Source organism: Hippopotamus amphibius, chromosome 3 (assembly GCF_030028045.1).
Source record: "Hippopotamus amphibius kiboko isolate mHipAmp2 chromosome 3, mHipAmp2.hap2, whole genome shotgun sequence".
In the NCBI taxonomy this organism is placed as follows: domain Eukaryota; kingdom Metazoa; phylum Chordata; class Mammalia; order Artiodactyla; family Hippopotamidae; genus Hippopotamus; species Hippopotamus amphibius.
The window spans coordinates 193,386,260-193,530,438 of NC_080188.1; the positions used below are offsets into that span (position 1 = coordinate 193,386,260).

Below are 144,179 nucleotides of genomic sequence, written 5' to 3' on the forward strand. Positions count from 1 at the left end.
AATACGGTCTTGTACATGTTGAGGAAAAAGATGAAAGTAAATTTAAAAGGATTTACAATTTCATCTGGAAGTTTTCATCCAAATAGCATTTCTCACTAATTTCTCTTTTCCAAACTGCTTTGGAATAACATGAAAATTCCTCTTCCTTACTTACAAAAAACTACTTGCCCAAGTTCAATTTTAAACCACAAACTACACCGAGATAAATGGTTAAAAAGATTCAGCTTTTTTTAGCCATATGATTGTATGAGATTGGATAAATTTTGAATTTCTATAAATCATATGATGAGTGATGTTAAAAAAACAACTAAAATTTACTTTGCACAAAATTTGAGTCTCATTTACATTAACAACTGTGTAGGATTTGAGGCCATTCTCTACTTCAAACCCAACAAGTTATTCTCCCAGGTTTGCATGGAAGACATGAGACTCTTTATCAAAGACAATGGACTTAATCACTCATGGGTCAGCAAGCAGCATGAGCTTCACTTTCACATTAGTTCCCTTTGTCCCTCCTTTCTGAGTCCTACAAGGACATGGAGGATAGGCCCCGGTGGATGATGTACCCCCAAGAGTTGTGTCATGACCGAGAAAGGCCCATGTTAGAACCCCCAATCATACATGAAGCATTGCTAGCAAACCAGCACAACTATCCTAAAATGTTGTTATATTGGTTATTCTGCTCAAGAAAGAATTTTGAACCCTGCCCTCAGGAAGGAGACACTATCTCTAACTTCCTAGGCTGTTTAATATCCTTGAAAAGACAGTACAAAGCAGAATCTGATAAAAGATGTGCAGAAGTGTGAGACTCATGGAGAATTGTCTCCTAACAATATGCTCACATCAAAATACTTTGGGGAGAGCAAAGTTTTCTTAATAAGAAAGACATTACAGACTAGAAGAAAACTTGGCTCTCCCCAAAGTATTTTGATGATCTGACAAACAAGGGCTTAATTTCCAAAATGTAAAAACAGTACATACAACACAATAACCAAAAAAACCCTATCAAAAAATGGGCAGAAGGTACTTCCCTGGTGGCACAGTGGTTAAGAATCCACGTGCCAATGCAGGGGACACAGGTTCAATCCCCAGTCTGGGAAGATCCCACGTGCCGCAGAGCAACAAAGCCCGTGCACCACAACCATTGAGTCTGTGCTCTAGAGCCCATGAGCCACAACTACTGAGCCCATGTGCTGCAACTACTGCAGCCCACATGCCTAGAGCCCATGCTCCACAACAAGAGAAGCCACAACACTGAGAAGCCCATGCACCGCAACAAGGAGTAGCCCCCGCTTGCCACAACTAGAGAAAGCCTGTGCACAGCAACAGAGAACCAATGCAGCCAATAAATAAATAAATAAATAAATAAATAAAATATATGCAGCTCAATAGGAAGACAGAAAAAACAATGGGCAGAAGACCAAAACAGACATTTCTCCAAAGGCAAAATACAGGTGAATAACAGGCACATGAAAAGACGCTCAACATTGCTAATTATTAGAGAAATGTGACTCAAAACTACAATGTAGGTATGACTTCACACTGGTCAGAATGGCCATCATTAAAAAGTATGGACACAGCAATCAGAGATGGAAAAGAACTAAAAGGAATCCAAATTGGCAAAGAAGAAATAAAACTGTCACTGTTTGCAGATGATACTATACATAGAAAATCCTAAAGACATTACCAGAAAAATCCTAACGCTCATCAATGAATTCAGTAAAATTTCAGGATACAAGATTTTTTTTTCTAAGCTCTTTATTGGAATATAATTACTTTACACTCTTGTACCAGTTTTTGGGGTACACCAAAGTGAATCAGCTGTATTTATACATATATCCCCATATCCCCTGCCTCCCACAACTTCCTCCCACTCTCCCTGTCCTGGCCCTCTAAGGCATCACCCATCATCAAGTTGATCTCCCTTTGTTATACAAGGATACAAGATTAATACATAGAAATCAGTTCCATTTCTATACACTAACAACAAAAGGTTAGAAAGAGAAATGCAGAAACAATCCCATTTACCATCCCATCAAAAAGAATAAAAACCTAGTAATAAACATACCTAAGAATGCAAAACACCTATATTCTGAAAACTATAAGATGCTGATGAAAGAAACTGAAGATGGCACAAAGAGATGGAAAGATGTACCATCTTTTTGGAATAGAAGAATCAATATTGTTAAGATGATACTACCCAAGGCAATCTACAGATTCAATGCAATCCTGATCAAATTGTCAATGGCATTTTTCACTGAACTAGAACAAAAAATCTTAACATTTATATGGAAATATAAAAGACCCCAGATAGCCAAAGCAATCTTGAGAAAGCGAAATGCAGCTGGAAGAATCAAGCTCCCTGACTTTGAACTATACTATAAAGCTACAGCAATCAAAACAGTATAGTATTGGCACAAAAACAGATATATAGATCAGTGTAACACGATAGAAAGCCCAGAAATAAACTGACACAATTATGGTCAATTAATCTATGACAGAGGAGGCAAGAATATGCAGTGAACAAAAGACAGTCTCCTCAGTAAGTGGTGCTGGGAAAACCGACCGCTATAGGTAAAAGCAAGAAATTAGAATGTTCTCTAACACCATATACAAAAATTAACTCAAAACGGATTAAAGACATAAATGTAAGACTGGGACTATAAAACTCCTAGAGGAAAACAAAGGCAGAACATTCTTTGGTATAAATTGCAGCAATATCTGTTTGGATTCACCTTCTAGTGTAATGGAAATAAAAACAAAAGCAAACAAATGGTACCTTATTACACTTAAATGAGTACAGCAAAGGAAGCCATAAACAAAATGGAAAGATAACCTACAGACTGGAAGGAAATACCCACAAATGATCTGACCTATAATTTCCACAATATACAAACAGCTCATACAGCTCAATATCAAAAACAAACAAATAACCCAATCAAAGAATGGGCAGAAGATCTAAATAGACATTTCTCCAAAGCAGACATCCAGATGGCCAACAGAAACATGAAAAAATGCTCAACACTGTTAATTATTAAAGAAATGCAAATTAAAGCTACAATGAGGTATCACATCACATCAGTCAGCATGGCCATCATCAAAAAGTCTACACATAAATGATGTAGAGAGTGTGGATAAAAAAAGGAACCCTCCTACAGAGTTGGTGGGAATGTAAACTTGTACAGCCACTATGGAGAACAGTATGGAGGTTCCTCAGAAAACTAAAAATAGAGTTCCCACTCCTGGGCATATATCTGGAGAAAACTCTAATCTATTCAAAAAGATACATGCACCTCAATGTTCATGCAGCATTCTTTATAACAACCAAGACCTGGCAGCAACCTAAATGTCCATCAACAGATAAATGGATAAAAAAGATTTTGGTATATATATATATGCACATATATGTATATATGTATATAAATATAACACACACACACAATAGAATATACTCAATCATAAAAAAGAATAAAATAAAGCCCATAATATTGTAGATCAACTATATTTCACAAAATTAAAAAAAATAAAATATAAAACTATACCATTGGCAGCAATATGCATGGACCTAAAGATCATACTAAGTGAAATAAGCCAGAAAGACAAAGACAAATACCATATGATATCACTTATATGTGGAATCTAAAATATGATACAAATGAACTTATTTACAAAACAGAAAAAGACCCCCCCAGATATAGAAAACAAACTATGGTTACCAAAGGGGAAAGGTTGGGGGAGGGATAAATTAAGAGTTTGAGATTAACATACACACACTACTATATATAAAAGATAACCAACAAGGTCCTACTGTATAGCATAGGGAACTATATTCAATATCCTGTAATAAACTATAATGGAAAAGAATATGAAAACATATAATATGTATAACTGAATCATCTTGCTCTACACCAGAAACTAACACATTATAAATCAACTACACATTAATAAAAAAAAAAGAAAATAATTGTTTATAAACTAAGTATCAGTTAGAACTCATATTCTGTGTATCACTGTGTGTGTCAGGAGTAAAAATCAAACATAAGTGATAATTTAAGGAATTTTACTAATTTTGATCATACATTATTTTCACTTTCCTCACTGGGTTATAACATAAGATGTGTTCCCCTTCTTCTCATTTAATTTTGCAAACTGCTGAGAGCTATGAATTGTCATTATTATTGTTCTTGTGTTACATATAAGACAAAGGAGGTTGATAGCAGTTAAGTGCATTTGCCAAGGTAACACAGCTAAAAGATTTGTTAAAATACACCATGCTGTTTTATGAAAACCATTACCAAAAGATGAGAGTTACTTACTTTCCCATAGATGTGAAGACTTTACGATAAATGATATTAACTTTTTGCCTACATTTGTTTTTTCCTGAATTTTTCAATTCAGATCAAACTTAATTGGAGAATATAGTCCCCTTCTTTGAAGAAAACTCACAAAGTACAATGGGAAGAATAACTTCTTGGAAGATGGCACCATGTTAAAAGAATATCATTTCTATTACTTATTATCACTATAATCATAGTAAGGACTTAGCTTTTCTCAGTCACTTTTTCCATATTAGTAAAATAAGGATAATGTTAATTACCATGGAGCTTTGTTCTTCCGACTAAATGTGATAGCATATGTAAATTTAACAGTACATAACACGTATTCATTAAATTGGAGCGATAATGTTCATATTCTGAATAAATTATTTCAGCTTTTTTTCTTCGGTTTTAAAGCTAATACATGTAAGGAGTCTGAATTGTTTTAGTAAATTAGAAGACAGCATTAGGAAACATTTTTACAGATATAAGAACTGCTGCATTAATTTTTTCACAGCATCATAAATCACTTTTTAAAATAAATAATTCAAGACCTTTTAGTTATTAACATGGTTCATGTTCTACCTCAAACACACAATTTTAGTTCAGCAAAAGATTACAATATCTCAGTTGTTTGGGTATTTTGTGTGACACGCTAACTCATCTATATCAAATTATAATTTTACAATCACCTTGCAACTGCTTGCAGAAACTGAAGAATGGTGTAAAATTCTCTAGAAACACATTTCTAAGTAGGTCTTAAAATTATCCTCACTCTATTCACTATATGAAGCTAGTTTTCCAATAGGAATGTATTTTCCTTTGAACCCTTGTTTCACATTTTATGCTTTTATAGTTATTTTGCATATTTTGCATATTTTAAATTTGTTGCAAGTGAATTTTCATAAAAATATTACTATTATATTTTGAATTAGTAAAGGTGAATATATTTTAATTGTATCACTGAAATAGAATAACTACATTCTGAAAATAATGATATATTGCCATTCACATAAAATAGATTTATCATTATGATATAGTAAATAATCATATATTCAGTTCCACAACACAAGTATTAGAAGTACTCTTACTATATAAAAGTAAGCATTGTAGACCACCTGCAACCCGAAAACCAAATCTGGCTCACCACCTGCTTTTGCAAATAAAGTTTTATTGGAACACAGCCAAACACATTCATGTACATATTATCAATATATGCTTTCTCATTTCAATGACAGAATAAGGTATTTATGGCTGTGAGCATGCATCTCTCAAAGCCTAAAATATTTAATGTCTGGTGTTTACGAAAAATGTTTTTTGGCCCCTACATAACACAATTGCATTATGTATTATTTGCAAAAACACAGCAGTAATTTATCTTCACATTATTTTTGTTAAATATGCCAATGATATTGAAGTATATAGGCTAAAGTGTGAATGATTCTCATCCACTCTCCCCCATTGTTGCGCTCTCCTCCTCAGAGTAATCCCTTAATCTTAGTGTTTATCCATTTAGACCATTTAGTTTTTAATTACCCAAAGTGTACTTTTATATTTAAACATCTGAGATTCCACAGAAAAAAAGGGGAAATACACACATAAAAATTTAATATAGCCTTGCTTTGAATACCATTTAATCTACAGCCACAGCCATCCTATCCTATTGTCTCTTACAGGTAACCACCATTATCAGTTTGAAATAAGTCCTTTCAGACTACTTTGAATACATTTATAGAATTATTTTTACCTATAGAAATATGTACACTTTGCAAGATGGCAGGTGAAAAGGCTGAGAAGCCAGATACTAAGGAGAAAAAATCTGAAGCCAAGAAGGCTGTTGCTGGTGGCAAGGTTAAAAAAGTGAAGCAGGTTAAGAAGGGGAAGCCCCACTGCAGCAGAAACCCTGTCCTGGTCAGAGGAATTGGCAGATATTCCCGATCAGCTATGTATTCCAGAAAGGTCTTGTACAAGAGGAAGTATTCAGCAGCTAAATCCAAGGTTGAAAAGAAAAAGAAAGTGAAGTTTCCTGCTATAATCACAAAACCAGTTGGTGGTAACAAGAATGGTGGTACCAGGTGGTTAAACTTCACGAAATGCCTAGCTATCATCCTACTGAAGATGTGCCTCGAAAGCTGTTGAGTCCCTTAGGTAAGCACGTGAGAAAATGGCACGCCAGCATCTCTCCTGGGACCATTCTCATCATCCTCACTGGGTACCGCAGAGGCAAGAGGGTCATTTTCCTGAAGCAGCTGAGCAGCGGCTTGTTATTTGTGACTGGGCTCCTGTCCCTCAATTGAGTTCCTCTGCATAGAACACACCAGAGATTTGCGATTGCCACCTCCAAAACTGATATCAGTGGTATGAAAATGCCAGGACATCTCACTGAGACTTACTTCAAGAAGAAGCTGCATAAGCCCAGGAACCAGGAAAGTGAGATTTTCAACACAGAAAGAGAGAAATATGAAATTACAGAGCAGCACAAGGTTGGTCAGAAAGCTGTGGACTCAAAAATTCTGCAAAGAATCAAAGCTGTTCCTCAGCTCCAGGGCTACCTCCGCTCTGTGTGGACAACTCGGTCCATTTCAAAAAAAAAAGAAAAAAGAAAAAGAGAAAAGAAATATGTACTTGGGTTGTGTGTGTATTTGAGTCAAATGCATCTTCTCTTCAGATGCCATTCTTCTGCCACTGCCCTTTTTCACTTGTTTTTGCCATTTATTGATATTAGTATATATATGTATTGACATTTTCTTAAGCTTTTCATAGATTGTGTCATAATTTTTTTAAAATTCTTTTATTTTAAAACATTTAGGTTATTTCTAACTCCTTTGCAAGCTACATAAAGCTTACTTCCTGCTTGAAGGACTAATTTGCTGTTTTAAATTGCATTTCCTTGAATGATTTCAAAGTTGGACATCCTTTCTTTATTGAAAACTGTATCACTATTCTAAAACAGTATATTCACATTTGATATCTTCTCCCACCTTAGTGACCTGTTTATCCCTTTTCTTCCTTAAAGGTTAAAAAAAAAAAAAAAAAAGTGAAGTCCAGACACAATAATATTTACAATGTCAAGCAATGAGTCAAAAATACTAAAAATGCAAAAAAGTAGGAAAATATTACCCACAATCAAGAGAAAAATGAGTCAAAAGAAAATAGAGCCAGAAATTACAACGATAATGGAACTAGCAGACAATCACTTTAAAGAAATTACTATAAATAAGGTTATGAATTGTAAACAATAGAAAAGAAATAAAAGCTATATAAAAATAAATGAAGCTACTGGAGATGAAATATATAAAATCTGAAATAAAATATTCACTAGTTTTGATTAACAACAGGTTAGGCACTGCAGAAAAAATAAAGAGAATTGAAGACGGCAATAAAACTAGAATTAAACATGGAGAGAAAAACACAGAAAATTTAACACAGTTTCAGTGAGCTGCAGAAGAATACTGACTGGTTTATAATATATATTACTGAGTTCCAGGAGAGGAAAATAGTAGTAAAATATTTGAAAAAGTAATGACTGAATATATTCAAAATTTGCTTAAAAGTATAAATGCTTCAGTGAAGGAGGGTATGGGAGGCAGATAAAGAAAACATACTCTGTAAATAGCTAAGAGCATACTTTAGGGTGAAAATAAAATGCATTTCTCCCAAGACTGGGAATAAGGCAAGAATATCCATTCCAATATTTCTATTCAACATTTTATTGATCATCATTCAGCCAGTGGAATAAAGCAATAAAGCAAATTACATATAGGGGTTTCCCTGGTAGCACAGTGGTTAAGAATCTGCCTGCCAAATGAACATGGGTTCAATCCCTTGTCCAGGAAGATCCCACAGCCATGGAGCAACTAAGCCCATGTGCCACAACTACTGAGTCTGCGCTTTAGAGCCCACAAGCAACAACTAATGAGCCCATGTACCACAACTACTGAAGGCAGCGTGCCTAGAGCCTGTGCTCTGCAACAAAAGAAGACACCACAATGCGAAGCCCACACACTGCGATGAAGAGTAGCCTCTGCTCTCCGCAACTAGAGAAAGCCCGTGTGCAGCAACAAAGACTGAACACAGCCAACAAATAAAAATAAATAAATTTTAAAAATATATGTATAGATTAGAAAGAAAGAAGTAACATACTCTTTATCTTACAACAGGTCATGTATACAGAAAATCCTAACACAGAGGTCTGCAGACTTTTGCATAAAGTCCAGTTCTTAAACACCTTAGGCTTGCAGGCACGTCAGTCTCTTTGGCAACTACTCAACTCTGAAATTATAGTTTGAAAACTGCCATAAACAAATGTAAACAGATGGCTGTGACTGTATTCCAGTAAAATTTAGCTTGTAAAAACAGACCAGTGGTATCAGCAAAATGTGAGATGTAGGGAACTTTAGGGTCCATCCTTTCCCAGAAGAACTAAAACACATGGCAAAAATGGCCACAATCAACCTTCCTGTGACTCTGGAAGATATTCTAAAGTTTACAGCAACCAAGCAAATGCTTAGTCAGGATAAAGGCCACTGAAAGAGAGTAAGAGTGTTTTGTGCCCTATTAACCCTCATCCTCAACCCCTCTCCAGCCCATGTTCCTGACATGGGTAGATAATTCTTGAGGGAGCAAAAGAGACCTTGTAACCAGGGAGTTGTATTTCTCTATTCTGAACCAATTGGTGCTGCCCTCCACCCCCAGAACTGCCAGAGGGGCTTCACTTTGTTTTGCCTAATTTGGAACTCTATCAGGTCAGAGATGCTCTGCAGTACTCAAAAAGCAAGGAAGCCAAATGAAAAAAAGATGCTGCTGACTGCGGACAGGGCTGGGGGGCAGGGGTGGGGAACCAACAACAAAACAAAATAAACACAATAAATTATGGAAGGAAAAGCCAGGAGTTGAGTTTTGAGGGTATAAAGTACATGTATCACGTGCACATAAACATGTTCCAGGGAAGATAATATATTAGGCCACAAGCCTCAATGAATTTGAAAATGTTGAAGTTACACAAAGTATCTTCTCTGATCACATGGAAAGCTGAAAGTCAATAACAGGAGGAAAACAGAGTAGTTCAAAAACATGGAATTCAACAGCACACTCAATCGACTAATGCATTAAAAAAAAGATATCACTGGGGAAATTACTAAATAGTTTAAGATGAATGAATGAATGCATGAAGAATTAACATACCCAAACTTATGGAGCAAAGGCAATGAGCAGAGGGAAATTTATAGCTGTAAATGCTACGTTAAAGAAGAAATAGCTCAAATCAATAACCTACCTTTATACCTTTAGCAGAGTGTAGTAAGCCAAAATAGAAGAAATAATATAGATTAAAGCAGAGAAATACAAAGGAGAATAGAAAAATAGAGCAGATTGTTAAAACTAAAAGTTGAGTCTTTGAAAAGAACAAAATTGACAAATCTTTTTCTAGATTGACTAAGAAAACAAGAGGTAAGATGCAAATAACTAAAAATTAGCAATGAAAGGGACAATACTAAAAATCTTACAGAAAAAAATTATAAAAGGACCATAAGAGAAAACTATGAACAATTGCAAGGTGTATTAGTTTCCTAGGACTTCCATAACAAAGTACCAAAGACTGGGTAGCTGAAAACTGAGAAATTTGCTGTCTCACATTTCTGGAGACCAGAAATCCAAAATTAAAGTGTCAACAGGGCCATGCTTCCACTGAAACCTAAAGGAAAATCCTCTCTTGCCTCTTCCTAGATTCTGATGGCTTGTTTTTCATCTTTGGCATTTCATGGCTTGTAGGTACATAACCCCAAACCTCCATCTTCATATGGCCTTCTCTCATTTCTCTGCACATAGACTTTCCCTGTACATCTGTGTTTATGTCCAAATTTCCCCTTTTTTATAAATGCACCAATCATATTACATTAGAACACATCCTAATGACCTCATATTAACTTCACTACATCTGCAAAGAACATATTTCCAAAAAGCAGCACTGGGAGTTAGGACTTTAATGTATCTTTTGGGGAAAACACATCAACACATAGCACTCCACGCTCTAGCTCCCCCAAAGAAGCATGTCCTTTTCATGTTCAAAATGCTTTCACCCCGTCCCAACATCGCCAAACTCAATCTCAGTCTAAAATTTCATCTATATATCACTAAGTTCAAAATCTTATCATTCAAATCAGTTACGGTTGAAACTTAACATATGACTCATCCTGGGACAAAATCCTTTTTCATTTCATCTGTTCACCTTGAGACCAGACAATCAGTTACCTGCTTCCAAAATACAGTGGTAGGACTGGCATAGGATATACATTCCCATTTCAAAAAGGAGAAACAGGAAGGAAAAAAAAGGATCAAAAGGCCCCAAGAAAGTCTGACACCCAACAGGGCAAATTCCATTAGATTTCAAAGCTTGAAAATAATCCACTTTGGCTCAGTGTTCTGTCTTCTGTTCCAACTGGGGTGGTGGGACCTGACCCCTGGGCCCTGTGTACTGAGCAGCAGCCCTATCCCCTCAACCCTACATGGAATCCCCACCTCTTCAGTCCTGGAGAGATGGGGTCTTCCCTCTGGAAGTAAGGAGACAGCAGCCCTGTCTTCTCAAACTGTATCTGGGTCTGTGGTGGCAGCAGCAGCTGTATCAGCTTCTGATCTTCCGTCAGCACCATGTTTCCTTTTTCTTAAAGGATAACACTTGTTCTAAACCAAGTGGCTCTATAGGCCTATTCCCTGCCTTTGAATCTTGAAGGTCTGACAGCCTCACTTTGTTTGATCCTGTCTCTGTCCCCTTCAGTCCTAGCTGGCAACATTTCTGTAGTTTTGGTTAATTGGATTCATAAGTCACAGGCCTCATCTCTTTAGAAAATGGTTGTCCAGCCACACTCCTAGCATTGTCTCTAAGTAGGTTTTCTCATATTTTTGCAATATGGATAGACTGAGAATTCTCCAAATCAAATGCTCTTTCCTTCTTGCTTAGCATTTTTTCTTTATCTTTTTCCTCTCTCATTTTACTCTAAGCAGCAAGGAGAAACCATGCTCCTCCTTCTACATTTTGCTTCATCTCCTCAGCTGAACATCCAAGTTTATAAAAGTTCTACTTTCCACCCAACAAAACACAAATTTCTGCCACTTTCTAAAAAAGGTTACCTTCCTCCAGTTTCCAGTAACAAGTTCCTCATCCCCATCTAAGATCTCAGCAGAAGTACATTTGTATTTCTACCTCAAGTCTCCTCAAGGTGATGTAGGTTTTTTTTTTTTTTTTCCTTTAATTTAATTTTTTGGTCATGCAGGCCAGGTTATGAGATCTTAGTTCCCTGACCAGGGATTGAGCTGAGGTCCCCAGCAGTGGAAATGTGGAGTTCTAACCACTGGACAACAAGGGAATTCTCAATGTGGGCTTTTTTTCTTTTTTTGATCAAGCACCTCAGAACTCTTTCAGCTTCTACCTAGTACCCATTTCCAAAAATACTTCCACATATGCTACAATAGTACCCCACTTTCTGGTACCAAATCTATATTACTTTCACAGGTCACCTTTGCAAAGTACAAACAGCCAGATGGGCTTAAAACAGGAGAAATTTATTGTCTGACAATCCTGGAGAGGAGAAGCCTAAAATTAAGGTGTTGTCAGGGCCATACTCCCTCTGAAATATGTGGGAGAATCCTTCCTGTCCTCTTCCTAGCTTCTGGTAGTTTTCTGCCAGTCTTTGGCATTCCTCGGTGTGTAGATGCATGACTCCAAACCTCTATCTTCACGTGGCATTTCTCTGTGTCTCTTCATGTAATCTTCTCTCTGTGCATGTTTATATCTGAATTTCTATCTCTATAAGAACACCAGTCATATAGGATGAGGGCCTACCCTAACAACCTCATCTTAACTTGATTACAAATAAGTAACACATTCTGAGGTACTGGGGATTAGGATTTCAACATAGATTTTTGATAGTGACACACCAAGATTAAAAAGAAAAATTCCCAGAAACACACAACCTACCAAAACTGACTCAAAGAGAAATTAAAAATCTGAACAGACTCATAGCAAGTAAAGAGAAGGAATCAGTTATTAAATAACATTCAAATAAAGAAAATCCCAGGGCCAGATAATTTCACTGGTGAATTATACCAAACATTTAGATAAGAATTAACACCACGGCTTAAGTTCTACCAAAAAAATAGGAGATAAGACTTCCTAACTTATTCTGTGAGGCCAGTATTACCCTTATACAAAAGCCAAAAGAGGACATCACAATTAAAGAAAACTACAGACCAATATCCCTTATGAATATAGATGAAAAAAATACTAGCAAACTGAATCTGACAAGTTATTAAATGAATTATATATCATGACCAAGTGGGATGCATCCAAGGAATGCAAGGATGGTTTGTTATCATAAAAACAATGTAATATACCACATCAATAGAATGGTGCATGATCACTTTGATGCAGAAAAAGCATTGAAAAAAAATCCAACATATTTTTATAATAAAAACACTCAGAAAACTGGGAATAGAAGAGACCTTCCTGAATCTGATAAAGGACACTTATGAAAAACTCATACCTAATGTGGTGCTCAATGGTAAAAAACTGAAAGTTTTTCCCCTAAGATCCAGGACAAGATGAAAATGCCTGATTTTACCATTGCTATTTACCATTGCATCGGAAGTTCTAGCCAGAGCTATTATTTAATAAAAGAAATAAAACACAACTAAGCTGGAAAGTAAGATGTGAAACTATCTCTGTTTGCAGATGACATGATCCTATGTATAGAAAATCACAAGGAGTACATACATACACACGACCAAAGCTAATAAACAAATTCAGCAAAGTGGCAGAGTACAAGATCAACACAAACAAATCAGTTGTGTTTCTATATACCAGAAATAAACAACTGGAAAAGGTGGTTAAGAAAACAATTCCATTTATAAGAGTATTCAAAAGAATAAAGCATCTAAGACTAAATTTAACCATGAAGATTAAAGACTTATACAATGAAAACTATAAAATACTATAATCCCTAAATAAATGAAAGACATCCATGTTCATGGGTTGGAAGAATTAATATTGTTAAGATGACAATACAACCCAAACTTTATATTTTCAATGCAGTCTCTATTCTAATCAGCTCAAACTGGAGTAACAATCTAAATATAAGAGCTAAAACAATGAAACTTTTAGGAGAACACATAGAACTAAATCTTTATAACCATGGGTTTTACAGTGGATTTTTAGCTATCACACCAAGATCATGAGCCACAAAAGAGAAAAAAATAGATCAACTGAACCTCATCAAAATTAAGAACTTTTGAACACCAAAGAGTATTTTTAAGAAAGGGAAAAAACAACGTAAAGAATGGAAGAAAATATTTGCTAAGCATACATCTGATATGGGTCTAGAATCCAGAATATATAAAAACTCCTATAACTCAACAACAAAGAAAAACAACCCAACTAAAAATGGCAAAGTAGTTTGTGGACATTTGTCTAAAAATTCTATAAACACATGAAAACATGGTAAACATCATTAGTTACCAGGAAAATGGAATTCAAAACCACAATGATGCACTCTCTCATTTTCTATTTCTTGTACATTCCTGAGCTTCAAAATGTGTATATTACAGCATCTGATATTTTTCCATATGGAACCATTTTATTTTGAATCTTGTACTCTTTTCTTCTGATTGGGTGGTTTTGAAGTATCCATCTTCAAGTCTATTGACTCATTCTTCTATATAATCTAAGTTGCTGTTATGCCAATCCAATGATTATTCTTTATATTTATTTCAGATCTAGAATCTGCATTGGGTTATATTTAATTTTTAAAAATTTTCCTACAGATACTACCTATCTTTTCATTCATTATGCCTATATTTAAAATAGCTTCTTTAAAGTCCCCTTATTCTAATAATCCAAATGCTGTTTTATCTCAGGGTTTACTTCATTTGGGGTGCTTTGTTTTGTTTTGCTTTTGTATAGATGGTGTCTTTGAGGATGGAAGAAGAGGGCCATGAACTAAGGACCTCTAGAAGCTGGAAAAAGGCAAGAAAAACAAATTCTTCCCTAGAGCCTATAGAGAGGAACTAGGATCTTCAATATCTTGGTTTTAGCTCAGTGACATCTATTTCAGATTTTTGACATCCAATAGTGTAATACAATAAGTGTTTTTAAAATTTTAGCTATTAATTTGGTGGGGATATTTTCAGTAGCAATAGGGAATTAATAAGTATCCTAACCAGGTGACATCTGACAGCTAATTTAACCCATGACTTTATCTATGTGTCAGAAAGAAAGATAATAAGCATATTAAACAATTTATTCACAAGATGAATGAAGTAATGCATACAAAATACTTATCTTCATAACTGGCAATTGGAAATGTTTAATAAATGTTCATTTTCTCGATGCGATTAATCAAGCATCTACCATATGTTAGATGGTATTTCTGTTCTAAAGGCTGAAAATATAGAAGGGAATAAAAGGGAAAAATTGATGCTCATGTTATTTAAATTCTAGTAAGAGCTAGTACTTGTTTCTGTGTTCATCACTTTTCTAAACATTTTACATATATTAATTCATGCAGTTTTCACAATAATCATATAAGTTCTATTATCATTCCTGATTTACAGATTAGAAAATTAACTTGCCCAGCATAAGTAGAAGATCTAGAATATGAATCCAGACCATTTGTCCCAGAATGCATGCTCATAAGTCTTATGTTGTTCTACCTCGTATTGTGCTGATTATTACTGTAATTATATAATTTAATATTCAACTTGAAGGGCTTGATTGTGACATGAGAAAATGTGTTCAGATATACTAAAGAATGAAAATGTTGCTGTCTGGAGAGTAAGCTGATGGCAATGACAGTAATGAAATTAGTAGTGGAGCACAGCCACACAAGGTTCCCCACTTAATCCATTGTTCCAAACACCGTGTAGTATCTTTAGGATATAAAGATAAAATGTTGAGTGACAAGTTGATATTCGTAGTGCACATCATTCTAATATTTGAAAAAAATAACTTTTGAGACCTAGAACAGAATGTGCAAAGTACATAAAAGGTAGTTAATATTTCTTGAATAAATTTTGAGTTACTTTTTATTAAAGCATTCTTTGTCTTTTTTCACACTTTAATGGCAATTATAGAGACACAAATATATTCTTAAATATTGAATACGGTTTTCCTTTAAGTTGTGTTTTTGAATATTGGTTTTGTTTCAGTCTTAGCTCATAGTTGAGACTTGTTTAATTCTTTAATTTCCTAATGTCAGTATTTTTGTTTCTTTCCAAATTATATTTGTAAAAAAAAGTGAATTTTAAAAAATGAATTTAAGTGCTTTCTTTTGAAGAGTTCTACCACTCTCTATTTCTTTTGAGGAATGCTATCATTTTCTATTTCTAATTTATTTTTAATTTCTGTTTTATTTAGTTGTTTTGTCATCCTTCTAGATTTTTTTTTTTTTTGGCTTATCCTTCTACTTCACCATCACATGGCTTTTTTTCTGGCCTCTTTAAAACCATCATGTAGACATTTTAAAATATACATTGATGTGGGATGATGTTTGAGCCACACTGAGAGAGTATTTAAAATTTTGTGGAAGGAGCACATTAAGATATTTCTGTATATCTATATAACCACACATATGCATACTTATATATTATAGATGTTTGTGCATATATAAACATACTATATTATATATTACATATTATGTTAAATATATAACTTTACATATAAAGATGTATATATATATGATGTTTAAAAATAGCTGGTTTTCAATTGTGAAATTAAAATTTTTTCTTATATCTTAAATTTTCTACAATGAACAATCCATTGTATATAATTTTCAAAGAAAAAAGTGGTTGAAATGTTAACTTGTTGAACAATAAGCAGTGGTACATGAGATCAAAATTTGCTACAGAATAAAAGTTGTTCATTGGATTTAGCAGTAAGTTTATTGATGCATTTATAAGAGTAGTTTCAAAAGACTATGGTGACAGAGACCAAACTGCTTTTGAGTAAGAATTAAAGGGCATTTACATATCAATTATTCCACAATCAATTCCTTTCTTCAAAAAAAAAAAAAAAAGGAATTAAGAGGAAAAGAAAAACATGGAACAATTAGTAAGGAACATTCTTCAAAAAGTGTGACAAAGTATCCAGTTTCTGGAATCAAGGGAGGGCAGAGAGGTGATGCTGTTTTTTTTTTTCCAGAGAGGAGAGATTTGATATATCCTTATGCTGAATTGGGAGGGTGGTTGAACATATACATGAGAGGGACTATACTGGATAAAGATTTTTGAGGCGGAAAAAAGGTAGATGGAATTTAGTTCACACAAAGAGAGACAAGTCTTTGAAAAAAGAATACTTTGTTCCAATTAGCAAGAATGCAGACAACTGATATTACAGAAATGAAGAGTGGTGTATAGATTTTAACCTGTGAAAGAAATACAGAAGTAATATGCTATTTTGAAATGTTTGCAGCATCAAATACATTTTTCCTTCTGTTCTATAATTTATATATAAGCAGCAGCATGTTTTTAATGATAGAACAATTAATGGCCCACGGCTAATCTTGGCTCACAGATGTTTTGTTTATGCCTCAGAGAAATTAGAGAATTGCAAATAAAAATCTAGACTTCTGTCTTGTTTTGAAAAATTGAAAGTACTTTTCGCTGATTCTAAAAGTTCCCACAATGTGTTTGAAAATCACAATTCTAGGACAACGTCAGCTGTTTTAAGTGGGGGTGGGGTGCGGGTGCAGACGCAGTAGCATTTTAAGAAATCTACAGCCCTGCACGGACTGCTCCAATCTCCGCTACACACCACTGTCTTCTACTTTTGAAAACCTATGTAATTCCTACCCATAATATGTATCCATTGAGTACACTGGGAACTATAAGCGGTAGAAAAAGACTTACTGGTGAGGCAGGAAAGAAACACCATTGCTCTCATCTCAAGAAATCAATAACCAATGTGTGGCAATGTGGAGGCAGGGACAATTACCTACAATGTTCTTTGATGAGGCCCTTATATCTCAAAGCTATGAGATCGGAATAGGCAAAATCTTCCATGAACTTTGTGGGTAGTCAGACTGATAAATTTGTAAGGCTGAAGTGTACATTAGCAATAATGGTTCTTTGTAGTCTCACAATCTTAATACCACGATAGTGGATGCAAGTTCCAAATTCTGGAAAATCAACGTTAGATTTATTTTCATATATAGTGGCATTAATTTCCCTTCTGTTACGTTTTAAGGGGAGTAATATTTTAAGGGGAGTTTAGAGATGAGTATGTCAGGGATCAATATGTCAAACAAACCCCAATTTAATCCAAGTATTGAAAATGTATCTGTTACCAATACACCCCTATTATTTCTAGGTATTTTGTACCCTGTATTTCTCCTATTAGGATGTATGCATGTCTAAGGAGAAGGCACAGAGGGAGGGGTAGGGAGAGAGGAGAGGAGAAAGGGAGATAGAAATGGGAATGGATTCTTAAAACCTGTAACTTAAGAATAGAACATACTTGGGGACTTCCCTGGTGGTCCAGTGGTTAAGATTTTGCCTTCCAATGCAGGGGGTGTGGGTTCGACCTCTGGTCAGGGAGCTAAGATCCCGCATGCCTCGCAGCCAAAAAACCAAAAACCATAAAACAGAAGCAATATTGTAACAAATTCAATAAAGACTTTAAGAATGGCCCATGTCAAAAAAAAAACAAAAACAAAAACAAAAAAAACAAAAAAAAAATAGAGTGCACTTATTTGCCCAGATGGCAGATTTGAAAAACAAACAAAGAAACAATATTTGCAACAGGAAGCCTTTTTTCACAAGTTACCCATGCTTCAGGCTGGAAAAATAAGAACACTGAGTGAAAGTAATGAAGGAAAGAGGCTTTAGACCCAGGAAAGTGAGATAGGACCTTGAGGGCTTTGGGGAGAGAAACAGAGAGACTATCATGAGATGCCCAGTCCTTAGATCTATCAGCCCATTCCCAGTGCCTGCGAGCCAGGTTAGCTCTCACGTGGACTCCCTATTCATAACAAACACTTAAACTATCTGAAACTGAGAAGGTACCCGGATTGTTTTACCAGTTGGCTTCAGGTTCAAAGCCGATCACCTACCGGCAGCTGAATGTTTAAGATACTCAGCAACGACCTAAGACCTGAGCCCCCTTCCACCTACTCCATGTATTAAACAGTCCTTCCATCGCCAAGGACATGTAGAAGTCCCTCAAGAAAGGGAATGGGTTCCTAGACATCTACCATTACACTCAGAATACTGCTTCCAATTCTCAAATAATGAAGTCCTCCATAATCTGGAAGGACAATCCCCAGGTACATCTTTATTTCCTGAACAGTATTTAGGTCAGATTGGCACCACCTGAAGATCTTTCCTTGAGCTGGCATGGGGATAAACCACACTCTTGTTATACAAGTTGAAGAGACTGGACATAATCCTGAGAGCAATTGGCAGCACTTGTTTTAAACAAGAGAGACTAGGATTTTTTTTTTTTTTAAATTTTAGGAACATCAGTCTGACTGTAGTGTGGAAAATAGAGATAGCAAGTCAGGTGAGGAGACAGTCTAAGTAATATTAAGACCTGGGGGAAAAGTTGTTAAAAGTGCATTAACATGTGTGACCTTGAACAAGTTACTTAGCTTCCTGGAACTTAATCTTAAAATGAAAATAATAATTGAGACACAGTTATGTTGCAGGATTTCTAATATAGGGTTCCTATGACCATCTGACATTGTGCAACCACCTAATATACGCTTCTCCCACCAAAGTGTTAATTCTCTAAGGGTAGGGAATGCTTCTAAGTTCACAGTAAGCACTTCAATGCTTCTTCAATAAATGATGAATAGCTATATGTGTAATATTAATGTGCAAGTAATACTGTTTAAAATAGGCTCAATTACTATGAGTTTCTAAAATTTATAAAAATTTTCATTTCTTTACACAGTTGATCCTTGAACAACATGGGTTTGAACTTCGTGGTGCCACTTCACATGACTTTTTTTCTATAGCAAATACTAAAATACTACATAATTCATGGTTGAATCCACAAATGCAGAACCACAGATATAGGGAAGAGTAGATACTGAGGAACTGTAGATACCAAGTGCAAACTATAAATTATATAGATTCTGGACTGTGCAGAGGGCTGGCACTCCTAACCCCACATTGTTCAAGGGACAGTAGTATTTAATGGCTTTTCATAAGAAAGTATAATCTAGAATACACACGTGTGTATAACTAAAGAACACGTGAGGAAGACTAAACTTTTAGGAACTCTTCTTGGATGCTTAAATATATGATGTGCACAGGCCCTGGGAAGATGCATAATGGAAAGAATTTATTCATTGATAAATGCAACTCTCAAAATATCAATGTGCTGAAGGTCATAATTATTTAATTCTGATATTTAGCTATTAGTCAATTTTCCCATATGACAATTTTTTATACACTTAGATAATTAATGATTTTACTGTCATCCTCTAAGTTATCTTGTTGTAATGCTCAATCTTTCAAGCTTGGATGAAAACTTCCTTTTGGAAAAAAAGAACTCTTAATTCAGAACTTTTGGAATATTATTTTTTTATATCTATTTTTTGGAAAGTTAATTTTTCAAGAGTATATTCTTTAAATAGATTTTAAATAAAGTATGACTGCATCTATAAAGGAAACACAATGAAATGCATTGACAACTTAATCCAAAACTCATTTTTTGCAGCTGGACCATAATATTAGAAATAGCAGTTCATTACCAATATCTATGACTGTCTTAAAAGAAATTTCCTATATGTAGCATGATATTAATCTCCAAGGATAGAAATTTCTTAAGTCTAAACTATAGGGTCCCTCTTTAAAACGGTGAATATATACTCAATATAATAAAAGACGTGCACTAGTGGTGTGAAAGTATTTTATTCTATGCGAGTAAAATATTCTTTCAAATACTAAACAAACCACACATACATATAACAGAAAAAAAATTCCTTAAAATATTCATTCTCTAGTTTCCATTTGTATGCTTTCTAATAAGGAGCTGACAGTGATTAGAAGTAAAAGTACACACAGGGATCCAAGGCATTTATTAATCTCCATGCTCATCACTAAGATGATATTAAAACCACTTTTTTCATAAAATTATAAGAAAAGTTTGTATAATGAAGTCCTTCAAATAGTGTCATATATGTGCATAACTTTACAAAAATGACCTATGATTATTATTAATGGTTTATATAGTCAATCATATCACTGACAGTTTCACAAATCCAGTAATAAAGCTAGGGAAAGAGTACATGAAAACAATGTATTTTAATGTCAGGTGCCCTGAAAATTAAAGCATACGTCTTATGGCAGACAAATGTGTGTGCTAATTAGTATCAGCACACTCATTAAAGCTTCAATATTTTAGCTAAATCACTGTGAGAGAACTTCATCAGTTTGACCCCATAAGACATTTTGACTCCCACGGTGTCAGATGATGACTTTTCCATTCCAGCTGTGGTGTAGCTATTAAGTTGTTTGGCATAAAGTAATTTATGGTGATTTTTTAATGGGGAAAACGTAGACAATTGCATGTTTGGTTTTTTCTTACCCATTTCAACTCACCTCCTCTCTTCTGTTCGGTACTAATGCACAATCACTTTACTGACCAAAATGGCATTGATAATCATGCAGATTAAATACTGTATTGAAACAGTATTCACTGCTGCAAGTCCTGAATGTTATACATTACTGTTCTGAACATGCACTCCAGAACTTTAGACTGAGGATATAAAAAAAACTCTTTCAAACTGGCTTCCTTACACAGAAATTCAGAGCTGAGGTGTGCTCAGAGTTGGTAATTCAGTATCACAATGACGACATCAAGGACCCTGATTATTTTTCACCCTGTTTTGTCATCAAGGTGACAGCTTTGCCCTCAGCCAGGCTCTTTTTATAGACACAATGACAGCTGAGGTCACATCAAGATGCATTAATTACTTGAGGCATAAAGGAAACTAGTTTTTCTATGCCTCTCCTCAAAACAAACAAACCCAAAACACAAATATGACCAGCCTATACTTCTCCGTATATTTCACTGGCCAGAAGTGGATCATTTGTTAACCCCTGAACCAATCACTGGCGAAGGGAATGGAAATACCTTTGCCTTAGAAGGTATCAAGCCTTACATCCTGATGAAAGAATGGAGTCACTTTTCCCTAAAACACATGGTGAAAGGATGAATGCCTTAATAAAAAGGGGATTATGTTACTAAAAAGAAAAGGGGAATGATATTTGTTAGACAACTATACCTGCTTAAATAATCAGGAACATCTTTCTCTTCCAAAATCATAAACTACATTATACATAATCAGTTTCACATTTGATTAGTTACAGATAAAGAATGCTAGACTTTGCTAAAGTATGTTGTAATATAATCTATCAAATTGATGTAATAGAATTAAATTTCAGATTAATGAATTACTTAATTCATTCTCCATTTATTTCTTGGCAAAAAATTGGTAATTATATGCCATGTCTGAGTTAGGTATCAAATATAACTTGGCAAACAGAACACATATGGTAGATATATGATGCTAACAAGCTGAGTGATAGGCCAAGCATTAACATATGATATAAAATTAGAGAATATAAAAAAAAAAAAGAAAGAAAAAAAAATTAGAGAATATAAACACTATGAAGGTTAATTACAGGATACTATGAGAGAGTAAAATGGTAGGGAAGGAGGAGATATGTTAGATTGTGGAATCTGAGGGATTTGAGGGGGTCTTAAATGAGAAAATGACATTTAGGTTGAGTCCTGAAAGATGAGTAGGTATTGACATTCTTTCCTTGATGAAATTTTATTCAGGTTCCCCTGAACTTTTCAACTAGGCCCAGTTAGTGTTTTTATCTGCATTGTGCAATCTTAGCCAGACTCCTGATAGGTCAGTTTAGCCAGAATTCCCTTCACCCCTGAGGTCTCCTCTTAGTTCTATTTTCCATCCATGGACCCCCACCCTGCTCCTTGGTTATAAACCCCCCTCTTGCCCACACCTCATTCAGAGCTAAGCCCGATCTCTACTCAACATTTTAGGCAGTGAATAAAATGGACAACCTGGATGAAATGGACAGATTCTTAGAAAGGTATAAACTTCCAAGACTGAATCAGGAAGAAATAGAAACTATGAACAGACCAATCACAAGGAATGAAATTGAAACTGATTAAAAATCTCCCAACAAACAAAACTCCAGGACCAGATGATTTCACACATGAATTTTTATCAAACATTTAGAGAAGAGCTAACACCCATCCTTCTCAAGCTCTTCCAAAAAACTGCAGAGGAAGGAACTCATTTTACGAGGCCACCATCACCCTGATACCAAAACCAGACAAAGATACTACAAAAAAAAAAGAAAATTACAGACCAATATCACTGATGAATTTAGATGCAAAAAGCCTCAACAAAATGCTAGTCAACAGAATCCAACAACACAATAAAAGGATCATCCACCATGATCAACTGGGGTTTATCCCTGGAATGCAAGGATGCTTCAATATATGCAAATCAATCAGTGTGATACACCATATTAATAAATTGAAGGATAAAAACCTCACGATCATCTCAATAGATGCAGAAAAAGCTTTTGACAAAATTCAACACCCATTTATGATAAAAACTCTCCAGAAGGTGGGCATAGAGGCAACCTACCTCAACATAATAAAGGCCATATATGACAAACCCACAGCAAGCAAGCATCATTCTCAATGGTAAAAAACTGCAAGCATTCCCTCTAAGATCAGGAAGAAGACAAGGATGTCCATTCTCGCCACTACTATTCAACATAGTTTTGGAAGTCCTTGCCACAGCAATCAGAGAAGAAAAGGAAATAAAAGGAATCCAAATTGGAAAAGAAGAAAAACTGTCACTGTTTGCAGATGACATGATACTATACATAGAAAATCCTAAAGATGCCACCAGAAAACTACTCGAGCTAATCAATGAATTTGGTAAAGTTGCAGGATACAAAATTAGCACACAGAAATCTCTTGCATTTCTATACACTAACCATGAAAGATCAGAAAGAGAAATTAAGGAAACAATCCCATTCACCACTGCAACAAAAAGAATACAATACCTAGGAATAAGTCTAACCAAGGAGGTAAATGACCTGGACTCAGAAAACTATAAGACACTGATGAAAGAAATCAAAGAAGACACAAACAGATGGAGGGACATACCATGTTCTTAGATTGGGAGAATCAACATTGTGAAAATAACTATCCTACCCAAAGCAATTTACAGATTCAATGTAATCCTGATCAAATTACCAATGGCATTTTTCACAGAACTAGAACAAGAAATTTTATGATTTGTATGGAAACGCAAAAGACCCTGAATAGCCAAAGCAATCTTGAGAAGGAAAGATGGAGTTGGTGGAAGCAGGCTTCCTGACTTCAAACTATATTGCAAGGCTACAGTGATCAAGACAGTATGGTACTGGCACAAAAACAGAAATATAGATCAATGGAACACAATAGAGAGCCCAGAGATAAACTATGGTCAACTAATCTATGACAAAGGAGGCAAGGATATACAATGGAGAAAAGGCAGCCTCTTCAATAAGTGGTGCTGGGAAATTACATGTAAAAGAATGAAATTAGAACACTCTTTAACACCATACACAAAAATAAACTCAAAATGGATTAAAGACCTAAATGTAAGTCCAGACCCTGTAAAACTCCTAGAGGAAAACATAGGAAGAACAGTCTTCGACATAAATCACAGCAAGATCTTTTTTGATCCAACCCCTAGAGTAATGGAAATAAAAACAAAAATAAATAAGTGGGACCTAATGAAGCTTCAAAGCTTCTGCACAGCAAAGGAAACTAAAAGCAAGACAAAAAGACAACCTTCAGAATGGGAGAAAATATTCACAAACAAATCAACAGACAAAGGATTAACCTCTAAAATATATAAACAGTTCATGCAGCTCAATATCAAAAAACAAACAACCCAATCAAAAGATGGGCAGAAGACCTAATAGGCATTTCTCCAAAGAAGACATATGGATGGCCAAGAGGCACATGAAAAGCTGCTCAACATCACTAATTATGAGAGAAATGCAAATCAAAATGACAATGAGGTCTCACCTCACGCCAGTTAGAATGGGCATTGAATTGACAAACAGTAAATGCTGGAGAGGGTGTGGAGAAAAGGGAACACTCTTGCATTGTTGGTGGGAATGTAAATTGATACAGCCACTATGGTGAACAGTATGGAATTTCCTTGCAAAACTAAAAATAGAACTAGCATATGACCCAGCAACCCCACTACTGGTCATATACCCAGAGAACACCATAATTCAAAAAGACACATGCACTCCAATGTTCATTGCAGCACTATTTACAATAGCCAGGACATGGAAGCAACCTAAATGTCCATCCACAGATGAATGGATAAAGAAGATGTGGTACATATATGCAATGGAATATTACTCAGCTGTAAAAAGCAATGAAACTGGGACATTTGTAGAGACATGGATGGACTTGGAGACTGTCATACAGAGTGAAGTGAGTCAGAAAGAGAAAAGCAAATATCGTATATTAACACATATATGCAGAATATAGAACAATGGTACAAATCAACTGGTTTGCAAGGCAGAAATAGAGACACAGATGTAGAGAACAAACATATGGACACCAAGTAGGGAAAGCAGGGAGGGTTGGGGGCGAATGAATGGGGAGATTGGGATTGCCATATATACATTACTATAGGAAAAAAATACCAAGCTGTACACTATAAATATATGCAGTTTATTGTTTCTTAACTGTATCTCAATAAAAGTTCTTAAAAAGAAAAGCAAAAACATTCCATGCAGTGGTCCCTACACCTGTCCTGATAGCCCTTCCCTTGAAAAAGTCTGTCTTATTGTGCCTTAACAATATTGTTGAATATACTTTTTCTTCAACAATGTTAACTATGTAAAGAATTGGTGGGAAGGGGCAGCAGCCCTGAAAGAGACCACTCTCTGCAAAGAACCTTAAGGAAGAATGAACTTTTATATGTACAGAGCAAATAATTTTAAACAATGAAATCTTCAAAGTAATTATCAGAAATCATAGTTTAAAATTTATTGTCCCTCTTAATTTTAAATTTAATCTATTAAATCTTTTGTTTGTAACACAATACATTTTATATGTAATGTACTACATTTTATACACAACCCAATGCTATTTTTAAAAATATATAACTAACTTTCCTTTTAGCTGGAGAAGCAAACTCATGGAAATTGAAATTTACAAATAGAAACTATTTGAAGCCTTGTAACTTCAGTAAAATATGCATTTTCATTAGTAGATGAAGGATACTTTCATATTCATATTAATATAGCATAATTGAGTCTTTGTAGAATTATCAAATGAATGGGGTTTATAATAACTACTTTGATATTATTCATCTTTGAAAAGCATTCATAGTAACTGCTTCTTTTAGCAGAAACCACATATTTGCCTCAATGCTTACATTGTTTTATTTTTTTATAAAAGGAAATATTGATAGGAACTAGTTAATAGCATGCATAATATAACATTTGTAACACCAGGAAAAAAACCCAGGACTCCTGATTATTATTATAACCATGAAAAATATTCTTCAGGTTCATGACTCTTTATATTTGCCCTAGACACAAATAAAGGAAGTGTCTCCCTTCTATTTAACACTGTCTGACTAGAACCTCATTGGATTAGAATTTCCTCAGTCTTGCCTCTTCCTCTTGTGACCCCCCAAAAAGTATGTAATTACTATAAGCCTTTATTTATTCACCATCCTTCTAAAATATATGTTCCAGATGGGCAGGATTATTTCTTTTGTTCCCTGGTGTAACACCAGCACCTAGAGTCCAGCAATTAGTAGGGACCCCAAACATATCTGTTTAATAAAGTTAAGTTCTTTAAGAAAACTCTGGAGTTTCAATGGCTATTAAATGATATTGTACATTTAAATGCTGTTCAAGAGGCTTAACAGGTATGGTAGGTGTTATAAATAAGACTTCCAAATGTAAAATATCTAGCCTTTAGAACTAGAATAACCTTCTTATTTTAAATAAATCTAGTTTTTCCCCCAGATTAAAAAGGGTAGCAATTTTACTTTACTGTAGTGTATATTTATTTCAAAACAGTTTGAGAGAAAAAAATGTGTTTATACAGGAAGAAAAAAGTCACTGTTGTGTTTTATACATGTAGGCTAGTTTAAGTGACTGGATCATATATTTTGCAGTTTTTTGTGGCATAATCAATCCATTGATAACATTTACTTTTCCTGAAGGGTCAAAAGGTATTAAAAGATTCAAGCAGCCATGAATAAACAGGTTGGCTACTGTAGTTTAGATTAAGAAAAGAGGTGATGCTATATTGACTCATTGGGGTAAACACAGTGGAAAAAAAATAAAAAACCATGTTAAATGAGAAACTATTGATGAAACCAGGGATGACTTTTTTGGATAAAATGAAATTGGACATTTTAAAGCGATTCTAGTGCTCAATTTCTAATGTGTGGGGCATGGGGAGGGAAAGCCCAGCAATAAACCCACACACATGTGGTCAATTAGCCTATGACAAAGGAGTCAAGAGTACACAATGGAGAAAAGATAGTCTCTTCAATAAGTGGTGCTGGGGAAAATGGACAGCTACACAGAAAACAAGGAAATTAGAACATTCTACAATGGCATAAAAAAAAAAAATGGATTAAAGACCTAAATGTGAGAATAGATGCTATAAAACTCCTAGAGGCAAACATGGGAAGAACACTCTGACATAAATTGCAGCAATATCTTTGGATATTGCTGCACTCCTAGAGTAATGAAAATAAAGACAAAAATTAACAAATGGGACCTAATTAAACTTAAAATATTTTGCATAGCAAAGGAAACCTTAAATAAAACAAAAAGACAACCTACAGAATGGGAGAAAATACTTGCAAATGATGCAACTGACAAGGGATTAATCTCCAAAATATACAAACAGCTGATAAAATAGAAAAAGAAATCCAATCAAAAAATTCCCAGAAGATAGACATTTCTCCAAAGAATATATAAAGATAGCCAAAAAGCGCATGAAAAGATGCTCAACATCGCTAATTATTAGAGAAGGACAAATCAAAATTACAATGAGATATCAGCTCACACCAGTCAGGTGGTCATCACCAAAAAGTCCACAAACAATAAATGGTGAAAGGGGTGTGGAGAAAAGAGACCCATCCTACACTGTTGGTGGGAATGTAAATTGGTACAACCACTATGGAGAAGAGTATGGAGGTTCTTTTAAAAACTTAAAATAGAGCTACCATATAATCCTGCAATCCCACTCCTGGGCATATATCTGGAGAAAACCATAATTTTTGAAAGGATACATGCACCCCAATGTTCATAGCAGCACTATTTACAATAGCCAAGACATGGAAGCAACCTAAATGTCCATCAACAGACAAATGGATAAAGAAGACTTGGTATACATGTACAGTGGAATATAACTCAGCCATAAAAAAGAATAAAATAATGCCATTTTTAGCAACATGGATGGACCTGGAGCTCATCATATTAAGTAAGCCAGACAGAGAAAAATGAGTATCATATGATACCACTTATATGTAGAATCTAAAAAGTAAAAAGATACAAATGAACCTATTTCCAGAACAGAAAGAGACTCACAGACATAGAAAACAAACTTATGTTTACCAAAGGGGAAAGGGGGGTAGGGGAGAGATAAATTAGGAGTTGGTATTAACATATACACACTACTATATATAAAATAGATAACCAACAAGGACCTACTGTATAGCACATGGAACTCTACTCAATATTTTTTAATAACCTGTAAGGGAAGATAATCTGAAGAACATATATATATACATATACATATATGTATAACTGAATCACTTTGCTGTACATCTGAAACTAACACAACCTTGCAAACCAATTATACTTCAATTTAAAAATTGCTTAATACTAAACTTTAGATCTATTAAGATCAGTTGGTGGTAAAAAAAAAAAGGTAATAAATTTAGTCACTATTATATACACAACTGAGGTATGTTTGTCTATTAATGAAATTTATATATTGGGTATTAGTTTAAATGATAACATACACAATTACTTTCACTTTAAATACTGTATTATGGATAAATATTGACAACTCCAAGGCCAGCTCTCTCCTGCCTTGTATATTACTGACCTTTGTAAATGTTAAGTTTCCTCAACCACCTAATATCTGATATTTCTTCCAGCAATTACTTGATTTTTGTCTCTTTCTACAGTTTTTCATATCCTTAAATGTACTATAAGGCTCACAATTTCTTTCTTCTGTTTTGATTCGTAGCTATTTTCTGAAAATGTTCACATCACTCTGATTGTAGAAAAATGGATAGGTGTGAGGTAGAAGGTGTTTGGGTTCATGACCAAACTGCAGACAGAAAGTAAAACTAATGGGTAACATTCAGATACAGGATTGCTGGAGTAACTCATGTCTGCAGGACAACTTTTGAACCTTAGGTACCAGTCGATAAATATTAGGATTCAAAACTGGAGGTAGCATATTATTCGGAAAACCAATAATGGAATTTTTCTTTGAGTGATGCATTTAAGAATTATGCTACATAACAAACTTCTGTTAGAAGTCAGAATAGTAGGTACCTTTGGTGGGTGGGAGACAGGGTGACTGGATAGAACTAGAGGGGCTTTAAGGATACTTATGTACTGCTGTGGATTTGGGGCCTGGCTTAACAGATTTGTTCAGTTTGTGAATACTTAAGAGCTTTTTACCTATTATGAATGAATATTTTCCATTAATAAAAACTTTGTTTATCCTATGTTCATGCTTGATTATTCAAGACTAAGAATTGGCTATATATTTTTATATAGCTTCAATTAGAAAGGATATTTATTAAATAACAATTCCAAAGACAAAGGTTTTCATTGTTTGTAATCGTTACCATAATCATTGTAATCAACCATTTGCAAGCTAATCTATTTTTTTTAGATATTTTATAGTTTATTTCTGGCCATAAATTATTAGACAAACTATCATGACTTACAAAACCAATTAATAAATGCACATCATATGAAGGGAAGAGTAAGACAGAATAAATTATCAAACGTTAGTATTAAATCGGGTAGACATTTCAGAGAATTTCAAACTTAGTAAAATATATTTTTTGGTGATTAGTGTTGGATAGGAATTTATGGATGTTGTAAAAGTAAGGGAATTATATTACATCTCATCCTTTGTGTCTCAAGAGAAAAGATTATTTTTAAAAGATTAGATTGTATCAGTCTTCCCAGCAATTTACTAATTCAGCGAAAAGAAGTGGTTAATTCATTATTTTATTCAGTGGACCAGTTGACTGAATTTTAAGTTAATTCATTTAAGCCAACATTGCTCTCACATATGTAAACACCAAGTATAATCTATTGGAAGCAATTTGATATTGCATTCATCAAGTTACAGCCTTTTAAACTTCAGTAAGCATCAGGAAAATATATTTTCTAATTTTAAACTATAGCAAAACTTATAGACAGACCTGAGAGAGCATATACATGTAAAATGAGAGATTTCAAGCTTCTCTATTCCAAATTAATGCTTGAATTCTCCAGATTATACTCACTAAAAACTGTCTCCACTTATTTTTATCATGAAAACTCTTACAGTCAAATCAAAGTCAAAACTCTGTACACAATTTTATTCCTAAAATATTAGCTGTCAACACAATATGTAGCAAACACTGGGCTGGATACAGAGGATATAAAGATGGGTAAATGTGAAGAATTAACTTCACACAAAGAGAGGTCTGGCCTTTGTCCCAGCTCTTGAGAGGTAACCCGTAGGGCAGAGTGTTAGGATCTGCCCAGGTGGTAGGAGTGTCTTCCATAATCATGCTGAGCACCTTGGACCACATCTGACAGTTTATGCTAAAGAGGTGACTCATGGTGGGCTCCTAGACTGTGTGTGCTAATGGGATAACTCAGGATGGGAGCTGGACCAAACATGTGATTAGAGGCTGATGTTCAGAACCATATGATATTAACCCCACCTCCAGGGATGGGAGGGAGGCTGTAGATTTAGTTCAACCACATGCACATAATTAATTAAATCACCAACTATGTAATGAGTGTCCCTGTTGGCAATACTCTGAGGACTGGCCCACGTCTATGCCAGGAGGTTAATGTATCCCTGAGGACCACAGAAGCTTTTGGTTTGAACCCTCTCACACCTCACTCTGTGCCTCTCTTCCTTTGATGGGTTCTGACTTGCATGCTTTTGCTATAATAAAATGGTAATTATTAAGTATGATGCTTTTCTGAGCTCCATGAGTCATTCTAGCAAATATCAAACCTGAGAAAGTTTGTGGGTGTGCCACATGTGTAGCACCCTGGTCTGAACTGAGGGTGGCTCTGGAGAACCCCAATGTGCATTTGGTGTCTTTACTGAGTGAATTTTTGTGGAGGACTGAGTCCTTGACCTTGAGTTTGGCTAAATATGGGTAGTAAGATATTGCCCTGCCTTTAAAAATTAGGAAGCCATAAAAGAAATATAGTTAGACCTGGAAGCAGAAGATCATTATCTGATAGCCACAAGACAATGTTTAATCTTGAGAAATCACAAATATTGATTTTGTTTTCTGTTCACTCACACCTGCTACTCCTATCTCAAAGTGTCAATCTAAGTTATTGAAATCTCAACATACAACTTCCAGGGGAGATAGCGCTCCGAGGCCAGGCACTAAACACCCGCTTCATCTGGAACTGACTGCATTAACCAACACAACAGAACATCAGACCAAGAACACTGAAATCTTAACCTTGTGAGAAGCCCAGAGTGCTTCTGATACCCCTGGTAAGACTTTCTCTTCCAAGACCTTGCAGCCCTAAGAACAATGAAAACAGTCTCCAGATACACATACACACACACAGACAGTCCACAACTATTTCCTGCCTTACACCTCCAAATGACCTAAATGCCCAGTCCTTTGAAATGTTATAATTTGAACTTATCAACATATTGTCTTTCTTCCCCAAAGAGAGAATCAAGTTTAATTCCATTGTATTATACTTTATGGACTTTTTTTACAGTTATAACCAGAATCCTGGGTCATGTTTCTCCACCTGGACTCTCATCCTCAAATATTTCCTAATTTGGTACAGTCCATCACATCTTTCTAGACTATCCTCTGCCTTCCTCCCCACTACAAATTATTCTACTGTGTTTCCTGGGACACATGATCCATCATCAACAAAATCTCTTCTTTCCTAACCTTCTGCTCAAACGTTGACCTTGATTCCACAGAACCTGGCTCTTCCCTAGTAACACTCTCCTTTGCAGCCCTATCAAACTGTAGCTGTTCATTCCTTATTCTCCAGGTATTATATGATCTATGGGCTGTTAGGAAACATTCCTGCTCTTCATTTCCCTTGCAGATCTTTAAACATCTGTCCTAAAAAAACCCACAGGTTCACTCCCTGTCAGCACACATGAGACGTGGGGTCATAATCTACAGCCTTGTCAAAATGATATCAACCCCGTGACCCTATCTTTCCTCCAGAACTCCCCACAGGACTAGGGTAAAGGTAATGGGTATCCTAGACCACAACCTTGTTTAGCTTTCCTTTCCTGCCCTAAACTACTCTCCCCACTCCCTTGTGCTGAGACCAATCTTTCAATAAATGACTTTCCTGAAAGCAGGCTCAGCCTATAGGAAACCAATCCGAGCCACTTGGATGCAAACATCTAAAAATCTCTGGGTAATTTTTGTTGTCATTCTTTACAGATTAACAATGGGTTCAACGTCTTTCCATGTCCCCTGGAATAATTCTTGGCAATTTCAGTATAAATATAGTTATCCATCCAATAACCTCATTTCTACCAATTATTTTCTCTTTCCTTCCATGATTCTAGGCTTTTCCATTACCAATATCTGCACCCTCAACATATCAATTTCAAACTTCCACCTCAGTTATTCTGCTATTGATTCCTTCTAGAGGGGATGTCAATATTAGTCAATGTTCAATAAATGTGAATAACTGATTATTACAAATTTTCTGAAAATAACATATTGAACAAAAATGAAAACCTTCTCACTCTGATCACTTGACCAGTCTTTGCATTCACTCTTTCTAGTATCATGATCCCAATAACTTTTACTATAACAATTATTTGATTCATTGGAACCTTCAGTCCAATGATCCTGCTACCTTGTCACTCTCTACCCCTACTTGCCTATCCTCTCTTTGATTGATACCACTCAGATGTGATTATTTATCTTAGCCACTCTCTTGCATAAACTCAACTCCCCTGTTATTTTTTTCCATTTTCAGTCTCACTCCTCTACTGAGTTGAATAGTGTTCTCCAAAAATTCACAGCCATCCAGAATTTAAGAATTTGGAAATAAATATTTGAAAATTTAATTAAGATGAGGTCATACTGGATTATGATGGACCCTAATCCAATGATCTGTCATAAAATCATACAAACACTCAGATATACAGGAAAAATGCCACGTGACCATAAAAGCAGAGACTGAAGCGATGCATCTACAAGCCAAGGAACAGCAGGAATTGTCAGAAACCACCAGAAGCTAGGAAGAAGCAAGGAAGGGTCCTCCCTCCCGTAGAGCCTTCACAGAGCGAATGGCTTTAGCAACACCTTGATTTCAGATTTCAAGCCTCCAGAACTGTGAGAAAATACACTTCTTTTTTTTAAGCCACTCTGTTTGTGGTAATTTGCTACGGCAATTTTAGAAAACTAATACACCTGGGAAAGCAACAACAACAAAAAAGACCCAAGTTGTCAAAACTCTCCTCATACTCCACATATGTACTTGAACTCAGACAAATGGCCTCACTGTATTTTTATACTACATTTGTAAGTCTCAATGTTTCCTAACAATCCTATTACATTTTACTATTAAATGATTCTACTATTCAAGATAAATCCTTCACACTATCTACTCTCTCCTCAAACCTCAAATTCCCCAGCCCTCCTTGAACTCACCTGATGAAATTGCTTCTTATTTTTCTAAGAAAAGCAATCCGTAGAAACCTCCTGCATACTCTCATTCACCTAACTTTAGCAATGGACCCCTGTCTGTGCCATTATCCCTGACATTCTTCCTGTTATTGTGAACCCTCACCATGCTCTGCTAAGATCATCCCCTACTTGTCTGCACATTGAAATCCCTCTTGCATTTTGCTCCACAAGTTATAGCTTCCTATCTCTGTACCTTAAAACAATTCTTTCAAATAAGTGTTATACTAGTACCATTTTCTTTCCTTTTGTTCTCTTGAATCTCTTCTAACTGAACCTTTAACTAAAGTTATTCGGGTAAATGTCATAAGTGATAAACAGATTTCTCCCAAAATGATCCATCCTGAATCCTCATTTCACTGGAATTCTCAGCACTACTTAAGTCATCACCGCTTCTTTCTTTAAATACTTTTTTTTTCACTTGGCAAAACATTATTCTCCCCATTTCTTGCTGCTTCCTCATGTCCACTCCTTCACAAATGCCCTGCTTTTTCCTTTCCACCTTCTAGACCTCTAACTAGAGGGGGAACTCAGAACTCAGCCTGAGAATGACTTCTTTTCTGCATCTATTACTACTGCACAGGTGATCAACACAAGCTTTAAACACCTTCTTTAAGCATGTCACTCCCACGTTTGTATCTCTACCCTTTCATAAATTCTAGAATCCCTGTCATCCTTACTTGGATTTCTAATAGTCATCTAAAAACAAATATACAAAAAACTTAAATGCCTGCCTCCAAATCTGCTCGATCAAATGTCCCCGACTCTGTGAGTGATACCACAATGCTCCCAATAGCCTAGCACCAAAACTTTGTACCCTCCCTCACTGGTTTCTTTCCCACGAACTCACAATACGTCAGCCAAGAAATGCTGCCTGACTGCAACAATTTCACCACTGTCACCCTGGGCCAAGCCACTATGCTCTCCTACCCTTGAATTCAATTCCTTGTTTCCCCTCCCACCATAGATAAGTTACAGTCTACATAGTAACAGGAGTAATACTTTAAAATAACTTAAATTGCATTACGGTTATGGTCAACGCCCTTCCATAATTTATTTCACATACAATGAAACTCAAATGTCTTGCTCACGGTCTATGAGACTCTCCATGACGAGCCTCTCACTGGATTCCTGAGCTCATTTTCTCTACTCCCTCCCTCTCCCTCCTCCTCTCTCCCCCCTCAGTTTGTTCTAGAACTCTGGCTTCTTGGCTTTACCCAAACAGGGCAAGCGTGCTTCCTACTCAAGATTTTTGCAACTGATGTTCTCTTTTCCTTGAAGTGATATCATAAAGAAATTGAAAGTGTGTAAGAAATACAAAAAGAAGGTACTGTTATTTTAAGCAGAGTGGTCCGGAAAAGAGTAATTGGTTAGCCGGCTTTTAAAAGAGGCATGTAAGTGGTCAGATTCTCTACATAAATAATACATATTTATATTTACATTCACAACATTTACAGTGTGCCTACTAGCTAGCTCCATTTCCATATCTTAAACTCCCTTTTCTCAAAGTGAGAAATGTGGCTCCCATTTGTTTAATATACTTTAAAAAATCAATCCTACTGTATGCAGCCAACCTCCTCCGTCCACACGTTGCCATCTTCATCACACTTAGTTCAAACTCCCTACCCCCACCTCTTGCTTACCCGCTCAGCTTCTGCCAGCCCTGCCCGGCTGCCTCCTCCGTCTGTGGTGTCCCTACCAGGCTGCCTCCATCGTAGTCTCCCTCCTCCTATGTTGCACCCAGCAGTTTTCCTATGAAGATGCGCTCCTCATTGCTCGACCTCCAACACCTGCTCAGGGCTGCCTGCCATGGCTCCCCGCCCCCCTCCCCATGTGCACACGATTTTGCTAGCCTTCTCCTAATGGCTTTAACCTGAAGTAGATTTTAAACGCTGTTTTGGAAAGTTGATACACCAAATGTGTTAGGGTCAGAACGCTCCTCATGTAAGAGAGGAGACACAAAATGGAAAACACATTAAAGGACCGGTGAAACCAGTTTGAAACATGAAGTAATAGAGAACTTTTTGCTAAAGGTGTGATGAGAAGGATGCAGATTGTAAAGTATTTAAAGAGATAGCTGCATACAATTTTATTATACACCTGCACTGTGTTCCCCTGAAAATCTATTTTTTACATACTCTGTGAAATAAACTGACATGTAAAACAACTGTGACAGATGAAATGAAAGAGGAGAGAAATAAAACAGATAAAAAGAAGACTGATTGAGATAAAGAGAATGTAATGAACCTAAAAATCTAATGCTAAAAAATTTAATGAACAGCTGAAACTCACAAAATTGAATCAATAGTGTACTAGAAAAAATTCTTTTGGAAAAAACACTCTCATCCTTGTCAGTCCTTCTGATAAAGTTGTATATTTCATTCTCTTATTTCTCTGACACACCTCACCACCCTCCCCCAGGAACTCAGTGATAAGCGGGACTCTCAGGCCTAGCCAATCATAATAGCACCATCTGGCAATAAGAATGCTACAAGTCCTGCAAACATCATCCCATCAATGAAAGGTCTTCTATGGAATTCTTATTTGGAAGGTGAGAGGAAAAAAAAATGCCACTGCATTTAGAAAGCAAAGAAGGCTGCTTCTGGCTCTATTAATTGTCACACAGGGTTTCTTTGCTCTGAAAATAAAAATCAAGAATGCATGGTAAGAGATAAAAGATGGTTGGAAAGAGAGAGAGAAAGCAAAAGTCACCTCACGTGGTAAGTCTTGGTTCCAGCTCCCGAGCGCCTGACTCCTCAGATGCTCTGAGCTTCCACTGAGTCTGTTACATATTCCAGTGTGTGCTGTCCACTGCCTGCCCTCCACCTCTTTGCCGTGTCTCTCCATTTCTTCCTGATGTCAGAACTTACCTCTCACAATGGAGGCTGAAAATAGTGAGCATTTTTGCAGCCTCAGTTCAGCTAGTATATAGGCAGAATCCTAGCTTATGACTCCTGAGGAGAAATTTGCTGATAAAACGAGAGAAATGTCTAAAGAACATTCTCCCTTTTCTTAAGGTTTTCATGCTGTTTAAGAATAATTGGGTGCTAATAAGTACCTGCTATATTGCACAAGAAACTCTACTCAATACTCTGTAATGACCTACATGGGAAAAGAACCTATAAAAGAGGGGATATATGTGTATGGATAATTGATTCACTTTGCATACGGCAGAAACTAACACAACATTGTAAATCAACTATAGTCCATTAAAAATTAATTTAAAAAATGAGCAAACAAAAAAGAATGATTGTATGCTGGAGACAGTGATGAAGAGATGAAACAAATCCATGGCATAAAGGCTCGAAGGCACATAAAGGCTGACTTTGAGCCTTTATGCCATGGAACTCCTGAATGCCTCCCAGACCTCCTAATCTGAAGACTACGTTCAGTTTAAGAAAATGAAACCTCCATTATTTAAGCATTTCTAAATACATATCCTATTACATACAGCTAATTGACTGCCAAATGATATGCCTCTTCATTAATTTTAGACTAAAAATAGACTCCTACCAAGACTATACCTCCAAAAATCATGGAAGGAAAAGAAGATATTACCAGGTAGCAGGGGCTGAACAAGAGAAGTTAAGATCCCATAATTTGGGGGTGCCCATCATCAACATGGGGACATCTTGTTCAAAAAAAAAGAAATGAAATTTGCTAGAAAATACTAAAATTCTATTCTGTTCCTTTCCCCTGAAGTTTCTCTCTCAATTTGTCCTGATGCTTTTTATTAACAATGTGCTATAGACTGAATGTTTGTGTTCCCCCCACAGTCATGTGTTGAAGCCTAGTCCCCAGTGTGATAGTAACTGGACGTGCGGCCTTTGGAAGGTGATTAGTTCATGAGGATGCACGGCTCATGATTGGGGTTCGTGCCCTTACAAAAGCGGCAGAAAGCTCCCTCTCCTTCTGCAATGTGGGGACACAGTGAAAGGTCCACTCTCTCTGAACCAGGAAGGGGGTTCTCACCAGACATCAAATCCACCAGTGCCTTGATCTTGGACTTCCCAGCTCCCAGAACTGTGAGATAAACTAGTGTTGTTTATGTCACGCAGTCTGTGGTATTTTGTTAGAGCAGCCCAAACAGAATAAGGCATTATTTAATATTGTCCTGAGAAAAGAAAATTTTAAATTTTAAACATTTGTATGCATTTCACAGCTCATCTTCATAGTGTGTACTGACATCTAACCCACATACAGAATTACAAAACTTGCACGATTTATATTTTGTGGCTTATCCCCAAGGCTAACACCAGCAGGCCTGAAAAGACAAATGCAAGCCAGAATCGGGAAGGTTGGACGAGGAAGAAAAGGTCCTTCCAGACATGGAACTTGCCTAAAAGAGTGCACCCTAAGGAAGCAGAATTATCCCAGGCCAAGTAAGATTCTCACAGGCTCCTGAGAGCCCCTTGACTCCCTTGACAAAGGGCATAGATGAGGCCTGAGAGCTGACGTATTCCACCTCCTGCCAGCCTCCGGCCTCCAGACAGATGTGCTGCATCCCAGCTGGAGCTGGACGCTGGGAAAATTGAGCTGCTAATTCTGCTTTTCCATAAGCTCATTGTCCTGACCTATGGCAGAGACAACCCCCAAGGATCTCTTCAGCTCTGCTCTGGGACATGCTAGCTGCCTGGATTGGGGGTTGAGCTGGAAACTAGACACTTGACCCTGCCAGGACACAGTCTCAGGCGGGCTGCTGACCAGACAGGCAGGTGCTGCCAGCCCAGGTGGGACTGGCCATGGCCAGGCCCCAATGACACACTCCAGGGCACAATGTGGACTCTCCCTTTCTTAGCCCTGGGCAGAGAGTGATGGCAGCATGCAGTCCTTCTCTTGCCAAAGGGACCTAGGTCACCTGAGAGCAGGGCATCAGTTGTCTCTGGGCCCTCAGGGGAAGGAGGAAGTAAAGTCATGCCCATGCATCCGAAAGATGTGGGAATAAGGCGTGGACAATGTATCCCAAGAAAGAGTATCAGGGAAAGGGACCAAGTGTGAACGAAGTGTCTAAGCCCCCAGCACAGGACTCATTGTCCCATCAGATTTCAAGTAGTAAAACCAAATTTAAAGATAAAATTATTAAGATATTATGTTGGTGACAGCAGAGCATCAAACCAAGCATGGAGGCCTCCTGAGTGTAGACTCATGTAAGACTACAGAGGTCTCAAGCCCTGGAGTCCAGTTCTGCTCAGAAGCTGGTCTGAAAGAAGTCCCAATGGCCAAAGCTAGAAAAATTTGAGCAACAAAATAAATATAAAAAATTGGATTAGAACCCAAAGTATAAAATAAATATTTATGAGTCCATGTTGATATAAATAAGTAAACAGAAACAAAGGACAGATCTTTTTTACAGAAGAATTATAAATAATACATATGGATACATCCCCTCTTTTCCAATTCGTCCCCAGGTAGAATTTAATTTACCTCCCCTTCATCGTGGGCTGGATGTAGTGATTCAATTTAATAAAGCAAAATAAAGCTTATGGTAAGGAAAAATTTAAAGAGAAGAAATCTGGCAAAAGCCACCCTAAACAAGTGTCAAATGTTAATATCACTAACAATAAGTAGGGGAAAGAACAGGTGAGTATATCCTACAGAACAAATGTGAGAAAGAGCTAGTTATGATCATCTTGAAATGTACCCAGTCAAGTGACTTCTTACAAAGACAGAGAATATAGGAAATTCTCTACAAGAATAATAAAGGAAGCATCTTATCCATGATAGGAGCCTCTCTCAATGGATATGGTATCCTTCATGGCTTTTGTGATAGACAGAATTCTAAGCTGGCACCCCCCAAATCCCCAACCCTTTGTGTTCACACTCCTTCTGCTAGATATTCAATTAAAATTTTAGCTAAGTACTGTTGGAAAGGGATTTTGTAGATGTAATTAAGGTCCACAGTTGACATTAAAATAGGGAGATCGTAGGAATTCCTGGTGGTCCAGTTGTTAGGTCTCCATGCTCAACTGCCGAGGGTGCAGGTTAGATTTTTGGTGAGAGAACTATGATCCTGCAAGGCATGCAGTGTGGCAAAAAGTAAATAGATGGATAGATAGATAGATAGATAGATAGATAGATAGATAGATGATAGATAAATAAAATAAAATAAAATAAAATAACAAAATAAAATAAAATAGGGAGATTGCGCAGATGGGCTAGACTTAATCACATGAATCCTTTAAAAACAGAAAGTTTTCTTCAACGGGCCACAGAAGAGGAAATTAGAGAAACATGCCCTGGCTTGTCTGGAAGAAAGCACACATTCATGTTCTGAACTGCCTTTCGAGACCATGGGCCAAGGAACTGTAGGCAGCTTCCAGTTGCTGAGATGGTCACTGAGCGAGAGCTAACAGGAAAATGGAAATCTTAATTCTGCAACAGGATGCAAATGAATTCTGCCAAAGACCAGTGAGTTTAGAAGACCCCGATCCCAGCTAAGAACTGCATCCCTGATCAATATCTTGATTTCAGCCCCATCATGAGAACTTGAGCAGAGCCAGCTCTACCATCTTTGGACTTCCGACCCCCAGAAAACATGAGATAATAAATGTGTGCTGCTTGAACATACTTTTTTAGTAATTTGTGACCCTGTAAAAGAAAACAAATATACTACTTATATCCTTAATCAAGGTAGGAGAACCCACAAATCCTATACATGATTGGAACCTTCTGTATAATAGTCCACTTTATGTAATATCTCCATAATTTTTGGAATCTTTTTTATTAAAAATGTGTAATTCCTCTCTCCTGCACTGTTGGTGGGAATGTAAGTTGGTACAGCCACTGTGGAAAACAATTTGGAGGTTCCTTAAAAAACTACAAATAGAACTACCATATGATCCAGTCATCCCACCACTGGGCATATACCCAGAGAAAACCATAATCCCAAAAGAAACATGTACCATAATGTTTACTGCAGCAATATTTACAATAGCCAGGACACGGAAGCAACCTAAATATCCATCAACAGATGAATGGATAAAGAAGATGTGGCACATATATACAATGGAATATTACTCAGCCATAAAAAGGAATGTAATTGAGCTATATGTAATGAGGTGGATAGACCTTGAGTCTGTCATACTGAGCGAAGTAAGCCAGAAAGAGAAAAACGAATATTGTATGCTAAGTCATATATATGGAATCTAAAAAAAAAAAAAAAAAAAAAATGGTACTGATGAACCCAGTGACAAGACAAGAATAAGGATGCAGATGCAGAGAATGGACTGGAGGACATGGGGTTGATGGGGCGGGGGGGTGAAGGGGAAGCTGGGACGAAGTGAGAGAGTAGCATAGAGATATATATACTACCAACTGTAAAATAGATAGCCAGTGGGAAGTTGCTGTATAACAAAAGGAGATCAACTCGATGATGGGTGATGCCTTAGAAGGCTGGGACAGGGAAGGTGGGAGGGAGTCACGGGAGGGAGGGGATATGGGGATATGTGTATAAATACAGCTGATTCACTTTGGTATAAGAGTATAAAGCAATTATATTCCAATAAAGAGCTTTAAAAAAATGTGTAGTTCCTATGTTTTTTAGGGTTTTTTTGGTTATTACATCAGATTACTATTTTAAAAATAATACAAATAGAAGAAAAATCTATGAATAAACTATGAATAAAAGAAAACTTTCATAATATGACAAAGAATATGTCTCACATCTAAAGCCAAAATCATACATAAAACTGACAATAGAATAACAAGGCACTGATGGCAGAAATCACCACTTTTGTTTAAAATAGCATTTATGCCCTAACAATTCAGTTATAAAGAAAAACAAATAACCATTTAAATATTGAAAATGAGAACAAATAACAAGATGGTGATGGCTTGTTCAAAATAGCTCTGACATTTCAAAACAATTCAGTTACAAAGAAAATAAGAACACAAATTATTGTTTCCTACAGAAGAAATGCTTATTTGCCTGTAAAATCCAGGCAATTTACATGAAAATTCTTAGGATTAATAAAGGAATCCATTATACTTTTTGATTAAAAATATCCTTAAAGATAGAATAAATTGTTTTCTACATATGGTGTACCTGACAAGTTAGAAAGCGTAATGGACGTAAATCCTATTTATAATAGCAGTTGAAAAATAAAATATACAGAAAAAAACAACACAGCAGGACTATATGTATATAACGTCATACTGTTATGAACATTAAAAGAAGGCAAGCGTGGGAATGAACATATATTCCTAAATTTCTGTATTAAAGATTTTAATACATGTTCAATGATTTATTTTATTTTTTACTTCAGCTATGTCAACTTATCATTGTTGGGAGTTATTGGGTTCCTCTATTATTTAATCTCATCTATTCCATTTTATTCACATCTATTACACTCAACTCTCCTCCTATTACAATAGGCCACCTTTATTTTGTGTTAATTATGTATACATTTTATTTAGGTATATTCTTATGAAGTTTGTATTTCTATTTTATAGGCGTGCATTTAATTCTGTATTTGTCTTTATATCTTACCCAACGTTTTTATAGAGAAATCTGGTTTTCAAACACAATTCTATTGCTATATTTACAAACTGTACTTTGCTACCAATTGCTGGACCGTGGTTCACAGTATGCACCCACCTATATTTAATCCATCCACCCTACAATGATGGAAAACCACATCACTTCCAAATCTCTTCACTGAGCATACTTGTACATATCCCCTCTGGAACACTGCAGGGCTTCATTTACCCAGTCACAACATTGTTATAGAATAAATATGTAAGTACTTGATTTACATAAGTGTTGCTAGATTGATCTCCAGAACAGCTATTCTCTACTCTTCTTTCAGCCACCAACACATTAGGGCCCCTTATTCCCATTATTCACCCGCAATTAAGTGGTGTACTTTCTTCTTATTTATTTATTTATTTATTTATTTATTTATTTTTTTGCTGCATTGGGTCTTTGTTGCTGTGGGCGGGCTTTCCCTAGCTGTGGTGAGCTGGGGCTCCTCTTGGTTGTGGTGCGCCGGCTTTGCGTTGCAGTGTCTTCTCTTGTTGTGGACAATGGACTCTAAGCATGTGGGCTTCAGTAGTTGTGGCACGTGGGCTCAGTAGTTGTGGTTCACTGGCTCTAGAGCGCAGGCTCAGTAGCTGTGGCACACAGGCTTAGTTGCTCCACCGCCTGTGGGATTCTTCCAGACCAGTGATCAGACCCTGTCCCCTGCATTGGCAGGTGGATTCTCAACCACTGCGCCACTAGAGAAGTCCCTACTTTCTTATTTTTGCCTGTCTAGTGGATATTGCTTTATCTTTTTATTTTAATTCGTATGCCTGAATCCTAATTCAAATATTGTTATCATGTAAGAATTTCCTTTTATAAATTGCCTATTTATATTATTTACCTGTTTTTCTCTTGAATGGTCCTCTTCTTGTTGATTTGCAAAAGCCTTTATATATTATAGATATCAATTGTTTCAGTTTTAAACACTGTGAATATCTTCCTAAATGTTATCTATTAACTTTGCGATATGCATTATTAAACAGAAATCTTTAATTTTATTATAATTTCATTCTTTAATATTTTGTATCATGCTTTGGTTTTGAAATTTTCATTTTTTTAATTTTATTTTCTTTGATTTTACTGTGGTTAAAACATTTAACATGAGACATTCTTAACAAATTACTATCAAGTGTAAGGTACCATATTGTTACAGCAGGTCTATGAACATATTCACCTTGCTCAACTGAAACTTTGTAACTTTTGATGAGTAGCTCTTCTTCCCCCTTCTCCCTCCATTAGTTCCTAGAACCACCATTCCACACTTTAATTCTAAGAATATGACTATGTTAGCTACCTCATATAAGTGGAATCATGCAGTATTGTCTTTCTGTCAGTGGCTTATTTCACTGAATTTTTACTTAAGAAATCCTTCCACATCCTAGGTCACCAATATATTCTATATTTTATGCATGAAGAGATTGCCCTAGGTCTGTTCAACAGCCTTGTATAAGTAAAAAGAGATAGCTTATATTTTCTGTGCAAATATAGAAAAAGTATTTACATTAAATGTGAATCTTTTCCCAAGGCTCCAAGAAGCTTCACTGAGAAATCTAAATGCTCCAAACATGAAATATTATAAAATCTTTCAGAATTTTAATCTCCTAAAATCTATATGGGGTTCCAATATCTAAGACTACAAATATATATTTTTGTAGACATCTTATATAAAGCTTTTGAAATGTTTGAGGTGGAAGCATCTATCTTCTCCCTCTGCCTGTCACCCAAGTGCATGATGTTCTCCACACCTGTAATTCTTCTGAACAAGAGATTCTGGAATTAGTTGTTGCACCAATGCTTATAAAAGAACTGGGGGACTTCTGTGGCCAGTACATGTTTACTTATACTAGTGAAATGTGAATAATTAAATCTAAATATTAAAGCTATCAAAGACAGTCTGGTGAAACCCAAAGATTATTATATAGAGAGGGAAACATACATTTTTGCACATGGTTTATAGTATTTGAGTTTTTTCTTTATTAGAAAGAGTGTACATTTTTAATTGTATCTCTGGGCTCTAGTAATATATACATTCCTGAGAAACTTTTGGATGAAATAGTCATTCTTCTGAATAGCATTTTTACTGTTTCAATTTTCCTAAAAATTTTCTCCTTTAGGGTAAATGGCCATCTCGCAGAACATTAATAACAAAGAATTTCCCATGTCATTCTCTTCATTGACTTGCAAATGCAATCATTCTTGTTCTCTTTTGAGCACAGAGAAATACAGTGCATTGCATTACCGACTGCAATTCTCATCAGAAAGTTGTGTGAAGAGCTAGTTCCAAAATCTGGGTCCAAGAGTCAAATACAAAAAGTCAAATTAATTAAAATAGAGATATACATGAATTCAAAACGATGGGGAAAATGAAATTATTTTCAGGTTTTAAAGAAAGATTTAAATATATTATGGTTTTCTATATTCCTTAAAGAACTACCTCATAGGCAGGATATGTCAGAGCTGTGAATGTATGTTTGTGTGTGTGTGTGTGTGTGTGTGTGTGTGTATTCTAGTTTTGTGGCATATATTTCAACTTGTTTGATTATGACAGTTCTTAAAAATGAGATAGAGTTAGTGATAAAAGAGTATAGTAAATTTATAGGTAACAACCAACATTAAAAAAGAGAAATAAATTTGGAAAATTTGACCAAAGCATTCCAACTGACTATCTGGGCCAATTAAAACCCTTTTTCATCATGTAACAGAGAATTGGAAAAATAGCAGATAAAAATATTAAAAAGTCATAAGTCTGGGAAAAGCCTGGACAAATGACTTCATTATTGTTTGTTGTCTTGATTTTTTATACAAAATCCAACACTACCTATCTATCAGTTAAGGGCATGAGTAACAGTAATGAAACATGCTCTGTTGGAGAAATATTTAAAACAGTATTATTTCGAAGGTCTCTGCAACTTTGGCGTTTTTGAGAAAAAGAAATCTAATTGGAAAAAAAAGACATAAAAATCCCAAATCTATTTCAATACAAAATTTACCACAGTGTGTTTTTCCTTCCTAGACATTGCTGTGAGAAATTCCTTAGTCTCAAATTCAGTTTAAATGAATAATAATAAAGGCTTATTTGCAAAAAATTAGGATATTTATATCTTTGTGTTGTTTTGTTTTATGAAATTCAGTTGCCACTTGTTCAGTTGGCCCTTTCCAAAGCCTTTCAAATGATGGCTTGTATTTTAATTTAGAAAAAGTTGAATTTAGGATTTGGTTGCAGTTTAAGCCAGAGATATTTAAGTTTCTGATTTCAACTCCTCTTTAAAAAACTGAGGGAGACAGGGAAACAGCCACAAAATTATGTTTTTTACATAATAGATCCATGACTGGAATTTTGCTGTGAAAAATTCCCCCTCTCATGTACTCGTTTTTATTTGTCTTCTTTCATGGCTTCTTTTCTAGTTCTGAATCATTAAATGCTAAAATTATGGTTTATTTTGGTGTAGAGCTGCAGGAAATCATAACATCACTTTTAGTATTTCACATATTAATTTTAATAAGAAGTCCTAGCAAGGTTGAAATTTTGGAATTAGGCAACTAGTGTTCCTGATGCTAAATTCGCTTTCTTGAAAGGTTAGGAACATCGAGAAGTGCCGGTAGTTGTTCAGGGCACAAAGATACCATAAATCTCTCCTAAAGTGTGACTTAGTGCTTTGAAAAAAAAGCATATATTCTCCAAGTCCAATAGTTACTCTCCTAATGAAATTTATATTCTATCGAGAGCAGAGCTAATAAGCTTCTCATTTATTTTTTCTGTGCTAAAAGTAGAGAAAATATTAACAAATAAAGGATAAGCCAGGTTGCCTAATGTTAAAGGTACAGATCAGTGAGGGAGAGATGATACCTGTCATATGAAGGGCCTGGCTACCTGCCCAGACAGGGCCTCAGGCTGCAGACTCAGATATGGTTATAAATTCCACAATCTGCTTGTAATATGTGCATGTGCTTGAAGGAGTGTGACCTTACTGGAAATGGCTCACATTAGCCAAATTCACAAGAGGCTAACCTACTGACCAAATGACAAATCATTTATGTATAAAGAGAAATGTAACTCTTAAGGAGAGTGTAACATTCATTTCCCTTACTCAGGATGGATACTCCCAGCAGAAAAATCCTCATGAAAAGCACAAAGAAGCTATAGCTGGTTCATGGCAATAATTATCACTTAGGACAAGAGGTGACTGCATCTGCTGAGCAGGGCTATCCTGATGGACACAGCTGAAGACACAATAAAAGCTCCTTACTCTTTCGAGTCTTACTGTTTTCAAGATAATCTGGTTACTATTCCCTTTCTGTGCACACAGCCTTCTTTTAGACAGGATATATTATAATCATTTGAGAGGAACCAAGTTTGGTTAATTCAAATCTCACATAGAATCACAATGTATGGAAGGCGGGTAGCATAGCTAATCAAAGTGGAACTGAAGTGGTTGAAATGGACTTGAGGCCCCTTTTTCCTCCACCTCAAAAGCACTCCCACTCACTGCTCTCCTCATTAGTCCCTAGAGAGCCCTGGAGCTTTGCCAACTGAGATTAAAAACCACTGGATTAAAGGAAGCAGTGTCCTCTGGTGGTCAGTGACAAAATCTTATTTGCCTAGGGTTTCTTTGTTCATAAAACAAGACGATAGGGATTTCCCTAGTGGGCAGTGGTTAAGAATCCACCTGCCAATGCAGGGGACATGGGTTGGATCCCCGGTCCGGGAAGATCCCACATGCCACGGAGCAACTAAGCCCATGCGCCACAACTACTGAGCCTTCGTGCCACAGCTACAGAGGCCCAGTACTCTAGGGCCATCATGCCAGAACTATTGAGCCCACATGCTGCAACTATTGAAGCCCACGTGCCTAGAGCCCATGCTCTGCAAGAGAAGTCATCGCATTGAAACCCAATGCACCCCCCCAAAAAAAGAAAACCCAAGATGTTAATATCATATTCCTATATCAGTTTGGATGAGCTAGTTTATGCTTTAGTAACAACAACTCTTAAATCTCGGTGACTTATCAAAGAAGCCTGTTCTTCACTCATATTCAGGCTTTTCACAGTTTTCCTGCATTGTTTTTGTTCTTGGACTCACCTGCTCTCTGAACATTACTGGAAACTTTGAAGAGGAAAGGAGAGGATGAGGATACACGTGCAGACTCTAGAAACTTCCACCCAGAAGTAAGATAGGTTAATTCTGCTCACTTAGTCTTAGCCAAAGACATGAGTCCAAGGCCAATCTCAAGGGTGACTTATGTGGTTCTTTATCTGTTTAATAAATTGAATTCATAATTGGAAACTTTCCAAAAATACCAATCATTCCAGGTCAAGGTGTCTTCAATGGAGATTTCTACAAAACACACATAGAAGAAATAATACCAATTCTATCCAAACATTTTCGTAGAGTAAAAGAGTATCTAAAACTTTCTATTCCTTTTATGAGGCCTGCATTAGTCTGATATAACAATTAAACATAGACATTACAAGATAAGTAAACTATAGACCTCTATCACTAATGAAAATAGAGACAAAAAAATCTTCAACAAAATATTAGTGAATCATATCCAGCAATATATTAGAAGAAAAATATAGCATGACAAAGGGGTTTTATCTGGACAATGCAAGGCTGATTCAACATCTAAAATTAGTATAAATCAGTAAGACAGAAACATGGGTTAAGGCAGGAACATACCTGCTAGGATTTCTCGCTAAGTATTCAAAACTTAGAGCTCCAACAAACAAAATGTTCAACAAAAGTCATTTATGCCTGAGTCCCAAACAAAAACCGCAAATCTAATATGCTGAAGTTAGTAAAGGTTTAACCCTAATACACATATTTGAGAATTTCTTACATTATTTCACACTTTCATTGTGAAGTTGGGAGAGGAGCCACATATACAGTCATTTGATTCTCCTATTATTTTTATTAAATTAGAATTTTAGTTTTAACTCTTTAAAGCTCTGAACTTTTACTTCAGGGTTTTCCCATCCTAGTGAGTTACTAAGAGTTTGTAGCAGCCCTTTCTATTAATATGTCATTTTATCACATACTGGGTGCCTAATATTCTAGAAGCACAGCTAGATCATTTAATTAAGGAAGTAAGAAAAAGAGAGAATTGTATGTCTGAAGAGCACTTAATAACATTTAGTTCAATACCATAATATTGTAGATTATTAAAGAAAATGTAAAGAATTTAAGACAGATGCCTTGGTCCAAAGTTGGCCATTGTCTGGTTGGCATTTTTTTAAGCTCTTTATTGGAATATGATTGCTTTACACTCTTGTACCTAATTATACTAACTATAGACCCACTGCTGTCCTCTTAAAAGCAAATCAGAATATCTGACAATTGCTTAGACAAGCATGTTGACACAATCCCTAAACATGTTGTGGGATGAAATTTCTTATGGTTTTATACCTACATTCATGCCTCAAACTGGATTTCACTTATGTTTAGTTACTTACCCACTTTGTCCAATAAAGTGGAATCTCCAAAATAACACAGCTTATCTCAAATTCAATTGCCTTCTTCTGCAATAATCATGAGGAAAATCCCTGAACATAACATAATTTTGTTTTGTCCATGATGCGCATTTATAGCTATCCTAAACTGATGACTAAAGGTGGTTTATAACTAGAGGTAAATTGAACCATAAAAGGTGGCAGAGGGTTTTTAGAACTTATTTTCAATAAATACCCAATGTTGAAAAACAAAACAAAAATATATTCAAAAACTCAACAAAATAATTGAGTTAAAAAATGTAGCATGAACATGCAATCTTTGTAAAGGAAATGTACATTGATTTTTTTTATACCATGTCTAACCTGCTTCCCAATTATTCTCATGTCTTCTTTTCCATCCTATACTGTACAATTTGAGCCTAAGTAACTACTTAGGCACCATAATTTGTAAGGAGTTTCAACTAAGTTTAGTTAAGGTTTATAAAAGATCTCATTCTGAGACTATAGAGACATATATACTTTCTTATAAAACACATATTTGATTTATCTGCATTGCTGCAAGGTGAACATTCCATAAAATAATCAACAAGAAATAACATTTCTTACACTAGAGTTCAAAATATGCTTCATCAATTACCACAGGACCAAAAACTATTTTAAAAATCCAAGTTTACATGACTTTTTAAAAAATTAGAATACTACTTAAACATAACTGACATAACAGTATATATTAAAACAGTGGTATATTGTACCTCTATGTACCTTTTCCTGAAATACCTAGTTAAAATAGAACATTATCCCTGGTCAGGATTATTATTATCTGCTATTCATATGTCAACTTTGTTTATATATTCCGACCAAAATAGCACATTAGATGGCAGGTTTGTGTTCCTTCTGCTATTTTTCATACCATATGTTTGCCACAGATAGTATGTAAAAGGAGATTTAGTCATGGAAAGAAGAGTTTCTTTTGCATGACACACAAAAATGTTTTTTGAAAAACCATAGTGCCTGGATCACATCAATGAAAAGACAGGCATGTTCCCTGCCCTGTCATAGCTCACATCCTCTGCTCCTTATTTCTAAATGAAAAAGACACATTTTCCCCTAGTCCTTCTTTATAACAATAAAAGAGGGCGGGTCCTCATTGTTTGATAGGTCTTCTCCTCATCTTAAATTCGGGGGCCTGCTATAGAGCTTTTAATAGTTAAGCATTGGATGAACTAATGTAGTTTGCGGTACATTCTTGAAGGTGTCTCTCCTATCATTTTCCAAACTGTTACAGCATATGTTATCTGTACAGATACACAACAGCAATTCCTATTTTACGTTGGAAAGTATTGTTTTGAAAACTCAACATTCTTGTAGTAAAACAAAGATGCTGACAGCTCTGTGTTCTTCTTTCATTCTTTATTTCTCGTCTTTTTTTCTTCTTCATGCCTTCATTCTTCTGGCAGCACATCTTGTCTTAGTCAGCTCAGGCTGTCCTAAGAAAATACTGCAGGCTAGGCACCTTAAGTAATGGATACTTATTTTCTCATGGTTCTGGAGGCTGGAAGTCCAAAATCAGAGTGGGAGCATAGTGGGTTTCTAAGCTCTCTTTCTGGCTTGCAAAAGAGACATTTTGCTATGTCTCACATGGCCTTTCTTTGATGCATGCATCTGGGGAGTGAGAAAAAGAATTCTCTGGTCTCTTCCATGTGGACACTAATTCTATCTGATTAGATCCCTACCCTTATGACCTCATTTAACTGAAATTATTTCCTTAGAGGCCCCATCTTCAAATATAGGCACTCTAGGATTTAGGGCTTCAGTGTTCGAATTTTGAGGGACAAAAACACTCATTCTATAACACGTTTGATTGAGAATGGTGATAAAAACTGATTCAGGGATAGTGCAAGTCATCCAGAGGACAGACAGACATGAATATATTAAAAGACTGGTGAAAATGGAAGCATTTAATAAAAGACTCTCTCAGGATACTGAGACTGAGCAGCCAAAGATGTAACGTGGATATGTTCACTCTGGTCAGCAAAGGAAAAGAACATTTCAGCAAGGAAGGTCTGGGTCAGATGCTGCCATGGGTCACATAAAAAGAGAACTGAAAGACATCTATTCAGCACCATGGCCATTGGAGACCATTGAGTGATTTGGTAGAGCAATGTTTCCAGAAAAGAGGTAAGTGTGCATGAAGGAGGAATTTTTTGAAGAAAATAGAACTGGTTTTCTCTGTAAAAGCTGTTATTTATTTTGTGATGCTAAAGCCATTACAACTATGATACTTCACACAATGATAATCATGTTTAATAGGTTAAAATTAATGAAATTAATTCTCTTTGATAAATAGCATGAGAATTTGTCCAATATGCTTCCCTTGGATGATAAGGAACTCCTGTAAATTGAGTGCTAATTAGCACAATCGGCTCACAGTGGATTAAAAAAAAATGGATGCTTCTTTCTTTGAAGAAAAAAATGACAACAGATTCACTAGAGCTAATTTTAGATTCTAGGGGTCACTAAAAAACTGCTGTTATCAAGAAAATGAGAAGACAAGACAGACTGAGAGAAAATATTTACAAAAGACACACCTGATACAAGACTGTTATCCAAACTATACAAATAACTCTTAAAACTTAACAGACAACCCAACTAAGAAATGAGCCAAAGACCTCAACAGACACCTCAGCAAAAAAGATATACGAATGAGAAATGAGTATGAAAAAATGTCCCCATCATATGTCAGGGAAATGCAAATTAAAACAGTGAGATATCACTACACACTTACTAGAAAAATGCAAATCCAGAACACTGACAGCATTGAATACTGGCAAAGATTTGGAGCAACAGGAACTCTCATTCATCACTGGAGAGAAATGCAAAATGGTCCAGCCACTTTGAAAGAGAGTTTGCTGATTTCTTACCAAAAAAGTCATACTCTTACCATATGATCCAGCAGCCGTGCTTCTTGGTATTTATCCAAAGGATTTGTAAATTTATGCCCACACAAAAATCTGCACAAGGATGTCTACAACAGCTTTATTTATAATTGTCAAAACTTGGAAGCAATCAGGATGTCTTTGGTGGGTGAACAGATAAATAAATTAGACAATGGAATATCATCTAAACAATGGAATATCATTTATCACTAAAAAGAAATGAGCTATCAAGCCATGAAAAAACTTAGAGGAAACGTATGTGCATGTTAATAACTGAAAGAAGCTAATCTGAAAAAGCTACATACTGTATGATTCCAACTATATGATGTTTTGGAAAAGGCAAAACTATGCATACAGTGAAAAGATCAGTATGGGTAGGGGTAGGGGAGAGGGAAGGATGAATAGGCAGAGCATGTCAGATAGTTAAGGCAGTAAAACTACTCTGTGTGATACTGCAGTAGTGGATATCTATCATCATACCTCTATTCAAACCCAGAGAGTGTACAACACCCAGAGTGCACCATAATGTAAATTACAGGCTTTGGGTGATTGTGATGTGTCAACATAGATTCATCTACTGTAACAGATGTATCACCCTGGTGGGGGATGTTGATAACAGGGAGGCTATGCATGTGTGGCACAGAAAGTACAGAGGTACTTTCTGCTAATTTTGTTGTGAACCTAAAACTGTTCTAAAAAAATAAAGTCAATCTAAAAAAAAAAATGCTGTTAGTGACTAGCTCTCCATGAAAACTTTTAATAAACTCATTTCACCAATATATCCTGAAATCATTTCCATTAAACTTAAAATCTCGGCATATTACAGTACCACTAAAATGGAAGAACCAAGTGGAAACATTGTAGGGAAACCAAAACCCACCCTGACCATTTGTAGTTAACTGTCATGAAATTGAATGAATATTGGTCCTCTAAGACATGACTTTGTAAGCGAAGGAAAATGTGATGCACTGATTCTGCTAACCACGAACAGAATACCTATCACCAAGTTGTCCTATAACCCAGTGGACTCCATACTGTGTCCTCAAAATAACTACTGTTCCATATGGCTAAACAGTTTGGGGGATCAAGCATTTAATTAGAATATACTGCTGTTATTTACAATTTTATATAATAAAAATATTAAGTATTTCAATAGATGTTTATTATAGCTATGTATCCTGAATTTTTTATTTATTAAAAATATATCATATGTTCAATGACTATATAAATAAGCACATGGTAAGTTTCATTCCATCACAGTTTGCAGGTTTAAGCATTTTAAATGCCAACAGATAAATATTTTCCTTAATCAATTTATGGCTAAATATATATCTAAAAGCAGAATTGTTTAAAAAGTGGGACCATTTTGAGAAAGGATATTCATGATTCTTTCTGCTTTTCTGTATGTCTTTAATAATAGAATCATCTGTTAGGAAAGAGGAATCAAGGGCTTAAATTTACAAGTAATTATTATTTCCTTTAATAATGTGTATGAATGCAGTAAATTTTAAAAATTTGTCTTTCCCAGAACCCCAAAGTCAGAAAGTGTATTTATTTTTTCAATGAAAGCTTTTTTAACAAAAAAAAAAAAAAAAAAAAATGAGAGAAATAAAATTGTCCTCACAGAGGAACTAATTAACATAAAGTAGGTCTCAGAGATTGCAAGTGTTTCATGAAGTATAGGCAGCTTGAAAGAACTAATTAGGATTTGTTATTTAAACAGTACTGACTAAAATAACCTTTGAATAAAGGCATTTTTCAAAAGCTTCCCCTTTTATGTGAATAGCTTATGGATAAGCTCATTTGTTCATGTCACTGATTTTTGAGTTCTTTAACATTAAATGCTATAGGTTAAATACTTAAATATTTGAAGATTTAAAACAAAATGTATCTTTTCATATAATTAGTTAAAATATGATATTCAAATTTCAGTTTCTAATAAAGAAATGGATCAGAGCAGAGTGATTGTACAGTTCAATGAGCTTTTATCAGTGTTCATACCTGTGCAACTTCCACATGGGGATAATTGAATCTCTCCATCACCAAAAGGGGCACCGTTCTCTTATACCCCTTGGCAGTCAACACCCTCCCCACACGTTAACTATTGGCCACCACGGATATGCTTTCTGTCACTAGATCTGATTGTTCTAGAACTTCATATAAACAGAATCACGTGGAAAGACGTATCACACATATATCCTGCTTCTTGCACTTTGCATAGTGCTTTTGAAATTCAACCACGTTGCTGTCCACATAGCTAATTCATTCCTTTTTATTACTGCTGAGCATTATTCTGCTGTATGGCTATACCAAAATGTGTTTATACAATCATGAGTTAACAGACATTTGAATATGTCTTTTAGAAAGTAACTATGAAAATTTATGTTGAAGTCTTGTGTAAGAATGCATGAAATTTTAAAAGCTACAATTTTGATAAATCCTGTGAGCTTGTCTTTTTGCATTGCTTTCATTTTCTGAAAGTATGTTGTTCTGGTTGTTATTCTTTTTTTCCCCTTATAGTAACTTTATATGGAATTAAAACGTAATTTCTAACTGATTTTTATGTGAACTGTTCCTAAGCTGAAGTAGGATGCTTCCGGATAAATTTTCTAATGACACAGAGCTCCAGCTTCTGTTGTTTTGTTTTTGCTCTACTGTTCAAAAATATGGTGGTTTTGCTTTGTGAAATTTCTTCCTCCACTTTTATCTGTATCTTTCCTCTTTTCTGTCCCTTTGTTGTCTCTAAATTGCTTATTTTGATGCCACTTCCAGCAGTTTCTTTTCAGTGAGTTATCTTATCTTAAACGACAGGATTAGTTGATCAGTTTTGAGAGTTCATTGTGGTTGTACAGATCCAGCCAGGAGGAACCAGGACATTCACATGTTTTATTAAATTCCACTATTTTTTCTCTGCAAATATAATATTAACATGAACTTCTTGTGTCTGTCTACCTTCATTCAGTCTTTGAGATTCATGGGGACACCTCACCTCCAAATTTCATTGCAAGTAGTATTCATAGGTTTTATATTATGAATATATAATTACCCTCCTGTTTTTTATGTCAGGATTTAGAAAACTGTGCTGTAATCTCCATCTGCCCAGATTCTCCTCAATTTTTTTAAATGCCTTCATACAATTGACTTAGGAAGTGCTTTAGTCACTATTTTTATTTCCCAAAGTCATTTTCTCATCATTTTTAATGGGATGTCCTAGAGGAATATGATTAGTTATGGTCATTCTGATCTTGGGTGCCCTCAGTCCACAGTGGCTTGAAGCGGGGTTTCAGCTCCTGGTCCGTGATTGAGGCTGGGTAGCAGTGGTGAGGAGCACCAGTCACCAGACCAGTGGTCAGTGACAGGGCCCTGGCCCTACTGCTTTGCAGAAAAAAATTCCCACAAAGAAGGAAAGTAGTGAAACAAGTAAAGTATTTATTAGGGAAAAAAAAGGAGCAGAATACGTGTGGATAGACACAAGGGCGGGCTCAGAGAGAGTCGTGCCCTTGTGGCAGTTTGAATCACTTATATAGGGCATTTCTTCTGTGTTTCCTTTGACCAACCATTTCGATTTGCCTGGTTCAAGGTCCATATTTGGTATATCTAAGGATTTTCCCACATGTGCGGGCGCATCTCTCAGCCAAGATGGATTCCACAGAAGAGGTCAATGGGTAGGTTTGGCCACTTGGCATCACTCCCCTTTTGGCCTCCAAGGAGGCTTTCTGAGCATGTGTGGTTGGGGGAGGTCTGCTGACTTTGAGAATGAGGAATATGTGGTCTCTTATCTTCTATCCAGGCAGGGCCCAGCCTCCTCTCCCAATTGTCCTGCTATTCTTGTCTCAGAGTACTGGTCCACAGGGAATGAATTCAGACTTTTGCCCTGGGGGCCCATCTGTCTCCTGCCTCAATTCTACCAGTAAATTGCTAATGTTGAGAGACAAGTTTCCTCTTTTTTATGACTTGCATCAATGTCAACTTTAAGAGGCAAAAATTATAAATAGTTCTGCAATGTTTTCAAGTGGTCATACTTAAATGGGACATATGTGACATCCTGTATAAGATCTGTATGGTATTATAAAAAATAAAGTTTCTTGCTTTGGTGGTTTAAAATTCTTATTAGCCAAACTTTTTAGATTTTAAGCCTATTCCTTCACATTTGAGAACAAATCCAGTGTTCAAATGAGCAGAAAGAAAATGAGTATGAGATTCAAAATATACTTAATAAATTCAAAAAATCTGTAGAAGTTAATTTTAGCATGCTTTGATAAGAAAACTATCCATGGAGTGAGAATATACTTAATTTTACTATAGATAATGGTTTAAGTATTTATTATGGGACTTAGTTTGTCCAATGCATTAAGCGTAAATTGACACTTACTATTGTAGGAAAAAGTGCTACAGAGCCACATTTTGATATAATTCCCCTTTTTTGGTCTGAACTAATGGTTTTCTTATTGATCTTTTTATACCCAGTTCACATTCGCACAATTTCAGCTGAACTACAACACGTCTAGGGTAGAACATGAAAATATGTACAGTATTACACAGACATTAAACTTGAAGACCTTCAATATTTTCATTAGCCAGAATAATTTATTTCAGACTTCCCAATTACTTATCAACTCTTTTTACTTCCGATAACTCTGTGATTCATTATGGCATCTGGCTTAGCACCAAAGTTTGACAACATTTTACAGGATCTTGTTCTTAATTTTCTCCAGTCCTTCATCACAATAGGCGAATTAGTATTTGGCTCTAAAAAAAGAAATAAATAGTCATATAAGTTGAACACTCTTCTATTTTTCCATTTATGAGTTATTTATATAAATATGTGAGAAAAATTTATGAGTTTGATAATATAAAAGGAGATAGATTAAAAAACAGAATGTAACCACAGGTTGCCAGTAAATATAAATAATAGTTGGGTCCAGTAAAGCAAAAAACTCTTAAATCTGATGAATATTCCAGTTGTAGAAATGTGTATTATTCTCATATGCTGATATGAATAGAGTTGTCAAAATATATGTAACATTTTAAAGCAAAATAGCAAGCAAGTGACAATAAATAATTGCTACTAACTCAATAAGTTCTTACAATTGGAGATTGAATTTATTTTCTTCTCCCCAAGATCACGTTTATTTCACCTTCATGTTGATACTTTCTCCTTAGCCAGGAAACATCTGCCAAAAGGCTTTGCAAACAATTCCAACAACGCTAAAGATTTTAAAATGCAGATAAATATATGTATATACACACTAGAAAAATATATGAATATGACTATAGAACATATATATAATACATATTATAATGTGCAATATGTGTATATATATATATATGTTCAGATGAAGTTTTATCCTATAAATTTTACTGAATTGATCAATCACTATATGAAAATTCTTCAGCTCATATTGCTGTTATTCTGGGAGTATTCCAAGGAGAGAAAAGAAACATTAAAAATCCATCAATATTTTCTTTCTATGTGGCTTTAGGCACTGGGCATCCAGAAACATGCCAACTTGCATGGTTGAGCTAAAAAGTTGAAAAATAAATCCTATTAGTACAGTAGCAAATGTACTTACTTACAAACAGCATTTTTTTAATTTATCAAATGCTCCTCTATGTACTAACGAACACTTATTTTACAAACATAAGGAAAAAATAGTCCAAAAATACAATTCTCATGTTGATATTGATCTATACCAATTTCCACCTCTGCACATTTAACAAATACTCCTATAAGGTATTCTGACCAAGTATAATATTCTATTACTATCTTCACTTCTTATAAATAGAAAGAACTATGAAACAAATTTCCTAGGACTTCTCTCCTTCATGTAAAGTCCTCTAGTTATTAAAGGATGGAATACTGGGGCAAAGGGATTATCCTTATCCTTATCAACTGAGATTAGATAAGCAAGTAAGGAAGGATAGTATTTATTTTTATGAAAGGAGCAACTGTGTAGCCTTATCTTTAAAATGTGATTCTCCTCTCAGGAAACTACCCTCAAATTTAATTTACATCTTTTTAATCACATAACTAATTTTGTACCACGTGATATTTTATTATAAAACCATTAGCATTTCCGTTTGCATGTTAATAAGAAACCTGGGACTGAATGGGAAATGTATATATTAAAATAAGTATGAGTATAGAAAAAATCAAATTAGAATTTAAAAAAAACACATGAATGAATTTTTCATAGAGAATATTTAGTGCTCAGCTGGTAATTTAAGCCATTTTACTGTCTATGTAAACTTTCAATACTGATCTCATGCCCAGCTAATAAATGTACTTGTTAAATGTTGAGGAGGAAAGAAGTGATCATTTTTACTCATATATTTTCTCTTTCAGTGGTTGGATAAAATCGTTAGTAGTAGAAGCAGGCTGAAGATTTTTGTAAAGAGCAATGCAAAAGGCATAGATGACCCTCTCTGATGAGAGACTAAGAGAGCCTGCTCAGGTGGCTGGCATTTCTCCAATCACCAGCTCTTAGCAGCTGCATGACTGTGGGAGTCTTTAGGACACTGGTGATGGTGCAGTGGCCCCAGGGTTTTTCTCATTCAACCCATCAGTAGTGGGGCAAACTACACACTTTATTTCCCATTTTCAAAATCTGAGACATACAGGTAACTTCTGGAAGACAGAAATGCCTGCTGTATGATTAAACTAGGCAGCAGCGTTTATATTCTTTCTAGTACAATACATTTATATTTCACATTGTCTTTAACATGTATCACATTGTCTTGTATTTTTTTCTTCACTTAGCAATTGCCCCAATGTTGAATTTCTTGAGGGTAAATCACAAATCTAATTCCTCTTTATATTCATAATTTTTCCTATAGTCACTGAACATAGGGCAGTGACTGGAAATAGTAAATATATAAAAATATATATTTAAATTAATGACTCATAAGGAAATTATGTTATAAAATGTGAATATGAACTCAATTAATGGTGGCATTAAAATAATCATATTATTTTCTTATATGGTATTTTCTTTGTCATCATAAATATTTTAAATGAAAATGTTAAACTCAGGAGAAGAAAGCATTTTAGAAAACATAATATGAGTGAAACTTATTTGGTATGACATTGTAAAATCTGTTATTATTTAAGGTAACTTAAGGCTTTATGGTTTGAAAAAATAGCAAGTTTCTGAATATTTTTACATTTTGGCCTGTGGTGCTTTCTCTGATATAAAAGCAGAATTATACCTTTAATCTACTAAGGTCAGGATATAAATTTTTTTAATGTCTAAATTAGAGTTAGCAAATGAATACTTTCCAGACAAAGCACTTACCGAGATGAATATAATACCCCTATAACTCAAAATATCACTGACAACAGAAAAAAAATACACATAAGCATGATGTGAATATCCATAACACATGGGGGAAAAAAGTGGGAGCTGTTTTCTTATCAAATTATTTTTTGTTCCATGCCACAAAACCTAAAATTAAGTATCATTATAAAGCAATACAATATAAATGTCAAATTATTTAGGATGTATCATTTTCACACCAACCATTTTACAATCAGTTAAGATTGTCTATTCCAATCCAAAATAAATACAGAGAAGATTTATAGAAAAATTGCAAAGATAGCAGTAGTTGCAAAAGATAGCAGAAAATCAGTTCTTCCCATTGTTAATATCTTACATTACCATGGTGCATTTGTCAAAAGGAAGAAGCTGGCATTAACACATCAGTATTAACTAAACTCTAGATATTATTTGGGTTTCACTTTTCTATTAATGTTCTCTTTCTGTTTCACAATCCATTTCAGGATTCCACATTTCACATGTTTAAAGTAGACTTTGCCAAATTTCTGAACTTGAAAGTTACTATTTTTCTCTTTGCCTACCCTATTCTTGGGAAGTAAGTCACTAAGTCTACCTCACCAAGGGGTGGGGGTGAAGGAGAAGATGGAGGGCCTGGTAATTAAGCACTTCTGAAGGGAGTGGTATCGGCATATGTTATTTTGAATTCTTCTGCAAGAAAGACTTGTCCTTTATTCCCTCATTTGTTTATTTATTCAATAATTTATCTCAGTTTGAGCTAATTTTATTTTTTAGTGGATATTTTTATTTAAAACATTTTTCCAGCTTTATCAGGATATAACTCATATATTGTATAAGTTTAAGGTGTACAGCATGATGATTTGATATTTATATATTTTGAAATGATTACTACAAAAGGGTTAGTTAATATTTTCATCGTCTTGTGTATTTACCACTGTGTGTGTGTATGTGTGTGTGAGAGTTGGTGGTGAGAACATTTAAGACCTAATCTCTTAGCTGCTTTCAATTGTATAAAAGTATTAGTTAACTATAGTCACCAGGCTGTACATTAGATCCCCAGAACCTACTCAACTTAAAACCAGAGATTTGTATCCTTTGACCAACATCTCCCATTTCCTCTATCCCTTAGGCCCTGGTGACCGCCATTCTACCCTCTGCTTCTGTGAGTGTGATTGTGAGTTTGAATTTTTTTTTCATTAATTAATTTATTGTATTTATTTATTGGCTGTGTTGGGTCTTCATTGCTGCACACAGGCTTTCTCTAGTTGCTGTGAGCGGGGGCTACTCTTCATTGTGGTGCGCGGGCTCCTAATTGTAGTGGCTTCTCTTGTTGTGAAACGTGTGCTCTAGGCATGTGGGCTTCAAGAGTTGAAGCACATGGGCTCAATAGTTGTGGCTCACAGGCTCTAGAGCACAGGCTCAATAGCTGCGGCGCACAGGCTTAGTTGCTCCATGGCATGTGGAATCTTCCCAGAGCAGGGCTCGAACCCATGTCCTCTGCACTGTGAGTCTGAATTTTTAAAGTGATTCCATATAATATTTGTCTTTTTCTGTCTATGTCCTTAGCATAATGCCCTCAAGTTCCGTCTGTGTAGTCACAAATGGCAAGATTTCCCTCTTTCTCATGGCTGAATAATATTCCATTCTGTGTGTAAAGCATCTCCTTTATCTATTCACCTGTGGAGAGACCCTTTGTTTGTTTCCATATCTTGGCTATTGTGAATAATTCTGCAACAAACAGGGGAGTGCAGCTCTCTTTTCAAGATCCTGATTTCATTTCCTTTGGATATATACCAAGAAGTGGGATTACTGGATCATACAGTAGTTCTATTTTTAACTTGTTGATGAACCTCCATAGTGTTTTCCACAGTGGCTGGGTTATCTCACATTCCTACCTGCAGTGCACCAGAGATCCTTTTTCTCCACATCCTAACCAACACCTCTTATCTCTTGTCTTTTTGATGATACCATTCTGACAGGTGTAACTTTACATTTCTAACAGGTGTGAAGTGATGTCTCACTGTGGTTTGGATTTGCACTTTCCTGATGGTTGTTAATGTTCTTGATGTTGAGCATCTCTTCATGTATCTGTTGGCCATTTATATGTTTTCTTTGGGAATTTGTTTATGCAAGTACTCTGTGCATTTTTTAGTCATTGTTTTCTTGCTATTGACCTTTTTGAGTTTCTTACACATTTTGGATAGTCACCCCTCAGATCAACAGTTTGCAAATATTTTCTCCCATTTCGTAGGCTGTCTTTTCATTTTGTTGGTTTTTAGTTTGGCTAAAATTTAATTGTGTTCTTCTTATCAATTTACTCATATTTTCTTTGTAACATACCAATTTATGAAATATATTTATTTTCTTTATATCTATGAAATATTTGGGAAATGCTAACAAATGTTCTTGATGGTGAGATTTAAAGTGATACTTTATTCTTTGCATTCTTCTCTATCATGTGAGTTTATCTTTATTTTTAAAGTAAGCATTTATCATTTGTTTAAAAAGTTCTAACATTATAATTTTAAAATGTCACTCACAATCCAAAATGAAGAGTATTTTTCTCTAATAGAAGGTTGAAATGTCTTTATTCAAAGCCCGTAATCAGAAAGGTCAGGCAAAATTAGTAATTGCATCTGTATTTACAAGATGTTAAACAATTACAAGTAGGCTAATTTTAGTATCTTTGTGCTATGTTGAGATTAATCTTTCTTGAATGTGTCGTGTAGATTGTTATTTGTCAGTTGATTGTGGAATTCAACAGTTTAATCACTTGGGCTTTATTCAAGGAAGGAAGAGTTGAAACGAGCTTTTAAGAAGTCTAAGTTTTATCTGTAACATTGGATTTTTTTTATTGAATCATCATACCCTTGTGTGTGTGTGTGTCTCTCTCTCTCTCTCACACACACACACACACACACACACACAGAGCATGAATTTTAGTTCAATGGATTGAATCATGCCAAACTAAAGCTATTATCTTTACAGTTCCTAAGAGACTAGAACTTAACTGTTCTCACCACAAAAAAAGAAATGAGAATGATGTGATGTGATGTGATGGGATGTGATGTGATGATGTGACATGATGTGATAGAGGGTTAGGTAAAGCTGGGGTGGCAATCATATATTTCAGTGTATAAATGTTAACACCTTAAATTTGCACAATGTTATATGTCAATATCTCAACTGAAAAAAAGAAAACAGGAAAAGAAAACATATGAAACACATACACACACAAATACAAAGTAAACTAGTGTTGTTACCTTGAGGACAAATTCTAATGCCAGAATTGTGATATTTCCTAATGCAATGGTTGTACTACTAATGTAACATTTGGTGATTTTATTCATTTTGAAATACCATACTTAAGATGTAAACTACTTGAAGTATTTTATTAGGCATTTATTTTGCTCAAGGGTATATATTGTGATCATTTTACTTCTTTCTTTGTGAACACAATATTTCACTAAAATTGTCTCTGGTGCTAAATACGCAAAACAAAGGTAATGAAACTTCAAACTATGACTATCTATGATATCTTTAGTTGCTATTTTAGGTAATGTTATAATTTAAAATGAAGACATTTGTGCTGCCATTTATATTGTGTTGTAAACTTAAACTTTGGAACATGGAAACCTGAACAAGGACATGCAAATAAAATGAGGTAACTAAAACACACAAACATTTCAGGCATTTTTGTTTCAGCTCATATTTTATTAATCTTTGATTCATTTAAGTATGCTCTAAAGGTCTTCTAAGCTATGAAGTTGAGTACTTAACTAATGTACATTCAGCCTCTTCTCTGCTTTTTCTCTTTTTTTTTAACATGTGGAACTGCACAGGTTTTATAGTATTCTGATATCATTTTGTGTTCATTTTAATAGTGATTTCCTCTTTAGTTCACTATTTGTTTAGGGGTGTAGTATTTAGTTTCCAACAGTATTAGTTGCTATGTCTCTTTGTCTCTGTTTTTTGAAGTCCTATGGTTTTATTATGTTCATTTGATACAGATTTGTTTCATTTATCTTGCTCAGGACTTAGTATAATTTTTCAAAATTAAAAACCATTCTTAATCTCTAGGAAAGTGTTCTCTATCATGATAGAATGTGTACTTTGCCCTATTTTCTCTATATTTTTTATTTTGTAAGTTATTTTAGAAATCCGGAAGACTGATTCATTTTGCCGTCCCAAACTCTGAAATCCTCTTTTTTCATCTTTTTATCTCACTCCACTGATTTCTGGGCACCTTCCCTGTATAGATCTTCCCTATTTCAGCCTGTTCTTCCACACTGATTTTAAGTCTACAATGCAAATAGACATTAATTATTCATCTCGAAATATATATTCCTGAATAGTGGGGCACCTCTTCATACGATCACTATTTTTCTTTTGAAGTTTCTCTGATGTTTAATTAGCATATGACTTTGATTTAAAAACATAATTTTTGTAATATCCATTTTTATGTACCACTACTGCTAAATGGTCACACTTCACATTTTTAGTTTATATTTACTGGAAGATTATTTTTTTTTAGATATGTAACACTTTCTTAGCACTTGCCAAATTTACTTGAAAATTTGAAAGATCAATGTTATATTTATATAGAAATAGATTATTTTTGTTGGCATGACATTTAACTTACATATACACTTTTAACTTTACATTTAACTTGTATTAACTTACATGCATATATTAGGAAGACAGTAAGGGTAAACAAATTGTATAAATGCTTCTAAAATGTCTTTAGAGTCAGAGTTTACCTTTTCTGAAACATTTTTATCTCAGAATTGCCCATGTTTTCTTTGTCCACATATTTTTCTCCTTTATGGCATTAAGAAAGATAAATATGTAGCCTGTCTTAACAGAACCCTTTGCTCCTAGCATTCTCTTCCAAATCAATAAACATTCAGTTCTACCAGAAGGTGTTGAAAGATGGCTTTTGAACAACAGCCAGAACATACACATCTTTCTCAAATGATTCTTAAACAGATTGCTTGTTAGAATATTGAAGGTTTTTGTTAGACAGTCATAACATCAAGATTAACATTATTATCGTCACAGAATTGACGGTAGCAATTTTGTGATGCTCTTACTAACTGCATCATGATTTTAGTGATACTGACATTTTAGGAAAAGTGTTCATTTGAGGACCTTTGAAATGTGATTTATGCATAGATAAAATCTCATATTAAATCATGCTTATTTTTATAATAAGCCATAATTGGCAATGTTTTATTACTATTTTAGTAAAAAGTATGATGAAATTAGCTAAATATTATTTAGAATTATTATCTCCCTCTAGTAGGGCTCAAAACACTCTCTCTGTCTCTGTCAGGTATTCATCAGGTTTTGTGAAATAAAATTCAATATTTTGAGATATAAACTAAGCTTTACAAGAAAAAAATCAATGTAATCGAAATAAATTGTTTCCTGAATGTGGAATCTTAAAAATTTGTCCTTAAAATTTTGCAGATGAATTATCTTTGTGGTAATAATCAATGACATTTGTTCTGATTATGCTTTGTTTATTTAAAACATTTATTTAATTATCAATATCCAAAAGGAAATTATATCTAGTAAAATTAGGAAATCACCCTTCTTGTATCTTTATATTTTCCCTGTCATGATTTTTGTGTGCATGATGTTATCTAGTGCTTCTGCATATGTTCTATTCTTAATTGCTTTTACAATACGTATATTTCTCAAGAGCTCTTTTTTTTTTTCAGGAACTCTTTTTGACACTTGAATTCCCTTACAAAATCATGTATACAATAATCTTATGTTTAATTAAAATTATATTCTTCTCCCTTATGTAATTTGAATTGTACTATCAGTGCTTTTTCTAAAGCAAAATGATACAACATAAATATATCCATGATTAATCCTGCTTTCTAAAGCTGACCTCTGATAAGAATGTAAGGGTATTTTTCCAGATGCTTTGCCATGTTTAACTAGCAAAGCATAAACTGTAGAATGATATACACTTTACTATGCCCTTTTGTGAAAATTATATATATACATATAACGGGTACATATGCATAATAGATATTATCATATTCAACAAATACTCTAAAATTTGATTTTTTGCCATACAAAAATTATACACATATTTGAAGGATTTTTGACAAGTGATTTTTAAATTTTTGTCATCCTACCAAATCCCGGGAAGCAGAAGCTTAAGCTGAGCTGAAATATAAATCATCAATTGTTCCACATTATCAGTGGCATTAAAAATATTGACAGATTCTCCTAACACATTTTTTTTTCAATAAGTGATAAAACTTAAGGCACAGTAGAGTTGCTAATGATAGAAAAGTACCTAATTCTCTATTTTTAAGGGGGAGGATAGATGTATTGGGTTAGGTTTTTTTTGGTATTTTTCTTCTAGTTTTATTGCGATACAATTGACATACAGAACTGTATAAGTTTAAAGTGTAGAGCATAATGACTTGACTTGAGCACGGCATGAAACGATGACCACAATATATTTAGTGAACACCCACCATCTCCTATAGATACAAAATTAAAGATATAGAAAAAAAATTCTTTTGATGAGAAATCTTAGGATTTGCTCTCTTAACTTTCATAGGTAACAAATAGCAGAGTTAATTATATTTATTTAATATGGTATATTACATCCCTATTTATCTCGTGACTGAAAGTTTGTACCTTTTGATCACCTTCATCCCATTTCTCCTCCCCCCACCCCACACCTCTGGCAACCATAAATTTGATTTCTTTTTCTATGAAGTTTTTTTTGTCTGTTTCTAAAGGTAATTGACCTACAACACTATGTTCCCGTTGCACAACACAGTGATTCAATATTTCTATACATATCAAAAAGATCACCAATATAAGTCTAGTTATCATATGTCACCATATAAAGATCTTCCACAGTTACTGACTGTGTTCCTCACACCATAAGTCTCATACCCCTCATTTATTTTCCAATGGGAAGTTTGTACCTCTTAATCTCCCTCACCTATTTTTTTCCCTCCCCTTACCCCTTCTCTCCGGCAACCACCATTTGCTCTTTGTATCTATAAATCTATTTCTGTTTTGTTATGTTTGCTCATTCATTTTGTATATTAGATTTCCACACATAAGTGAAATCATACAGTCTCAGTCTGCTTACTTAGCATAATATACTCTATGTCCATCTATGATGTTGCAAATGGTAAAAATTCATTCTTTTTTATGGCTGAGTGATATTCTATTGCATATGTATATGTAATACACACATGTATATATATATATCACATCTTCTGTACCCATTCATCTATCGATAGGCACTTAGATTGCTTCCATATCTTGGCTACTGTGATAAACTAATGCTGTGATAATCATGGGGGTGCATATATCTTTTCTAATTAGGGCTTTCAATTTCTTCAGATAAATACCCAGCAGTGGGTGCTTAGGTTGCTTCCGTATCTTGGCAATTGTAAATAGTGCTGCTGTGAACACTGGGGTGCATGTATCTTTTTAAATTAGTGTTTTTGTTTTCTTCAGATATATACTCTGGATTGGAATTGCTGGATCAAACTAGCACTATTTTTAGTTTTTTGAGGGACCTCTATACTGTTTTCCATAGTATTTCCATGTTTTATGTTTTAACTGTACTATTAAATATTTCCTTTTGTAAAAATAAATTGATCAACTATTTTGTCCAGTTTTGTATAGTTTTATCCACTTTTGTAAAACTAAAACATTTCTTTAATATTCATATGTAAATAAAATTATCATGCTTATAGTTTTGTTAGTAACATTTCTTTTAAGACAATATATTTTTCTGACTTTTTTTCTACATTGTTTGATGAAGAAATGTCTGAAGGAAGATTGATATGTAGACATATTTCTTTGTAGAACATTGATATAACTTAAGTGTGAGCAGGATTTGATTTTATATTTAAATTCTTTGCAGTGCTAATAGAAGTATTTATTTATTTGAAGTACTTTTATTTTTTGTTTAATACTTGGTGAAATATTTGTATATATACAATTAGATTTTTCATAAACTCAGGAAACTATACTTCTAGCATACCACTGAATATTATTTTTATTTTAATTTATTAAAAATTTCTTCTTTGGCAACTGTTAATATGCATATGTTTGCCCTTGTTTTTTCTTTACAATATATTCAGTTCCTCATTTACTTTGACAATCTACCAGTTTTTTTTCTTATTATCTAGAGCATTAATTATTTTTGCTTTGATTCATCAAAGTTTATTTTCACCTCAACTTTATTGTGCCATTTTTTATTGAGGTGAAATTCACATAACATCAGATTAACCATTCTAAAGTGAATAATTCAGTGACATTTTATTCATTCACAAAGCTGTGCAAGTACTGCTTCTAACTAGTTCCAAAACATTTTCATCACCCAAAGTAAACTGTACCCGTTAAGCAGGTATTCCCTATGTACTCCTCCTCCTAGTCCCTGACAACCACCAATCTGCTTTCTGTCTCTACAGTATTTGCATATTCTGGATGTTTAATATAAATGAAATTGTTCAATATGTGACTTTTTGCACTTTGCCTCTTTCACAGAGCGTAATGTTTCCTACGTTCATCTATGTTTTAGCACGCATCAGTATTTAATTTCTTTTTTGCTTGAATAATATTCCATGGTATGTATACACCACAATTTGTCTATTCATTTATCCATTGGTATTTGAGTTTTTTCCATACTGACGTTTTGGCTGTTGCAAACTGTTGCCGTAAACATCAACGTACCATCATTTGTTCGAGTATCTCTTTTCAGTACTTCGGGTTATATAGCTTAGGATTGGAACTGCTAGTCATACAGTAATTCTACTTTTCACTTTTAAAGAAATGCCCAACTATTTTTGACAGCAGCAAACAAAATCATTTTACACCTCCACTAGCAATGCACAAGCATTCCTGTATCTCCACACTCGCCAGCACATGTTATTTTCCATTCTTTTGATTATAGTCGTCATGGTGAGTGTTTCACCCCAAAGTTTTACTTTATAATTTCATCTTTTATCTCTTATTGTACAGAATTCATCTTTATTGGAGACTGAAAAGTAGGTACCAGGTAAAATCTTGTTTCCTATGGTAGCTCTCTTCAAAGAGAGGGTTGTTTAGAGCCTTCTTTAAAGTTATTTAAAGTTATCGTTTCCAGACACTAAAGATTTCTCCAGTCACTCATGTATACTCAAGCACAATATCTGGTGGGGAAAAAAATGTCCTGCTCTGTCGACAACTGTTCCATATTTTTCTTCAGTGCTATAGTTAATTCCAGAGTCAGCTGATGCAAATTATTCACTGAGGAATTTAATGGACTGAGAAAACTGGGGAGAGAGTCTATGGTTTCAGATCTTACTTTCAAGTGTTTGATCCATTTTGAGTTAATTTCTGTGTATGGTGTAAGATAATGGTCCAGTTTCTTTCTTACTTCTTTTTTTTTTTTTTTTTTTTGCATGTCGCTGTCCAATCTTCCCAACACCATTTATTAAAGAGACTATCATTCCCCATCATGTGTTCTTGGCTCCCTTGTCATAAACTAATTGGCCAAGTGCACTGGTTACTATAGTGCTTAGCATATGTATGAAAATAATATTAACAGTAGTACTAATTCTGGTAATAACCACAGTTCTATAAAATAACTAGTCTATGGTTAATATCTATATTCCACATTTAAAATACAGCACATGGATTATCCCAATATATGCCTGTAAAAATTAATACAGTACAAAATCAGATAGATACACAAACATGTGTGTGTTTGTATACTCACATGCCAGCACAGAGACGGAAGTGTGGTGCATTAAATGGCCTTTAGTATAAGTGAGTGTAAAATGTCATTACAGTTTGGTTTTAATTTATTGATCATTGGTTATTAAATCCTCAGTTTAACAGGAAAAACAGCTCATTTTATTAACTGGATTTAATTAAGCCCTTTTATTTTAAAAATTTTGTTTTGGTATTATTTTTAAATGCATTTTAAAAATGATTTTACAAATACATTTGTAACAGTATCAAGCAACTTTATTAGAAATTTTCATAGGGATTTAAACAGAGAAAAAAGAGATTTTTGATGCATATTTTCTTGTTTTTAAAAGCAAACTGCATATGAATTGTTCTTCAACTGTCATGCAAAAACCTGGAACATATCTATTTTGTAAATACTGATTCCAGACTTTAACTAGCTTTCAGATGGTTTCTAGCTTATCATTACTTCTATAATTTTTGTTGCACCAGCATTGTCAAAAAGCCATACTTTGGAAAACTCTGTCAGATTACAATTTTTTTTTAAGAAAGGGCAATTGTTCTCTTAGTTCTACACTTGCCAAAAAAAAAAAAAAAAAAAAAACCCAAAAAACAAAAAATTTAATTTTAGATTATAACACAAATTAGAATGATTAGTCCAATATTTTTTTCTGTATCATCTATTTCCCTCCAATAACCTTTTTGTACACTCCTGCCTTCAACATTGGTCTTATAAACTTCACCAAGTAAATTTTGGTGCACAGACATCACAAAAGATGAAACTATGTTGTCACATCTTTTCTTTAACAAAATGAAATAATTTAAATTCTTGTCATAAAATATTAGGTAGTACAGTCCTTACTATTCAATGACTAACTGTATGAGAACACTCTATTTCCCTTATCTTTATAAATAATTGTTTACTAATTGACTTGATTTTGATAAAATTCATTAGATTCCTATCAACTGAAGGCTCATAACCAGTTTTTGTTATGAAGTCAGTCACCATCATCATTAGCATCTACTAATCAGTACCATTGATCTCTTCTTACACACCTGATTCAATCATTAATTTAAAGCATTTTCAGTTGTCAATTTTCTGTTTGTTGTTAATATGGAAAATCTAAATTCTCAACAGCATCCAATAGAAGCTAAAAACAAGAAATAACTAAAAAGACTACACATCATCTCTCCATATTTTTGCCGAGATGATGCATTACTTTGAGCACCACAGTAAGAAAATGAAAGATGATGTAACAGTAATGATTAGTTTCGCTACTGCATCATCTATTTGGGTGTTTCCATCATTCTTCCATTTGCTGTTTTTTGGTCTTTTATAGCATAAGCTGGGTATAATGATGAGAAATGAAATAATTCCTAGGTTGAGGAAAGAGCCAAAAGTTTCCTGGTATAAGAAAAATAAAATCTGAATCTATAGATCAGTTTTGGGAGGACTAATATTTTCATTATAGTAAATTTTTCTGTGAACATTGTTTGATTTATTATGTTTTCTTAATGCTGCTAAATGAAGTTTTAGAATTTTCTCCATAGAAATCTTACATACCTATTGTTACATTCATCCCTAGGTAAATTATATTATTGTATTTGTATTGTATTGTAATTGTACTTGTATCAACTACAATGAATGTCTTTTTAAAAGTCATGTTTTAAGTATTTGTGGTCAGTGAATAAATAAGCAATTACTTTATATATTGCTCCTCACATAAACCTACCCTACTAAATCCTTTTATTTTTTCTAAGCATCCTTATGGATATTCTATTGGTTTTTATATTATATCTCCTATACATATGAGGTTGATTTTTGTACTTTCAATTCTTATATCTCCAATTCAATATTATATAGTAAATGTGGGCATCTTTGTCTTATTATTGATACTAAAGTAAATTTATTAGTGATTTAACATGAAAAGCAGAATGTTCTATAGTAGGTAAGGAAATTCCCTACTGTCTCTGATTGTTGAATAGCTTACATCATTAATGAGGGTGTTTTGTTTTGGGTTTTTTTTTTTCTCAATTGCTCTTTCCATAATCACCTGAGTTGATAATATGGTCTTTACATCTAATTTTACTTACATGTTATCTAATTGTTAACTGACTTGCATTTCTGCCATAAACTTAATGCCATCATGGTATATTACTCTTCTTTTCCCTTGGATTCAGTTTGCCAGTAGGTAAAAATTATAGGGTCGCTATAAAGCTATCCCAATTTTCTCCTGTGTTTGTCTCTGTCAAAATGCAGGTGACAGTAGCTGACTTCACTGCCACAGCAAACTCAGTATAATCTGTGCTTGTCCTCATGTGGTTTGCTTCACTTACTTCCACAAGCTATACCTTTCCCTTTAAAAATCACTTTCATTGAACCTCACATTTTGATAGGAAGTGTTTTCATTAAAATGAGGCTCTAACTATATTATTTTGGTTATAATTTCTTCTTTGATAGATGTATTATTTATAAGTGTGTAACATAAATTTCTAAGTAATAGGCATTTTTAATCCAGTTTTTGGTATTTCTTCCTTAGTTAATTCCACCACAGCCAGAGAATTTCACCTGAAGGGTAATTGTCTCTTTTTATTTGTGAACATATTTTGGGAGCGTAATATGTTGGCTTGGGAAAAATATGTGTTCTCTGACATTGGGTGCAGTTATTTATGTGTATCCATTAAATCAAGTTTATTACTTACCTTGTTCAAGTCTTCTCTACCTTTACCGATTAGTGATGTTTTACAAATAATCACAAAATATAATTAAAAACAAAATCTCCTATCCACCCAGAAGATTCCTCCACATAGGTGGAGGAAAGAGAAGACAGTTTAATTACTGAATACATTTTAAACTAAACATGATATGCATTATGGGGATTCACTGGGAATATCTAACCCTTTTATAAGCCAAGCAGGCACAACTCATGATGCACTGTTCTCAAGATAAATAATAAGTAGTCCCCAAGTAAGAGGACTTGACAATACCAGGTGTCACACAGAGCCATCCTAGATTTCCCTGGTAACTGGGAGACCACCTGTGTTAGCTAACAGATTTTATCCAAAGGAAAAACAAACTTCTCTTCATGACAGGAGGGGTCTAGTTGGGGCACTCTCTTTCTTAATGATTACATTTCAAAGAAATAGTTCCCAGGTCCTTGAGAAAGACATTCCCGAATCTTAAAGCTGAAAAGAGGCTTATTTAGCTTTAAAAAGGTTTAATACATTTCAAAGAGAAAGAAAAAGAACTTACATTTTTTTTTTCTAAAGTAAAAGCTTTAAGAAAAGGGAGGGGGCAGACTCCGCCCTTATTTTCAAAAGGAAGAATTAAGTCTCTTCCTTTTAATTCATATTTGCCCTTATAATGTCAAGGATTGAGAGAAGTTTATAGAAATTGCTTACTATATTGTTGTAATTTTCTATTTATTTTTTGGTGGCAAGGTCTGTTTTCATCTCTTTTATGTTTGGTTTTTCTTTTGTGTTCACACCATCTTGGACTCTTAAATCTTCCTGGTGAGTTAAGTATTTTATAAATATATAGTAATAAACTTTGTAACTAATAATACTTTGGATTTGAAAGTCCACTTTATACGATATAAATATATTCTTCCAACTTTTTATTATAATTTGCAATTTTTATATTTTCCAACATTGTAATCTCAAACATTTCATGTTTAAAATTTGTATTGAAGTATCTCTTGAAGAAAAAATATATAGGTGATTTTTTAACATAGAAAGTTTAGTACCATTAATTTGGAATTACCTATGTATTTGGACTTTGATTTGCTTCTACCATTTTATCTTCTACCTTCTATGTACTCGGTTTTTAAAATTTTTTTTGAATGATTTTTAAAGCATACATAAAAGTCATATAAGATAAACATGGTTTCATCAATTACTATTAATCAAAACTTGTGTAACACTATTTAAGTCAAGATATAGACTCTTCCCAACACTGTCAAAGCCCCGATCCCCATGCCTTGCCCTGTGTTTCCTATTCAATCACAGACCTCTTCCTCAAGGCCACAGAGACTCTGTATCCTGAGTTTTGTGGTAATTTCCTTGCTTGCTTTGTTTTATAATTTTACGACATATACATACATCACTAAAAAATAGTTTGTTTCATCTCTTTTGAACTTTATGCAAATAGAATCAAAGTGTTGCAGGAAGGGGGACCTCTTCCAGGGCCCGAGAGCGAGCTCTTTTCTCACACTCGGAAATGAATTGTCCGAGGAGACACACGTGCTGACAAAGCAAGAGACTGCATTGGGAAGGGGCGCCCTGACAGAGAACAGGAGGGTAAGGGAACCCAGGAGAACTGCTCTCCATGTGGCTCGCAGTCTCGAGTTTTATGGTGATGGAGTGGGTTTCTGGGTTGTCCCTAGACAATCGCTCTGACTCAGGGGTCCTTCCTGGTGGCACGTGTATCACTCAGCCAAGATGGAGTCCAGCCATAAGGATTCTGGGAGGCTGGAAGGACACACAAACTGGTGTCTTCTCTCTCCATTTGACTTTTTCCACATTCCTCCGGTTGGTGATAGCTTGTTAGTTCTGTGTTCTTTACCAGGACCTCCCATTGCAGGATAATTCATGCAAGTGGTTACTATCGTGTCCGGCCAGGACTGACAGTTTAGGTCAGTGGTTCCCCTAACAAAACCTTGTGCAGTTTTTACCTTTCAGGCTTACCCTTTTTTTCTCAACATATTTTAAGATTCATCCTTAATGTATGAGCAGTTGTCATAAATTCATTTTTATCTTTGTGCCACGTTCCAGTGTGGAAAGAGAACCAGTTCATTGGTCCCTTTTACTGCCTCTCAATGTTTGAGCTGCTTTCAGTATGTGGCTAGTATAAATAGTGTTACAGAGAACATCCTTTTTCATGCATCCTGGTAGTCACAAGCATGCATTGCGGTAGCATCTATACACAAGTGTGGAACTGAGGGACCTTGGTTATGCATGACTTGAAATTAACCAGATGTGGCCACATTATTTTCCAAAGTAGTTTTACAAATGTATTCAAGGACCCCTCAGTCAGCAATGAATGGGCAAGAGTTGCACGTACTGACAAACACTTGATGTTGTCAGACCTTAACAATTGATTCACTGCTGTTTATACAGGATATTCATATGTTTTGTGGCAAGGCACGAAATATCTAATTCACCACAATTTGCCACCACCACACAAACCCACTAGCATGGGGGAGAATAAAATGAAAATATCAAGCCCTGGTGAAGATGAGGAGCAACCAGGACTTGCCTAGGCTGCTGGTGGGATTGCCAGCTCTGTTAAACACTCATAAGCATCAAGCAGCACCTCCTGGGAGATGTACACAGTAATAGATAGGCTCATGAAAATGGATCCAATTATTGTTTCTTGTCATGTGACTTTGCAACCCTTCCCATTAAGAAGCAGAGTCAATTTGCCAGTATTTGCATTTGATATTATTTATCTTGTCCAGGAACAAAATGTGGGCTGTTACTAAGTTTAGGCTAAGGACTTTGTTTATATCAATCTAACTGTGAAAGTAAGATGACTGCTCATAAATCCTGCAATTTTAAAGTAAGATGAAACAAATCCACATTCCACCAGTGTATTTTATTTTCTCTCCATGCAACAAAATTCTACCAAAAACTGGCACAAGGAAAATAATTATAAAGCTACAAATAACACTAACATTGACATAAACCCTAATTCTCCTATTCCATTCTGTAGACTTTCACACTATTCTTTAAACAGCTTGAAAGGGAGTCTGAGAGCCAAAGGGAGCAGTACTTAATCTTTAATGAAAATCTCCAATGCTTTTATTATAGAAAAATTTATTTTGATTGTTCATTAAAATAAATACTAAAATAACTTTATATTCAAGTAAATCCCCATTTTAAATAGTGTGTTTCTGTTATTTCCTTAGAGTATTAAAATATAAGGGCATGGATATACTCCTTTTTATCTGTAAAATATAGCAAATTTGTGAAAGCACTCTTTTATAAATAAGAAAGATGGCTGATTTGGGTTTAAGGTTACAAAATGACTTAGGTGGTGTCTATACTTCAAAAAGAGTTCCTTTCAGATGATCACTCACATATAATACTATGCCTGGAAAGTTAAGCTTTGCCAAGTTTTTTCCATGCATTTTTTTAGTTTTTTTTATTGTATTTGCTTTAATTTCTTTAAATGAGGACACTCATCATAGCTTATGACTCTCCCACAGCCTGCCCCACTTAAGTTCATATCACGTCTGTTCCCCTTGAACCTCACACTCCAGACTTCATGGATGTCTTTTCTCAGGTTCTTGAATATGTCACCTTCCTTTCTGCTTTAAAGCTTTTAAACAGGTGGTGCTCACTGCCTGGAATTCTCTTTCCCTAAAATCAATATTACTGCTTTGTAGATAGCCTTCATTTTTTAGATTACATAGTTATTTAGAGAAATCCATCTCCAACATTGCAATCACTCATGTTCTCATTTAATTTTCCTGTATTTTATTAAATATAATGTCTTTATTTTTGTGATGATTTGTGAAATTCTTTCTCTTGCACTGGACTTTAATTTTGACGAAATCTAAGTTTACTTTCTTCACTGTCGAATTCCTAGTACCTAGTACCGTGGCTGTCAAATAGGAAAAATAACTTTTTAGAAATGTGAGGCATGAATGAGTGTATGAATGAGTATATAGATCAGTGAAGAAGAGAGAGAATTCCCAGTAACTTCTGGGATTCTGAAGTTGCTAGCTCATCAGTTTTATTCATATCTGAAACTTCATCACCTGGAAGAGTGCCTGGTGTTCAAATATAGGTGCTAAAAATATTTGTGGAACAAACAGAATTTTGTTTTGATGGGAGGGAGGCTGATTAAAATCTCCATGGTTTCTACTTACCAATCATTCTTTACTTGGAAATTTTCTTCTATCTCAGAAGTAAAAAGTAATCTACATTTTCCAGAGCAATACAAATTTAAAGTCAGATTTTACTGAGTTTTATAAACTTTAAATTTTGTAACATCTGCCTTACTTAAAATACAGTAAACTTAAAACGTAGTACTATAGTTTTCTATAAATATAATAGTAATATAAACAATATAATGCAATTTGTGTGTTGTACAATTCTGATTTTATGGCTGTTAATGTGCAACTGTTTATGAAAAGAAATTACTTATGCAGACAATAGTTGCTTTTATTTTTTTATTTTTTATAGTTGATTTTATAAGAAAAAGGTGTAGACATTATTCAGATGAAGTACAGCATTATGATTTATGTGATTAACAGCTTTATTTTTTTTATTTTGGGGGGCATAGGTGCTTTACAGTGTTGTGTTAGTTTCTGCTGTACAACGAAGTGAATCAGCTGTATGTATACATGTATCTCCTTCTCTGCTGATCAACGTGATCTTCAATATAAAAACATGAATGTCTCTACATTTGAGCAGAAAATGGAGCACAGTGCTTTAAAAAACTGAGAAAAAAATCTTTGGAGTTTTCGATAAAATATTTTGGGTAGAAAATTAGGCAGAAAATATCTCAAACACATTTCCCTAAAAAAGTTACTTCTTTAATTAGTAGGCAGTTATAGACTCTAAGAAAAAAGTCTGTTTAAGAATTACATTTTTTAGAGAGAAAAAGATGGCGGCGAAGTAGAGGAACATGGAACGCATCCCTCTCCACAGATGCATTGGGAATGCACCGAAGGACGCAATAATTCCCACAGAGAACCAGCTGAACACCAGCAGATGACCTTGGACACCAGAAAGGACCGCAAGGATCCCAACATAACCGGTAGGGAGGCATCTATGATGGCTCAAAGAGGGTGAAACGGCGGAGCTGTGGCAGACGGGAGGGAGTGAGAAACACACGGAGGGTCCGCAGCGCAGCTCAGCGTTCCTGGACCGAGATGTGGATTCACAGCTGAATAGAGGGTCCGGGAGCGGGAGCGTGGGAACCGGAGAGCCGGTTCAGGGGGAGAAACATTGTTGCCAGTAAGGTGACGGACCGAGAGGACAGGAGGGAAGAGGTCCGCGGTGAGGAGTGCCCGTCCCTGAGAGCTGCCCGGCCATGATGGCGGCTGGAAGCTGCAGGCTCATGGGTGGGGGGGGGGGTGGGAGGGGGGGAGGAGCCATGCGCGTAGCCTCTCCCTCTCTTTCGGCGCCTCTGCAACAGGCAGTGGAGAGACGCCCGTGGGCCACCTAAGGCGCTCAGGGATAACAAGGACCCTCAGGCCCTTGGGTGGGGCTAGATTAAAACCCCTTGGAACCCCGGCAGCAGGGAGGCTGCCGAGAAAAAAAAAAAACCAGAGAGGCCCAACTCTAAGACTTTCTGTTTACACCTGAGCCACCTTCTACCCTCTGCAACAGGCACCTCCAAGCCCGACTGAAACAACAGTGCGCCACTGCTCACTCACTCCCAGGGAAAGGAGCCACTATTGTACCCTCTCCCTCCCCACACACCGACGCTTACAGTTGAACAATAAAGGAACCTCTGCTGGCCACAGAATAATGCAAAAAAACCCAAGGCAAGTAGAAGGACACTTACAGATGAGACTCTAAGGAAACAGAAATATTAGTATCGATCCTATTGAACTGGTCCATTCTGGGATCAGTTCTGGATTTTTTTTTCCTTTATTAATTATGATCTTAGTCCTAAGGGATCTACAAGTTTTATAACATAATTTTTTAATGATATTTTTATTCTATTTTTATTTTTTTGCCTTTTTATATACTTCTATATCTAGCTAAGTTTTTGGTAGTACAGACAATATAGCTCTCATACTTTCCTTTCATCCCTATCTTTTATACATTTCTATTCCTTTCTGTTTATTTGCATATTTCTAATCACATTACACTCTTCTGTTCCCCTTTCTTCCAGCCATTTTTAGTTTATTTTATCTTAACATACTTATAAGCAACACTATTGATCTGCTCAGACTCCTTGCTCTATTCTCCAGATGACGCACGACCTCGGTATTAAATATTAGGTTTTTGTCTTTATCTTAGTTCTTAGTACAATTGTCTAATTTTATTCTGAGAATCTCCATTCTGTCTGGTGGTACTCTAGCTCTTTTCTGTATTTGATCCTAGCTTACAAAATCTCCCTGGATTAGTGTTTGTATGTGTAAGGTGTTATTTGTTTGTTTGTTTGCTTTTGCTTTTGTCTCTGATTTCTTCTGTTTCAGTTGTCAATTTCTGTTGGGTTTCTCTTTGAATATCTGATAGCATACTGGGGTTCTGTCAGGTCTTTCCAGAGCCTTATGTCCTAATGGATTCAGTAATTGTGTGTCTTATACATGTATGTGTTTCCTAGACTTCATATTTGTTTAAACCAACACTTGGACATTAGTCTGAGGCTTGGAGAGTCTTCTATAAACACCTCTATCGCCAGGACAAGCAACCCCAAAAGTTTGGACAACCATGAGGAAACAAAGAAACACCATGCAGGCCAAGGAGCAGGAAAAAAACCCACAAGACCAAATAAATGAGGAGGAAATAGGAAAAATGCCTGAAAAAGAATTTAGAGTAATGATAGTAAAAATGATACAAAATATCAATAACAAAATCAAGAAAGTACAAGAAACAGTTCATAAGAACTCAGAAAAACAAACAGCAATGGATAACAAAATAACTGAAATTCAAAATACTCTAGATGCTATAACCAGCAGAATGACTGAGGCAGAAGAACGAATAAGTGAGTTGGAAGATAGAATGGGGGAAATAACTGCCACAGAGCAGGAAAAAGAAAAAAGAATAAAAAGAATAGAAGACAGACTCAGAGACCTCAGTGATAACATTAAGCGTACCAAAATTCGAATTATAGGCATCCCAGAAGAAGAAGAAAACAAGAAAGAGTCTGAGAAAATATTTGAAGAGGTTATAGTGGAAAACTTCCCCAACATGGGAAAGGAAATAATGAACCAAGTCCAAGAAGCACAGAGAGTCCCATACAGAATAAACCCAAGGCGAAATACACCAAGACACATATTAATCAAACTAACAAAAATTAAACACAAAGAAAAAATATTAAAAGCAGCAAGAGAAAAGCAACAAACAACATATAAGGGAAAACCCATCAGGATAACAGCTGACCTTTCTACAGAAACTCTGCAGGCCAGAAGGGAATGGCAGGATATCCTGAAAGTCCTGAAAGAGAGAAACGTACAGCCAAGAATACTCTACCCAGCAAGAATCTCATTCAGATTTGAGGGAGAAATCCAAAGCTTTCCAGACAAGCAAAAGTTAAGAGAATTCAGCACCACCAAACCAGCCGTACAACAAGTGCTAAAGCAACTTCTCTAAGTAGGAAACACAAGAAAAGGAAAACCCCTACAAATACAAACCCAAAACAATGAAGAAAATGGGAATTGGAACACATATGTCAATAATCACCTTAAATGTAAATGGATTAAATGCTCCAACCAAAAGACACAGAGTGGCTGAATGGATACAAACACAAGACCCTTGTATATGCTGCCTACAAGAAACCCACTTCAGACCAAGGGATACATATAGACTGAAAGTAAGGGATGGAAAAAGATATCCCATGCAAATGGAAGCCAAAAGAAAGCTGGAGTAGCAATACTCATATCAGACAAATTAGACTTTAAAGACTATTAAAAGAGACAAGGAAGGACACTACATAATGACCAAAGGATCCATTCAAGAAGAACATATCACAATGATAAACATCTATGCCCTCAACAGAGGAGCACCTCAATACATAAGGCAAATGCTAACAGCTATCAAAGGGGACCTCAACAGTAACACAATAATAGTGGGAGACTTGAACACCCCACTTACATCAAGGGACAGATCATCCAAACAGAAAATAAATAAAGACACACAAGCTTTAAATGACACATTAGACCATCTCGACTTAACAGATATTTATAGGACATTCCATCCAAAAACGACAGAATACACCTTCTTCTCAAGTGCACACGGAACATTTTCCAGGATAGATCACATCTTGGGTCACAAATCAAACCTCCGCAAATTCAAGAAAATTGAAATCGTATCAAGCATCTTCTCAGACCACAACGCCATGAGACTAGATATCAATTACAGGAAAAAACTGCAAAAAATACAAACACATGGAGGCTAAACAATTCACTCTTAAACAACCAAGGAATCACTAAAGAAATCAAAGAGGAAATCAAAAAATATCTAGAAACAAAAAACAACAAAAATACAACAACCTAAAACCTATGGGACACACCAAAAGCAGTTCTAAGAGGGAAGTTTATAGCAATACAGTCCTACCTTAAGAAACAAGAAAATGATCGAATAAACAACCTAACCTTACACCTAAAACAATTAGAGAAAGAAGAACCAAAAAACCCCAAAGTGAGCAGAAGGAAAGAAATCATAAAGATCAGAGCAGAAATAAATGAAAAAGAAAGGAAGGAAGCAATAGCAAAAATAAATAAAACTAAAAGCTGGTTCTTTGAGAAGATTAACAAAATTGATAAACCAGTAGCCAGACTCATCAAGATAATAAGGGAGAAGATGCAAATCAACAGAATTAGAAAAGAAAAAGGAGAAGTCACAACGGACACCTCAGAAATACAAAACATCATGAGAGACTACTACAAGCAACTATATGCCAATCAATTGGATAACCTGGAAGAAATGGATACATTCTTAGAAAAATACAATCTTCCAAGACTGAACCAGGAAGAAATAGAAACTATGAACAGACCAATCACAAGTATGGAAATTGAGGCAGTGATTAAAAATCTCCCAACACACAAAAGCCCAGGACCAGATGGATTCATGGGTGAATTCTATCAAACATTTAGAGAAGAGCTAACACCTATCCTTCTCAAACTCTTCTAAATATTGCAGAAGGCATAACACTCCCAAACTCATTCTATGAGGCCACCATCACCCTGATACCAAAAGCAGGCAAAGATATCACAAAAAAAGAAAATTACAGACCAATATCACTGATGAATATAGATGCAAAACTCCTCAACAAAATACTAGCTAACAGAATCCAACAGCACATTAAAAAAATCATCCACCATGATCAAGTGGGGTTTATCCCTGGGATGCAAGGATTCTTCAATATGTGCAAATCAATCAACGTGATACATCATATCAACAACTTGAAGGATAAAAACCATATGATAACCTCAATAGATGCAGAAAAAGCTTTTGACAAAGTTCAACATCCATTTATGATAAAAAGCTCTCCAGAAAATGGGCATAGAAGGAAATTACCTCAACATAATCAAAGCCATATATGAAAAACCAAAAGCCAACATCATTCTAAATGGTGAAAAACTGAAAGAATTCCCTCTAACAACAGGAACAAGACAAGGGTGTCCACTCTCACCATTATTATTCAACATAGTTTTGGAAGTGTTAGCCACAGCAATCAGAGAAGAAAAAGAAATAAAAGGAATCCAAATTGGAAAAGAAGAAGTCAAATTGTCACTCTTTGCAGATGACATGATATTATATATAGAAAACCCTAAGGACTCTACCAGAAAACTGCTAGCACTAATTGATGAGTTTAGCAAAGTAGCAGGATACAAAATTAATGCACAGAAATCTCTTGCATTCCTATACGCTAACAACGGAAGAGCAGAAAGAGAAATTTAGGAAACTCTCCCATTCACCATTACAACGAAAAGAATAAAATACCTAGGAATAAACCTGCCTAAGGAGGCAAAAGATCTGTATGCAGAAAACTTTAAGACATTGATGAAAGAAATCAAAGATGACACAAACAGATGGAGGGACATACCATGTTCCTGGATTGGAAGAATCAACATCGTGAAAATGACTGTACTACCCAAAGCAATTTACAGATTCAATGCAATCCCGATCAAATTACCAATGGCATTTTTCACAGAACTAGAGCAAGAAATCTTATGATTTGTATGGAAACGCAAAAGGCCCCAAATAGCCAAAGCTATCTTGAGAAGGAAAAATGGAGTTAGTGGAATCAGGCTTCCTGACTTCAAACTATACTACAAGGCCATAGTGATCAAGACAGTATGGTACTGGCACAAAAATAGAAAGGAAGATCAATGGAACAGAATAGAGAACTCAGAGGTAAGCCCAAACACATATGGGCACCTTATCTTTGACAAAGGAGGCACGAATATACAATGGAAAAAAGACAGCCTCTTCAATAAGTGGTGCTGGGAAAATTGGACAGCAACATGTGAAAAAATGAACTTAGAACACTTCCTAACAACACCATACACAAAAATAAGCTCCAAATAGATTAAAGACCTACATGTAAGGCCAGACACTATCAAACTCCTAGAGGAAAACATAGGCAGAATACTCTATGACATCCATCAAAGCAAGATCCTTTTGGACCCACCTCCTAGAATCATGGAAATAAAATCAAGAATAAACAAATGGGACCTCATGAAACTTAAAAGCTTTTGCACAGCGAAAGAAACCATAAACAAGACTAGAAGGCAACCCTCAAATTGGGAAAAAATAGTTGCCTATGAAACAACGGAGAAAGGATTAACCTCCAAAATATACAAGCAGCTCATGAAGCTTAATACCAAAAAAGCAAATAACCCAATCCACAAATGGGCAGAAGACCTAAATAGACATTTCTCCTAAGAAGACATACAGATGGCCAACAAACACATGAAAAGATGCTCAACATCACTAATCATCAGAGAAATGCAAGTCAAAGCCACAATGAGGTATCACCTCACACAAATCAGAATGGCCTCCATCACAAAATCTGGAACAACAAATGTTGGAGAGGGTGTGGAGAAAAGGGAACTCTCCTGCACTGTTGGTGGGAATGTAAGTTGGTACAGTCACTATGGAAAACAATTTGGAGGTTCCTTAAAAAACTACAAATAGAACTACCATATGATCCAGTAATCCCACTACTGGGCATATACCCAAAGAAAACCATAATCCCAAAAGAAACTTGTACCATAATATTCATTGCAGCACTATTTACAATAGCCAGGACATGGAAGCAACCTAAATGCCCATCAACAAATGAATGGATAAAGAAGATGTGGCATATATATACAATGGAATATTACTCAGCTATAAAAAGGAATGAGATGGAGCTATATGTAATGAGGTGGATAGACCTACAGTCTGTCATACAGAGTGAAGTTAGTCAGAAAGAGAAAGACAAATATTGTATGCTAACTCACATATACGGAATCTAAAAATGGTACTGATGAATTGAGTGACAAGAACAAGGACGCAGATGCAGGGAATGGACTGGAGAACTCGAGGTTTGTGGGGGCGGGGGGTGAAGGGGAAGCTGAGACAAAGCGAGAGAGTAGCACAGACATATATATACTACCAACTGTAAAATAGATAGCCAGTGGGAAGTTGTTGCATAACAAAGGGAGTTCAACTCGAGGATGGAAGATGCAGACTTTAATTCAATTCTTTTAGCTGGTGAGTGAAAGAGTTTCGAAGGAAAATAATATAACATTTTTGGGAAGGAGATACATTTAGCCTCTTTGCCTATGAATCTATAATACTCTCAAAACAAAAATTTTAACAGACCTTAATTTAAATTCCTGTCTTATTGAGAGCCTTTCCTAAATGTCAAAACTTGCTTGGATGCCCCTGTACGTGTTCCCATACCACCTTATTCCTACCTCATCCGAGCCCTTATCACACACTACACCTTCTTTCTACTTTTTCTCACTGCATAATAAACTCAGTGCATCTTGAATACCTCTGTATCCCCAGGCCCACGGTCGGCAATCAATAAATATTTGTCAACTGAACACATGAATGAGCTTTTGGCTGCAAATGTTGGAGTATCCTACAGAATTATTCATTAACGTTTGCGTCACTCATGGGTTTGGGAAATCACTACATGAATAACCTGCTGTTTCCTCTGACATATGTGCATCCCTTTATTTCTCAACCTGACACATTTTATTAATCATTAAGTACTCTTCCAGTAAACCTGCCCCAGTGCTTCCAAACATATTTTGTTCCTCGCCTACTTCCCCAAAACACTTTGTTCAAAATGGAATCTATAAACATCTTAATCTGTACTCGACACTAAGCTAGAGACTCAGAAAAAAAGCCTGACAGTCTTTTCACTGTAGAAATTTTAATGGTGCCCTCTAACGTGCTTGTGGTATTGTATTTCTGTGCATTTTATCAGTTTTCTTCTAATGAAGATAAAGCAACTCCAGAATCATATTTTTTCATCTTTGAGGTCCTATATACTATGCTACTTTATGTATATGCTTTCACCATGGTACAGGACATGAACTGACTCCGAGGTGATTTCTTTTCCTCAGTGAAGATGTTTTTATTCAATATCAATACAGTTTTAATCTTAGTAACAACATACCTAATAAGATAAACTGTTTAAAACTTATTTTAACTGTTAAATATGTGAGTCAGGCTGCTACACAAAATAGACTTTATAGGTATGAAATTATGGAGATATGTTGAATTTAGTTTGGAATTTTTAAAAGGAAGGGAACAAGAACCTGAGTAGTCTTATGGAGTGATAAAGTGGCCTTAATGGATATAATTAACTTACCCTATAAGGAATGAAAATTAAGGAATCATTCTTGTCTGAACTGAGCTATTAACATAGTTTTAACTGCAGTCTTTATGGCCAGAAAGTCTTAGAGCAGATGGTAAATTTATAGTCTTTTTGCGCCTATGGAGAAGAAAGGAGAAAATATAGTACAGAACTGTATGTGTTTCACGAATAAACTCAGAATGCAAGTGGTTGGAACCATTTCTAAATGGTGTGTGAAATTTACCATCGTTTATTCTAAAACTATATAAACAACACATTTTTATGCTTTGATAAAAATTTCCGTAAATAAGAAAAAGGAACTTGTTCTCTGAAATACGAGCAATGGTTTTACTGGAATAACTGAAAGAAAGAAATTAATGTCTATCCTTGTTTTCTAATTAATTTTAAATACATAAGTATGACTATATATAAGCATTATGTATGTAAGCATTATATATATTTCCCTGAGCTATTATTTCATCACATCCAAAGTGAGAACTATATTTTGAATGTATAATATTTTCCAAGAAGTTTTATAAAAGCTATGTATATTTGTGTGTGTATCATTTGATCCTTATACATATCTAAAATTTCTATATAACTGTATATACATGCCCACCATATATTATATAAATACTACATTTATAAATGTATATATGATTTCTACTTTATGTATGGTTTAAGTAGCACGTGTAATGCAATCTATAATACTATCCTTTATGCTTATTTTGAGATAGTAAAAAGGATAATTTTATTTAAAAATATTGGAAATAAACTCAAAGTAGATCAAACAATTGTCATTTAATGATTAGAATAAATTCTTATGTGATACTTCCAATGATAATCAATTATTTTTCAATAACATTGTTTCATGTTCCCAAGTCTCATATACCAAAGATTCATCTTAAAAATAAAATGTCAATAACTTATTTAAACATGACTCTGGAAAATAAAATTTGCTTTGATTGTATTATATGACAGAGACAAATGAATACTCCATTTAATAATCGTTGTATATTTTGGGGCTTCCTAGGTGAAGCAGTGGTTAAGAATCCAGCTACCAATGCAGGGGACACGGGTTCAGTCCCTGCTCCAGGAAGATCCCACATGCCGTGAAGCAACTAAGCCTGTGCACCACAACTATTGAGCCCATGTGCTACAACTACTGAAACCCACGAGCCTAGAGCCCGTGCTCCACAAAAAAGAGAAGCCACCGCAATGAGGAGCCTGCACACCGCAGAGTAACCCCAGCTCGCTGCAACTAGAGAAATCCTGTGTGCAGCAACGAAGACCCAACACAACCAATAAATAAATAGATAGATAAATTTATTTTAAAAAATCATTGTATATTTTATAATTGCGATTCAGGATTTGTTTGGATATCTTTGTATCATGCTTTGTAAATAAATTACATAGATATAGATATAATAATAATTGTAGTAACAACAGTAATAATGGCTAACATTAATTGAGCACTTATATCAGATGTTAATACATTTGTTTTTTATTTCATTTTACCACGACAACTAAAACAATAAGTAAGCAATATAACAGTGGGAAAATAAAAACAAAAACATCACATATGGTGCCCAAAATTCAATGCACTAACATAGCGGTTAATACGAAATACTGTCTGGTGGGTCTGTAAATAATACAGGTTAAAGAGAAAAAGTAAAAAAGCAAAGCACAGCATCTTTTGTGTGAAGGAGTAGTTTTTTCATATTTTGAAATTGTTGTGCTAGTTACCATTTGTTTGCTGGGCATTCACTGCCCCCAAAATCCTTCAATGTAGATCAATGCAATGTAGATTAATTTACAAATGAGGCCTTAAAGGTCCAGAGAAAATAGATAACATGACTAGTACACTTCAGAAATATGATTTAAATCTAGGTCTGTTGAGTTAAAATATTATGTTTTTTCTAACGAGTTAAGCCACAACACATACAGCTTAGAAATACTCTAATTCAATTCTGGCATTTTGTATAAGAAGAGACCCAGAGACAGTTTTATTTTCTTTAAAAAATGTGCATTGAATGTCTACTATATCAGATTTGATTGATAGATTGATAGGGAGGGAAATACACTTTTAATATTACACTATGAGCGAGTAGGAAGCTCGGTTGACTCTGTTTCTTTCAGTAGACTCTGATTTCCTCCACTGTTATGTCCACTGTAATGATGATGACCATGCTTATATAATCCCCTTTTGTGTTGTTGCTATGCAGAGAGTAAACCAAGCTAGATTGAGGTTCAAAGAGATTCTTCCCTCGGTGAATAATTAACACTGGATGCAACAGCTCATAGATTTTACTCTTTAATTAAGTCACCTCCAATATTGGGGAGGATTAAATAATGATCAATATCTTTCCAAGATGACTAAAAAAGAAAAAAAAAAAAGATTTCCAGTTCTGAAGCAACAAGGGATAATCCTGTAGATTTCTAAAGACCATCCTGGTTGCCCAGATGACCTTGACCCAGCATATATCCCGGGTCATGCATCAAGTGTTACGCATTGTCAATCCCTTCCAACAAGGGCATAATACATCCTTCTACTGAAAAACATAATTTGCAGTTTCTAAAATAGTTATTTTCTAGGTAAACTGTAATGATTAATTATTCATACTTCCAATATTGTTTTCAATGCAATCTTTTGAAGTATATGTGAACAGTCTTATATTATTACATTGGTTAGTTTGGGAGGAATTTTTTTAAACCTCTTTTATTAATTTTTTTTATCCGTATTATGACAGCTTGCAGGGTAAAAGTCAGAGACAGATCCAAGAGATGAGAACAAAATTTTTTTCTAAACACAGTGTTATTAATATGTGCTAGGTCTATGGAAAAATCTGAAAAGATTAACCAGACAACTGGTCATATATGTAGTTAAATAGCTTTTCTACAGCCATATAAAAATATATAGCATATACATGTATACTAATGTGTACATACATATGAGAAATTACATAGGAACACCTGTGAATCACTGCATATCTTATAAAACTATACTACTCATACCGTCACATCTACATTTATACATTTTCTTATTAATTTTCTTTCTCTTGATGAGGAACTTATGCTATTCCCTCATACCTTTAGCAAATAGTTTTATTACCTATATCCCTAATAAACACATCATGTACTTTGTATTTTTTAGCATCATACAAATGCTGGGTGTGGTATTCAATTTTGTTTCCACTTAACATTAGTATCCTGAAATCTAATCATATTGGTGTGTCCTGAATCCCTAACATTTTACTGCTGTATAATATTCCACAGGATATATATATATACACACACATACACACACATATATATCATAATTGATTGGCTTCATGACACTTCAGTATCTAATATTACAGATAACACTGGTGAGAACATTGTTGTATGTGCATCTTATGTGCCTGTGGAAGAAGAGTACATAAGACACTGAATTTCATAGACCGTTATAAGAATCTTCATGTTTACTCTGAGAAAGATAAGCTGTTGATTGGTTTTTAGCAGACTTACATTTTAACTCCTAATTTATCCCTCCCCCCACCTGGAATATTGAGCATGGAAGTTCACATCAAGATAGAAGCTAAACTATCCAAGAAATGAAGGAGAGTAGAAGGTCCCAGAGTGGACACATGATTGTGTGTTTGGTGTCATATAATTCTAAGGTGGAAGTGTAGGATAAATGATCTTTTATATTCCAATATATGCCTTAAATATTTATTTCTATTTTACACCAAATGATTTAAAATTTTGCTTTCCATGCTTAAGATTTCAATCAATGGGAAATTAGTATTTGTGTATAGTCAGAGAGAGGAATTTCATTTAATTTTTTCTCTATAGGTTTAATTGTGTTAGTCATATATATTTGATAGTCCTTTGTTTTCCCTAGCCATCTTCAGGGAATTTTGAAGTTTTGAAATTAATTGACAACAAAATGGCTTATGTAAATATTTTATTGTTTTAATCTCTGGCATTGATTTTAGTTACATCTCCCTTTTTATCCTTTAAATTTTTCATTTGTGTCTTAGTTTTTCATAATCAGTTACAGCACAGGTTTGCCTATTCTCAAAAAACCAACTTTTACTTAGTTCATAGTCTCCATTGTATAGTTCCTGTCTGTAGCATAAATTCCTTCTTGTATCTTTCTTATATTAGTCCTCTACTTCATTGGAGTTAACTCTGTTCTTTGCAATTTTTTTTAAATTTTATTTTATATTGGATGTAGTTGATTTGTAATGTTGTGATAGTTTCAGGTACACAGCAAAGTGATCCAGTTATACATACACATATACTTATTCTTTTTCAGATTCTTTTCCCATATAGGTTATTACAGAATATTGAGCAGAGTTCCCTGTGCTATACAGTAGATCCTTGTTGGTTATCTATTTTATATATAATAGTGTGTATATGTTCATCCCAACCTCCTAATTTATCCCTCCCCCTACCTCTTCCCTTTGGTAACCATAAGTTTGTTTTCTAAATCTGTGAGTCTGTTTCTATTTTGTAAATAAGTTCACTTGTATCATTTTTTTTTAGATTCCACATATGAGTGATATCATATGGTGTTTGTCTTTCTCTGTTTGACTTGCTTCACTTGATAATTTCTAGGTCCATTGTGTTGCTGCAAATGGCATTATTTCATTCTTTTTTATGGAATTCCAGTCTTATAATAAACATTTCAGTAAAATTTTAGACTTTCTTTCTTATACAATACAAGTATGTAAAACTACATTTGTCTCTATGTATTACTGTTTTAATTTGAATTGCATCATAATTTTCAGTTATGAGTTATTTAGAAATAACTAAATATTGGAAATCCTTCCGTGGTTGCACTGCCTTTACCTGAGTGCATGATTGAGATAAACATTGCATATGAGTGGTGTAAGTCATCTTCATTCTTTCCATAGGGATATTAACCAACCTCCCCCTTCACTCACACCATGCTAGATTTAGATTTGCCTTGTAAACGTGAAAGTTAGAACTGCCTGATCTCTCTTTGTTAGTTAATATTAAACCAGTTCAGAATTCCAGGAAGGTAACAAGAGCTCCTTGTTCTAACTAAAGAAATGGTTGAGGCCAGAAATTTCACTCCCAACAAGTCACTTTTAAAATGCTCTTTCTGGCCAGTCAGTATGGTTTCCCATCCTCTAGGAAATATTTGTTCCTGGAGGTTAACAGTAGGCTATTCAGGACTAAACCAGTTGGTTTCTCCAAGTGTTTTAGTTGTATTTATTTGGTGAAGATGTACAGGTAGGGCAACAAGCCAAGGTGAAGGGGTGTAACCTTATAATAAGCTCTAGTTAACACTTACATAGTGGCCAGTAGCAAAGGTTACTGTACTAGAGCTTATGATCTAACTTCTTATAGGTACTAGAAATATCAGAACCTATAGATGAGGGCCTTTGGTAGAGATCCATAAGTCTTCTCAGTGAAAGTGTTCGCGGTTTTGGACAGGAAATCTACCTGAAGTAGCTATTTACTATGATCTACTTAAAGATAATGTTTATTGATCCTACTGCACTTTTATCCAAATCATCCCTAATACTAAAGGACATGAGATGATTTTTAGGCTTGGAATTCTGACCCTGTTTTAAGTGGTGTCAGAAAGACCATCAAATAGGTAGAGAACCTCATAACAAAGTTCAGTTGTGAAGTGGAGTGGTATATTCAGGAATACTCCCCAGGGAAGAAGTTTAGGAGCATTTACTTATCTGCCCATAGTATAAAATATAGAGGCCTTATAAGACTTCTCTGCACTATTAGCTGTGCAGCCTAAAGCACTGAATATCTCCCAGCCAAGGCAGAGCAGGCTGTCTGGTTTACTGACCGGAGTTCCTAGAAGGAGGGCTGCATTGCTGTTTGGAAACCAGCAAACATATGCTTTCGGTACAGTTAAACCTTAATGGAAAATGTAAGGCAAGAGACAACAGTAAATACTTATCAGTGGAACTGGAAGTCTTACCTGTTAGGAAATATTTGGATATTCACATTCTTGATCTGCAGCCAACGGCTTTGCTGTAAGGTTATGTAAATCGGCTCTATGTGGACAATAAAGAATACCCCCAAAATCATCTCTCTGTTACATTAAAAAATATTCCTGCTTAGAACACTCAATTATGGTTAAAAAATCAACACTGTATGGAAAATTTAGTTATGGACATGTTTAGGGGAATTTAAAGAAACTATTAAACTGGATGATGTAAATGTCCACCAAAAGGGAAGAAGAATAAGAAGGAGAAGAAAAAAGAGAGAAGCTGCTACCAACTTCCCAGCTCAGTGGGGACTAGCTTCCTAAATTTACAAGATGAGCAGGCATTTGGGTGTTCAGGCCATGCGTCAAAGGGCTATAAAGTAGCATGTTCTCCTTGTACTGACTAAATGACCAATGTCACAAAGACTTGCACCCAATGACAATGGGAAATAAATCCTACAAAAGTGGCTGTGGGTAAAATTCTCCAGGGACAAATGCTGGAACCGAGCTGGTACGTGAATTACATCTGAACTTACTAGTCGCCTTAGGAGACTATAAACTGGGTTTGATATTTATTCTATTCTAGGGTCACTTGTTCAGCAACAGAAGTAATCTATAGTTGAAGGTTTGGAAAAGTGAATTCTCTAGCAATTACCGCCCCATCCCCTCACCCCCACTCCGCCCTTGAAATCTTTTTTCTGATTAAAACATGCACTTCATTGCCGCCAATGTACAGAAATTGGGAAGGAAAAATAGAATTATTTACAGATGCTGTACTCCTTACCACCCTCAGAGCAGCGGTCTCATTTAAAATTGAAATAGGCAAGTAAAAAACTTGGTACTCAAAACGAGCATTAAACACGGTTTAAAGGCTAAACAGATGCATCCAAAATTGAATATGAGACTCAGTCGGGAGGTTTTCTATGACTGGAAAGTGGAAATTAGGGGTTGGAAGAGGATGCCATCACACAACTATACACCTTTCCCACCTCAATTTTTTTTTCTTTCCATTGTTCCTAATCCAGTGGTCTCAGGGTCTAAAATTACTTTTCTCCAAGGAAAGTGGTACATAAGACTCAGGGCTAGGCAAATGAAACATATGAATTCATGCAGTATCTTTGAAGAAAAAGATGTTTCGTTCTATTCTGGGCGTAAATGGTGTGTAGTTTTAGGATACATATTATTTGTATTATAAAATTATGGAAGGCATCCCACATTATCATGTTTATAGAATTAGGGAAAAAAATATCTCTACGGAGAACAATAATATCAGTAGTAAGCATTTTTAATATGTTCTCTATTCTACTTAGGGAAGCAGTTATTAAGATGTAGTCCAAAAGACGTTTTTCAGAAGAAACATAAATTTCCTGAAAAGCACATTATGACCTATGAAGGGTGTGTTTTGTGTGTGGATATGCAAATTGGGATAGCCTAGAAGTGTACATGCTTAGTAAAAGAAGAAAAATGCAAGGGTAATGCTACCATTATTGTAAAATTAACTCTAAAACCGCCACTTTTTCAAATATGCCCTCAATGATAACTAATATTGTTGCTTAATGAACCTGATTATGGTAGCCATTATAATTCCTTTCTAAACCTATAAGCTTGATTATTACATAATCTGCACACAAATTTACATCACCATTTTATTTCATACACAAATTGAAAAAAAAACTATTCCTTTTAAAATATTTGACACAATATGCTTCTTTAACAGTACAGTGCTGAATTAATACTAAAAAACCACTAACATATTCAATCCCCATTAGTCTAGGGTATGCTAGTAAGTAGTATATAAGTAAATTTAAGTAAATACTGCCCTGAAATTTTAGAGATAAATACAAAGAGAAAAACATATACATGAGAGTGTTATCATTGAAAAATATTCACGTTAAACAGTAGAAATTTTTTTTTCAGTCAGAATCTGGAAGGACATGATAGACCTTTCCTCCCACAGGAACAGGAAAATATGTTGTGAAAATAGGATTAAGATGATCATTTCTGTGGTATTAGGAGAGCAAATTTGTGCAGCCTCATACATTCTTGTGATGCTTGGATTCTGGAGTCCTGAAAAGACTGACTCTTCAAACTGCAGTTCCATCTCTTCTCAGCTGAAATATTATTAGCAGAGTCAAAGATCTGAGCACCTTGACAGCAAACCAAAACTGAACTAAATTGAACTAAACTGCTGCCCTGTCTCAGCTTCTCTAGATTCTTGAAGGAATCTGAGTGATCAGCCCAAAGTTATCACAGTAATAAAGAAGAAAATGTTGGCATTTTCTGGACAAAAAACAAAAGAGAGCAAACGTTATATTTTCTTGTCCACTGTACTTTCATAGGCAATGTCTTCATGACACTAAATTATGCAACAGGATAAGAAGCAGGAAAACGTGACACATGCTTGAAAGAAAAGAACAGTAAATAGAAGCAGACCCACATATAACTGAGATAATGGATAAAAAACTAGGACTATAAAATAACTTTTTTAAGTAGATTAAAGAATTTATAAGAAGAGATGGCATAATGGGAGAAAAATTGGTTAATTTAATAAGAGCAATGGTAACTCCAAGAAAACCTTAAAGAACAGAAATTCTAGTCTTGAAAATCATAGTATCTGAAAAAATGCACTAAACAAAATGCTCTTACATTTTAATTTTCCTTCTTCAAGTTAATAGTAAAAGACCATTGAAACTTTATTGAAAATTCAGTATGTGTCCACTATGTCAAATCTACATGCAAAATTAATGCATCATATTTTTTAATTTTTATGTATTTATTCATTTATTTTATTGAAGTGTAGTTGAATTATATTAGTTTCAGGTGTATAACACAGTTGTTCAATATTTTTATAGATTATACTTGATACATATTTCTGTGTGCTGGATAATACAACCTTGTTGCTTATTTATTTTATGTGGAGTAGTTTGTATCTCTTGATCCCATGCCTCTATCCTAACCCAGTCCCCTTCTCCCGCCCCACTGGTAACCACTAGTTTGTTCTCTATAACTGTTGAGTCTGTTTGCCTTTTGTTATATACATTCATTTGTTTTATTTCTTTAGATTCTACATTTAAGTGATAATATAGAGTATTTTGTCTTTCTCTGATTTATTTCACTAAGTATCATATATTCTTGGCCCATCTATGTTATTTCAAATGGCATTCTTTCGTTCTTTTTTATGCCTAATGTTCCACTCAATATATATATATATATCACATCTTCTTTACCCACTCATCTGTTGATGGACACTTGGGTTGCGATCATTGGCAATTGTAAATAATGCTGCTATGAACATTGGGGTGCGTGCATCTCTTCAAGTGAAAGTGTTTGTTTTCTTTGGGAAAATACATCTTAATTTTAAGTAAATTCTTATAAATTTAATTAAATTTAAATTATTAATTTTTTAAAACTCTTATTAAGTAAAGAAAATGTGTGGACAACCCAGACATTAAAAAAATGTATTAAGAATGAGGAATTAATTTCAGCATCCTATAATGATAGATGATACCATTCAGAACCACCTTCTTGCTGAAGACAATGAGAAAAACTGGATAAAATGGTTTTTTTAAAACCCTGTGACTGATAGCAACTTGGACAGAATCTGAAGGAAGGGGTCCAAGGACTGGGGACCCAGCGCAGAGAACTGTGTCTCCTCTGGGACTGTGCAGATTCTGGGCCAGGTTATGGAGTCTAGCATCTGAGCTGTGCTGAGTCATCTCGCTGCTCTAGGGAAGAGGCTTTGGAATCCAGGGCCTGCTGAACCGAGGGGATTGGGAGTGGGTAACTGGGGCTAATAGAAACCTTATTTGTGGTTCAAATCAGAAGGAAGTAACGCTAGAAATAAAAGCATATAATGATTCAGTTACGTTTCAGAATGCAGAAATCTGCTTACAATGTAGCACCTATAGTTCGCAATGCTTTATTGTGCACTTAAAAATGTGTGAAGAGGGTAGATCTCATGTTAAATGTTCTTACTCCCTGTTCCTTGGCCAAAAGAGGGATAGAAGGGAATTTGGGGAGGTGATGGGCATATCTGCTACATTGATCATGGTAATAGTTTCATGAGGATTTGAATTTATCCAAATTCATCAATTATATACGTTAAATGTGTGCAGCTTTTTGTAGATCAATTATACCTCAATGAAACTTTTTTTTTTTTTAGAAAAACATAAGAAGCAACCCAGTGACTGTAATTCAAATTTAAATCATCTTGAATCCTTAAATATGGTTGACATTACCCTGGATTGCTACTTCTCAGATGGAAATAAATTTAAAAAAATCTATGGAGGAAAATTATATCATTGCAGAAAGCACATAATCTCAAAAAATTGTATTGCCAATAATTAAATCTGACATATAATAAAAAGATAATTGGGTGTAATAGAAAAAAGCAAAGATAACACACATGTAACTGACAGGAAAAAAAATACGAGCCCGTCACAGACTTGGAGTTATAAATAGCAATTTTGAAATATATGACATGACTTTGAGAGCTAAAGTCTATGCAAAAGATCTCACAAATTTGGCTCAAGCAGCAGCAATGAGACAACTTGCAAGGAATTTGGAACTAAAACAACTTTCATTTTCAGTTCATATCATGGAGCAAAATTAACTTCAGGTAATTTAAATTTGTAAATATTATACAAAATTGGACAACTTTGAATACAGTAGAATATAATAAAATTGTAATTTGGATAGGGTAATTATTTTTTGAACTTATGAACTAAGTCAGGCAACAAATTTGCTCTTTCAAGGAAGTCCTTAAAGTAAGAAGTCATCCCCTGCCCATTCTTTTCCCTTGATTGATTGTGGCATAAAATCTTAGCAATACGTTTGCCAATATAATCAAATTTTATCTCATTCACACCTTTTTATGTGGCAACATGACAATTCAGTCTGATGGATATGTGTTTATTCCTTTAACAAAAATTTATCTTGTGTACCCTTTGTGCCAAGCACTGTGTGACATCTGCTCAGAGACCTCAGCATACAAAGCAGGTAAATCTTTGGCCTTGTGGATTCTAAAATCTCATGGGGAAAATATATATTAAAGAAGTAATTATAGGGGAATTGCTTGGTGCTTTAAAATCACTCTTATACAAGTTAAGACATAATCATGATCAAGTGGTTGAATGCACTCAAAAAAGTTGATTTTTTTCCCCTCTGAATACCTTGAAGTAAACAGAGCAATTGCTTGGATGAGATGGAAGAAAAAACAAGTTCTTTTTTTTCTGTCGACATGATGTTCATCTCCCAGTTCCTGTCCTAATGGGGAGGAGCAGCAGCGTGGAACACCCAGGATGCTTGATCATCATAAAGTCATGATGCTTGCAGACAATTTAGATACTATATATTTGACTAGCTTCACCGTCTCGGTAATATTTTGCTTCAGTGCATGTTAAAATGAGTTTGCATTCTCTGTGTACACACTACCTACGTGGTAAGGGAACATGTCCAGGAAAGCGCAGTAGGTCAGCCACAACCTGTCAGTAGGTAATACACAGAGCAGATAACCTGCGTCCTTAACACACCATTGGCACTACATCTGCGTGAATCTGCTGATGTGATTGCAGGCTTAGCAAGAAGGCTATTTTTATTACTACCTGGTATACTTATCTTCCCTTAACCGTATTTAAGAGAACCTAGAGCAACTTACATCTGAAAGCATATTGCAAACATTTATATTTATTGCTCAAACAGAAACAAAACTAAGGAATGATACCAGCCACTAGATATGAAGAGACTACTAAATTAGGTCATTGATTTTTTTCTGAGTTTTCTGATACCTTAGGGAAAAAGAAAGCAATTTTAGCTACATTCGGTTTATACAATGTACTGCTTTTATTTCTGAAATTAAAAATAATGACTGTTCACTTTAAAAATTTTTCTAATCCTGAACTGTTAAAGAAACAAAATACAAAAATTAACAGTAACTTCACCAACAAAGAATGTTAGTGTTGTATGGAAGTCTCAAACTATTTTCTTTTATGACAAATTTGGTCTTACTGAGCATTGTATTTTCTAACTTATTTTCTTATATATCCTACCCTTTGAATATATGATTTTAATGTCATCATATTATTTACCAAAATTGTTAAGTATTTTATTTAACTAAGGTCTTATCACTGAATATTAAGGTTGCTTGCAAATTTTTCAAGGACAAAGAAATATTGTCTAGTGGTTACAAGTTTGAGCTTTAAAAAATATTAAATTCTATTTCTATATCTTGGCATTACTCAATAATAATTTATTTCATAGTTTCAGTTTTTCTAGGTAAATTATTACAAAGTTAATAACATTATTTCCTTAGTTTCCAGGGATGATTTGATTATTTGCATTTAGCTAAATACAGGAGTGGAAGGTAAAATTTATGAAGTAGTTAAAATGCAGAGGCTTATAAGGTGTGGCCCATGAGGAAGCTGAATGGACTCAAAACTATTGTTCAGGTTTTGATTAAAGGAGGACATTATTTGAATTATAATTTTAAAAGATCACCCTGGAAGAGACGGTAGGGAGGTAAGGGCAAAAACAGGGAAACTATTAGGAAACTGTTATAATTTGGGAGACAGTTGGAGACTTGCTGTAGTGGTAGAGATGCTGAGTGGTGGATAGGACAGAAATATTTTTTTGTAAATAGAACTGACAGAATTTGCCTAGAAATTGTATCTGGTGTTGCAAGGAGGGAAAAGAAGAGAAAGTTGAAGAAAATTCTGACGCTGTTGGCATGAGCAAGTGGAGAAGATACTGTTTGCATTTACTATACTGGAAAAAAGAAAGAGAAAAAGCAAGTTTGGCAGAGATGGGGTCTCAGGAGTTTGATTCTGGACAGGTAAGTTCCAGAAGCTTCTCATCTAAGTGGGGATGTGTTGGAGGCTGCCAGACCTTCAACTTCAGGAAGAGGTCTGAGCAGGAGATATAAATATGACAGTCATTACACAGAACGGAGACAGAAAGTTTCCAGAGCCATGTTTATTAGTGAGTGTGAGAGCTGGCGTTCGGAGCACAGGTGAAACGTTTTGCCTTTGATCAAAATGGAAGCAGTTCATACACAGTAACAGGACGAGGAGACGCAGGTAAGGGCCCAGGCCATAGTGTGTGGGAGATGTTGGAGAGAGATTGGAGGAATTTTTTTTGGGTTGCCTACATTTTCTGCTGAGAGCAAGGCTAAATGAGAAACTGTCAGATTCAAAGAAAGAGCAGAAATGACAGCATAATAATCTAGGAGATTGGGAGATGTGGCAGGATTTCCCAGTCATATTAAGATTATGTTTGAGGTTTTGGGTCATGGACTGGATCCAATGGAATGCGGCTTTCCTCCAGGAAATGTAGATTCAATGAGGCTTGGGGCTTTTCAGTGAGAGAGGAGTAAGAGAGCTGAGGGTAAATGTTAAGTGAGTAATTATAGCAACAAACCATGGCTTCTTAACTGGGGAAGTGAAAAGAGACCAGTGGATTGTCAATTTGGTTACTTTAATGAGTTGGAGTCATTGTGCTAGGAACTAGAATACAGCTGGAAATTCAGGAGTTGGTGGTCAGAAACTGGGTGGCTTCACAATGATATTATTGAGGGCTTTGCAGCTGATGGTGACAAGGGGACAGGCCTGACACAGAAGTGTCACTGTGGTATTTTACAAACAGGAGACAGGGGGATGCAAACCTCTCTGGTATTTCAAATGCTAGGTAGTTTAACACAGAGAAATAGAGACTTACGTCATTACAGGTGGGGTGGGGAAGCAAACAGGCGGAAATCAAAAAGTCAGGAATCACAGGCAGTTCTCACCAGTGTTCTCAGTCGTCTGCAGGATGAAACTGAGTGATTTTCAGGGAAATAGCTGTGAGCCGCTGGCAAAACCTTGCATCCTCCAAAGGCCAACCATCTGTCTGCTGCAGCCACAGAAGCTCTGATAGCTTCGGCGTCTTTCCACCTTCAGAGTCTCACATGATTCCTCAGTTTGGCAGGATGTCGTTCTTAAGCTCCCAGATCCTGTGACAGAGGAGAAAGTATAAAGAATAAATTGTGTTAAGTTGCCACCAGAAAAGTAGGTACAGTTTACCCCTTTGGCTATGCTGATATCATATTCTTTTTTTTAAATGTAATTTTTATTTTATATTGGAGTATGGTTGATTTACAATGTTGCATTAGTTTCGGGTGTACAGCAAAGTGAATCAGTTATACATACACATATATTCCCTCTTTTTCAGATTCTTTTCCCATATAGGTTATTACAGAGTATTGAGTAGAGTTCCCTGTGCTATAAAGTAGGTCCTTTTGATTATCTATTTTATATACAGTAATGTGTATCTGTCAATCCCAAACTCCTAATTTATCCCTTCCTCCCCCCACCCCCTTTCCCCTTTGGAAACCATTAGTTTGTTTTCTATGTCTGTGAGTCTGTTTCTGTTTTGTAAATAAGTTCATTTGTATCATCTTTTAGATTCCACATATAAGCGACACCATATGGTTATCTGTCTTCCTCTGTCCAACCTACATCACTCAGTAAGTGAAGACTGATCTTATACTCTTGAACTCATATATGCATTTAAACAACCCCAGCAGCATCAGCCTGTGTGCTGGCCGTGGAGTGGAGATACCCTACTCAGATCTCCTCCACTTCAAGGTAAAACTTGGTTGCCCCAGGTGCTGGGAGACCATTCAGGGATTGCCTCAGCTGCAGTAAGTTGCCTTGGATATTCTATCCACTGTGGGGCAGGGCACTTCCCAGAAGTAGAAAGTGTAGGTACTTAGGAGCCAAGCTGTGACACGTCTGACAAGCCACGTGCATCCACGGCTCACGTTGGCAGCTGACCTCTGACCATAGCAACTCAGGTTTTCCCTCCAACCCATCTTAATTCTTCCCTTTCTCTTCCACAGGTGTTATCTGAAGAGCATTTTCTAATAAATACTACAATTTTTCCTAATAAAAACTAAACCTGAACTGTGGCATCATGCTTCCACAGAGTGTGATGCACTAGGTTTGCTCAAAGGAATCCCTTCATATAGAATAAAAGGATGACAAAAATTCCCATTTGTAACTGTATCCATCTGAGTTGTGATTATTCTTTTCTTCAGGCACATACTTTTTAAAATATTGTATAACGTAAGACTTAGTTGCATAATTGTTCACAGGCAATATCCTTTATATGAACTAGTTATGCTAGGAGAAAAGGAAAAAAAAAAGAAATAGGCAATTGTGTACAAATCAAACTAAATACTTATTTTTTATTCTATCACAGCAATGCAACTGCAAAGGATGTTGTTTGCTAGAAGATATTGTAACTCAGTCTTTAATATGCCATTCCACATTCTGTAATGTCAGCTGATTACAGAGAATGGAATATGCGTTTGTATCAGAAACTCTCATAGCCGTGAATCAATATCTTTATTTTCATTAGTCTATCTATCTATCTACTCACCTACCCATCTATTTTTCCTGCATGAATCCTTTGATCAGAAGCAATATTTTGTGGAACAAGGTCACTGTGAATAAAGTGTTACAGACATAGATAATGGGACTGGAAGACACACTGGTAGAAGAAAGGCAAATCTGTATCCAGAGTAAGTGTCTATCCCAGTGGAAAAAGTGATGTGATAAAATGAGATGGTAAAAGATACTCAACATGATTAACCAGCCATCCTGTGGCTTGCTAATCCTCCTGTGAGACAGTGTGTATCCCGTCCTTATTATTGGCCTTGGTGGAGGTAAGTTAAGCACTCAGCAGTGTTGGGAAGCATATAAGCATATTCAGGAGTCAGTGGAGGGATGGAATCCACACATTTTTACCTCAGGCATAACGTCCTTCCCTACCTGTGTGGTGAGTGTATTCACAAATCCAATGGTCAAACCTGGAGTGATTCATCTCCATGAAAGATTTCTTCCCACTCAGTTTTTGCTGTGGGTCCATTTAAAGAGAACTCACAGGGAACACACATAGCCTTCCCCTCCGTCCTCTTCTAAAAGGTCCATACCACACTGCTTGTGTTATTTTTACCAACCCATCAAATGCGCCCTTCCAAATCCTGGACAGTCTTGCAGAATCATTAGATATGATTTTGTTATATCACTATCCAAAAATCCTTCCAGGAAAATTGGAAAACTAGAAGAAATTCTTGGACTTCACACCATTGGAGATACTTGCCCTTCCTGCTTGCTTGGACTGTCCCAGCTGCTCTACTCTTAAACCAGGCCCAGTTCTGTCTTCTTCAGCCAACTGCTCTTAAGGCATTCCCCATGAGGACACTGGCGTGGACCAGGGAAGCGATGGCAATAAACCTGAAGCCGGTACAGTGTGATTCAGGTCCAGGGAACATAATAATTTCTTGTGTTTGTAGGACAAGCCTGAGACTGCTTTCTCCTAGAATACGTCTACCTACTGATAGGATACTGCTGAAGATGCCAATCTTTATGGCTTGGTAGATCAGATGATGCTGAGTGTATAATAAAAAACCACCAGCTCAACTCATATAGTCAATTGGGATTCCATGGTCAGGCTTTCAACATCTACCAGGACCCAAAATAAAATCTGGAACTATTTTCCAAAATATGAATAGTTAATTACAGGAAAGAGCATATATTTGATAAATATATACATATCATCTTTGATAAAATATATGTTTATCAATAAATAAATATAGATGTGCTATATATTTTATAAATATATATTTTATTTATTCAATATGTTTATATATAAACATATATTACATGATGTATGTGCACACACCTATACGAGTCTGTTTTGTGATTCTTCTGAGACTTAGTAGAGACTTCATGGGTCACAGATTCAAAAAGACCAAGCTAGGTAATCGGTGGGTCATAATACTCTGCAGAGCTGGTTCTGGTTCTGGTTCTGGTTCTCGAAACTGGAAGTTTTACAGTCTACACTGTAAATTTGTTACCTTAGCTGCGTTGGTTTCCTTTTACTGTTCTGGCAAATTATCATGAATTTAGTGGGTTAGAAAAACACAATTGAATTTTCTTTACAGTTCTTGAGTTCAGAAGTCTAAAATCAAGGGGCCAGCAGAGCCATGTCCCTCTAGAGGCTTGTGGATCCCTTGCCTTTTCCAGCTTCTAGGGCTGCCTGCATTCCCTGACTCAGCCCCTTCCCCTCAGTTTACAGCTCCCTCCTCCATCTTCAAAGCACATCCCTCAACCTCTACTAATGACTCAGGGATTACATTAGTCTCTCCTTCTCAAGAGCCTTGATTTAACTACATCTGCAAAGTCCCTTTTGTCATATAAGGTAACATATTCACAGATCCTCAGGCTTAGAATGTGGACATCTTTATGGCGAGGATGCTACTCGATCCACCACAGTAGTTCACTCTAACTTGATGTATGCTATTTCCCAAATCCAAAGAGATTTAGCTATCATTGCACCTCATTTTCCTTTGTGGAAAACAAAAATATATAAACTGGCTTTTTATTTTAAAGGAGTATCTTATTATTTCATCAACACCAGAACTCCTAACGTGTTTACCAGTGAGAAGTTCCCTCAGTTTCCATGGGCAGGTACATTTCCTTACAAAGCAGCTATCAAAATTCCATTTCATGATCAACATTCCCAATCAGCATGATTCAATCCATGGAGTAGCAGCTCGATGAAGTAGACCAGCATAATAATGTGCAACAGAGTGATGATACAATCAAAGTTGCTTTGGACTAGATTATAACAAAGGACTCAGGTTGTCAAAGCAGTGAGATAAAACACTTATGTGTATCACTGCAAGTGCTGATGAAAGAGAACTACTTCAGTACAATTTGCTGATTAGTGGAAGGAAAAAAAAAAGGCCAACTCAATGAGTAAAAGGTACAGGAATTCATTGCAATCCACTATTGCATACTCTTTTCTATTATCAAAGTCCCAATATTCGCCAATAAGCACCCTAACTTTCATACAAAATTCATGAAGAGATTATGAATTCAGTGTGTATGATAATTTTATTTTCTGAAAGTCAAACTAGAGATCTGGATGACATCAACCCTTTGACTAAAAAAGGTAGCAGAATGTCTCACAGCAATTATGGAATTCCTCTAGTTTTCCAACCATGTCTTGAACTAAGAACTGAAAAGCATGAGCTTGTTATTGTCTTTGTGTAACTTCTCTTGTATGATGAGAAATGTCAGCCCACCCACAGGGTCTTGTAGTCATTTGCACAGTAATATTATATGGCAGGAGCTATTGCTTTCGCAAATCCTTGCCCTTAAGAGACACTTTATTCCAGGCAAATATAGACAATCATTTAAAGAACTATTTTTCCATAACATGTCATGGATTATCAATATACATTCCTGAACTGGTGATGAGATCATTATTACCTTCAAATATGAATAGGTCAGATATCCTCCTCAGATTGCATTGTAAAATCTTTCTGCAAGGACCACTTCAAGTACAAATAACAGTCAAGAGTCTACCAAAAAAAACACACACACACAAAAAATTAGTCACTCTAGATATTTCAGGCTGGAAGGGAATTAACACAGAGAATTAGGGACATACAAAATTATTGGAAGAGCTACATCCTTCAAGATGATCCTATTTGCAAAGCATAAATAGAGACACAGACATAGAGAACAAATGTATGGATACCAAGGGGGAAAAAAGGGGGTGAGAGGAATTGGGAGATTGGGATTGACACATGTACACTATTAATACTATGTATAAAATGTGTGTATATATGTATGTGTGTATAAAACAGGTAACTAATGAGAACCTACTGTATAGCACAGGGAACTCTACTTAATGCACTGTGGTGAACTGAATGGGAAGGAAATCCAAAAAGGAAGGGAAATATGTATATACATGGCTGATTAATTTTGCTGTGCAGCAGAAACTAACACAACATTGTAAAGCAGCTATACTCCAATAAAAATTAATTAAAAAAAAAAGCCTGAAAGTGCTAGAATCACAGGGAACTTTCATCAACAATCTCGTTTGCTGCTGCCCTGAAGCAGCCACTCACAGGAGAATTCAGAGAAGCACATTTTTTTCTGCCATTTTCTAAAAGCCAAGGATCCAGTCACTGTTGCCAATAGAGCTGTAATGGTTCCTGCTTCTCTCCCCTTCCAATCTTGCATTTCCTTGGTAGATATGCAATTATGGGACTTATCAAAATAAGACACTAGAAGCAGGCTGTATTAATTCCTGACAAATAAGCGCAGATGTTGAAACTCTCCCAACTATGTGAGGAGTAATGTTGGAAAGAGGTACAGGAAGAGCTAGACCTTTAAGGAGTAAAGGAGAGAGAGCTTTAACCCAGTAAACTGGATTTAGCTTTTAGTTTTTAAAAATTATTTCCTAAACTTATGCCACCATCTCACTCCACATGAAATGTTATTTGTTGTTTTCCTTCTATTATGTTCTATCACGGACACTTGCTGACTTTCTGAAAACCAGTGAGAAGTTCTCACTTGTCTTATTTGTTCCAATAGAGCTTCAGTTACATGTGAATTAATTATAATTTGAATGTTCAAACCCCAAACATTTTAAAGAAGCTTCTGCTAAAATTGTATCTACGTAGAGAATTTATAAACATAAAACTGACAGCCCTTTTAGTTCATTTTCTAGTTTTGTTATGCTGTTTTTCTACACTTTTTAAACAGTTAAGCACTTTTTCTATTTTTTAAGGAAAGGAATTTTTGTAATTTGCTTATTGAATTAGCAATGTAATTTTTAGTACATTTCTCTACTTGTTAGCATGGATGTTACATGATGTACCTCAATTTTTGAAGAGTCATATTGCATTGTTATTATAATAATATGCTGGGCTTTGGGGTAAAAGTGCCTGGAAATGAATGTCAGCTCCCGCTCACATTGTTCATATGCTCTTGGTCTAACAGTTGTGTGTTCTCAGTTTTCTCACATATAAACTGATCATACTATCAGTACTTATAGAATTTACTGTGATGATAGAATAGTTCGTAATACCAAGTTCATAGTAAAAGCAAAGTTGTCCGTTGTTATAATAACTGTTCACAACAGCAAATGAGGTCGTCTTTGCTCTTACCTGTGGAGACAAGGTGTTAAGACCTTCCTTTAATCCTTTATGAAGAGAAAATAGTTCTTTTTACCTCTTCTTTTCTCCTATATCGAAAGGATTCACAGCTTTTTCTTTTCACTTGTTTGCTTGTCTGTTTCCTTTCAAGGCTACTCTTAGAGTTGAGTGGCTGGTGAGACAAGGAAGTCACACACTCAACCCCACTGTCACCTGTGTCCAGCCTCACCCTTGGCCTCCAGAAGAGAATAAGTGAATCACAAAGCATATAATGCTGGCAAGACCAGGAATATCTTAGGAGGCTAATCAATGACCTTGAGACTACATAGCTTTTAAAAATCCTTTCCAGAAAACTATAGAAGTTGAGGGAACAAAATGCAAAAGTGTACGGTTTTGTCCTTAACTGTGTACACACTACATCTTGTCCTTCACATCTGTGGACTATAAAATAGGTGTGAACATATTAATAATACATTCGCCTATACCTATGTTGTCTTCTTTACCAATTTTTAGTAACATTGCATCCACATTTGTTGGGATTTTTTGCATTCTAATATTAACCGGTAAGAGTATATCTCCTTCCATATATTCAGAAATTCATAAAGTAATTAAACTAATTCAAAAAAGGTACCTATTGAGGGGCACTTATATTACTCGTTTTGGGGCATACAAAAAGTTATTCTATGGGCATATGAAGTTATTCTAGCTTAAGGAAGTAGAAAAAAAGTCATTGACTCTCTGTCATGCTAACTGCTACCATATTGGGCAATTTGAAGCATGATGGGCCTGGAAGAAACTCAGGGGTATGGCATAAACATTGGGGAAGCAAAAGATAGCAAGGAAAAATAAGATCATGAAGCAAAATGCTTAGTCTCAGAGATCAGACAGAAAAGATAGAGTGAAACCTAAAAGGGGGAAAAAGAAAGAAAGATCTCAGTGAAAGAGAAATCCCCCACCAATCTCCTTGCTCACTCTTTCAATGCACCGCACAGATGCACCCGTCCTTGCCTTGCCTGGTTGATATCAACTTTATCAACTTTTCCGTTAGTCTAACTGGATGAGTACAGTCAATAATGGATGGTCTGCTTGCTAAGTGTACCACCTGTGTACCTGTTGAAGGCCTGAAATTGAGGAAGTGGGGCACATGTCCTGAATACCTCTAAGGGCTGTCACAGATCCAAGATTTAAATGATTGCTATGCACACACAAGGGAACTTATGCAACTGACTGCTTAGTTACAGCGGGTGACTCAGCACAAGTGTTCCATCGTGGCCACAGGACCAGGACCTTAAGTGAAGAATCTGGAATATCCCCAGAGTCCCTATCAGGTGCCTGTCTAAAGGTGGTTACAACATCAAGCAAATGCCAGATGATTATGAAGACCCTTAGATCTAATTCTCACAAGACAAGGGACTTCCTTGGTGGTCCAGCAGTAAAGAATCTGTCTTGCAATGCAGGGGAGGCGCATTCAATCCCTGGTTGGGAAACAAAATCCCACATGCCATGGTGCAACTAAGATTGCTTCCACAACTACTGAGCTCACTCGCCTCAGCTAGGGAGCCCACGTGCTGCAAACTACAGAGCCCATTCTCCCTGGTGCCTGCATGCCACAACTAGAGAGGAGAAAACCCACATGCCACAACTAGAGAGAAGCCCACATGCCACAACAAAAGATCCTGCATGCCTCAATGAAGATCCCATGTGCCTCAACGAAGATCCCCCGTGCCACAACTAAGACCTGACACAGCCAAAAAAATAAAAAATAAAAAAACCAAATAAAATATAAATAAATAAATAAATCTCACAAGTTCTCTGGCTTTCTCTTTCACTAGTTCATTAAACATGCTGTAGCATGAACTATCTTTCCAGTCACCTATTTGTTCTGCTATGAACCAATTGAGTGTGGTTAAGTACACTCACTTCTTGTTTTGAAAAAGATGTCTCGTTTAAAACTGTGTTGCATCATTTCATAAATCAGATAACCTAATGATTGCTCTCATAACGTGATGGTCTTTGTTTTATATTAATTTACTCAACAAAGATTTATTCAATTCATACTACATACTTAACAAGATATAGTCCTGCCCTTAAGATACTCACATTATGTGGAGGCGAGAAATGTGTCATTGAATAAATTCAATTCTCAGGGGAAGGGTGTGGACACATAAAGGAGAAAAGAATGGTTTCTTCCTACTTGTTTGGGATGGAGAGGGAGGGAAGGCTGAAGGCGGTGATGTTTCTGTTCATCTTTAAAAATGAATGTGTGCTTTCCCAGCAAATGAGGCATAAAAGATGAGGTGTAAGAAGCAGTGCGAACAAAGGCATGGAGACAGGAATGTTTCTTGAAATAAATGTATTTGCTCTGCTCAGATAAGTAGCAGAAGGTTTTTGTAACTCGAATAAGGAAATAACTGGGAAAAGAGTCTGTACCCATATCTGAGATTCCAGAGGAAGGAGGTAGGAGGATGCTAAAGGGTCTGGACTTGATCTTGAGGTCCATAGGGAGCTATGAAAATATAAGAGTGATAACAGGATCAGATTTTTTAAAATGTGTATACACATACACACACACACATATATCATTTTTTTAAAGCAAAATAGAAATTCCATAAATAAAAGTATGTATTTACGGGGATTTGGTATATTCCAAAGATGGTACTTTGAATCTTTGGGAAAAGAAAATTGTATTAGAAGCCTGAATAATCTAGGGTCATTCTTCCAGGGTTAGAATCCTAATTCTACCAATCAACATATGTTTTAATTGGGCAAAACCAATAACCCTTTAGTGCCTTACATGTCCCTTCTTTAAAATGTTTTGTTTAATCCTCAAACCAACAACAATAAAGTGGGATTAAGTTGAAAAGTACCTGGTACAATTAAGGGTTGTCCAATAAATATTAGTGATTATTATATTATCATAATTACAAATTGGCTATCCATTTAAAATATTTAGATTCATATTTCACACCATTCATGAGAATATATTTCAAGTGGATCAAAAACCTAAACCTTTTTTAAATTATCGAAGTATTAGAATAAAAAAACTTAGAAATATGCTTGTAACTTTTGGATAGAGAAAGCCTTCTTAAATAAGTATGCAAAAACTATCAAATAATAAAGTGTAAGTATGAAAAAAATACAATTATGGATTTCTGTACAAGACCTCCCCTGCTCCAAATGAAGACAAATGACTGACCAGAATACTTTTCAGTATGTATAACAAGTGGTGGCAAGGGTGTGGAGAGATAGGTATTCATGTAGAGCTCACGGGAGTGCAAATAGGTGTAGTCATTTTAGACAGCAGTGTGGCAGGATTCATTAAAATAAAAATGACAGATGCGTTCTGTGAACTCATTTCTATAGGCATCACACAGGTAACTTACTTTAAAATACTTCAGCATAAACAGTGATATAAATGTGTAAAGAAGCATTAACACTGATGCTCAAGGAAGCATATAGAAGGATGTTTACTGTGCTGCTGTTTGTAATAGAAAACAATTTTAAACTATCTAAACATCCATCAAAGGGGTTTTACCTATACTATGTCTGAATTCTGGAATATCATGAACACTTTAAAAGGATAAGATAGAGCTAGATTATTTACATGAGAATAACTCTATGACATATAGTTAAGAGAAATAAAAATTGTAAAACAGGTACCAGGTGAGATCTGTTTTGTAAACCACAGAAGTATAACCTTGTTTATGTAGAAATATGTACATATAAATGGATAGAAGAAGGTTTGAAAATGTTGCCTTCCCTTTCCTCCCTTTGCTGGCTTTTTTGGCTTTAATTATACAGCCAAGCCTAATCCTTACTAATATAGGATATATGTCTTCTTAACCAACAAGGAGAAGAAGTGGAAAAAGAGAAATCTAAGTTTTTTTAAAGAGCAGAATTTGTCAAAACACATTAAATTACATCACCAGAGATCTTGGAGATCTGTATATTTCACCATATGTTCACTTAGAATAAATTAAAATAAACAGAAATGCAGAAAGGGAAATGGAAGAAGAAATAATGACACATAGAAAACATAAAATAAGATGGTCAGAACAAATTCAAACACAGCAGTCTTGATGAATATGACTAGGCTAAATTCTGTTATTAAAAGACAAATGCTCATATTTGATATTTTCAAAATTATGTGGTTTTGGGGCATTTACAAGACACTTAAAACACAATGGCATAGAACAGTTTTGAATAAAGAGAAGGGAAACTACACTTATTATAAGACAACCATTCCATTCAAGAGAAATGAAAACCTATGTCCACAAAAAACACTACACAACACGCATGTATTATCTTTATTCATAATAAACAAAAACTGGAAACAAGCCAGTAAGCTGAGCAAAAGAAGCCGGAAACAAAAGAATACACACTGTACGATTCCATTTATATGAAATTCTAGAAAAGACGAATTTAATCTATGTGATAGAAAGTAGGTCAAGGATTACCTGGATGGGATGAAGTGGGTGTAGACTGAGGTAATTTGGGTGAGTGATGAAAAGGTCTCTATTTTGATTGTCCTGCTAGTTAACTTGAATATATTCATTTTTCAAAACTCATTGAGGGATACACAAAATGAATGTATTTGATTGTACGTAAATTTAAATTCAGTAAATACAGAGATGGAAAACGGGAAAAATATATAGGAGTACAGGAAAGAAATAGCTAATTTAGTTTTGAAAGCTAAGAGCAGGCTTTTCTCTGCGGAGGAATCAGAGCATTTTTATTTTTTATTTATTTTTTTTAAGTGAGATCTGAAGGAATAACAAGGCTGAACCAGTCAAAAAGAAGGAAGAAAGAAGAGTGTTCCAAACAGAGGAAGCTGTAGGCTTGGATTCATGGGACAGATGGAGAAGACTGTGGCTCATTTGAGGAACTGGGAGGAGGTCGGCTGGGAGGACCAGAGAGAACAGGTGTCACAGAAGAATCGAGTGAGGGTAATAGCCCTGTGCTTTGCAGAAATGAGACTGTCTTTACTTTGCCCTTGAGCGTGAATGACATTTTGTTCAGGTATAGAATTCTTGGTGCACATTTTCCCCTTACTATTCTGAAGGTTTGCTCATTACCACATTTCACACTTAGTGTTGCTGAGATGTCTCAGGTTGCCTGGTGTTGGTTCCACTGCAGGTAAGCAGACTTTTCTCCTTTATTGAATATAATGCTAATTTTGATTGTGTCATTAATATTATCTTTCCCTGGAACTCAATGAGTCTAAAAAACGCACAATTCATGTTATCACCGATGATCCCTTTACTGCAAATTGTTTCCTTTTGGAAATCTTACCACCCATACATTGGAACTCCTACATCTATTCTCCACGTTTCATCTTTTCTAATAACTTTATAGCCTGCATTTCCATTTCTAATGAGTTTTGAGGGAAGGTTTGTTCTTCTCCCTTAATTTAAGTTTTGGTCCTGTTAATAACTCAGTGCTTTTACTCCTTTATTATTGTTCTAATTTCAACAATTGTTTGCCAGTATGTGGCCTTTCCCTCTTCATTGCTACCAGAGCTTATTCTATAGGGACAAAGTCTTCTGAAATGTTATAATGAAATTAATGTACATTTCTATTTATATTCTGTATCACTCAGGGTTCTTCAGAGAAACGGAAACAGTAGGAATAGCTAATTAAAGAAATAAAAAGGGAGGGGGAGAGAGAGAGAGAGGAACTTTAAGAAGTTGGTTCATAACTGTGGGGACAAGCAAATATGGAATCTATCTGACAGGATGGTGCCCAGATACTCAGGCAGAATTTCTATGTCACAGTCTCATCCCTATTTTTTCCCCATCTCTATTTTTAAAGGAAAACTTTTTGCTTAAAATCAACTGATTGTAAATGTTAATCACATCTACAAAGTACCTTCACAGCAGCATCTGGACGAGTATTTGACCAGATAACTGGGAGCATAGCCTAGCCGAAATGACACACAAAATTAACCATTATAATTTACATGAGTTACTGTTATAGTCATATAAAATATTACCATTACCTATGATATTAATCTTCCTCTGGTTTCTTGTGCTAGTTTACTTTGTGTAAAACCATTTTTTCAGATTCTTCCATGTAGTTCCCTTTGCATGAAATGCCACATATTTTCATTTGCCCACATTTTTTGCTTGTGTTTTGTTTTGTTTTTGAATCAATATAGAATTTGCTTGTCCAGATTTGGAGACTGAAATTAATTCTGTCAAATCAGACCACATTGGGTAATCTATCTCAGATTTCCATTTTACAATCTAAGTAGTAAAAATAATAATCATTTTAGTAAAAGAAATATGTTTGTAATAACCTTGTTAGTATTTGTCAGGTTGAAAACTCATTTCCAGCTAAAAGTGATAACTGTGAATAAAAAAAAAATGTTTAGATCCTCATTCAAAACTGTCCTATATTAATAAATTCTATGTTTCATTCAAAAAAAAAAACTGTCCTATAAAATTAAAGCCAAAACGTCACCATCATAAACAATCAAAATGATTGATTTAGTAAGCTACACAGAAGCAATTTTGGAATTTTGTTAAAATAGTTGAAAACAAACTACACTCGATAATTTTTATAAAATTAAAGGGAGTGGTCAGTGGTTATTAATAAAACAAAGAGTGCCACCTACTGACTACACAATTCTATCATGAAAGTTGCCTTAAACATCAATGTGATACCACACAATTTTCCACTGTGATAGTGCTATAGTCATTCATTTGATATTCTGGATCTTCCAAGAATTTTTGTTCATTTAAAATGATCACATTTAAATCTATAGTTCTGCTAACTGAAGTGGAATTTACATGTGCTTAAATAAAATGACTGCCACTTTGCAAAATCACTGTCATCAAGAAGCAATTTTTTTAAAGTGCCCCTTTGTGCTAGGAACTACATGATGTCAAAGAAATATGTCTGTATTCTCCTCACGCATGACTCAGCAACAATCATCGAGACTGCAGAAACGTAAGAACAATTAGACCCCATCCCCACCAAAAAAGAAACACCTGCTGAAATGATTAAAGAAATGCAAGCACTGATGTAACTTCCTGATAAAGGAGACACTGAAGCATGTTTCATAATAGATATAGTAAAGAGTTAGCACCCATCACCTTTTAATCCAGATATGATTTTATAGAGGACGTAACATTTAGAGTTTTGTGCACAACCAACATAACACAGCAATTGTAGGAGAGTATGATGTATTGCATTTTAAATAAGATTCAGTATTTTGAAAGTGCAGAGACAAAGCTTCCTCATGTGGCCCACTAGCGACATTGTGAAGATTCTAGCAAGTAGAGCAGGGAAGGGAGGACTGTACTCGCCAGGCAGGGTTGTAGTGTGTAAAGAAATAAATGGCTCCAGGACCAGGGACATGGGGCCAAGAAGGTGCATCTCCAGGAGACAACTTTCAGACCCACTGCTGGCTTTAGGGTCCCACGTAGGGCTGGATGAATACATTAGTCTGTACCTTACACCCTTTTATGTTAATAGATCATTTACCACATCAAGAAACAAGACTGATGCTCCTACCAAAGTACAAAACACTAATCTCTTCTGGTGATAAGTCTTACTTCCTGGATTCTCTCCCTGATTAAGGCTCTCTTGACAAAAGAGGAATCATGTGAAAATCTATTATAAAATTAGAATTAACATTACGTTCAACTTCATTCCTTTGTTTGATCATTTCATGATACTTCAAAGCAGGATGGGTTTGCATAACCCATTTATCTGTATAACACTGTGTTTTATCTGAATTAGAATATATTCTGCTAAAAATAAATAGATGAAACAACTGCATTTGCTTCCAGACCTAGGGCCCCTCAGGAAGGATGTATAGTGTATAGGATGTAGGCTTTAGGATGTAAGCCTTAAACTCAAGGCCAACAAAATCTAGTAAAACATTACATCCTTCAGCAGGTATGCTTGGATGAAGAAGATAAAATTTTAGGAGTTTAAAAGAACAAAATAGACTAAATTCATAGCTACAGGCTGTCTCTGTTGAAAGGTTCCCAATATAAACTTGTACTTCATATGCATTTTGTGATGGGAAGGAGCGAACTGGTGAGAAACTGATTAGAAATAATGGTAATTTGGGGTCTTATAAAGCAAAAGCTTCTCTCTCCATAAATCAAGTTTTTACTAAAGCACTGCTTACCCACCCTATAAGGCAGCAATGTGGTATGGATAAACATAAGATTGCTAGAAAGTTTGTAGGATGACAGTATCTATCTTAATGCATGTAGGGTTTTAGGTGAGTTGCAACAGAGTGATCCCAATAAATTTTATAGGTAAAAATTAGAACTAATTTTATTCCTTTAAAAATTGCAGTGGTACTCTAATTCCCTAATGGCCCCTAAATGTATTAGGTCCTAATCTCTGGGACCTGTAAATGTTACCTAATGTGAAAAAAGTGGTTTCAAGATGTGATTAATTTAAGGAGCTTGAAAAGGGGAGATTACCCTGAATTATATGGCTAGGTCCTAAAGGCAATAACAAGTGTCCTTATAAGAGGGAAGCAGTTGACATACACAAAAGAGAAGGCCATAAGAAGACAGAGAAGAGAGAGATTTGAAGATGTTGGCCTTGAAGATTAGAAGATGCTGACCTTGAAGATTTGAAGGTACTGACCTTGAAGATTTGAAGATGCTGACCTTGAAGATTTGAAGATGCTGACCTTGAAGACTAGACTGATTTGGTCACAAGCCAAAGAATGGCAGAACCACCAGAAGCTGGGAAGGCCAACACCTTGATTTGAGCCAACAAATATTAATTCAGATATGTGGCTTAGAGGACAGCGAGAGAATACATTTCTGCTGCTTTAAGCCTCCAATTTTTTAGTAATTTGTTATAGCAGCCATGGGAAACCAATGTACTCCAGGTGGCTTTCTCTTTCTATAATCAAGAGTTCTCTTTCATAATACTGGGTATCATTTAAATATCTTCAGCACTATTAGCACTGTACTATATCTTTTACACAAAGTGTCTCCAGTCCTTGTATTTCTTTTCTCCCGAAATCATGCTGCCCTTTTCCCTGCTCACTCTGCTGTAGTCACACTGGATGCCTGAACGTGCAGGAGGAGTTCAGGTTTGTTCAGTGGCTGTTTCCTCTGACTGGAGCACTATTACTCAGATATCATAATGATGAACTCTCTTACCTTCTTCAAATCCCAGATCAAATTTGCCTTCTCACTGGGTCTACTGTCCAACTGCTCTGTTCAACACTGCCCCTCCTTCCATACCCAGCAATTATATCCATTCTCTTTTATTATTTTAATCTCATCTCAATCTCTAAAGTGTTAAATGATTTACTTAATTGCTATGTTTATTTTATACCTTCTTTCCGCTCCCTCTAGAATGTAAGCTTCGTAAGGTATAAAATTTTTCTCTCTTTGGTTCACTAATGTATTCCCAATGCATAGAATACTATAGAGTACATAATAGGCACACAGTATTTTTTTTCTGTTTTTAAAATTTATTTGTTTATTGGCCGCGTTGAGTCTTTGTTGTTATGCGTGGTCTTTAGTTGTGGCCAGTGGGGGTTACTCTTCATTGTGGTGGGTGGACTTCTCATTGTGGTGACTTCTCTTGTTGTGGAGCCTGGGCTCTAGGCCCTCAGGCTGTATAGTTGTGGCTTGAGGGCTCTAGATAGCAGGCTCAGTAGTTGTGGCGCACAGGTTTAGTTGCTCCGCAGCATGGGGGATCTCCCCAGCCCAGGGATCGAACCCATGTCCCCTGCATTGGCTGGCAGATTCTCGGCCACTGCGCCACCAGGGAAGTCCCCAGCAATTTTTTTCTGGAATGAATAATTGAGGAAAAACATTTAAAAGTTTATCACAATAAGTTAAAGACATGGAGATCCTAAATCACACAAAAATGAATTTTAGCTTTCAGTTCAAGGTGACATGTCAGATCTTCTTGTGTTTTTATTATTTCAATATCTGTTCTATGCTAGCTAAAGGCTCAAACTTCATTTATGGGGTCACAGAATTGGCAATAATTTATAGATATGCTGCTATATTCTTCTGGTTATCAGGCAGACTGATAGCTTTCTATTTACATATGTTCTCAATGAGTCTCCACAAAAATTGCCAGGGACTGAGTTTCTGCATCAAGGTTGGATCTTAAAACTATTGCAGAACCTGTCAAGTAATTCCCTAAATAGGCAGAAACTCACATTGAATGGATGTAAAGAAAAAACAAAATGTTTGAACATTTTCCAAATAAACTGGAATAATGCATGGAGAGTGCCAATTTTCTCTTGCAGACTACTTATTTAAAATCTTCTCTTACATATTAACAAGGGAAATGAAGAGGAATTTCCTATTTCCTTAAAGAAAGCAGCTGAAACACTGAAAGAATAAATCACTTTACATTTTTTAAAATTTATTTTATTGAACCATAGTTGATTTACAATGTTATATTAATTTCTGCTTTACAACTCCTAGAGGAAAACATAGGCAGAACACTCTATGACATCCATCAAAGCAAGATCCTTTTTGACCCACCTCCTAGAATCATGGAAATAAAATCAAGAATAAGTAAATGGGACCTAATGAAATTTAAAAGCTTTTGCACAACAGAAGAAACCATAAACAAGACAAGAAGGCAACCCTCAGAATGGGAAAAAATAGTTGCCTATGAAACAACGGAGAAAGGATTAACCTCCAAAATATACAAGCAGCTCATGAAGCTTAATACCAAAAAAGCAAATAACCCAATCCACAAATGGGCAGAAGACCTAAATAGACATTTCTCCAAAGAATACATACAGATGGCCAACAAACACATGAAAAGATGCTCAACATCACTAACTATTAGAGAAATGCAAGTCAAAGCCACAATGAGGTGTTACCTCACACAGCTCAGAATGGCCATCATCACAAAATCTGGAAACCACAAATGTTGGAGAGGGTGTGGAGAAAGGGGAACTCTCCTGCACTGTTGGTGGGAATGTAAGTTGGTACAGTCACTATGGAAAACAGTTTGGAGGTTCCTTAAAAAACTACAAATAGAACTACCATATGATCCAGTAATCCCACTGCTGGGCATATTCCCAGAGAAAACCATAATCCCAAAAGAAATATGACCGTAATGTTTATTGCACACTATTTACAATAGCCAGGACATGGAAGCAACCTAAATGCCCATCAACAAATGAATGGATAAAGCAGATGTGGCATATATATACAATGGAATATTACTCAGCTATAAAAAGGAATGAGATGGAGCTATATGTAATGAGGTGGGTAGACCTAGAGTCTGTCATACAGAGTGAAGTAAGTCAGAAAGGGAAAGACAAATATTGTATGCTAACTCACATATACGGAATCTAAAAATGGTACTGATAAACTCAGTGACAAGACAAGAAAAAGGACACAGATGCAGAGAATGGACTGGAGAACTCGAGGTTTGGGGGGGGCAGGGGATGAAGGGGAAGCTGAGACCAAGCGAGAGAGTAGCACAGACATATGTATACTACCAACTGTAAAATAGATAGCCAGTGGGAAGTTGTTGTATAACAAAGGGAGTTCAACTCGAGGTTGGAAGATGCCTTAGAGGACTGGGACGGGGAGGGTGGGGGGGACTCGAGGGAGGGTGGGGGAGGAGTCAAGGGAGGGAGGGAATACGGGGATATGTGTATAAAAACAGATGATTGAACTTGGTGTACCCCCCCAAAAGTAGTAAATAAATAAAATTTTAAAAATTAAAAAAAAATAACCTTGACTATGTGTATCATTATAGATACACATATATTTTCTCTGTATGTTGGTATTTTTCATAGTTTTACATTTTCCCTGTATGTGTATGATGCCTTAGAGGGCCGGGAGGGGGAGGGTGGAGGGGAGTCGAGGGAGGGAAGGAATACGGGGATATGTGTATAAACACAGATGATTTACCTTGGTGTACCTCAAAAACTGGTACAAGATTGTAAAGCAATTATATTCCAATAAAAATAAATAAATAAATAAATAAATAAATAAATAAATAAATAAATAAAAATTTCTGCTGTACAGCAAAGTGATTCAGTTATACATATAATTTTTCATATTCTTTTCCGTCATGTTTTATCACAAGATATTGAATACAGTTCTCTGTGCTACACAATAGGACTTTGTTGTTTATCCATCCTATATACAAAAGCTTACATCTGCTAACCCCAACCTCCCACTCCATCCCTCCCCCACCTGCCCCCTTGGCAACCACCAGTCTGTTCTCTATGTCTGTGAGTCTCTTTTTGTTTCATAGATAAGTTCATTTGTGTCTTGTTTTAGATTCCACGTATAAGTGATATCATAAGGTATTTGTCTAAAAGAGTAAACCACTTTAGATAAGAAACAGTTTGGGCTGTTATAAAAATGTGAAGGTTTACTCTGCAAAAGAAGTTCAGAGTGAGCCTGGGAAGGACCATGCTCTAAAGTGAAGTGGAACTGGCACTAACAGCCTTCAGGAGAGCAAGAATCCACACAGGATGCTGAGGCTACAGAACTTCCCTGACCGTCCAGTGGTAGGTGAGCAGCCCAGGAACATGCCAGCCAAGGAGAATGTCTTAACCATTTGAATATTGAGGCCAGACAACATGCAGTTTTCAATACCGTTAGCTCATATCCACACCTCCCTGATTGCCTTTCCAGGGTTCTTGGAAACTAAACTTTACATCTGATTACAAAGGGTTTTGGTTTGGTAATCAGTGACACATTTTTCTCTTTTCTTCTTTAGATATGCATTTCAACAATAAATAGATCCAATTAAAGGGAATTTGTGTCCTACTTTTTTTAAAAGGGTGACGTATTTATTCAAATTAGAATTAACATTGTTAACAGGTTTTGAATATTACTTTAGAAGAGGTGAGAAATTTATCACCCAATTCTATTTCAAAAAGGTGTGTTTTAACTTACATATTTAGAATTTAATGATTAAAGAAGATACTCTCAGGGAAAGTTATGGATCACAGAATCCCAGAAGTAATAAATCACAGAACACTAGTAGTAAAAGAGGGGAAAAAAGACTTAAAATGTGAACAGACTTTAGTTCCAACTAACCTAAGAAATTTAAATAACCAACCAGAAAGAAAGAAACTTGCAGACAAGTTTACAATAGACAGTATAATATCCAACTAATTACATAGCTATAAAGATTACAGAAATGGCAAGGTGGTATATGACATGATCATGGTAGAAAAGCCTATTTGAAGCAAATTATTTTAAGTATGATTGTACAGAATATTAATTCTACAAAGCATAATTATCAGATCATTGGTACAATTAAGAATTTGGGTAGGAAAGAAAAATAATAATTTAGATAAAATGCTCATAAATCTGATCGATTTATGCATTTGTTTTTAAAACTAAAGGGTGGTAAGAGCTTTAGTTAATATCATATGCTAAGCCACATTCATTCAGGGGTGCAGTCATTGAGTGAGGCCCTGCAAACATAAACGTGAGTGAAAACAATCCTTGTCCTAAGCTTCTTGGGGTTTGGTAAAACAAAGGTGCATAGACTAACATCAGAATAAAATTCAAATTAAGAAAATCATGTTGCCACATTGTTTTCATCTTAGCGGTTTTATACAATCATGATTGATTCTGCTAATTCTCAAAAGTTTTTTGATATTTTTTAACTTCTTTTCTGTCAAAAAAACTACTTTCCCACAAGGATGAGGGTTCTGCAAAAGGGCGACATTCCAGGTATAGGAATCAACCTAAGAAAAGAATAGCACAGGTGGTAATAAAGTTCATACAGGAAGAAGTTTTTGCAGTAATCCAGGCAGGAAGTGATGAGAACACAAACTTGTATGTAGAAGCAATGAATGCAATAGCATTAAAGGAAAGATCACCCAACCTATGAAATTATGGTGTATGTCTGAGCAGGGTCCCTTTTGGTTCCAAGTACTCTGTGTGATACAGGACTAGTATTTGCGGAATGCAGGGTGGGAGGTGAATCTTAGACAAAATCCATATCTCTCAAGGTAAAATATGGATGTGGAAGAGGGAAGACCCAGCTGCAGTCCAGGGAAACCCAATTTTGAGATGTGGGGTATTGTGCCCTCCAAAGACAGGACCAGGCAATGTGTGGTAGTGAAATTCACTAAGGAATTACAGTGACACATCCTATCAGACCTGTGAAATACAGTGATGAAGAGTCTTGAAGTAATGAATACATAAGGGTTTGAATTCAGCTAGTAATATTAGAATAGATCATTAGTTAGAAAAAACAATGAGTTACATCGAACTATATTCATAAGATTAGGGGTTGCCCCTACTCCCAGGAAAGAATAAAAACAATAAGCCAGGGACTTGGTTACTGGGGGATAAATCAAGGACTTCCAGGAAAGAATCTGGACCCACTCAGAGGAATAATGTTGAATTTTCCCATCTTGGTCAAAGAGTGTCCAAGGATTTTTCTAGTGATAAATAAAAATAGTCATTAGCCATGGACTTCTCCCATTTTCACAAATTAGGTCTATCACTAGTCTCTATATTTTGATAGGCAGGAGATATCTGGACCAAATTATTGAGCAGTTATTTTTAATCTTTATTATGCATAAGTACCACCAGAGTGTTTATTTACAAATTCAGATTCCTGGCTCCTCTTTTCAGAGCTATAATTCAGTACACTTGGAGTAGGCTTCAGGACACATCATTTTGGACAAAAATTCCAGGTGACCCTGATAACTGTTATCTGTGGACACACCTTGAGAAACAATTAGATCAAAGAAGAGTCAAGAAATAACATTAACATTAGATTGTCTTGGTTTCCAGGACTGGAAGATTCCCAGGAGTGCACAACTTGAGAACATGCAGTATATTGGTGACCAGCAGCTGCTGGTGGGCTTTCTTCTCACAGTGACCGGACGGGGCAGATTTCAAAGTCCATCCATGTAACCCAACCCACTGCTTCCCCTCCTGGACTCAGCGCCCTCTTCCCCATTAAGCCAGGATATCTCAGACGCGATCTGTCGTCTCAGCAGCTAAGATGATTGTTGTTCTAATACTAGATGATGAGATGGATCTCTGCTCTGTTGGTGGAGGTAATAATGAGTGAAATGGAATCACCACTTTACTTTTGAATAATTGTTTTTAATCACAGCCTCAAGTATACAATAAATTCTCTACTCTGAATATGATTGTTAAAATGCCAAATGCTTTGAAACCACTTGACATAACCACAAAGATGAATGGCATGACTGTATAATCATACCGTGTCATTTGCTGATCTACCAAGTTATGCAGGCCAGAGCTATCATGGAAGTTTATGTTTATAAGTGATATGAAATAATACTATGTTCTCATTAAATCTTTTGGTGGGGAACAAATTGCATCTCTAATATTTCACAATTCTGAAGAAACCTTCAAGTGACCCTAAGAAATAGAAATAATAGTTACAATACTCTACTACAGTTACATTTAATAAATAATACACAATTTCAAAATTCTATATACAGTGGGAATCTAGGTAGACACATAAGATGCAAAGAAAATTTTACACTTGGAAAGGTAATTTTGAGTGTGGCAATTAGCTTTCAAGGGGTAACACCTTTAATATCACTGATATTTTTTAACACAGATAATATGCGAGTACTTTAAATCTCATTTTTCTTAAGTCATCATCTACAAAAAAAAGCATGTGAAATACATAACAAGGAAAAGAATATGAAATCAATGTATAATTTTTATCCAAGACAATGAAAGTAAAATCAAGTAATGATTCATACTTTAGCATAATTGTACTTTCAGTACAATTATCCTTGAACTGTTTTAGAGAATTAAATAAGAGATTTACATTCGGTGTTTCTTTAGGGTTACATACAAATAGATTTAATCAGTGAGGGTTAGTACAATACAGACAGGGCAGACCTCGGAGATATTGCAGATTTGGTTCCAGACCACCACAATACAGCAAATGTCAAAATAAAGTGAGTCACAATTTTGTGTTGTTTTCACAGTGCATATAAAAGTTATGTTTACACCATATTATCATCTTTTAAGTGTGCAACAGCATTACATCTTAAAAAAAAGCAATACAATGCACGTACCTTTATTTTAAAGTACTCCATTGCTAAAAACAGTAACCATCACTGGAGTCTTCAGTGAGTGCTCATTTTTTGGCTGGGGAGGGTTTTGCCTCTATGTTGATGGTTGCTGACTGGTCAGGGAAATTGCTGTGGCAATTTCTTAATATAAGACTACAATGAAGTTTGCCACATCTATTAACTCTTTCTTTTATGAACAATTTCTCTGTAGTCTGCAATGCTGTTTGATAGCTTTTTATCCACAGTAGAACTTCTTTCAAAATTGGAGTCAATCCTCTCAAACCCTGCTGCTGCTTTATCAACTAAATTTATGTCATGTTCTAAATCCTTTGTTGTCATTTCAACAATCTTTATAGCATTTCACTTTCACCTTCACAGTAGATTCCAACTCAAGAAACCACTTTCTTTACTTATTATAAGAAGCAACTCCTCATCCTTCACGTGTTACCATGAGATTGCAGCAATTCCGTCACATCTTTCAGGCTCTGCTTCTAAGTCTTGTTCTCTTGCTGTTTCTACCACACCTACAGTTTCTTCCTTCACTGAAGCCTTGAACCCCTCAACGTCATCCATGAGGGCTGGAATCAACTTCTTCCAAACTCCTATTAATATTTTGACCACTTCCTGTGAATAACAAATACTCCTAATGTTCTTAATGGCATATAGAATAGTGAATACTTTCCAGAAGGTTTTCAATTGACTTTGCCCAGATCCATCATAGGAATCACTCTCCACGGCAGCTATAGTCTTAGGAAATGTATAAGACCTGAATGTCAAAATTAAAATTAACCCTTGATCCATGGACTGCTGAATAGACGTTGTGTTTGCAGGAATGAAAACAACATGAATCTTATTGTCCGTCTCCAAGGACAGGATGTGACCAGGTACGTTGTCAACGAGCAGTAATATTTTGAAAGGAATCTTTTCTGAGCAGTAGATCTCAGCAACGAACTTGAAATAGTAAACCATGTTATAAACAGATGTGCTGTCATCCAGGTTTTTGCTCTTCCATTTATAGAGCACAGGCAGAGTAGACACAGCATAGTTCTTAAGGGCTCTAGGATTTCCAAAATGGTAAATGAGAACTGACTTCAACTTAAAGTCACCAGCTGCATTAGCCCCTAAGGAGAGAGTTGGCCTGTCCTTTGAAGCTTTGAAGCCAGGCATTGACTTCTCCTTTTTAGCTATGTAATTCCCAAATGGCATCTTCTTTCAATATAAAGCTGTTTGACTACACTGAAAAATCTGTTTTTTAGTGCGGCCAACTTCATTAATCATCTTAGCTAGATCTTCTGGATAAAACTTTGCAGTTTCTACACCAGCTTTTGCTGTCTCACCTTGCTCTTTTATGTTGTGGAGACAGCTTCTTTCCTTAAACCTCATGAACCAAACTCTGGGGCTTCAAACTTTTCTTCTGCAGCTTCCTTGCCTTTCTCAGCCTTCACAGAATTAAAGAGAGGTAGGACCTTGCTTTGGATGAAGCTTTGACTTAAGGGAATGTTGTAGCTGCATTAATCTTCTATCCAGACCACTAAGACATTCTCTACATCAGTAATAAGACTGTTTCGCTTTCTTATCATTCTTGTGTTCACAGAGGTAGTACTTTTAATTTCCTTCGAGGATTTTTCTTTTGTAATCACAACTTGGCTAAGGTTTGGTGCAATAGGCCTAGATTTTGGCCTATTTCAGTTTTCGACATGCCTTCCTCACTAAGCTCAATCACTTCTAGCTTTTGATTTAAAGTGAGAGATGTAACTCTTCTTTTTATTTGAACATTTATAGGTCACTGTAGGATTATTTATTACCCTACTTTCAATGTCGTTGTGTCTCAGAGAGTGGGGAGGCCCAAAGAGAGGGAGAGAGACAGGGGGATGACCGGTCAGTGGAGCAGTCAGGACACACAGAACATTTACGGGTTATGTTCACCATCTTATGTGCCTGTGGTTCTTTGTGGCACCCCACAGCAATTACAACAGCGACTTCAAAGATCACTGATGGCAGAGAATCATAACTCATGTAATAACAATGAGAATTTTGAAAAATTACAAGAATTACCAATATACAACACAGAGACATGAAATGAGCAAATGCTGTTGGAGAAATGGGGCCAATAGACTTTCTTGATGCACTGTTGTCACAAAACTTTAATTTGCAAAAAAATACATTATCTGCAGAGCACAGTAAATCAAGCACAATAAAATGAGCTAGCCCACATTTGAATGTTTCTGTCACCCCCAAATTTTACTGCCTTCGTATCTTAATATGCAGCTATAATTTAAATCCAGATTGGCCAGAGTAGGCAATTTTTTTAAGGAGCTTGCAGGAGGTTTATTAAAAGACCTTGAATCTATCTAAAACATATTTACTCACATACCTGTTTCTGGCATAGGATTTTTTTTTTTTTCACATAGCCATTCTTAATGTAGAAACTGTGCCCAACTTATATTTGGATGTTATTTTTTTCGCCAAGAGAAGACAGAATCTCATGATTTTACTTAGTGTTATTTCTATATCTCAGGCAAATCAAAAACATAATAATATTGAAGTCTATTACAAATCAGATGCAGTCTGAAGAGGCAGAGGCTGCACCTCATTGGACAGAATAAATAATCTCCTCTAATGAAATTGAAGTTAATTTTTTAAACATGAATTTTAAAAATACTATTTCGGAGATGTCTTATTTAAATAACATTCTTACCTTTTATTTAAAATTGGTATTAAGTTGAGACATTATCAGGCTGACACCCATCACATTCAATTTGGCATCAGTTGTATAGAGCTACAGCTTTTGGAAGAGTAGTTGGATAGATGGTGCTAGTGAAAAAATAAAGAATGCAATTAGGTAATGAGATTTTTAAAAGTCAACAAAGATCGGGACTTCCCTGGTGGCGCCGCGGTTGAGAATCCACCTGCTGATGCAGAGGAAACAGGTTTGATCCCTGGTCTGGGAAGATCCCACATTCCGCAAAGCATCTAAGGCCGTGCGCCACAACTATTAAGCCTGCACTGTAGAGCCCACGAGGCACAACAACTGAGCCCACATGCCACAACTCCTGAAGCCCATGCATCTAGAGCCCATGCTCCACAAGAGAAGCCACTGCAATGATATGCCCGTGCACTGCAATGAAGAATAGTCCCCATTCACCACAACTAGAGAAAGCCCTTGCGTAACAATGAAGACCCAACACAGCCAGTAAATAAATAAATAAGATTTTTTTAGAAAGTCAACAAAGATGATAAAAAACTATTTCTCCCACAATGAGTGTTGCAGAGTTTCTTCTGCTCACCAGACCTGAAGACCGTGCAAGTTTCGCCTCGAGTGCTGAGAAAGCCATGGCCTCTGCAGAGCATTATGATGTAATGCAGGGCAAATCAACCTGGACTCTTCAACACATTAAGCCAAGAAGCCATAAGAGAATCTGAGATGAAGATTCATAGCTGGCTGTGTTACTTCAAGGAAATAGACTAAGAAGACTTCAGTTTACAGCAATGAAAAGCTGTGTAACAGAGGAATCCTTCCTCAGTCTCAAGCTGCCCTAATGAGAGATTGCAATAGATATGCATTTGCCTATGTATATATTTTCACAAATGAAAGGATTTCTAATCAAGGACCTATTGGTTGCTACTTATTCTGAATCCTTCTAAGAGTGATTCTGAAATAAGTGTTTTTAAAAATTCAACATTGAAAATTAATTCAGAATAAACACTCTAGAAAAGAAAAAATAAAAGTAGTTTAGCTGAACTGAAATGAGATGAAGGTCCTAAAGATTACATAGTCAAAATGAGACTATGACAAATTAAAAATAATGGTATATTTCCACGAACTCTACTTCATAAGCCATAAAACACAACTAATTATCCCTTTATTTGATTTCACTGGTGTATTTGATAAGCATTAAAAAAGTTACTAAGGATATTCATAGGTTTGCTCTCATAATCAATCCCCAATAGATTTTTATCCACCGTAATTAATTACGTAATGTATTTTTCTAAAAAGAGGAACTTTAGTAATGCAATCTTACTATTAGCCACCTCAAAACCTCTTTAGAGCCCAGTGGGTTACAAGGAAACATTTAGCGACAAAAAAAGAATAACAGGAAGAAAGGAGTTAAAGAGGAAGAAAAAGAGGGAAGGAGAAACAGAGGAGAAAGTCTCATGATTGAGGAAGTTAAAATCTCACATAACATGGTACAGAGGAAATTTCAGAAAATGAGGAAAAGCACCAAAAGCCAAACTTCATACTTCACACTTTAATTAAGAAATAGGGCTTCCTAGGTGGCGCAGTGGTTAAGAATCCACCTGTCAATGCAGGCGACACGGGTTCCATCCCTGCTCCAGGAAGATCCCACATGCCGCAGAGCAACTAAGCCCGTGCGCCACAGTTATTGAGCCTGCGCTTTAGAGCCTGTGAGCCACAGCTATTGAGCCCATGTGCTGCAACTCCTGAAGCCCACATGCCTGGAGCCCGTGCTCCGCAACAAGAGAAGCCACGGCAATGATGAACCCGTGCATCACAACGAAAGAGTAGCCCCCACTCACTGCAACTAAAAGAAAGCCCACGCACAGCAAAAAAGACCCAACACAGCCAATAAAATAAATAAATAAATTTATAAAAAGAAAAGAGTAGTGTTATTCAGAAAGTAATTGAATTTAAAAAAAAAGAAAAAGAAATAACCTTGACTATATGTATCATTCTAGATACACATATATTTTCTCTTATGTTGGTATTTTTCATAGTTTACATTTTCCCTGTATGTGTATATTTTCATTTTTTAAACATAATTTTAGGTGCAATAGTTAATGTTCTTCATGTCACTGCCTAGAAAGATAATGATTCATACTGTTAGGGTAGAAATGGTTATACATTATAGAAATTAATTAGTAATAATGGTAGGAAGAGTAACCATATTTCTGAAATGAGGTTGGAAGTGGCAAAATGAAAATTAGTTAAATAAATCACTCACTAATTAAATAAACTGATTTTCCCAACACATCACAATTTTGACCCCAACTAATAAAATGTGTAGGAAGTAAAAATGAAAATAGCATTTTAATGACAGGCATAAGAGAAATTGAATCAGTTCAAACCAAGAGCAGTCTACAAATATTTACAAAGTTATAAAATATATTAAGTAGGCCTTTACATTGCAATTCACAGATTATCCAAATTATAGCTACATTTATTCCACTGTTCCCATCCTTAGATCCTTTGGCAGTTCTACTTCTCTGGTGATATTATCTGCATTTTTAAATATATGTTTTAAATACAATTTATAAAGTCATTCAGGAATATAGCTGCAAACATATAATTAACATTAAATGTGATTTAATGTGCTCCATTACCAAAGCTCATGTGCCAGGGGTCAAGTCTGAATTATTAGTAGAACTGCAAAGCTCTCTCTCCTTGTTCCACTCTTCAGCGCAACTGTTCTCACAAAGTTGCCTTTATCTGTTGAAATAAGCCAAAAATATTAGATACAAAAAAGAAACTAATCCAAGCAAAATGGCAAGACATGCTTATTAATTATAACAAAATTGAAAGTTGTTCTCTATCATATTAAGAGATCTCAGGCAAGACTGCATGACATTTATGTGGGGAGATTAAGTTTGTAGAGAAAATAATTTATGTGTATTTGCGTAAAGACAGAGAGTACATTTTACTCATTACAATTCCTCTTAGAAAAAACACTGTATTGTTGGAAGAAAGAGTTTGATAAACTGCTATGATAAGCAGTTAAGTGAGAAGTTCATCACCAAGGGCCTACTCAAGAAAAAAAACAAAAGCCCTATTAAAATGTTACATAAGACAAAAAGAGGAATTATTGTCTTTCTCCTGTGAGAAGTCAGGATAAGAGCGGAGGCTGCGGAAGGGAGCAGCCCAAATTACTGACAGTGAATTTTTCATTGACCTTGAGACAAATTCAAGAGAGATTGAATTTGATTTAAGAAAATAAATAAATGTAGTATTTCTAGGATCTGGAGAGTCATGAACCTGACCATACTTCTTACATTTATATAATAAATTTTAGGTGATTCATTGCTTCTTTTCATTAATTATAAAAATGGTAAATGTCACTGTTTCTTCTATTTTTTATTTATTCATTCATTCATTTATATTCACCCTCTCAAGAATTTTCCTCTTTAAAAAATTAAGAATACTATAAAAATGCTCCTTAACAGTTAAAAGTAAATGAACTTCATTAAAAATATGTCTATGGAAACACTAGGAGACAAATACTGTACTTAAATTATCTCATAATATTGCTGAGCTATATTACAAAGAAAAAGGCTCAAATTCATTGACAACTCTCCCATTCAAGGGTAGGGTCTATATCACTTCTCTTTGATTTTGGGAAGATGGTGACAGCTTTGACCTCTAGCATACAGAGGAAAGGAAGCCATGTGCTTTGCAAAGTAGGTTGTAAAAAGCCACACATCTTCCATCTTCTCCTGGAACATTTGCTCTTTGGAAAACCGTCATTTGTACATTCCTACTTAGAACCCAACTGGCATGTTCTGAGAAACCCAAGCTACATGGAGAGGTCACAGGTAGATATTCAGATCAATATACCCAGCTGAGCTACTCCATCAGCCAAGCCTAGAGATTGTGAGTGGAAGTCTTTTCAGCCAAGGACCCTGATATTGTGGAGCAGAAAAAAGCCATCCTCACTGTCATATCCTGACCATGATTCAAGGACTCTATCAGCAAACAAACTGATTCTTTTTTAGACCTTAACTCTGGGGTGATATATAACATCGCAGCATACACTACTAAGGATAGGAATAAAAGATATGGAACCAGTTCAAGCCAAGAACAGGCTACAAATATATGCAAAATAATAAATATAGTGATAAGCTTTTATATTGCAATTTATAAATTTTCCAAATTATAGCCATATTTTAATCCACTGTTCCAATTTTGGTCAACTGGGTAAACCCAGAGAAATATTACATTGCATTCAATATCGTCTAGAATTTCACTGAGGTTTGGCACTTTAAATCATTTAATTCATTTTCAGCTTTTTACAGTTAAGTTTCTTTTTGTTAATCGTAATTTTTTTCTATAAGAGGAGCAAATACAGTGTCTTATAAAGAGTACTTACATTAGTTACTCAATATTCTAAACTTCATTCAAAGAATTTTTTAAGAGCTCACTAAAGGCACTCTTTAACTAATTAGAAATAAAATAAATATAAAATTATAGCTCTGCTATGAATTTGGAAATGATCTCCAAACTCTGGGAAGGTGGAAAGCTTAGCACCTAGGTGACTGAACTAAAGGACAGGTATGGAAATAAGAGCTTCAAATTCAGTTAGGAGAGAGCAAATTGAATAGTCCTATAAAGTTGGACAATAGATAGTGTTTAGGGACTTTTCTTATGACATGGTTCCAACATCACTTACATTGCACCACACACAGTAATTCAGTGAGACTTTCCACCAGCTGTACCTCCTATCAGATATCAAACATGTATACAGAAAGTTTTTTTTATTATTATTCCCAATAATTTGCAAAAGAAAAACAGAAAAAATGAGAATGACGTGACTTGTAAAAATGAAATTATAGTGGCTGAGAAACAATGTTTTGTTTTGAATTTTTCTTCCACATTTAAGATAAATATGTTATAGCAAAAATCCATTTCAAGGATCCCTATTAGAAGACCATCACTCCATAAGAAGTCATTGTAATATGCTAATTTGAGAGGGGGATGAATTTTATACATTAACATAACTAATTATCTGAATTTATAAGATTTTAGCATACAGCCAAGAAAAATTCAGTATAGATTCCCACAGTAGGCTAGTTTAAATATTTAAGAAGATAAAAAAAGTCTTTGTAGATCATTGTTAGAACATTTAATATTTCCATCCCTTCTCCTTTCTCTAAATCATTTTCATTTTTAATAAATTTGAATAAACTGTGGCTTGCATTGCCCAATATTTATGCAGTGGCTAAATCCAAATCCATAGGTTTAAAAATAAGTGTATGACCATATTATAAATGTATATAAGCAGAGCAGTGCTTAGCTATACACAGTACATCCAACAAAAAGTACTGTAAGCATTCCATATGGGTATCTACTCACTACCCTGTCCTACATCAATTCCCCAATTTGTCATTAGATAAAAAATATCACAGTCTAAGTCCTAATATCACAGTCTAACTATGCTGTTTTCTCACTGCCAAACTATTGTATCACGCAATCCCCTGAAAATATTCTAAACTTTCCTCTAAGAATACATTCTGGATTTTGCATTGAAGTAAAAAAGAAAAAAGAAAGAAAGAAAAATAAAAAAGTAGATTGCTTATTTTTTTGAAGGAAAACAGTATTCTATAAGGCTCCAATCATGACGCCCTCAATGATTTAACACTACTTGATTGCAGGAATCCAAGACTTCTGCCTTAAAAAAATTTCTGCAGAGGACTGCCTGAGTGTAGGTTATTGAAAGTCAATGGAAGACGATTCACTAACCTAGGTGGGAGAAATTAACTTGCAGAAACGTTGTCAGATTGAATATAGTTCTTTAGCATACAGTATTTTAACTTCATATCATTGAACAAAACAGAATAATTAGATAAAAATATTAGATGGCTTCTTTGTGAAGGGTAGGTACTTTCATTCTAATGAAAATAAACATTGATAGACATTTTGATTCACTGATCAGAGAATATATTGCCATTTGTGTGGGACTGTATTGCCTGCTGCTTCTAGGAAAGCCTCCAAGTTTAAAGGTAAAAATAAAAATGAGCAAAAAAGTATTGTCCTTTAAACTCATGATATATGTTCTCATTGTGTCTTAAAACAAATTGAAATCATTATTTGCACACCTAAGGCAAATAATAATAACCAGTTCCTTAGAATTTATTTTATCAAATTTCAGTGATCTATACCCAACCTTTCTAATGGTGATATGAGTCCATTACTGGAAACATGCAATTCTGAGTGAACATACAGAGCTATTTGTAATTGATCTCTTCATCAAGATTTAATATTCCTCATGGTTGAATAATGACTTCCTTTGGAGAATTTATAAAGTTTCCACCTGTTTTCCCATTGTTTCTTTCATCAATCACAGAACTACAAATAATTAGACTGCCTTTTTGAGGACAGAGGCACTGAGAAAAAAACATAACTATTAATGATTTAATAACTTTTTAATTTCAAAACTTTTATTTCACATTAAATTATATTTTAAGGAAAGTATTGAGTTCCTCATTTGAAACTCACTATTTCAAAGTGTCTGTGTTATATCTCTGAATGTGGTAATATATAAGAAGTCATAATCCATGATAGAAAAATCAATTAAGTGCAAATGACTTAGCATTTGAAAACATCCAGGCAGTCCCTTATTAGATTTTAATGATGTTAAATTATTATTTAACAAATATTTTGTATTTTTTTGTTTCCAACATGTAGTTGAAGCAGTTGAAAAATATGTTTTATACAACTATGTTGAAAAAAAGCTGATTTCAATTAAATCATAGATGTCTGTTGATAGAGTTTATGTAAACAGATTAAGAATAACAAAGAACCTCATAATTTTTGAAAAGATGAGGGTGAGTCAAAAATTATCTGCACTCTGGCTGTAGAATTCATTTTAATTAACTTTTAGAAAAGACAAATACATCATTTTTGACACACTCTCCTTGCTTTTCAATACACTTTGTCCACCTGTCAACAAGCTTCCATATTCCCTCATTAAAAAATGAGGCTGAGCTACGAGCCACGAATGCATCGCTGTCTTTGTTTCTTCATCAGAAGTGAATCTTCATCCTCATAGGGCTGAGTTCAGGGGACCAAACGGGTGAAAGTCCAACGGAGAAAGATCAGGACAATAGGGAGGATGCTTTAACATGTCAAAATGAAGTTTTTGCAGAGTGTCAACAGTGTGGGCAGAAGTGTGTGGACGTGCATAGTTATGCAAGATCACAGTGCTCTTGGATAGCAGTCCTCTGCATTTAATCCAAAGTTTAGGGTTCAACTCTTTAACAAGCATCTCACTGTAAAGAGCACTGTTGATTGTTGAACGTTTCTTCTCATAATGTTTCAATACTGGCCCTTGAGGATCCCAGAAAACTGTAAGGATCAATTTTCTGATGGTTGACCTTTGAACTTTTTCTTGGTAGGTGATTGAGGATGTTTCCATTCCATACTCTGCTGTTTACTCTCAGGCTTGTAATGAGGAATCCATGTCTCATCACCAGTAATGATTCTCTTTAAGAAATTTTCACCTTCCTTAGAGTATCAGTGCAACTTTTGTTTGCAGTTACCCAAACACTTCTGTTTATGCTCTTCCGTGAGTTGTTTTGGTACCCATCTCACACAAACTTTTCGAAACCTAAGTCTGCCGTGGATTACTGTGTTTTGAGGTGTTAAAGCATCTTCCCTATTGTGCTGATCTTTCTCCATTGCACTTTCACCTGTTTGGTCCCCTGAACTCAGCCCTATGAGGACGAAGATTCACTTCTGATGAAGAAGCAAAGAGTGATGCATTCGTAGCCCATAGCTCAGCCTCATTTTTTAATGAGGGAATACGAAAGCTTATTGACAGATGGACAAAATGTATTGAAAAGCAAGGAGAGTATGTCAAAAATGATGTATTTGTCTTTTCTAAAAGTTAATTAAAATGAATTCTACAGCCAGAGTGCAGATAATTTTTGACTAACCTTCATATTTACTGTTAGAAACTAAGCTTGTATCAATCCATTTTACTGAGGAGGTAGCTAAAATCTTTTTCATTTACAGTTTTATTTGTAAAATTCATTTTAATGTTTGCTTTACAATCTAAATTTTTGTAGTCCAAATTCAGAATAACTTTTAAATATAATTAGTTCATCGTGAACTGCTAGTGAGTTGCCTGTATGAAAAATGGGAAAATAAATTGCTGATTTACTGATCTACAGATGTTCCTGAGTGTATTAAGTAAATGGATGTTTGAATATATAGATTCTTAAGACACTATGCTATTTTTGAAGCTTTCTGTCTGTATAACTTCTGCTTATGCATTTGTATAACTTTACTTAATATATTTGTCCATAAAAAACAAACACTTTAGGTTGCTGTATTGAGTAACATGTCACTAAAATATTAGCTTTGATTATATTTGGCTACAGAGACGGCTCATTGTTGAATTCAGTGAAAATAATTTCTCTATACCTTAAGATCTATCTGAAAGTAATGACTGACTTTCTATTCATTCAACATCTAATAAATAAATAAATAAATAAATAAATAAATAAATAAATAAATAATGCACATGTTATTTATGTATATAATAAACCAGATATGCAGATTGCTTATAAAGGTAAAATTCACATAATTTAAAATTAACCATTTTAAAGCATATGGCTTGGCTCAGTGGCATTTAGTACATTCGCAATGTTGTGCAACCATTATTTTGTTCAGTACCTTTATAAGCATACATATTGCATTCATGTATTACTAAAAGGTGACTTAATTCAGAAAGATTAAAAAATGTTTCAATTTTTGTGACTCCACTCGATTTGTCACAGGGGTCTATGCTGACTTCAGGTGTCTCTATTCAATTAATGGATGGATGCCTTGTTTTCTTAATCAGATTGGAAACACCTCGCAGCAAAATAAAAACAGGTTTATTTGTATTCACATAAAGCAAAGTTTTTCATAGGGGTTGGTGATCCCCTAGAATGTATCTAAATGTCCCCAGGGGTCAGCATCAGCCCTTTAGTGGAACATGGTGAAAAGCTGAACTTTTGCAGGATCACTTCATTATTACATTTTAAGTCAAATGCCAACTTGAGCACAGACATTGGGTAGCAGTGTTCTTTAATAACATCATCTCCCCGAAGATCTGAAGATACATGTGTGGGAATACATTAGATAGTCACTAAATTAAAAGAGGTGTGAAATTTCATTATTTTGTAATTTTTTGGAGGCAAAGATTTTCAAAGCCTGTAAGAAATCATTACTATACACTTTACAGATGAACGTTATACAGAGGTTATCATTTTACACCAACTAACAGAAAGGTGAAGCCACCAAGACACTGCAGCCAAACTTGTTGGACTAGAGTCTTAACTTTCTATTTGATAGCTGTGTGGCCTCAGAGAAATTCCTGAACCTTCAAAAAATGCAGTAAAATGGGAAAAATAATAAAACCCATACACCATAGGCTCATTGAGAGAACAGATTGAGTGAATCTGAAGTTAAGCGATGTTACATTTGTAAATTCTAGAAGCTCAGTTTGTTGGAAGTCAGACCTGAGTTTTGTTAATCTTGGTCACAGTTACAAGGAAATGCATAAAGCATTATTTTAAAAATAAAAATGGAGAGTTCAAGGACAGTACTTTGAAGTCCAAAGCAGGCAGGGAGAACAATCATAGTACATTGATAACCCAGAAACTTATATAAAAAGTTTAAGATAACTATTCCACAATAAAAGCAGAGTAATAATACAAAAACAGCTTAAAAAAATAGGTCTAGATTCAAACCAAATGCTAGGGAAAAAAATCACCAGAAATTTGAGGATTCAGATAAATAAGTATGAAGAATTAGGATAAATGCTTCTTTTTTTCCTACTCTAGCCTTGAAATGTGACATACACTTTTTAAAATGAAAAACACTATAATTTTAGAGATCAGTTTTAATAGATTTAAATGAATTAGAGACACTAAAATAATATTTAACAATGTTGCAGAAAATTGCTGCATTAAACTGTCTTGGGGTTCATTTATTAGGATAAGCCTCGCAGTGTGGCTCTAACAAGGGTCTTAGGGAAAGGAAAGGGATAGAGATTGTTCCTTTTCCTCATTTCACTTTAGTTCACCTTCCTTCAGGGGAAGACACTGACACAGTTTTCAAAAACGAAGGTTCATGACATATATTACATTAACGAAATAACATTTAAAAGTGGACAGACCCTCCTATTATCAGAGGCACTGACAGGTATTGGAATAGTAAAAAAGTCATTCACTTGGAGAAAAAGCATAATGTAAATAGCCTGTGTTTGCCTTCAGCATTTGTTAGATCAAACTGGAATAACGTCTTAGAAAATTTAAAATCTTTTAATGCATAGAAGTGACCACAGAGGAATGATTTTTCTTGCCATGAAAGCTAAGCTGTCTGTTGCCTTGAGGAAAAGAAAGTAATGAATTTGGAAAGTGACATTCATATTTTAAATATGGCCAGACTTGGTGATTTGTTTTTTATTTGCTATGTTCTAGTATAACTTGGAAGAAACTGGAAATGAATACTGATTAGAAATTTAATCAAAGAGTAATGAAGGCTTTTCTGCCCCATTTAAACCAACGTTAACACATTTTTTCCCAAAGTCCATGCTTCCTAACAGAAACTAATGAAATTAGGACTGTGATGCAAATTCACCAATGGCCATAGGTTTGTAAATGTGCATAAAATGTGCCAAGAGACTCTGTTAAGAACACACTCCAAAATAGGTTTAGACTGTAAAATAGTTTGCAATCCAGAAGATTATATGTTGAGGAAAAGTCAACGATTAATTCTAAGACCTAATGACGGAATTTATAGTTTTCTATCTCTTTGACTTTCCCGCCCTCCCTAGCATTCGGCCTGGTGGCAGGCAGACCACAGACAGGTCACGATAGTATGTGTATTGTTTATGACGGGAATGTTTCGGATGTTATAAGGACAATATAGGATGATGATTGAACCAACCCTTGTGGGTTCAGGGCAGTTTTCCTAGAGAAAATTATATTTATGTCAGTGCCTTAACTTCTAACCTTAAATTCTTTCCCAGGGGAACCAGTCGTCATTTGACTCTTTCTGATGTAAATCACATTTATTAAAATGAAACTTTGATATGTCAGAGTCTTAATAAGTGTTTGGCAATGACAACTTAGTTTTTTCTTCCAACGAATTTCAATGTATCTTCTGCCATTTTAAAAAAAATTATCAGCGTAACACATCTACATAGTTTTGAAAATCATGGAATGTTGCCAAATGTATAGTGAAAACTCCACCTCATATCCAAATAGCACTCTTCAAAAGCAATCACCTTAAATAGTTTAGCCATTTCCTCACTTACCTACCTATAAGTTCCCAACATTACTTTTACCTGCTCTCTCTTGATTATTCAGCTGCAGACACTATTGTTTCTTCTCTATAGACGTTGAAAGTTCAACACTCTTTACAACACTCCCTTCACCACGATCATTCACATATTAACAAAACACACTCACACAAACACACGTATTCACAAATGCATTTTCTTCCCTTGTTTCCTTACTATAGTTATATCACAATGTTGTCACTATATTACAATGACAGAGATAAATCTTATAGCAAAAGTATATTATTCATTGTATTATCATCTGTTACCCAGGATGAATAATTGCTTAAATATTTAGATTTGATTATTTGTTAATATATCCATTAATGTTTCTTCCCAAACCAACAGTTATATAAAACCTCTCTCAATATTATCACATATTTCTGGTAATCTCTCTGGTTTTCATTTGTTTCCTTTTGTCTCAGAGATAGGGCTTTCAGAGACCTATGCCACCTGGACTTCTGCTTTGGTACTACCTGCTCCACCATCACCCTAGACATTCCTTCATTTTTCTCAAAGTGTTGAATATCTCCTGATTTTCTCTCTTGTTTAGAGCTCACTTTCCAGGCACTTCTTGAGAAAAAAAATGAATAAAACTGAAGTATTTTGAGAAGTTACATGTTCAAAAATGTTTCTATTATATAGTCACATTAATTGAAAGATTTTCTGAGTTTGTCATCAAAGTTGGCAAATATTTTCCCTCAAGATTCTGAAGGCAGTTTTTGTGTCTAATGTAGCAGTTTAGAAGTTCAATGTCATTCCAATTTCTGACCACTAGTATGTAATTAGTCTTTTCTTTCTGGAAATTCTTCTGAAATATCATGTTCTCTGGTTGTTTCTTTGCATAGCATCCTGCCCCTGTTTATGGAGGTAGCATTTTCTCTTGTTAGAATGTTAATTTTACGTTGTTTCAGTGATTCTCCTGCTCCCTCCGTGACTTGTTCCCTTTAAATTACTTTTCTCTGTCTTTCAGTATCCTCCTTCGTGTTGAGTACTTGGCTTTAACAAAATATAAAGATCTCTGGCTCTTATTAGATATATTAGAATAGAGAGAAGAAGACTAGATGTTCTGTGTTTATGGGTAGGAAACAGAGACCCTTGGGCGTGAGAGTAAAGTGATCCAGCAAGGACCAGTCAGTTGCATTGTTAACCCCTGTAGTAAATGATGCCTCACTCACCCGTGCAGTTGTCAAAGTGGTAGGAAGGGCAGGAACCTGGCTCCCAGAGTCCTGGGATTGGCATAGAGGGTAGAGGCTTAACTCCTGCCATTCTATGTGTAGGCTTTCTTACTCCCTTCCTGTTTTCCATATGACTTCTAAACTCTATTCTCAACTGTGCTTAATATTCTGGAGCCCAGCCCCTCTGTCACTTTTTGCCTAGAATTATCTTTCTGTCTCCCTACTGAAATGAGTGGCAAATACAGCAGGGGAGGTAGGGGATTGAGGTCTAACTGATCCTAAGTGTCTTTAAGGTGCAAGTTCTCAGCCCCACACCTAATTTCTGGTATTTCCAACCTTTCATATTTCTACAATGTGAATTAACTTGCTTTTTGTTACCTTATCCATCTTCAGAGACTTACATTTTAGCTTTCACTCTTCTAGTAAGTATCCACCAAGTGTTCATCTTGACAATTTTCTTCTTTTTTTTTTTTTTTCCGTGTTTCTCCTCCACTGTTGCCTTCTCTCCATTCCTCTTTCCCTCCCTAAGATTGGATCCTTTTTCAACTTTTCTACTTTTATTTTTTCTGAATATTTAGGAAGGTATGGAGATAAACACATACTCAATTTGCCATGTTTCACCAGATAGCTGCTGTTACCTATTTATGTAATCTTTAGGTTAAATACATACATATTACATATACACATACCTACATACTTTTATTTGCTGATGGATTTCCTCACATAAAGTAATCCCATGTTGAGTCAGTCTTAAGTCATTACATCATTATCTGTTATAAACCAACAAGAGTGTTGTCCTCACAGCAATGCAACATTCATCTCATGTTTCCCAGGGCTTGACTCAAAGTAAGTATTTCTTGTATACACATGCCTGACTGGCTGATGTACCACAAAGAAGTCTTGAGTCACTGAATTTTTTTTTTTATTTTTATCGGAGTATAGTTGATTTACAACATTGTATTAGTTTCAGGTGTACAGCAAAGTGAATCAGTTATACATATACATATATCCACTCTCTTTTAGACTCTTTTCACATATAGGTTGTTACAGAGTATTGGTTAGATTTCCCTGTGCTATACAGTAGGTCCTTATTAGTTATCTATTTTACGTATAATAGTGTGTATATATCAATCTCAATCTCTCAATTTATCTTCCCCTCTACCCCCTGGAAACCATACCTTTGTTTTCTATATCTGTAACTCTATTTCTGCTTTCTAGATAAGTTCATTTGTACTGGTTTTTTAGATTCCACATACAGGTGATATCATACGATATTTGTCTTTCTCTATCTGACTTACTTCAGTCAGTATGACAATTTCTAAGTCCATCCATATTGCTGCAAATGGAATTATTTTGTTCTTTTTTATGGCTGAGTAATATTCCATTGTATAAAGCCATTGAATTTCATAGTTTGTGTCCTTATAATTATTATTGTGTGATTTTTTTCAATAGAATAGGATTACTATAAACCAATTCAGCAGAGCCTATTAGAAGACAGACTTTCTTTTAATACTGCATGTATTTTTTTAATGTTTAAAATTAACTAGGCTTTATTTATAGCATATAGAATTGTATTAGTTTACAGACTGAATATTTTTATATTTGTTATAAAAGATCTTCGTTTTAACAAAATATCAGCATTTAACACATTTACTCAATTTGCCATGTTTCACCAAATAGCTGTTGATTGAGACCTCAAAATGAAGTTTATAAGGAAATTAAAAATTGAATTACCCTAACTCCACTTCTGGGCATATACCCAAAAGAATTGAAAGGTTCTTGAACAGATATTTGTACACCTGTGTTTACAGCCACACTGTTCACAATAGCCAAAATGTAGAAACATCCCAACAAGTATTTATTTTAAAATTTAGTTTCCACTTATTATTATACATACACCAAGGATTGTTGCAGGCACTGTGGCACTGTGCTCTACTTTCAAGCTCAGATGACTAAGGCTTTATATGAACTGGAAAGGTTCATTGCTTTCAGCAGAGCTGGAACATGTTTTGTTTGAACCCTGATTATATATATAGACTCTGCTGCACTCTCTAGACTTCCTGGAACATTGCTTATCAAGTTCTGTCTGACATTTCATCCTGTATACTGTGGACCTATTTCTGAGAACTGTGCTGACCAGGCTGTTTATGAGTCTCATGACTTTGGCCAGGTTAAGATTATTACATAGATTCCGGTTTACCATAATCTACCATGGTGACCTCACCTGAAGTGCTTTGCCAAGTTGGGAGGGACCTCACTTCCTTCCTACCCAGTAATAAGGTAGCAGCCTCCAAATCTCTCCTATGTGAGTTCATATGCCTGCTCAGGGCAGAAAGTACTTCATCTAGAATAACTGTAAGCCTTTCCCTGCGGGCTTTAGATTTGACGTGTCACTTCATTTCTTTCATACCTTGCTTTGTGTATCCTGCACACATGCCTTAAACACCTCTAGTCATCTTGAGTCAGATTTTGTTTACCTAAATCCTTGTTTAGACTTCTGTGGATCACAGTGATATACAGAGGGCACAATTTCGTCTTTCTAGCAAAGCCACTGCTCTTTTTTGCAAGAAATTCTAAACTTTTGATATGAAAAATCAAATTTATAGGATGTATTTCTTTTTCTTTTAACTCCAAATTCTAATTTTTCCTGAAGAAATAGCATCAGTTCTTAATATATTCTGAAAGGCAATACAATATAATGGTAAAGTAAATGGAATTTGGAGCCAGCTTGACTATAACAGAATCCTAATTCTGTCTCTAACTGATGGTGTGACCTTATTCAGGTTACCCTATAGTCCAGGAGCTTCTGCTTTCACACCTGGAAAATAGAGATCATCATAGTAACTATCTCTTAGGGATTTTTAAGCTATTTTACATGTATAAAATACTTTAAAAAATATATATATATGGCATGTATAAGATGTCCAACACATAGTACACATTATAGAAGTATTTGTTTTCTTTATTTTGGGGGTCCCTGTATTTGGAATGGGAGCAATTTTATTAATATGTAGAATTTTTAATTGAATATCTAAAACATATCATTTACCAGTAGAAGGAACCAACCTGGATAAAGTCAGAGTTTATTTAGCTACATCTCTGACAGATGTATTTCCAACTCTTTAAATATGCCAAAGGCTTTCCATTTTATCCAGCTCCCACAGATTTACTGTACAGTTTGATTTGTTGGAAAATTCTCTTATGCTGTGTTTCACTGTAATTTCCCCTCAATAATTACTATCAATATTTAATTAGAGATAGAGGGAGACAGTATATCCATTACCTCCCATTCATGAGTGTCTCAAGCCCAAAAGCTTAGCTGTTTTTTGAAGCATTGGAAGCACGATATCCTTAATTTGGCAGGATTTGGTTCCTCTAGTTGGCAACAAAAAAGGTTTTATCAATATGATATTTATCCTTTAAGCAGCATGCTACAAATATTTTTCTTGACTGACCAGAAAAGTTTTCAAAGTATCATCCAATGCATGTTTCACCATTTTAATTCACATGTAGCTGTGGTCAAAGGTCCTGTTGAAATGAAAATATTGGGCTGGCCAAACATTGCATTCATTTTTTTTTTTTTTTCTATAAGATGGCTCTAGCAGCACTTAGCTGTCTTTAACTTCATTCCAAACAATTCTGTTAGATTGTATGTGACAGCTGTCATACCAGCATGCATTTAAAAAAACACATCAAAATTGGTGAATTTTTGTGTAGCCACTGTAATATTGAAGATGGAAGAAAAAAAGCAACATTTCCAGCATGTTATGCTTTATTATTTCAAGAAAGGTAAAAACACAAGTGAAATGCAAAAAAAAAAAAAAAAAAAGATTTGTGCAGTGTATGGAGAAGGTGCTGTGACCGATCAAACATGGCAAAAGTGGTTTGCAAAGTTTCGTGCTGGAGATTTCTCTCTGGACAATGCTCCAAGGTCGGGTAGACCAGTTGAAGTTGATAGTGATCAAATCAAGACATTAATTGAGAACAATCAATGTTATACCACATGGGAGACATCTGATATACTTAGAATATCCAAATCAAGCATTGAAAATTATTTGCACCAGCTTGGTTATGTTAATTGCTTCGATGTTTGGGTTCCACATAAGTTAAGCAAAAAAAAACCCCAAAAACCTTCTTAACCATATTTCCACATGCAATTCTCTACTTAAACATAATGCAAATGTTTTCAGTTTTTAAAGCAAATTATGATGGGCGATGAAAAGTGGGTGCTGTACAATAACGTGGAACAGAACAGATCATGGGGCAAGTGAAATGAACCACCACCAACCACACCAAAGGCCAGTCTTCATCCAAAGAAGGTGATGTTGTGTATATGGTGGGACTAGAAGGGAGTCCTCTATTATGAACTGAAAGTGGCACTTGATGAAAAGCATCCAGAATTAGTCAAAGGAAATGTATAGCCTTGCATCAGGATAACACAAGACCACATGTTTCTTTGATGACCAGGCAAAAAATGTGACAGCTTGGCTGGGAAGTTCTGATTCATCTGCCGTATTCACCAGACATTGCAACTTCAGATTTCTATTTATTTCAGTCTTCACAAAATTCTCCTAATGGAAAAAAAAATTGAATTCCCTGGAAGACTGTAGAGGGCACCTGGAGCAGTTCTTTGCTCAAAATGATAAAAAGTTTTGGGAAGATGTAATTATGAAGTTGCCTGAAAAATGGCAGAAGGTAGTGGAACCAAAGGGTGAATATGTTGTTCAATAAAGTTCTTTGTGAAAATGAAAAATGTGTCTTTTATTTTTTAAAAAAACTGAAGGCACTTTTTGGCCAACCCAACATCAGCCTTATATTCAACCTCCCATAATCTGTCAGCCCAATGAGGCCATCAAAGAAGTGATCAACAACAGACACAGCTATATTTAAAATCAAGCTCTGCATCAGTAAACCTATTGGCCACTTAAAGTAGAGGAATGTCTCAATCAAAACCATCACATCTGTGATCACACAAAAATTCCTTTGGAGATCAAGAATAGATTGTGAGGGAAAACTAGGAATAATAGTCCTATGGAAATTTAGCCAAACCAGGTCCTTTATTACCTCAAAGAACCCATCTCATTTTATGTGTGATTAGGTCAATGTAAACTCTGTTGCTGTGATTTAAAGGCAAAGAAAATCATTACTAAAGGAGACTAAAGACTTTCATATTACCAGAACAGAATGCTTCAGTTTAAGGGTATCTTAACACCATGCTTCCGAGAGCAAAGCTAATTGCTTTTGATTAACCCAGTGACTCCTGCACCACTGATAACATTATGGGTTTGTTGTTTTATATTCTTGTTGCTTATGACTTTCTTTTCTCAGATAAAGATGATTTAAAGGGCTGCAAAAGGCTTACAATGGAAAGTAAAGTCACATTTCATTTTGTTTTATAATTAGGCATTCAAAAACCATACAGTTCTAATTAAAATTGAGAAACAATGAATGCAAAATTTGTCAAACTCATCATTGCAACTATCATTTACTTATTTCATTGTCTAAACTGGTTTCATTAAAACTTGGTCATCTCAGGGGATTCTAAATAAACACTAAGGATTTTCTGCAATGTATACATTTATGTTTTACAAGGTCATAGCTCTGACTCCATCTCAAAATTTTTGGACATAATCTGCTTAGCAATTTGCAAACTGCTGTATGGTAATTCAATAGGCATTTGAGTTTTTTTTATTTAAGAGTTTTTAACTTTAAAGCTCTAACCATGGATAATTTGAATGCATCTAACTGTGAAAACAATGTTATGACATCATTCTTTCATACTGACCCAATCCAGGGAATTTTGGTTTCTGAACTACCGCATGATTCTTCAAAGGAGATTTTAATCTTTTTTGGCTTGCTTCAGCAAAAGGCTCAGTATAACATCAAGCACCCTACCTCAATTCAAATTGCACACCTCTACTCCTTGCTTAAGTAAGCTATAACAAATGTTATTTTTGATTTCTGTGGTTCATCTGTTATTTCTCTCATATTCCATTCATCTTTCATCAGTATAAATTGTTCCTGAGAAGTGAGTTACAAGAACCCAAAGAGAAAAAGAACATTGTTAGTTTGGGAACTATGTAGTTATAGAAAGGAGATATTATAGTTGTCAAATCATTGTTTATACAGAGCATGTTTATACACTATTACAAAAATGTAGATGTTACAAACATAATAAAAAAGTAAAATTAAAAATTAAAAAGGCTTCATGGAAGTAGCACAAGATAAGATTTGGGCTTAAGGGCTCTATTAAAGAAATACATTTCTTAGGCTACATTTTTCATTGGCATTTTGTAGTGATTACCTATCTTTTTCATCGTATTTTACAGTCTTTTTGCATATTTATGGCTGTGTTATTATATGTTATGTCCATGTTATATGACCATGTTATTGTTAATCCTCCTGAATTATTGCTTAAATATCAATGAGTACTATTATACAAGACTAACGCATATAATATTTATTTTTTTCTAAGAAGTAATTTTGGACTCCTATACCCCACCTTAAGCAAATTTTTCCGTATAATAGCTGCCATTGGTTTCTGCCCTCAGATGTTTATGGATATTATATGGTCAACTTCATTTTCTGGGTTAGCTATGAGTATAGATCATTTGGTCAGGTTAGTATTTTCAAAATGGTATTGGCATTTTTAGATCTATGATGTTCTTTTGAAAATATAGCAACAGAAATTTGTAGCACAGAACCTAGATGTATTTTTAAAAGATTGAAATTAGGTTGTAACAGTATCATCTACATCAATGTTAATAAACATGTAGAGTAAATTAATTTCTCATGAGCATGCTTGGGTAGGTCTCTGAGTTGTCTGGGGTCTTAAATTCTTAATAAAGATACACACACATTTACACACATAAATTTAAAACTTTGTCTTCAATACTTTTTAGAACTTACCTGATACTTAATATCAAATGCAAAAGCATAGAGAAGTACCATCCTTACAGTTAGTTCCAGAAGCAGTGAGTTAACCAGCTTCACTTTTCATTTTTCACTCAACTGGTTTATGAGCAGTAAACTTAATCTACATGTCAGCAGGGGTGGGATATGAGAAAGAACATGATCTTGAATATATTGTAAAAATATATTTTTTGAGAATATTTCTCATATTTAAAATATTTTCAGGTAGTAGTTTGTATTGTATTGATTGAAGCTTTCTAGGCAAATTCTCATATTACCTTCCTCTTAAAACCTCTTTACTTCTAGGCAGATTCAAAATGAGATCTCATAAGGATGGTTGGAAGGATACAATGTGACTAAGTCAGTTTTTCCTTGCTGGAGAATCTAGTCCATGTCCTGTAACACAATGAGAATGGAGCATACAGGAAAGCTAACAATGGACTTCCCCGGTGGTCCAGTGGTTAAGACTCCTCACGGCCACTACAGGGGGCAAGGGTTCGATCCCTGGTCTGGGAACTAGGATCCTGCATACTGTGTGGTGTGGCAAAAAAGAAAAGAGAAAAGAAAAGAAAAGAAAGCTACCAAAAAGGTGGTTTATCCAGGTGAGGTGATCAAAGGTCAGGAGAGCAGCCCTGAGGTCATAGGTCATTGTTCAAAGGGAGCCTTGTTCCTTCCTCCAGGAGTTTTGTTGCTGGGCACCCACGTGGTGTGAAGTGCTGAGGAATCTCACTGTTTACCTATTGGCACATACCCCTCCTCTCACACAATTATTAATGCTCATTCAACATCTTCAAAAACAGTTTAGTAACATTATATTTTGAAGTTTGGAGAGAGTTGATTTACAGTTGGACTGGGAATGTTCTCTCTTTGTCTCTGGAACACTTAAATGCCTGATTTTAAAATCCTGGACAAAATAAGGGTGGTGGAATGTATGTGCTGTTTTTAACTCTGTAATCTACCATACTGACTACCAGGCATAGTTTCTTTACTAATGGTTTGCAACTGTCCTAGGGAGTTTGAAAAGGCTGGCTTGATTATTGAAAGGGCTACTGAGAGATTTTACCAGGGAGCAGTCCCAAAGCCAAGATTGCCTGCACTGATCTTGGAGGTTCAAGCCAGAGAAAGGCACAAACCCCAAGGAGCTGACAGTGAGAACTTCTCTCAGACCTCCTCTGCTGCCTGCACCTTCTTTCTCTCGCCGCACCACGTCCTCTGCTTATACGTGCACACTGTGAGGAGATTCTGGTGGGTCTCCCTCACGAGAACATACTCTGTGATATTTGGATTTTGAAGTATCTTTCAGTGTTGGACTGAGACCTAGTGTTTAGGTCCCGTGTAAAGTCCTGAATCATTCATGCATTTCAAACAGTGTATCTCACCAGGTGTGAAAACAGCTTTTCCCAACTTTGACATTGTTTTTTCTTTGAACACCCTTCCCAAGGAAGTTCTCAGTTTGACCCAGGTAAATGTTACCCAGAGGCTAACATGCCTGGTGGCTGAGCTGGCCTTGGAGTGTCCTAGCTGTCACGCTGTGTCCCAGCCAGTCAGGCTCAGGTGGGAAACAGCACAGGTGGATTAGATCCAAGTTCACGATTCAGTGTAAGATATATAACCTCAGTCTAGTCATGAGAAAAACATCAGACAAGTCCTAATTGAGGAACATTCTACAAAATATTAAATGACAAGTACTCTTCAAACTGGCAAGGTCTCAAAAAACAAGAAAATTCTGAGAAACTGTCAAAAACAAGAGAAGCCTAAGAATACAAGACTGCTAAATGCAGTGTGGTATCCTGGCTAGGTTCCTGGAACAGAAAATGACATTAGATAAAAATTAAGGAAATCTGAAAAAAGTATAGATTTTAATTAATAACACTGTATCAATATTGGCTCAATGCTTGAGATGAATGTACCATACTAATGTAAGATTTTAATGGAAAAACTGGGCATGGAGTTTACAGGAACTCTCTGTAATATCTTTACAATGTTTAGGTAAATTTAAAAGTATTCTGAAACAAAGTTTATTTTAAAAGTCATTCAAATGCAGTATTTCCTTCCTATATATTGTTTTATCTTTTATAACACAAACGGTAGAGAAAACGAAACACATTTAACCACACTAAAGTCTTTGAAAACAATAGGTGATATTCACAATATATTCTAAGCATTTTACACATTCAAGAACAAAGCAGCAAGTATGCAGTATTTTCAAAAACACTTAGTCTCAATATTTGTGAATATTAAATTAAACAAGGGCTATTCACATAAAATTTA

The 144,179-nt window shown here is 35.4% G+C and overlaps 1 pseudogene; it reads left to right on the forward strand.

Annotated features, from left to right (window-relative positions):
• Window positions 1-6,089: 6,089 nt before the first annotated feature.
• Window positions 6,090-99,923, forward strand: LOC130848868 (60S ribosomal protein L6-like; annotated as a pseudogene).
• The last annotated feature ends 44,256 nt before the right edge of the window (window positions 99,924-144,179 follow it).